The 117079-nt window shown below is 35.3% G+C and overlaps 3 protein-coding genes across 11 annotated transcripts; 1 reads left to right on the top strand and 2 right to left on the bottom strand.

Moving 5' to 3' along the window:
- Positions 1-4176: 4176 nt before the first annotated feature.
- LOC306872726 (myomesin-1-like) lies at positions 4177-50904 on the top strand. Of its 9 annotated transcripts, none has more exons than XM_079421484.1 (40): positions 4177-4443; positions 5384-5594; positions 9709-9843; positions 11057-11231; positions 12945-13102; positions 15252-15344; positions 15417-15505; positions 15810-15854; positions 15968-15991; positions 17281-17439; positions 18172-18333; positions 19089-19230; positions 23366-23562; positions 23632-23685; positions 24870-24994; positions 25109-25292; positions 26067-26241; positions 27488-27609; positions 31925-32136; positions 32224-32350; positions 34418-34602; positions 35532-35646; positions 36249-36405; positions 38006-38112; positions 38201-38245; positions 39744-39880; positions 39990-40134; positions 40211-40270; positions 41742-41809; positions 41895-42008; positions 43342-43429; positions 43738-43776; positions 43906-44011; positions 44593-44756; positions 45800-45836; positions 45942-45964; positions 46070-46125; positions 46202-46417; positions 48644-49091; positions 49208-50904. In XM_079421484.1, the coding sequence occupies exons 2-40, from the start codon at positions 5452-5454 to the stop codon at positions 49345-49347; spliced, it is 4971 nt and encodes a 1656-aa protein (XP_079277610.1). In that variant the 5' UTR covers positions 4177-4443; positions 5384-5451; the 3' UTR covers positions 49348-50904. The 9 variants fall into 9 exon arrangements, with proteins under 9 accessions (XP_079277610.1, XP_079277607.1, XP_079277605.1 ...); XM_079421481.1 differs by having other exon boundaries at positions 31940-32136; positions 49178-50896; XM_079421479.1 differs by having other exon boundaries at positions 49178-50896.
- Positions 50905-52932: 2028 nt separating this feature from the next.
- On the bottom strand, positions 52933-63372 carry LOC306870441 (EMILIN-2-like; the record flags this gene model as incomplete). The annotated part of the gene is made up of 7 exons (XM_079417719.1): positions 52933-53249; positions 53959-54090; positions 55781-55933; positions 57021-58460; positions 59446-59636; positions 61242-61367; positions 63233-63372. The coding sequence occupies 7 exons, from the start codon at positions 63370-63372 to the stop codon at positions 52933-52935; spliced, it is 2499 nt and encodes an 832-aa protein (XP_079273845.1).
- A 492-nt stretch (positions 63373-63864) lies between these two features.
- LOC306874864 (structural maintenance of chromosomes flexible hinge domain-containing protein 1-like) lies at positions 63865-110103 on the bottom strand. Its single transcript, XM_079425148.1, has 49 exons — positions 109799-110103; positions 109140-109215; positions 108136-108294; positions 107965-108047; positions 106586-106716; positions 105941-106055; positions 103721-103840; positions 102901-103067; positions 102419-102509; positions 102122-102332; positions 101878-101995; positions 98878-99061; positions 98706-98777; positions 97665-97790; positions 97202-97315; positions 95981-96087; positions 95268-95350; positions 94030-94137; positions 93761-93838; positions 92624-92743; positions 91466-91610; positions 90023-90116; positions 89594-89666; positions 89371-89510; positions 88065-88199; positions 86451-86684; positions 84699-84844; positions 84529-84614; positions 84197-84315; positions 80189-80350; positions 79995-80123; positions 78866-78942; positions 78043-78200; positions 77832-77947; positions 76097-76158; positions 75671-75758; positions 75454-75585; positions 75120-75263; positions 74141-74267; positions 73849-73968; positions 73690-73775; positions 73443-73565; positions 71932-72113; positions 69367-69476; positions 68242-68312; positions 67981-68155; positions 66847-67005; positions 65840-65950; positions 63865-65733 (listed from the first exon to the last, which is right to left on the bottom strand). The coding sequence occupies exons 1-49, from the start codon at positions 109973-109975 to the stop codon at positions 65726-65728; spliced, it is 5952 nt and encodes a 1983-aa protein (XP_079281274.1). The 5' UTR covers positions 109976-110103; the 3' UTR covers positions 63865-65725.
- Between the last annotated feature and the right edge of the window lie 6976 nt (positions 110104-117079).

The following is a 117079-nucleotide window of genomic DNA, read 5'->3' as shown; positions in this document are numbered from 1 at the left end:
GCCTTCATTGAGTTTAAACTTGACTTTCTTAATCATTTCAGATCACATATGTGAACTTAGGCTGTGTTTGTTTGTCGATTGGTTGACTGATTGCAACTACACTGACAAAACTTTATTTTAAGAAAAAAATAAAATAATATTTTTTATGTCCCACAGGAAAAAGTTGAGTTTGGAGAAGTGTTCAGACTGAGAGAATTTAGACCTGCATGCAGCGCCACCAATACCATGCAACTTCAATGATATAGATACCTGTTTTGGAAGCTGCATCCAAAATTCAATCTCAAAGATCTGAATGGGCACCAGGGCCTAATACTACCATTCATAATCAGGATATCTATGCAGCATTGCATTATACCGTTTGGTCACAAGAGAGTGTACTTGTGCTTGAAATATTACAGCTTTCAGCATTACGGTTAACACTTCAGCATATTTGAATGGTTCTGAAGGATCGTTTTAAAATATATTCAAATTGAGTTCATTGAGTTTAATTTGTATTAAATATTACAGTTTTTACTGTTGTTTTGATCAAATTTATACATGCTGCCTTGGTGAGCATTAAATACTTATTTTAAATGTCTTAATTATTCCAAACATCTGAGTGGCAGGCATGTTGTGATGTCTCACGCAAGTCTGACAGATATGCATAAATGGTGCCAGACTGCCTACAGAAAAGAAAAAAAAAAAACATACAAATAAGACACACACACATCATTGCTGGCATGTGTTGTTTGTCATGGGGGATAACAATAGCATGACTATTGTTAGTGCAGACCACAGCTGAGATGAAGGCCTTTGAAAGGAAGAGAGCTATAAGGTCAGAGGCTTATGAATTTCATCTAACCATTTCTCCATGGACAAACCGGAAAAATCTAGTTTGTTGTTTAATATAAATACAACGGGCCCAACCTTTGCCTGCTGGTCTCTGACATCAAATGAACCCAAACTCAACCGTACTTTCTTGAGATGCAAGAACAATCCTCATTGCTTCTCACATGTCAAGTAAGTACATGTTGAGCTTCAGTTTACCATATTACCAAGTTCTCTATTTATGTGCGTTAATCAATGTTTATATGCAAATAAAAGCCTAAATTAGATCATCATATAAAGTGATTGTGTCTCTTCAGAAGACTTGGATTAAACCACTTGATTCATATGGATTACTTCTACAATGTCTTTATGGACTTTTTGCAGAATCAGAGTTTTAATTTGTGTTTTGAAGATGAACAAAAGTCTTATCGGTTTGGAAACGTATGAGGGTGAGTGAGTAAATGATAACACTCTGGTAACACTCTTCTGTCTCTCATGTGTTACAGGCTTTGGCATTTTCGTCTGAATCACATTCCTGTTTGGGATCTGTCAGTGGTGTTAGAGGTGCTCTCAAGCCCTTATTATCTGTATCTGATAGGTTTTATTGCTTGAAGTGGCCCTGCTTTTGGCTTTGTTCAATACATTTGGTGTCATTACATTTACATTTACATTTAGTCATTTGGCAGACACTTTTATCCAAAGCGACTTACAATTGGGGAATACAAAAAGCGATTCATCTTGAAGAGGCAGTCAGACAGAGAAAGTGCTCGTAACACCAAGTCTCAGTCATTGTTCAAATAAGCACAAGCTAGTAGGTGGAGAGAAAGATAGAGGGAAAGTTTTTTTTTTTTTTTTTTTTTTTTTTTTTGAGTTTAGGATGAAGTCAAGTACTGCCGAAAGAGATGAGTTTTCAGTTGTTGCTTGAAGGTTGCCAGAGATCCGGCGTTCCGGATAGGGGTGGGAAGATTATTCCACCAGCCAGGAATGGTGAACGAGAATGTTCTGGAGAGTGATTTTGAGCCTCTCTGTGATGGTACCACAAGGCGTCGCTCACTAGCAGATCTCAAACTTCTGGAGGGGATGTAGGTTCGTAATAGTGAGTGGAAGTAGGAGGGTGCCGAGCTTGTGGTAGATCTGTACGCAAGCATCAGTGACTTGAACTGTCATGCAGGCCTTCCAGTTTGAAAGTCATTAACATCATTGCAAATTTGACTCATTGGTGGTGCTAAAAGGTTGAGACGGGCTGCAAAATTGGTCAGACTGAAGCTCCAAGCCTCCTCTATCTCTGTGCCAATTTTCAAAACATTTAACCAAATGGTTTGAAAGATATTAGTGTAAACATCACTGCATATTCTGCCCACTGGTGGCGATAGAGAGTTTGAAAGACAGACCACAAAACTGGTCAGATTGAAGCTCCAAACCTCTACCTCTGTGCCAGTTTTCACAACTTCTTACCAAATGGTTTGAAAGACATTAGTATAAACATCACTGCAACTTTGACCCACTGTTGACGCTAAACGTTTTGAAAGTCCAACCACAAATTTGGCTAGATTGAATCTCCAAACCTCCTCTATCTCTGTGCCAGTTTTCACAACTATTCACCAAGCTGTTTGAAAGTTATTAGTGTAAACATAAGTTAATGTTTGACCCATTGGTGGTGCTAGACGGTTTGAAAGAAAACTCCCAAAATTGGTCAGATTGAAGTTCCAAACCTCCACTATATTTGTTCCAATTTTAACAACTTTTTACAAAACAGGTCAAAAGTTATTAGCATAAACATCAGTGAGACTTTGACCCACTGGTGGTACTAGAAGGTTTGAAAAGTCTGAACCCAAAATCGGCCAGATTGAAGTTTCAACCCTTTTCTTTTTATCTCTGTGCCAATTTTCACAACTATTTACCAAGCAGTTGTAAAGCTATATAGCGTAAACATATTTGACCCATTGGTGGCGCTAGAGGGGTTAAAAGACCAAACTCAAAACTGGTCAGATTGAAGCTCCAACCCTCCTTTATTCATTTACCAAATATTTAGAAAAACGGTTCTATGAGCTGCTAGTGACTTTTATTCAAGTAGAAGAAGAAGATATTGGTGATAAAATGTAGAATAAAACACAAAGAAAAGACTATTTCATGTGAGTGCGGATCATGGTTTTGTATAAAAAGTAATTTAATGGATCAACGTGCTTAAACGAAAAATCAAGCGACGAAAGTGTGCGGTGCAAACAACTTTTGTGGGTCAATTTATGCTCCCACTGAGTGCTGTTGATTAAAAAAAAAATATTCACGAACTATTGTCATTACACAGAAACTATAGGAATTCCCTAAATACCATGATTTGCATTACAATGGATAAACTTATCTGATCTAATCACGGCCACACTTTCTATGAACTCAGTAGGCCTATCCATAATATTATATACACATTATATTCACATTTGTCAAGGGTTATAAAGCAAACAGAATTCCTCATGATTGACTTAAACCTATATAATATTATAGATTTGGCATATCTGTTTCTGTAGGGTGAACATGTCCATATTTCCCAGACACGTACTGGCCAGGACATGCCTGGGAAGAATGGCATGTATGGTCACCCTAATTTCCGCATAATCATGTCTGATAAAGTGTTATGATGTTATTGAACAAGTCCTTACAACTTGAAGTGTCATGATGCATTATAAAACTTCATTTAACTTTATAATAATGTAATATAGTCATTAGCTTTATAATGTATGTTATTATAGTGTGTGTGTGTGTGTTTAAATTACTGTCAACTGTGTTACTTTGTCAACTGTGTTGTGTGAGGTTTTTATGTTATAAACCTTTTAAATGTGAACTAAACCGTCAGACAAAAAGATGGAGATATCTCTGGATGGATGTCTTTGGTAAGGATGGCGAACGATGGCTAAATTCAGCATACTGTGGATTTATGTTGAAGAAAGTTCCATCCTTCATGATATCATCTCACAGAACGCCCATTATGATGCCCCAAATTCATATTTTCAAATCAGTTAGAGAAATAACACTGGTGAATAGACTCAAAACTCTTGTGAATAGACTCAAAAACCTTCAAATAAATGTGTTATCAAACATGTGGTTTCATTTATGTTTCATTTGACACAGCATTTGTCCGTAACATAGTTGACAAAATATTGAATCATTGAATCAAAACATATTGAATCAAAACTTTTCATTAACATATTTAAAAAGTCATTAGAGCTTAAGCTTGCCAAATAATTAATTTAGCACATTTAGGGGATATATTATTCAACCACCTAGTTTATTTATCAAAAAAGAATACTAATTTTCTGACTTTTTGGCTGACCCGAAATGTACCCCTAAATATAGAATGACTCGCAAACTAACACCAGTGTATTTAACGCGTAAAGAGTTACGTTTAGTACAGACCGTGCAGCGTAAAATGCGCACTCCTGTGCACTACGGCTATATTTAACGGCTCCTGTCGCCATAAAAGGTCGTGAGAGTCGCTTGGACATTCCTGCCATTGCCAATATTATTTTTGTTGTGTGGACAGCAGCTCCCGTTCACAGCGCCGCGCCAGGTTGCGTCTTTGCTTGGATTTGGATCTTGGTTGGGCTCCTGACGCGCTGCTCTCCGGTCCTGCTCTTTGGCAAGGTGAGATGATCCGCTGCATGAAGTTTGTCAGCTGAAACAGAGGATATTTCATGAATCTTAATTGATACTAAATCCGTAGGGAAGACTGAGATTGGTTGCCAAAAAAAAAAAAAAAAAAAGATTTAAAATGGATTAATTTAACACGCTGACATTTTGTGGGTATGTTGTCACATTGCATGACCTGGCAATGGAAACATGATGCTATTTGACAGCGATATTGGAAATATTAAATTATATCTGAAGTTTAAAAAAAGTTTAAAAAAAGTCATATGCATTTAGAATGAGGTAGTCTATATTTAGCCAGGATATTTAAACAATAAAACAATTATGAAACAGCAAAACTGTAAATGACAAAATGCAAACATCAACCATAGTTTTGGCCAATGGAAATTCATATAATTAATGAATTGTGTCAAACTGCAACATATAAATTCCTGATATTAAAAATACCATGAGAACAGCTTAACTTTGCAGTCAACCAAGAGAATAAATAAATGTAATTTTTTTAGTCATAATGCATGAAAAAAAAACGTTTATAGTGCAGAATATATTTAATATATTCTGCACTATAATAAAAATAAAAAATATATAATAAAAAACGTTTATAGTGCAGAAAAAATATTTATAGTGCAGAAATGATTTAAGTCTAAACTTTGTATATATTTTAAAATTTACTGTCAAAGATATCTGTCAGATCTTAATGCTGTCAAAAAAAAAAAAACATCCTAGAAGGTTTTTTTTTTTTTTTTTAAGTGAACAAGGTTAATGGCATTTCAAAAGAAATTCAAAGCAACAGTGCAAATTGCTAATAAACAGGAAATGCAATATTTTCAGACTAATTTGAAAATTGACTGTGAAGTTAAAGCACTGATCAGTCTTGCCTGTGAGATTATTACTTACAAATCACTGGGTGTAATACTCATATGTAATGTGTTGATAGAAAGTTTTGAATCTTCTGACTAAAAGAGCTTGAGAACTGAAGACAGTATCTGAGCTAAAGAAGACGCAATGTCTGGATCGATACCGTTCTACCAGAAACACCACCGTCACTATGATCGCGGCTACCGTAGCCGAGAGACGGAGTCTGCTATCAGCCAATACAAGCAGAGCTCTAGCGCTTACTCTTCACATAGCAGCAAAAGCACCAAGGGGTAAGAGAGCATGGCGAGATTCATCACATCAGCAGTAAATCCTTCCCAGTCCCAGTCCCATAACCTGAACCCATTCCAGCAGCCAGCTCTTCCTTATAATACACTTACTGTATCCTTCACCCAAACACAAAAATGACCCACTACTGTCGCCCCTCTTGCTTTGTCTAATCCGTATCTCCCACTCAACCTAAAACATCCTTAAAACATGCAGTTTATAGCTCTTTTCTGCATGCAGTGTGCTTGTTGCTCACACTTTGGTTGACAGGTCACGTTCACTTTAAGATATGTGGGAATGGTATATTGGCTTTACCTTTGGTATGTTGGTGTTTTTTTACAGAATAGTGTCATTGGAGTTGGTTCTGCTATCTAGAGGACTTTTAGTTGAGTTTAAACGACAGGCAGATACACATTTACAGTATCTAAGACTTAAGTTTGGGTCCTAGAGTGCTTCTAGATTCGAAACTGGCTGTGAATCTTTTTAGGCCTTTGTGTGGTTTGGATTTGTGCCTGTATTTTGTTTAATTTACTTCTTCTGGTCATGTGAATGTTGGCTCGTTTTTGTCTAGGCTGTTGCGTACTGGGTCACTCTGAATGTCAGAGCGTAAGGTTATCTTGTGTGTCTCATAATGAGACTAATGTAACTGTAGCTTCAAGAATCATACAACAGCTTGCACAAACTGAAATCTTTCAATGCTCAGTCATGATTTTAGTGGTTTCTTCATCACTTGATTTCATTTCGTAATATAAATAGCATTCATAACATAACTTGCAACTTCATTTGGTGTTCTTGAGGTCATGGTGTATTTATAGTGGCTACAGAAGTAGTAGACATGCATTATGCATTTATATGTTTGAGTCACTGTATGTATGTGTGTGGGATTTAGATTGAAAGAGTATAAAAATATGTAAATGTAAGATCACTTGTGTTATTGATCACTTGTTTTCCAAATCCATCAGACATTCCTCCATCTCAATGGCCGTTTATTCAGGGGACCATATGTCCTAATTTTTATTTATTTTTTGTCTAAGATGTCCAAGTTTTGTCTTTGTTTTCCTATTGATCCTCTCTACAGTCCTCGTACATTATATGCATGCTTGTTTGCATTGCTTTGACCGTTCTCTGTAGATCCTGACTTCTCGCATGCCACGATTGGTCAGTTATGTACAGGTGCATCTCAATAAATTAGAATGTCATGGGAAAGTTAATTTATTTCAGTAATTCAACTCAAATTGTGAAACTCGTGTATTAAATAAATTCAGTGCACACAGACTGAAGTAGTTTAATTCTTTGGTTCTTTTTATTGTTATGAATTAGTCTCACATTTAACAAAAACCCACCAATTCACTCTCAACAAATTAAAATACTTCATAAGACCAATAAAAAAAACATTTTTAGTGAATTGTTGGCCTTCTGGACAGTATGTTCATTTACTGTATATGTACTCAATACTTGGTTGGGGCTCCTTTTGCTTTAATTACTGCCTCAATGCGGTGTGGCATGGAGTTGATCAGTTTGTGGCCCTGCTGAGGTGGTGTGGAAGACCAGGTTGCTTTGATAACGGACTTCAGGTCATTTGAATTGTTGGGTCTGGTGTCTCTCATCTTCCTCTTGACAATACCCCATAGATTCTCTATGGGGTTCAGATCAGGCAAGTTTGCTGGCCAATCAGGCACAGTAACACCATGGTCACTGAACCCGCTTTTGGTACCTTTGGCAGTGTGGGCAGGTGCCGAGTCCTGCTGGAAAATGAAATCAGCATCTCCATAAAGCTTGTCAGCAGAAGGAAGCATGAAGTGCTCTAAAATCTCCTGGTAGATGGCTGCGTTGACTGTGGACTTCAGAAAACACAGTGGACCAACACCAGCAGATGACATGGCAGCCCAAATCATCTCTGACTGTGGAAACTTCACACTGGACTTCAAGCAACATGGATTCTGTGCCTCTCCACTCTTCCTCCAGACTCTGGGACCTTGATTTCTAAATGAAATGCAAAATCTACTTTCATCTGAAATTAGGACTTTGGACCACTGAGCAACAGTCCAGTTCTTTTTTTCCACAGCCCAGGTAAGACGCTTCTGACGTTGTCTCTGGTTCAGAAGTGGCTTGGTAGCCCTTTTCCTGAAGACGTCTGAGCGTGGTGACTCTTGATGCACTGACTCCAGCTTCAGTCCACTCCTTGTGAAGCTCTCCCAAGTGTTTGAATCAGCTTTGCTAGACAGTATTCTCAAGCTTGCAGTCATCCCTGTTGCTTGTGCACCTTTTCCTACCCAAATTCTTCCTTCCAGTCAACTTTGCATTTAATATGCTTTGATACAGCACTCTGTAAACAGCCACAGCTTTCAGTAATGACCCTCTGTGACTTACCCACTTTGTGGAGGGCGTCAATGTTCGTCTTCTGGATCATTGCCAATTCAGCAGTCTTCTCCATTATTGTGGTTTCAAAGAACAAGAGATATCCAGAATTTATACTGCAGGGATGGTCATTAATTGAAACTCAAATGTAAATATTTTAATATTTTGAGATACTGATTTTTGACTTTCATGAGCTGTAAGCTCTAATCATCAAAATTAAAACAAAACAAAAACTTTTGAGATGTTTTACTTTACATGCAATGAATCTAAAATATATGAAAGTTTCACTTTTTGAAATAACTTACAAGAAAAAAATAACTTTTTCATGACATTCTAATTTATTGAGATGCACCTGTAGGATGCCTGCGTGCTATTGGTCAAACTACACACAGACCTTGTTGAAACATTTGTTTTTAGCCTGAACAGATCCCTCTTTTATGAGCTACTGTGCTGTACAGGATTTAAGCAGGATATGGAGTATCACAGGATGGCAGGTTGTCTCGTAGGTTTCTGTTTCGGCCCCATTAATCACTTCATCCAATGAAATATGTGCTCCCAAATGTCTTTGCTAAATGTGGCAAACTGAAAGCTTTTCCGGGGAATACAGTTTTTGTCCAATCCTGGTCTTTGGTCTGGTTTTGGAGCACTTTATCTGTCCTAAGCGCCCCCACCATCTCTCTCCTGAACCTTTGAGTGTCTATTTATACACACACTCATGAGAGGCATGAAGAAGATAGTGATATGTGAAAGGTATATGAAGGGTATAAGTCGTCTGAAGGCATGAGTGTAATGACAGATTAGAAGCAAAGGAATTGGGATGTAAACACAATATGTCATTATATTTAACTTCATAATTCCATTGTCTTTGAAATATGGTTAAAGTGCCGCTGAATGTGACAAGTATTTATGGTAAACTAAAATGTAATGTCATTTCTATTGAGACTTGTATGTTATTTATTTAAATCTGTTTGCAATTACACATTTGAAATAATGAAGTTGCAATTTAGTACATTTAAAATTTATTAATTTTAAAGTATTATCAAATAACATGCTAAAATTATAATCAAGTACTTTGCATGTTAGTCAACATATAAGTGTACTTCTTTAAAGCACAACAAAAGATTATCAAAACACAATAAAGTAAAACTTTTAATTTGGCATTATTACAAAGTGCCCTTTTAAGTATGTTAATGAACAAACTCGTGAAAGTGTCTCTTTTTAAGTCACTTAAGTGGTCTTTTTTCATTAATTTTACATTATCTGCAAGTACACTACAAGAGCACTTCCAATATAATTAAGTGCACTTCTTTTTCACAAAGGTTGTATATCCTGTAACAGTATCTTGAAATATTTGACATTATTGAAGTGGGTCGCAAATGCTGTTTCGTGTAGAATTGTTCAGTATGGAGTAGAAAAGTGGAAGAATTCTTCAGAACATCAAGCATCCCACAATTGAAAGACAGTCCATGTGAAAGTTCATAGACTTATAAAACAACTAAGTGTAGATTGGAGGGTATAGATTCCACTACTTTATACTTCTGACCATTGATGAAGCTTTTATTGGTGGTTTATTGTAATTCAGGATCACTGAGGTGATTAACCTCCATCCCACTCACTCCCTTAACCTTCTTCAATCTTCGATTTTCAACCTTACATCCTTTCTTCACAATGCCACATCCCTTCCAAAACTTATAATAGCGTGTGAAAGAAGTGCTGGATACTCACACACGTGTGTATGTTGCAATTTCTGCACCATTGCAGCATCAGAGCTGCCACATACACAGCTCTAGATGAGGCCAGGCTGAGCCCTATGCCAAAAAGAGCCAAACCAACCTATCTGGCCATGGACAAGGAGAACCAGATCATCGGTTATGTGGTGCCCATCTTCAGGGGCAGGTAAAGAAACAATCTGGGTTTTGTTTGTGTTGGAACAAACACATGCAGCTGTTCCATACGTCATGATTTCTATTGTTAGCATGTGTTTGGTATTATCAAGCACTTCAATAATATGCTATTTATAGCCCTACATGCACATAGTTTTAAAAAAGGCTGCGCATACTGTTGGACTTTATGGTCATGTCCCATTGAAGAAATGATTTAGCATTGTTCTTTAACCCTTGTGAAAAAGATGTACACTTAAGTATACTTTTAAAAAGCACTGAAATAATATTCTTTAAAAGAATATACTTAAGTGTGAACTGAGTGTAATGTTTTTGGACACTTAATTGCAATTAAATTAAAATGCATTATATGTTACATTTATATTCAATGCAATTAGCTGAACTTTAGAGTGTTTTTTGACCCACTTAAATAGGGCCTAAGTACATCTTTATATGTAATAATTAATTAGAATGTCTTTGAAATATGGTTAATGTGTATTTATGCTGACTTAAAATATATGGTAACACTTTCTATGTATTTATAATACATTATAAAGGTATTCTTAAGGCATTATAATGAATGCATAATGTGATTAAGGAACTTAAGTGACCTTTTATTTCATTAATATGATACTATCTGCAAGTACTTCTCTTTTTAAAAACATACTTATAAAATTTGAAGTACACTACAAGTGCACATTTATTACAATTAAGCACACTTCTTTTTCACAAGGGAAAGTCTTTGATGCAAACAATAATTTAACATTGAGAACCCTTTCAGCTCACTTAGGAGTACTTTACAGCTAGAATGGCTCTCGGTAAGAAAATTTGCTGTAATAAAGCAATAGGTCACACAAAAATTCATCATCATTTACTCGCCTTCAAGTTGTTCTAAACATGTATGAGTTTCTTTCTTCTACTGAACACAAAAGAAGATATTTTGAAGAATGTTGCTGATCAAATATTTGATGATAGCCATTGACTTCCATAGTGTTTTTTCCATACTAGAAAAATACAACTGTTTGGTTACCAAATTTTTAAATATCTCCTTTTGTGTTTGAGGGTGCACAGTAAATGATGATAGAGCTTTCTTTTTGGGTGAACTATGCCTTTAAGGGTGGATGTTTATATACTGTATTGTATGTGATGAAATATATGTTGTATTGTGCTGCATTGCTGTGTTTAATTCGAGAGGCTGCGAATGTGATGCTACATAATTCCCCCCTCAGTCATGAGTTTGAAAGCGGCCTATCAGACACAGAGGAAGCGCGTGCTAAAGAGAGCGCCGGCTATCTGGCTCGCCGTGACCTCTTCGCTAGCGGCGTGGAGTCAGAACGCATCGAACACAAGTCCCGCAGAACCGTCATGAGGGAGTCTGCAGAGCGCATCTCACTTAGCAAGAGGGTCAGTAGAGATCCCAGTCCTGTTCCTAAACACATAACTCACTACTCCTGTTTCGGTTAGAGATTAAATATGTGGTTACACTTTATTTTCAAGTGTCCTTGATACAGTGTAATAATACATTTGGTGTATGCACACCATGGTGTAGCATCTCTTCTTCTTTTAAAAACAGTTTTAAGACGTCTGGGCGTCGAGGTTATGAGTTTCTGGAGTTTTGGTGTTGGAATTTGGTCCCATTTTTGCCTGATATAGGTTTCCAGCTGCTGAAGAGTTTGTGGTCGTCTTTGACGTATTTTTCATTTAATGATGTGCCAAATGTTCTCTATTGGTGAAAGATCTGGACTGCAGGCACCCAGACTCTTGTACTATAAAGCCATGCTGTTTTAATAGCTGCAGTATGTGGTTTTGCATTGTCCTGCTGAAATAGGCGTCATCTGGAGGGGAGCATATGTTGCTCTAAATACTTTATATACCTTTCAGCATTCATAGTGCCTTTCAAAACATGCAAGTTGATATGCAAGAGCTGATAAAATGTAAAAACTGTAACTTTAATTCAAATGTAAGTCACTTTGGATAAAAGCGTCTGCTAAATGCATAAATGTAAATGTAAATGTAAGTTGCCCATACCGTATGCACTAATGCACCCCCATACCATCAGAGATGCTGGCTTTTGAACTGAACGCTGATAACATGCTGGAAGGTCTCCCTCCTCTTTAGCTCTGAGGACATGGCGTCTGTGATTTCCAACAAGATTGTCAAATTTGGAATTGTCTGACCATAGAACACTTTTCCACTTTGAAACAGTCCATTTTAAATTAGCCTTGGCCCATAGGACACGATGGTGCTTCTGAACCATGTTCACATATATCCTTTTTGGATATATGTGATATAAACTAAAACTGTATGTCTGATGGATGACAAAATGTAAAAAAACATCCTATATAAACATAAATACACACTCATTCTATTAAAAAATGAAAATTATTTTTAATAAACACAAGGGTAAAATTACACACACAGTAAACATGTGGGAATTTTATTGTTTGAACTAATTTATTGTTTGAAGATGGGAATTTTATTGTTTGAACTAATTGTGCAACAGGAGATGCATTTACGTTTGCTTAGATTGTATGCTTTGAGGAACACCATTAAACTAATGCATACTGTATGTTCCCTATTTTTAGATAGAAAAAGAGCAAGAAAGTATCACGACACAAACTTTATTTAGTTCTGATCATGGTGCCAACAAACCATGCCACCGTGGTGCCAGATTTCAAGGGCTGTAATGTTTTATGTGGTTGTGTGGTCTGTGTTAATCTGTGGTGTGTGTTAAAGTGACTATGAAACTACTGTTGTCGACAAGTGATGTGCTGATCATCACAGAGGGAACCCTCAAGGAGATTATATTTACACTGACATGACTGGACAAATAAAACCATTGACTTGTAAGGAAGCACTTGATCCTAATGAGCGTTCTGTTGAACAACCTGAGTCTCCATGAACACATTATAAATGTTCAACACATTTTGTGCAAATATTGTGTGAATCTGTTATAAATAGAAGATGCAAATGGAAGAAGTCACATTCATATTTACCATGCATTACTGTAATAGCTCTGGATGGATTTTCTTTTTGTAAACAATCATCTTTTGGTAAGTTTTATGACCAAAAGCTTTGCCATTTTCTAAACATATATGAATGGCTGCATGTCCTCAGATCCATGAGAACGAAGAGTACCATAAGCGTCTGAACGAGGACAGCCTGATGCACACGCCCGAGTTTGTGATCAAGCCACGATCCCACACTGTTTGGGAGAAACAGTGTGTGCGGTTGCACTGCACCATCTCAGGATGGCCTGAACCACGCGTCGTGTGGTGAGCTTACACGCACAAACACACATTCATATACTTACTCAAACATACTTGCACATACTTACACAAACACACGTGCACATACTTATACAAACACACGTGCACATACTTACACAAACACACGTGCACATACTTACACAAACACACATGCACATACATACCCAAACACACATGCACATACATACACAAACACACATGCACATACACAAACAGACATCCACATACTTACGCAAACACATGCACATTACACAAACACACATGCACATACTTATACAAACACACGTGCACATACTTATACAAACACACGTGCACATACTTACACAAACACACGTGCACATACTTACACAAACACACGTGCACATACTTACACAAACACACGTGCACATACATACCCAAACACACATGCACATACATACACAAACACACATGCACATACACAAACAGACATCCACATACTTACGCAAACACATGCACATTACACAAACACACGTGCACATGTACATACACAAACACACGCGCACATACTTACACAAACACACATGCACATACATACACAAACACACGTGCACATGTACATACACAAACACACATGCACATTACACAAACACACGTGCACATGTACATACACAAACACACATGCACATTACACAAACACACGTGCACATGTACAAACACAAACACACGTTTACAGATGTATGATGGTTGCATTACGTCAACATTATAATGTGATAAGCAGTGTTATTGTATTATAGTTATTATTGATATTTAGAATTTTTCTGTTTTAATTAAAGTTATGGTAAATTTGATGTGTTTTTGTACACATACACAAACACACATGCACATACATACACAAACACACATGCACATTACACAAACACACGCGCACATACTTACACAAACACACATGCACATACACAAACACACATGCACATACATACACAAACACACATGCACATTACACAAACACACGCGCACATACTTACACAAACACACATGCACATACACAAACACACATGCACATACATACACAAACACACATGCACATACACAAACACACGTGCACATGTACATACACAAACACACATGCACATTACACAAACACACATGCACATACATACACAAACACACATGCACATTACACAAACACACGCGCACATACTTACACAAACACACATGCACATACACAAACACACATGCACAAACATACACAAACACACATGCACATACACAAACACACGTGCACATGTACATACACAAACACACGTTTACAGATGTATGATGGTTGCATTACGTCAACATTATAATGTGATAAGCAGTGTTATTGTATTATAGTTATTATTGATATTTAGAATTTTTCTGTTTTAATTAAAGTTATGGTAAATTTGATCTGTTTTTGTAATTTTTTTGTGTTTGCTATTATGCCTATATATATATATTTTTTTTTTTATTTCAGTTTAAGTTATTTTAGTACATTAAAATGAGATGAGATAAAATAAAGTTGTTGTTTTTTTATTTCAGTTAAACTTTATTTTATTTCAAGTAATGAGATGGTTTTATTTTTAGTTAACTTTAATAACCATTGTGGCAAGTGACAAATATATATAATGGACTTCTCCATTATACTTCATTTACTGGCCCTTTTTGACCTTTAAGTCAACATGGAATCAAAATTGACTCAATTTGGGGATGTTCACCCCCATGTACACAACACCATTTTCAACTGAAAACTTTTTATGCGTCTTGGCCGTTCGTTTACATGACAAAGGCGTTTTAGGGGCCTGGAAACTTTTGAAAACAGGTTTCAAAGTACAAGTTTTTGAAAATGATACCGTTATCATCTCCATGCAAACTACACAAACCTAAATTCGTAAAATAGTGATGTCATAGATGCATACTATGTGTTCTTTACAAACTAACATGCATAATGCAGCATTTTTAGTTGTTTGTACTTGCCATTTCTTTGTAATTTTTGTGAAATGCACTGGCAATTACTGAGTGAAAATGTTTTCAGCAGCAATTTGTTTTCAGTGCCTTTGGATTTAGATTGAGATAGTCCGGAAGGTGAACTTGGCCTTCAGCCTCTACTTTTCGGTCAAAAAGCTCTGATGCATTACATTATCCCACAGTATTTCAATCCGTTCTTCTCTCTTAGGTACAAGAACAATGTTAGCATTGATCCGATGGCCAAGCCAGGGAAGTACAAAGTGGAGAGCAGCTACAGCGTCCACTCCCTGGAGATTAACAAGTGAGCGCATGTGGAAGCAGTTAAAGTCATCCGCAGTGGTCGTGTGTGTAACATGTCTCTCTGTATTTCCAGGTGTGACTTCGATGACACTGCACAGTATCGTGTGTCGGCCATGAACAGCAAGGGCGAGGCCTGTGCTTTTGCTTCTGTTGTCGTCAAAAGTAGGTGTGAAATAAATCATCCTAAAATCTATGTTCATGTGTTTTTGTATTCATTGCCATTACTTATGCCTCACTGATGGTCCTAAATATGGCAGATCAGTGGAAAAAGTCACGTTATTGAAATGAATAGTGAGTAATTCAAATTCTGTTTCATCAGAAGGAATATTTACAGAAAATGGGTTGTTATGGTGTTTCTGTTGGGGAAGGTCACTGGCAAAATGTTCCATATGGGGAAGGAAAACATTGTCCAATTATTTGATAAAACAGAAAAACAACTTGTCGTTTTGTGTGATGTTACATTTAGGATTCAAAGGAGAAGTTGATGAGTCTCTGCCATCTCCCAGACTCCGTAAGCATTTCTGTATATGTGCTTTGCTGAAGTGTGTGAAGCTGTGAGCATGAAGCTAAAGTTTTTCATGCAAGCTGGCTAATGGCTATTTTGTTTCCGATTCGCTGGTGCAGAAAGCAGAAAGTTCGGCTTCGAAGGTAACCTTGGTGAAGGTTTTCTATAATGTTCTTTAAATGTTTCATTCCCGTCTGGTTTCCCTGATCATCTTATATGCATGATCGTGTCTTCTCATTGTTTTACTTCTCTATCTTGAGGAATTTGTCTAATATAGATAACATTCAGGATTGCTTTGATAAGTTACATGCAATGTCCTGGATTAGCATTCAGTTTTAAATATGGAATTGCTATTATCCAAATATTGCATGTTTGTTTCCATCCTTGAAATATGAATCATTCAGTCGTTCAACATTTAAGCTTTACAATAAGGCCAGTATTACATTATTTGACAGAGTCAGTTTGGACAACAAAAAAGAACTATCGAAAAAATACTTTAATGAGCATCACAGAAAATTATTCCGTCACGTTTCATAACAAAATACAAGCAAAAGCATGTCTACTGTAATGAACTTGCAGTTTTAATCTAGAGGCAATTTACCCTCAAACGTCCATTGTAAAGTGCATTACTGTAAACGTGTTTTTTTTGCTAAGTGTAACTTGAAATATTGCTTCAAAAATGTAAAAAACATTTCAAGGCAGACTAGTCAAGACTTATTATGGAAGCCCGTTTCCACCATGAGATTAAACTTTTTTTTTTTTTTTATTATCTCACAATTAAGTTTTTTTTTCTTGCTATCCAGACTTTTTCTCAGGATTCTGATTTAAATTTTTTTTTATTCCGATTTTACATTTTTGAATTCTGATTTTATTATCTGAATTCTGGGTTTACATCTCAAATTTCAGACTTTTTTCTTGCAATTCTGAGAAAAAAAAAGATATAAACTCACAATTCTGACTTTTTCCCTCGCAATTGCAAGTTTATATCTCACAATTCCGGATATAAGATTTCTTACATAAATATCTTGTGTTTGTTGTTTCCATTTCCAGTTTGTGTGTGTGTATTTGTATTCATCTTCATGAAAGTGTCTCTGTTTTCTGTTCTCTGTTTGTCTCAGCATTGTTAATGCAAATATCTTTCTATACTCACTAACATTCACCGCTCTTTCGCTGTCTTATTGTGTTTTTTATGAATTGTTTGTCCACCTAAATGATGCCTGCTGTCAGTCTCCTTTCAGTTCTTGACAATGTTCATGTGAAAAGTTCCCAGATTCATTGTACACTTTGTCCAATATGAACTTTATGTGTTTCATTATAAATCCGTGCATATATGTGTGCATCATTTTCCACAAGGTGAATCCTGGAGTCTTACCCATCGATGCTGTACTTTCATAAAATAAAGCTGGATTTAATGTGTATGTGTGCACTGCAGCACCTTGTCTGGAGTATGGAGTGACATTCGAGACACACATCGTGGATAAGTTTGGTGTGTCTTTTGGACGTGAGGGTGAGACGCTGAGTTTTGGCTGCTCTGTTATCATCTACCCGTCACTGCAGCGCTTCCAGCCTGAGATAGAGTGGTACAGAGATGGTAAGACTGTGAGCCAGTTATAACAATAATACTAATCTCTCATAGCATCTCTGGCTAAATTTATATCATCAGATTATACTGCTAATATTGGCCAATCCTGATATAATCTATCATACATATGTAATCTTTACTTCTTGCAAAGTGTATAAACAACCAGTCAAATATTTGGAATAATTAAGATTTATTTTTTTACATGTTTTTGAAAGAGGTCTCTTCGGCTCACCAAAGCTATATTTATTTGATAAAGAATGCAGTAAAAACAGTAATATTGTGAAATATTATTGCAATTTAAAATAATTGTTTTCTACTTGAATATGTTTTGAAATGTAATTTATTTCTGTGATCAAAAGCTGGATTTTCAGCATCATTACTCCAGTCTTCAGTGTCAGACGATCCTTCAGAAATCACTCTAAGATGCTGATTTGCTGCTCAAGAATCATTCCTGATTGTTATCAATGTTGAAAACAGTTGTGCTGCCCAATATTTTTGTGGAAACCATGATGCGCTATCATTCAAGTAAAATAAAAACAATTAAGCAAATGAACCCTATTACTTATTAGTTTTTACTGTATTTTTGTTCACACAAATGCAGACTTGGTAAGCAGAAGAGACGTCTTTAAGAAACATTAAAAGGCTTTTGACTGTATATTTTGCTACTAAAATGTATTTTCTGCCAATAACTATTGCTGCCTGGTGACACATAATGCATGGATGTGCTTGTGTGTGCTTTAGATAAACTGCTGGTGCCATCGAAATGGGTTCAGATGCACTGGAGCGGCGACAGAGCGACACTCACTCTCTCACACCTCAACAAGGAGGATGAAGGACTCTACACACTTCGTGTCATCACCAAATCTGGCTTTGAGACACACTCAGCGTATGTCTTTGTCAGAGGTAAGGACCGATACAGTCAAATATTTCTAATTGAGCTTGCTGCATTATTACAGGCCAAAATGTTCATGCTGGTATTAGGACACACTCTTTTGGCTTGTACTGTGTGTGAGATTTTCATGTCTCTGTAAGCCTCCCTTCCCAGCTCATGTTTCTTTCTAAATTTATCCCTGTCATGCTGTGTCTGTGCCGTCATGACATTCAGATGAAGTAGCTGTGAAACTGAAACAGTTTTCAACACTCCCCTAGTTAAAATACTGCAATACACTTTTATTGTTGATTTTAATGAACAATACTGTACTATACTTTGTGAAAAAGAAGTACACTTTAGCATACTTTTAAAAAGAGTTATTATGGCGATTATATGTATAAAAAAGAATATATAGTTGCTATATAAACACTGAAAAAATTGGTGTAGAAACAAGGACAAAGAAATGGAATTAACACACTGACTTAAATGTAAAAATGTTCAAGTAGCAAAACTGATATAGCATTTACATATAAAACACACTCCAATAATGTTTGTTTACAATTTTGAAAAAAAAATTTAGTTTATGTGATAAACTAAAAAGTAATGATGTGTTTTATATATATATATATATATATATATATATATTCAAAGTGCTTAATTGCACTAAGTAGCCTACACTACAAGTGCAATTGTTTTTAGAAGTGATAGCATACAGTTACTTCAAGTAAACTAATTGTAGTTGTGTAAAAGATTCTTTCAGACTTTATTTCATTCGTGTGTTTGTTAGACTCTGATGCGGAGGTTGCAGGAGCCCCTGGTGCTCCTTTAGATGTTCACAGTCTGGACGCTAATAAGGATTACGTGATCGTTAGCTGGAAGCAGCCTGCTGTGGACGGAGGAAGCCCCATTCTGGGATACTTTGTTGACAGGTCACTACATATGTATACAAACATCACACAAAATCAAATAAAAACCTCTATATTACATAGAATGAAGATGTTATCCATATAGATTTCTAATGTATTTATTTTATTTTTATTTTATTTAACCTTTATTTAACCAGAAGAGACTCTCTGAGATTAAAAATCTCTTTCGCAGGAGTGTCCTGACCAAAATGGGCAGCAATACATCAGTTTCATCACAAATATTACAACACAAACAGACTAAAGACACTTAAAAACAGTTACATATCATTGAGTCAATTTCCATTTGCTGAATAACTGTTTTAAAATTATCTAAAGACAGCAAATTTTGTAATTTCAGTTTCGTTTGAAGGAGATTCCAGTCAGTCGGAGCTGCGTACATAAAAGCCTTTTTACCTAATTCAGATCGAACAAAATGAACAGAGAGAGTATAATAATTTTGTGAGCGAAGGAAGTATTTCTCAACAATTTTCTGTTTTATAAGACAGCAGAGATATGAGGCAACATCCCCAACATGGCTTTATAAATAATTAAATACCAGTGCATTTTTCTTCTGATAAGCAAAGAAGACCAACCTACTCTGTTATACAATATACAGTGACGAGTTGAGGGTTTACAATCTGATATAAATCTTAAAGCACCATGATAAACAGCATCTAAGGAGGAAAGAAGATATGATGGTGCGAACTGATAAACTACATCACCATAGTCAAGCACGGGTAGAAAAGTAGCAGCAACTAATTTCTTTCTTACATTGAATGAAAAACAAAACTTTATTCAAAAAATTTATTCAGTTGAGTAATGTGAGAGCTAAAAGATAGGACACCGTCAACAATAATGCCAAGATATTTGTACTCTTTTACTAATTCAATCACGGTACCTTGTAGGGTCTGAAGAGAGGTTAAATTACTTTCAAATTTTTTTGAACCTGAGAATAACATACACTTGGTTTTATCAACATTCAGAACAAGTTTAGATTGTAAATCCGTGATTGGATGACATCAAAGACTGACTGGAGCTTATAAAGGGCTTGTTGTCCAGAAGAAGCACTACAATACATGACAGAGTCATCTGCATAGAAATGAAAGTTGGCATCCTGAATGTCGTAATCAAGACTATTTATATAAATGGAAAATAAAAGGGGACCCAGCACAGATCCTTGGGGAACACCTTTGGCAATCACCAATGAATCAGATCATTTACCCTCAGCTTGTACACACTGAGTTCTTCCACTTAAATAGTTTTTAAACCAGGGAATAACATGACTTGATAAACCAACACTTTTCAATCTATGCAGCAATATTTCACGATCCACTGTGTCAAAAGCCTTTGATAAGTCAATAAAAAGAGAAGCACAGAAATCACCATTATCAATCGAGCCCACAATATCATTTTTCAATGCAGCTATTGTAGTACTGTGTTTTTTACGAAACCCAGATTGATTAATAGACAACACTTTGTTTGCGTTCAAATAAAATGTCAACTGTCTACTGGCAAGGCTTTCTAAGATCTTTGATAAAACACAGAGCTTAGAAATTGGTCTGTAATTATCTAATATAGTAGAATCTCCCCCCTTTTAATAGAGGAACAACAATAGCTGATTTCCAGATTTCCGGAATGACACCGGTATTTAATTAAAGATTAAAAATATAAATCAGAGGAGATGTAATAAAGTCTGCTGCTAATTTCAAATATACAGATTCAACACAATCAGGGCCTGGTGATTTGTTTGTGTCAAGCAATTTGAGTGCTTTATAAACATCAGAACTCTCAATTTGTTTAAATCTAAATTCATCCTTTTTTAAACGACTTTCTGCATTAATAAAATCAGAATCAGAACATGCAACATTTTGTGATTCAAATAAAAACCCGGAGGCAACAAAATGCTTATTAAAATAATTAAGCATTTGTTCTTTATCTGATATGCTAGTGGAATCCATATTTATACATGAAGGAAAGCTAGAGGTGTTTTTACTACCTGTTATCAACTTTATATTTTGCCAAAACTGCTTGGGATTATTTGCATTAAGAGTAGAATTTGCAATGAAATAATCAGCCTTAGCCTATCTGATAGCGACTGTACATTTATTCCGAAACTGCCTAAAATAAATCCAGTCAGAGCTTAAGTCAGATTGTCTAGCTTTTGCCCAAGCAACATCACGCTCAGGAATAAGAGCAGATAAGGCTTCAGAAAACCAGGGATTATCCCTACCTTTAACACAGAATTTTTTTAAAAGGTGCATGCCTATTTATGATCGATATAAAACCATCATAGAAATATATCCAGGCAGACTCAACATTGGGGATAAGAAAGATCCTATCCCAATTGTAATGTGCTACGTCAAGAAGAAAAGCTTGTTCATTAAAATGTCTCAAACATTGTCTAGTGATAATATGTGGTTTATGCTTAGGTAATTTGGTATCTCTGACTATGGCAACGACACAGTGATCACTAACATCGTTAGCATATACAGAAACTAAAGAGTACTTATGGGGAGCATTACTAAAAATGAGATAAATTAATGTGGACTTTTTACAATCCTTCAAGTTAGGTCTAGTAGGTGTCCCAACTAACTGAAAGAGATTAAGAGTATCATAGATTGCTTTAAAACCATCAGATGCCGACTGCAGCCAATTCATATTAAAATCACCCAGAAGGACCAGCTCTTTGTAATTCAAGGAAGTCACCGAGTGCATCAGAGAGGAAATGGCATAATTACTAGATGATGGAGGTCTGTAGCAGCCAACTACTGTAAGATGTAAGGTCTTGGAAACAATAACGTTTAAAGCTAATAATTCATATTTTTTAACTACTGACTCAGAAAGTAACACAGTAACTTCAAATCTATCCTTAACATAAACTGCAATCCCCCCTCCCCTCCCCTTTTTGGTCTGTCAGCCCTGTAAACAGTATAACCATCAATACCTATGGCTTTATCTGGAACCGTTTTATTAAGCCATGTTTCAGATATTACTATAATGTCAGCACTGGTATTTTTTGCCCAGATACGCACTAAGTCCAACTTGGGAAGCAGGCTTCTCACATTCATATGAATAAAACCCAGACCTGATGTTGATGTAAGATCGGCAGGAACTTTAAAAGTCGAAGCAGTATCATTATAAGGACCAGGATTTGGTAAAACATTTCCTGATAACAATAACATAAGAATTATAAAACTCCGTCGCCTTACTGTTTCATTCTAGCAGATGAATTAAGTAAAATGGTTAACAATGCTGGGTTCTTTTTTTGTTTGAGCAGACATTATAGAGTCCTCATACACAAAATTTGAAAGCAGTAACTTCTATCGGCAGTCCCAGAGAACATGAAAGTTTGTGTATACACCACTTGTCCAATTTGTCGATTTTAAAGTTGCAGGAATATCTTGATGTGACGGGGAGAATGAATCATACCAATGTATAATGTAAATAAACATATAGGCCAGAAACAAACACTAAATCTCATATCGCTGGAAAATCCATCTGAAACCAGCATAACGCAGTTTATATAACATCAGCTGGTTTTCTTTTAAAATCTAGTTGTAGATGAATATTGAAAATAGCTTAGCTAGGATATGGAAATCATTTTTACAATACCTTTTGATCAAACTGCAAAAAGTGTCTTCCATTGCAAATGTCAAAAGATTCTTAAATCAAGATACAAAAGCAAAATGCCTTAAGAAGTCTTATTTTCTGAGAAACTGATTAAAATGAAGTGAATTTATGTTTACAAAAGAACAAATATTACCTGCCAGTGAGCTCAGAAAGATCTACTTAATTCCAAGTTTTCATATCCCATTGACAAATATTTGTTCTTGTTTTACGCATTTACTCAATTCATTTTGTTCAATTTCTCATAAAACAAGACTTAATTTTGCATCTAAAGTAAATGTGCCTTCATTTAAGGATGTTCAGATATTTGTATGGGAAAACAAGCCAAACTACTGAGGAAGATACTATTTTTTTTGCTATGCATGCAACATTTAATGCCATGACTATGAAGACATTCTGCTTTGATTTAATTCCTTCTTAAGGCCTTCATTTGTGGAAATAAGACATTTTAAAACCCACAGAAACCCTGTAGAATGTCAGATTGCATTTCTTGGTGCATTAAATTGTATTTCCCTCCCTTTCCTCCCTGCAGGTGTGAAGTTGGCTTGACACACTGGGCGCAGTGCAATGACACTCCGGTGAAGTTTGCACGCTTCCCTGTAACTGGTCTCGTGGAAGGACGAAGCTATGTGTTTCGAGTGCGTGCGGTGAATAAAGCAGGCATGAGCCATCCATCCCGTGTGTCTGAACCAGTAGCTGCTATGGACCCTGCAGACCGCACAAGAAAGGGTACAACCTGATCAACAGAGCAAATACACAAAAACAATGCAAGCAGTAAAATATACTTTCTTTCTGTAGGTCCCTCTGCTCCTTGGACTGGTCAGATCATTGTGACCGAGGAGGAGCCTGTGGGTGAGAAATCTCAAATCAAAATGATCTGTTTTTAAGGGTTCCCACTGTTACTGAAAACCTTTAAATATAGGGAATCTTATAGAAGCCACCACAGCTCATAATAGAGAGAAACTTAATCATTCTGACTTATTATTCTCATTTTATTGAGAATTTTTCTCATTTTGATTCCTGACCATAATAATAAGAAACTTTCCCATGATTACAGCTTAGTATCTCATAATAATGAGAAATGTTTTCATTATAAGGAATTAGTATCTCATTATAGAGAAACTCTCTCATAATAATGACTTTCTATATCATAATAATGAGAAACTTTACTGTAATAAACCTTCTTGTATTTATGAGTTAGTTATAATATTTAGTGTTTATCTCTTTATTATGACTTAACATCTCATTATAATGAGAGCTATGAATTTGTGTTATGATATTCAGAAAATATATCTCATTATAATTTAACATTGTATTATAGTGAGAAACTTTCTCACAATAATAAGAAATGTTTTCATAATGTCGTAGGATCTCATTTTAGAAAAGTTCTCAAAATAACGAGAAACTTTCCTGTAATTATGACTCAGTATCTCATAATAATGATACTTTCTTGTAACGAGTTAGTTCATTTTTAAATATATATATATATATGACTTGACATCTCATTATAAGTTACTTTCTCATAATGATGACTTCGAAATAGAAAATAAATCTCATTATGATGACTTAACACTGTATTATGATAACTTTCTCATAATGACGGAAGCGAAACTAATTCATTATTATGAGAAGTTTCTCATTGTTATGAGATATTTAGTCATTATAACAAGAAACTTCCTGATCCAGATTCTCATAACCTTAAATTTACACATTTTTATGAGAAACCAATGCATTATTAAGAGAACATTTCTCATTATTATGAGATGTTAACTTAACATTATGAGACGTTTCTCATTGTTATGTCTTACAGAATTTTACTCAACTTCCAGGGAATCTCTATAAAATTATTTTAAAATTCCTTATACAGCCATCACAAACATATGGAAAAGTGCATTGGTCAAATACTGTACCTGTATTTTTGACATTTCCATGTCCATTGTATTCTCTTTCAAAATCCCATAGTTTGTTACCTAAAACTGATCAATTTACCCACAGTACTAATATCATGTAATGCATTTTATCTTGAACTGATGCAGAGGGAGTGGTTCCCGGCAGACCTCGTGAACTCTCAGTCATTGAGGCCACTAAAAACTATGTGGTGTTGAGCTGGAATCCTCCAGGGGACAAGGGCCATGAAGGGGTTATGTACTACGTGGAGAAGGTCAGAGAGCAAAACTGAATTTAACTTAACCACTGCCAGTGGCTTTTATATATTTAATAAAGTTTTAGTGTATGTTGAAATCTGTTGTTTGTGTGTGTGTGTATGTGTGTGCAGTGTGTGTCTGGCACAGACAGTTGGCAGCGAGTCAACACTGAAATCCCCGTCAAATCTCCACGTTTTGCTCTTTTTGATCTGGCCGAGGGCAAGTCTTACCGCTTCCGCGTTCGCTGCTGTAACTCAGCCGGTGTTGGTGAACCATCAGAACCGACTGAAGCCACCACGGTTGGGGACAAGCTGGGTATGATATATTCAATAACAGCCCCTTAAACAAGCAAAAAAATAAAAATAAAGGAATGTTTGATGTTTTTATGAGTATGGCCTCTTAATATATTATACTGTTATGTTAACATAAATTAATACATGGCTCTCTGGAATACTTACAGTAATTCTGACCGAATCCAGCACTACTTTCATGTCCTTCTTTTCTTGTTTTATACAAACGCAGCTAGTGCCATCTTGCATTTTAATTATTGATAGCTATCAAAATAAAATCATAGGGCTTCAGTATTAAATCTGCTGTAGCATACTGAAAACTAAACAATACATGCTGAAACGTTCAAATAGTAAATAATATAAGTCAGAAATATTAACATCACCTATTAATTTATACCAACAACACAAATGTTTATGGATGAAGGTAGAGCTCTTTAAGGTAAAAGTTGCTGGTTACTACTTTTTTTGTAAATGTAATTATTATTATTGTGGAAATATTTAGGAAAATATATTTGCAATTTTAAAACAATTTCAACTCAAATGTATATTTCATGTACATGTAATAATTTATTTGGTGAGCAGTCATGTAAAAAGCAGGATGGCTGTACATCTTCACCGTGTTTGAATTTGTTCATTCGTCTCAGCTAAAATCTGTTTGCTAGGATCTGCAGAAGCTTTGATTATATTATATTGCCATAATAATTACAGCATACAGATAACTGTTGGTTTATCTTAAATATAATAAACTCTATAATAGCATAATGTGTAATAGTTTCATTTTTTCTTTACCTGCCTGCAGATATCCCATCAGCCCCTGGCCGTGTGGTTCCTACCCGCAATACAGACACATCTGTGGTGGTTTCATGGGAAGCGTCACGTGACGCTAAAGAGCTGGTGGGCTACTACATTGAGAGCAGCATTGCAGGGAGCAACACTTGGGAGCCTTGCAACAACAAACCAGTTAAAGGAACAAGGTATTACAGTTACAATACCTTACAGTTTTTTTAGAATCATTTTTGCACTAATAACAGAAACTTCATGCCATTTTTCAAAACTCTAGACACATAATTCACAGCCGATGATCAAAATTCACATTTTTCGAAACGCTTAGAAATCGAATTAGTGAGATTGCGTGAACTTAAATTGTCATTTATGGAACCGCTTTTGCCACGATTGATTTGTTAGGCTATGTCAAGTCAGGTTTTGGACTTCAATCCCCGCTTTTCTTAGCATTCCCCAGTCTGGAAATATTTCAGCTGGGATAAACATTTTAATGCTTGATTCTGATTGGTTGACAAACGCACAGCTGAAGTAGCTCCAGGCAGGTCTTGACTGCATGACCAAATCGCCAAACGATTGCAGTTATTTCAAATGGCCTTACAGCCTGCTACAACAGCAAAAGAACCAAAACCCACAATGTAGTAACCAAGCTAATAAATATAGTAAACAGTAAGAGAAAATGACTAAGTATTTCCCACAAAATTACAGGAAACTGACGGAAAGCACACTTTCTTTCTTCTGCACGTTCTCCCGTATTAACGCAATAATGCAAGTGTGCATTTTTTTTTTTTTTTTTTTTATAATTAAATGGCCCTACGGCAATTTCCATATTAAATGAATGTTATGCATATATATCTAATATCCCTTTTCCCCTCGCATTGTTAATAAAAGTGGCCAGCCAATAAAAGTGCCGCTTTTGGTCACATGTTAACAACCTTTATATAAAGCTTGATGGTGCTCAGAATACAGTGAGTAGCAGAGAAAGAATATAGAACCGACTCTTTTGTCTTTTTTTTACTTGTGTATTTGGTGTTTTTGATAAACACCATAGCGAATACAAAAATTCTGAACAGCAGTTTGAAAGCATGTAAATATTGTTAGCCCTCTTTTCTTTCCCTCGTTTTCTGTGAGAAACGGAAAGTTAACCGGGATTATTTTTGTTATTCTATAAACGCCACCATCTGGCCGAAAGTGAAACTGCACTTTCATTTAGGCCTTCTGCCGTTTTTTACGTATCGCTCTGAACAGACAAATCGTAAAATCTTTGTGACATACATTTAACATGTCTTTAGGGATTTAAAGGTTTATTAAATTAACAATAATCTAAGCAACAGTACAGTGTTTTTGTTTTAGCAAGCTTCACTAATAAATGCTAGAACTGTTTGTTTTAGGCTTTAATTTTAGGTTGTAACATTAATCTGTTCATATGTGTTTGTGCAGGTTTATCTGTCATGGCTTGACCACTGACGAGAGTTATGTTTTCCGAGTAAGAGCCATCAATGCTGCGGGAATGAGTGAATTCTCACAAGAATCAGAAGCCATTAAAGTTAAAGCTGCTATTGGTAATTAATACATTTATACACTCCTGTTTGTATCATTAAGATCTTTAGAATGATGATTTCACGTTTCCAGCTTTCACTTTTTAATTCTGACCACTGTACTCGACTGTACATGTCCTATATGACATGTTAGTGTCAAGGCCACAACCACCAAACTCCAGCTCTGCTCCCTGCATTTCTCCCAGGAGTCAGGACTTGTAGACCTCCTCTAGTTTGGGTCACAACTGATCCAACATAGTGGTGACTACAAAACCCGCTCACCCGCTCCCCCACATACACCCCTTCCCACTCCCTCAATCTTTTCAAACCCGTCCCTTCTGCATGTCTTTCACGCTTTCTATGTCATGCCCTTTAACAGCCCTGAGACTTTCTGTTGAGTGTCATGCTCACTCATACTTTATGAAACACGCGTTTATTGAGCACACTTTTTTCTAATCAAAGCAGTATTTTCTGGCACAAAAACTCAATGAGAACAAATCAATTTACAATAATTACAACAGTAAAACAGCATACATTATAAAAAAAAAAAAAAAAATCCACAGGGAATTGGACTTCATAACACTATGCAAAGAGATTCATTTAGGAAAGTGTTTTTTATTGTTGTCTCTGTTTCCTTTTTTGCTTGGCTGCAAAGCTTGCAAGATCTAAGAAAAAAAAAAATTGATTTGCAAAATTAGTTTCTTATTGTAAAAGTTACACTATTTTTAAAGCAGCTGAAGACGTGAGTAAAAATCAATGCTGGTTAATATATAAAACTAGCCATAAACCATAAATACATAAATTTTACTGATGTTCTTATATATATATATATATATATGTAATATATAATATATATATATAATTTTATTTTACACTACAGTAGTATTATTGCAATAGTAATATATTTTGTTATTGTTTTAGTTTTTATAATTTTTAATTTCAATAAAAAAATTATAATATTATTATTGTTATTGTTTGTAGTCACATTGACATATATTACATGTATATAGTATAAATGTATGTCTATTTTTCGTGCTATTTTGTTATTTTACATGACAATCAATACATAGGCCTTTTGATACAATAAGTTAATTTGTCTTGCTTTTTTTTTTAATTAGATCAAATAAAACATAATTATTTTAAGCTGTCATATGGTCATTAATTAAAAATTAATATAAAAAATAAATGCTACAAATAAAAATATAGATGATAGACACTTACTAGCTGTTGTTATTTCGGTTGCTGGTCGACTAACATGTTGGTTGCATTGTCTGGCTTTCATTGAGTTTTATGTGCCTTGATGTAACGCTATAGTGTGATGTTATGTCCTGTTTCATAAAGGTTTAACAAGCTTAAACCTTTGTGACTTTAAAATGCACAAACTAAACTAAATAACTCTATCATCTGCCAAATTATCTTTTTAACCTTTCCTTTCATTTCCCTTTCTCCTGAAAATAACTTGCGGTTTCATTGCTTGTTTTTATTGTCTCTTTTCATAATTTGAATAGAATATTGCAAAAACACATGTGATTATCTCTTGCATGCATACAGACTTCTGCTTAAGTTTTCTACGGGGATGAACTTAGATAGTTAGACTAAAGGAATTAAATGTGAAGCATTCTGAATGTGATTGTGTTTCAATTGAATTCATGTCTGATCTCTCTTGCTGTTTTCTCTGCTAACTCCTGTAGGGGGCGGTATTCTTCATGGTGTGTGTCTGGAGTCAGGGGGTAACGGGGTCAGACTAATCCAGCACAGCTCTAGCGGAGTGGGCAGGCATGTGGCGCCTCACTCCCCTGCTGACACGCATCTAACATGCATAGCTAATGCTAGCGAGAGGGTTGAGGGAGGGGGTCAAAACACTGGCCACAAAGGCCATCCAGCTGCATCAATTGAAGGCAAACAGGGCAAAAGGGCCAGTCAGCGAGAACCAGAACCTGCTTGTGGGCAGGAAACTCCTAAACAGGTTGCAAACTGTAGCACTGAATTGTTAAAGTCCATCCAAAAGGAGTCGATATCAGAATTGCCAGACAGTCGTAAGTCCTCAGTAAACTCTTCCCTGGAACAAGAGAAAGCAGGAGAGCGAGCGAGAGGACGAAGTGGCTCAGGTGAGAAGAGAGAGAGAAAAGCAACTCTCTGGAATGTCACCCACCGGCATCCCTCCTCAGAGTCGGCCTGCCTCCATTTTCTCCTTTCCTGTTGTTTTTTCCATTCATTTTTCATTCATTTCTTTTGCATTTTTGCATCTTGAATTTTTCACTCTCCATCTTATTTAAACACTTATTTAGTGTATTGCAGTTTATCCAGTTTATCCACTTATCCACTCATTAATCATTTATTTGGTCATTATTGTCAGATTGACCCTTGAGGAAAAGAAGTACATTTTATCATATTTAAAAAAAAATATATATATACTTAAATGCAAACTGAATGTAATGTTTTCAGACACTTAATTGTGAGTTAACTGCAATGTAATAAAAAACATCATATTTATATTAAATGCAAATATAAACTATAGTACATTTAATGCACTTAAGTGGGTCAAAAAAGCACTCAAGTTCATCCTATGCAATTAAATGAACTTTAGAGTGCTTTTTTGACCCACTTAAGTAGGACTTAAGTACATCTTTTTAGTTATTTTTATAATTTTTTAAATATGCCAAATGTTTGATAAGCCGAATATGCAGACAGTCATTTAAGGTAAATTAAAATATACTTTAATGTCATTTCCATTGAAATTTGTATGTCATGTATTTAAATATATTTGTAATTACACATTTGTACGGATTAAGTTGCAATGTAGTACATTTAAAATATATTAGGCTTAAATGTAATGTTGAATAACATACTAGAGTTAAAAATATAATAAAGTACATTGGTATGCTAGTCAACACACCAAAATAAGTGTGCTTATTTTTTAAAACAAAAGATTAGTAAACATTAATTTAAATAATTTACAATGGTGTAAAATGTACTATAAAGTACAAGTTTTCCATTATTACAAAGTGCACTCAAGTGTGTTAAGAAACTGACATAAAAGTGTCTCTCTTTGAGTCACTTAAGTGGCCTTTTATAAATTTATAATTTATATTATATTATCTGCAAGAAATGTTTTAAAAAATATACTTTTAAGATTTGAAACACATTCGGTACAATAAAGTGAACCTCTTTTTTACAAGGGTCGACATAAGACCTCTCATGAATTTAGCATATTGCAGTTGTTTTATTGAGCTTTTAGTCATGCTGTGGTTATAAAGTATATCAACATGCAGGTAAGACTGCTAAAATCAATTGGTCAGTCAACCACAACCACATTGAAAAATCCAGATAAAACCAGTTTCTAATGGTTTCTTGCTGAACCAAGCTGGTGTACAGTAGTTCTAAAAACAAGCTTAACCATCTTAAACTGGTCTGGTCTGACCTGGTTTTTCCAGTTAAAGTTTTAAAGTGCCCCTATTATGGGTAATGAAAGGTTCATATTTTGGTTTTGGGAGTCCCCAACAGCAGGTTGACAGACATGCAAGGTCAAAAAAAACACTTTCATTGTCTTATAATAAGCATTTATTTGCCTTATTTGCTCAACGACTCCCAAACGATTCATTTACCAATTCATTTTTCCAAACCCCTCCTTTGTGTGATGCTAATCTGCGGTGATTGGTCCGATTGGTCTCATTTTCATCTCATCATGCCTGTAATGCCTGATAAAGCAGTGTTTGTGAGCGCAGTGCTGCTTTGTGTACAGCATTACTGGCAAAACAGCTATTTTTACTGCTCCAAAAGCGGCACCTAGTGGCAAAGAATGAATTAGCATTTTCATTCAGACCAACGCGGAAAAGACCAACAAGTGGGCGGGCAATATGCTAATGTTTCATATTGACATCAACATGAAATGGCTTGGGATTCGTTTTTAAAATGACTCGTTTCAAAGATTCAGAGTCGACTCTTTCTCTTGAGAGACCATAACTTTATACACGGTGCACTTTTAGATTTAAAACTTTTCAGGATGTTTTCATTCTCTTAGAGTTGTGTTCATTTTCAAAAATCCTTAATAGGGGCACTTTAATATATGGTAAGTCTTCTCAGCTGCAGACTTCGAAACCCTCAAATAACATCACTATCCACACAAATGCATCAAGGGATCCTCTTCGGCTTATTTTATGCCACCAGCCACAACTGGCAATATGCTGGACACCTCCCAACTATACGATACCCTCCTTGCAATGTCATAGTCTGTATTTTTACAGTTCTGTGTTTGGTTTGAATTTTTTACTCCACTTATGCTGGTACACGCTCAGTGTAACACAAGTTTACTGTATACTGCAAATGTGCTTCACTGTAGTGTTTTTTATGCCAGCTTCACCCACTCCACCCTACGGCATCACTGTGCTGGAGTGTGTGCGGGACTCGATGGTACTAGCCTGGAAACAACCCACTTTCATCGGCGGCGCTGACATCACTGGTTACTTCGTTGATTACCGTGAGGTCATTGGTGGAGTCCTGGGAAAATGGCACGAGGCAAATATTAAGTCTGTCAGTGAGAGAGCTTATAGAGTAAGTAGGACATTTGTGTAATAACAAGTAAAATATAAGACCATGCTGTGACCGATTTGTGACCTCCAACCTTGTCTTTCTGTCTAGGTTTCAGAGCTGAAAGAAAACATGCTGTACCAGTTCCAGGTACGTGCAGCCAACATGGCTGGTGTGGGCATCCCGTCTCTTCCCAGTGAGACATTCAAGTGTGAGGAGTGGTCTATTGCTGTACCAGGTAGGCACAAATGAATTAGAAAATTTAGTATATCATTTTACTTTCCAGAGCTGTAAAGCTTACTCAAAATAAGTGACCCTTGTGACACTTAAGTAATCTTTTAAAAAGCATACATTTAAAAGAGTACTTAAGTGTGAATATACTTAAGTGTGAACTGAATGTAATGTTTTTGGACATGTAATTCCATGTTATTTGGAATTAAATGAAAATTAATTATAATTAAAAAGTGCAATTAGCTAAACCTTAGAGTGTTGTTTTGACCCACTTAAGTAGGCTAAGTGCTAATCTAATCTAATTCATAATTTTGTCTATTTTTGTCAAACTATTGTCTTTGAAATATGGTTAAAGTACTGCTAAATGTGCTGAAAAGCATTTATGGTGAACTGAAATATACTTTAATGTCACTACAAAGTGCACTTAAGCAGAGGTGGGTAGAGTACCCAAAAACTGTAGTAAAAGTACTTAAAGAAATATTTACTCAAGTAAAAGTAATAGTCTGAATAGTTACTTGAGTGTGAGTAAAATGTATCGGATAAAAAAACTACTCAAGTAGTTAGTTACTAGTTACTTTGGATCATATACTGTATATCTATAGTCTATTTATATATATATATATATATATATTTATGTAATGTATATATATATATATATATATATATATATATATAGGCTATATATATAAAAACAATTGACACATTGACGGATCTTCTTCCGTCTGTTCTGCAAAATGTAAACAAATGTATATTTCTGCAAGCGTAAATATTGTGAAAATATGAATATTAATAGTATCTAGGAAAAGGCATTCCTCCTGGAACAGCGCAGAGCTAACGCAGGTTTGGCGGGTGTTCATTTCATACTCTGACAGCTTATTTAATGTGTAATTTATACATTGTATTTAATGTAAGGTACATGTACAACAAACTGGTAATGTCATAGTGATATCGAATGTAGCCTATCTATACCTGTGGAACTGTAGACAGCACACACAGTGTTCATCTAATAAAGATCTTCATAGCTAGCAAACAAATCTTTGCAGATTTGCTTTCAATTGACTGTAGATCCAAAGCCACGTCTTCAACGCTGTTGATGTTCTTAAACTTTCTTTTACAACTCTGAGTGAGAACCGCTTCAGACGACTCTGAACGGATCATTCAAACTGACTCACGAACCGATTCACTGGTTTGCCAACTGCTTTGATCAAGCCTTTGAACAGAATTGACTCAAAAGAATGAATCATTCGCGAATGGGCCTCGCTCATTGTCCAGAGAAAAGTAGACGGCGTGTTTGAAATAAATTGAAGCATTTTTAACTTGTATTGCAATAAGATAAAGTAACGAGAGGAGCGTCGCCCACAGTAACGCAGTAAAAGTACAGTTTTTTTCTCTAAAAATGTACTTGAGTAAGAGTACCCATCTTTAAATATACTCTAAAAGTATTAGTTACCCAAATAATTTATTCAAGTAAATGTAATGAAGTAAATGTAACTCGTTACTATACCTACCTCTGCACTTAAGTGTACTTAAGTGTGTTAAGAAACAGTCATGAAAATGTCTCTTAAGTACATTTAAGTGCCCTTTTATTTAATTGATATTATATTATCTGCAAGTACAGTTTTTTTCTAATATATAGCCTATATATATATATATATATATATATATATATATATATATATATATATATATATATATATATATATATATATATATATATATATATATACTATTAAGGTTTTAAAACTACAAGTGCACATTAAATACAATTAAGCATACTTATTTTTCACAAGGGGATACTGAACACACTGATAATCTGTAGTCCTTAGTCCTTAGACCCTTAGGACATCAATTTCCCATGACTGTTATAATTCCAATAGAATAAAATACACTGTAGATTTAAAGCACATCATTCAGAAATCTGGAAGTAGGGTTAATTTGATATTTAACTTGAATCAAATAACTAACTAAAATTTGAAGACTCATTTAGTATTGCTTAATGTACTTAAAGTACATTTCCACTTGTTCATCACATCGGCTCTGTCTGAAATTCTCTATACTTAAAACCTGTTTTTAGGACCACCCCATGACCTCCAAGTACAAGAGGTGCGTAAGGACTCTCTGGTCTTGCTCTGGAAACCGCCTGTCTACCAGGGTCGTGATCCTGTCAATGGATTCTACATTGATATCAAAGAGGCTGAGGCAGACTTTGAGATGTGGAGAGGAGTCAATGAGAAAGCTACTGACAAGACATTCAAGAAGGTTTGTATGCATATAGTTGCATGCATATGTTGTGACATTGGCATACACTTGAGAAAAAAAAAGTACTCTTTAGAAAACTAAAAAAAAAAAAAAAAAAAACATTTTCCGTAAATAATATACTGAATGTAATGTTTTAGGACACTTAGTTGCATTGTAATTACATGAAAATGTATTACAGTTTAAATTAATATTACATGCATTTAGCTCAAATTTAGAGTGTTTTCTGATCCACTTAAGTAGGAGTACATCTTTATATGTAATTTCATAATTACTTTGATTGTCTTGGTTAAAGTACTGCTGAATGTATTGACAAGCATTTATGGTAAGCTAAAATACACTTTAATGTCATTTCTGTTGAAAATTGTGTCACGTATTTAAATATATTTGTAATTACACATTTGTAATGATAGATGCAATTTAGTACATTTATAATATATAAACCTTAACCTTTACATGAGCTTTATACGGAGCCGAGCACATGACATGCAAGAAAAAAATACTAAATCACTTGCTATTACTATTTGGTTCCCTCGACTTGCAAAATAGGGAACAAAAAATAAATCGTGAACACGATTTAGCCTACTAAAAAATTTTCCTGCATGTCATGTGCGGGGCTTCGTAGCTTTAGGATGTCAAAATAAGCACAACAAAAGATAATTAAAACAATGACTCAAAACTTTTAATTTGACATTATTACAAAGTGCACTTTTTAAAAGTGTACTTAAGTGTGTTAAGAGACAGACATGAAAGTGTCTCTCTTTAAGGCCTTGATTTCATTAATATTATATTATCTGCAAGTACTACAGTTTTTGTTTTACTTTTAAGATTTGAATTACACTATAAGTTCACAGTTAATATAATTAAGTTCACTTCTTTATTCACAACGGTAGGTTTACGGTAGTAAAGGTTGTTTGTTTCTGTTGATCTAGATCAAGGATCTGAAGGAGGGGGAATCGTATGTTTTCCGTGTGCGCGCTCAGAACAAGGCTGGTGTAGGAAAAGCATCAGATCCTACAGAACCGGTTGAGGCTGTGACTAAACCAGGTACTAAACTGAACTAAACCAGAATTTCTCAAACAACATTTTATTGTACTGCAAATAGCTATGGCAGATACGTTTAAAACCAATGTGAAAAGAAACTTGTTCCTTGTCTTCATGTGTACAATTCATACTTTTGTTTTCATGATCTTTTTCCAAATAACTTGATATAACTCTGAAATCTTTTTTTTTTGGGTGATGCCACTACTCCTTATTTTTTAACCCCTAATCTCCAAACACAGGTAGTATAGAGAATACTTTTCATCAACCAATCAATTCCTGATGGATAAAATCAGCCATTTTTCCATTAAATATCCCATTCTGAGGAATCGGTCATTACAGTAGTGAAAAGGATTGTAAATACTGCTGACTTTAAGTTGAAGCAGACCATGCTGAACCTGATTCAGAATATATGTTGAAGAAAACCATATGTGGGTACATCAGAGTGAACTGGAAAGGACAAAACAACACAAACACGTAATCTTAACAGTGGGTGCTTTAGAAAGTGATGAGTTCTACTTAAATCCAGGTTAATCCTAAAACAAACCGAAAAACAACAAGACTTAACTATTCTCTACAAAAGCCAACAAGCCATTTCTTTCTCACAGGTACTACAGAGATAGTTGTGAATGTTGACGATGATGGCGTCATTTCACTGAATTTTGAGTGCTCTAACCTCACCGCCGACTCCAAATTCGTTTGGTCCAAGAACTACGTGGAAATGGCAGAACCTGAACGCATGACCTTAGAGACCAAGGGTAACAAGTAAGTGCGGATGTGCTAATAATGAGTTTTGTTAAATTATTAATTATTGAATTTAAAATAATATCTTTAAGGGTTAGTTCAAACAAAACTCATTATTTAACCACCCTCATGTCGTACCTCAAACCCATAAGACCTTTATTCATCAGAAAATAGGCCTATCTTGCACTTAACACTAAATGCAGATAGCCCACTTTGTTGGCAGAGGCTATTTACACTAACTTCACCCACTAGCATGTGGTAGGGTTAGACAACATTTCAAAAGACGCCAGCTAAACAGCAGCTTCAGTAGTGTAGCTAAATCGCGTAGCAATTACTTTTTGATGTGATCGACCCGAGTTAGAATCCGCCTTTTGCCGAACTCGTTCGTCTCCCTTTTCGCATCACATATCACATCAGAAAGGCATTTGAGTTCATCAAAAATTAAGGAAATAATTGAATTTGAAATAACATGCCTCACGGGTGTTTATTGGTTAGGGTTAGGGTAGGTGTAGGGGGGGCTGTATCCCAAAGCTGCATCCATTTAATCGTTTTAATAAACATTTGCACTATTTGCACTTAGTATAAATAGCATATTGCTAACAAATAATGCTATTTTCACTTAGTTTAAATAGAATCCATTGTTATTTGTACTTAGTGTAAATAGCATCTAGCCACTGCCTTTTTAGAAAAAGCTCACCCAAAAATAAAAACTTGACTGAAATTTACTCACGTTCGGGCCATTCAAGATTTACATTAGTCGGTTTCTTCAGAACAGATTTGGAGAAATGTAGCATTGCATCAGTGTCTCATCAATGGATGCTCTGCAGTGAATGGGTGCCGTCAGAAAGAGAGTCCAAACAGCTGATAAAAACATCACAATAATCCACACCACTCCAATTTATCAGTTAAAGTCTTGAGAAACGAAAAGCTGCATGTTTGTAAGAAACAAATCTAGCATTAAGATGATTTTTAACAGCAAATTTCATTTTTGGGTGAACTATTACTTTAATCTTCATTTTTATTCATCCATTGAAAGTCTAGGTAGTCAACAGTTTCAAGCTTCAAAAAGTACATAAAGACAGTAAAAAGTTATCCATTTGAATCAAGCAGTTTAATCCAAGTCTTCTGAAGAGACACGGTTGTTTTATATGGTGAACAGGCTTTTATTCACATATAATTATTGACAAATTAACATACATAGAGCACGTCAAATATGGTAAATTGAGCAATATGGCTCAAATATGCTTGCTTGACATGTGAGAACAAACTTCATTGGTTCTGCATGCATGTTTGAGCTTCTGTTTGTTAATAGACTTTGATGGACTAAACCATGAGAGAATATTAAAAATATCTTAATTTTTATTTCAAAGATGAGTGTTTGGAAAGACATGAGGTTCAGTAAATGATGACAGACTTTGTATTTTTAGTTGAACTATCCCTTCAAACCAACTTGTATACCTTCTGATCAATCATATTTAAAAATCTCTTTGGCTGAATATTGGCAAAAATATATTATTTATTAACGGTAGCAAATAATTTCATCACATTATGGAGCTATAACTACAAAAAAAAAAAAAAGATTAGCATAGGTTCATCTCAATTCTTTGATATTGGTCTGTAGGTCCAAAGCCATCTTTAAAACACCTTCAGAAGACGACCTGGGTATCTACTCTTGTTTTGTGACACACACTGATGGAGCCTCTGCCAGCTACACACTCTCTGAGGAAAGTGAGTTCATTGACCTTTTTCATTTTTATATTTACCAAGTTAACACTGGTTATTGATTCTGATCTTTTCTCTGTCCTGTTCCTCACAGCGCTAAAAGAACTCCTGAAGGTCAGCCACGACCACAAATTCCCCAGTGAGTAAACATCACATGCACTCCTGAAACAATTCATTAACTTTTTATTTTGATTGTGTGAGCACTTGCTCAATCCTGTACCTTTTAACATACTTTTAAGAGTACTTTTTGTGGAAATAATGCTTTATAATACTTTTAAATTAATACACTTAAAGGGATAGTTCACCCAAAAATGAAAATTATGTCATTAATTACTCACCCTCATGTCGTTCCAAACCCGTAAGACCTTCGTTCATCTTCAGAACACAAATTAAGATGTTTTTTATTAAATCTGACAGCTCTCTGACCCTCCATAGACAGCAAGGATCCTAACACGATCAAGGCTCAGAAACGAAGCAAGGAGATCATTAAAACAATCCATGTGACATCGGTGGTTCAACCGTAATTTTACGAAGCTATGAGAATACCTTTTGTGCATAAAGAAACAAAAATATCAACTTTATTCAACAATTCGCCTCCTTCGCCCTATAGCGCCATTTTGGAGAGTATCACATACGTAAACAATGTATGCTGTTCTATAAAAGAAATTCTTTTAACCCAAAAAGCAAATTATTCTTCGTTTAAACTGGTTCTCTTTAAAATACAAATATTGTGTAATCCCAGGCTATCTGTAATCAGATGCACATTTAAAACGGGAATATAATTTAACTTCAGTCGCATGCGTTTCATAAACACATAATTCTTTCTGGATTACAATCCACCTTTAAAATTATAAATTTAATTATTCCAGCTGCTGTGAGAATGCACCATCTGCACCATCTGCAGGATCCTCACATGCGATATAGTAGCCGGGACAACTTCATTATGTTTACTGTCATGCTACGGTGTAGCAAACGCGCCCGAAGAAGAAGATTAAGTCAAACAGTCTTTAATTATCCACAGAAGGTATAATCCACAAAGGAAGGCATAGGCACTTACAATACCGGCCGAGGGAGCACAGGACTGACTAGAACTTAAATACTAAAGCAAATGAGGATAATTAATAGAACACAGGTGAACAGAATGACACAATCAGACACGAGGGAAAACTAGGTCATGGGCACATGAGGGAAGAAAACACAACAAAAAGTCCAGAGGTGTGACATTTACAGATGTGATGTAATGACATGCTCGAACTTCCCGCGAAAACCTACCAGTACAACTCAAAGTCTGAAAACATTACTATAAGCTAACCGTTTTGAATTGGGCTAAAGTAAGGCAATAGTTTTGAACACCGGCTGGTTATGTACTTGCTCAAATATTGATTTTGGATAATTTTTAACCAAAAAAAGTTACAGACTACAGCTTTAAGACAAAAGCTTGTTTAGCACGAAAAATGTGTTGCTTGCCAGTTTATCGATTGCATCATGCCTGGTTACGACATTGCGTTTCAATACAAAAACAGAGCATATGTATCAAGGTTCTGTACAACTCCCATCCAGCCATAGGTCTCCAAAACAATGGATATTATTCAGGATAGAATTAATGTTTTCAAAACGTTTTCATCCCTCCTCTCTAGTCATCCCTCTGAAGACAGAGCTGGCCGTGGAGCTGCTGGAGAAGGGCAAAGTTCGCTTCTGGTTGCAGGCTGAGAAAATCTCTGCCAATGGAAAAGTTGAATATGTATTCAATGACAATGTGATCCACCAGGGAGAGGTTAGAGGAACACAGAAACAAACACGCAGCAGATGAAGCATTACACATGCTATTGACTGGAAATAGTCCTTTGACTTGCTTCTGCATTAACAGATTCTCTGTGTTGTAGAAATACAAGATGAACTTTGATAAAAATACTGGCATCATTGAGATGTTCATGGAGTCTCTGGGCAAAGAGGACGAGGGAACGTTCACTTTCCAGCTTCAAGATGGCAAAGCCACTAACCAGTCCAGTCTAGTGCTGATCGGAGATGGTACATCTAAATCACATATACAGTATGCATCTCATGTATAGAGTGTGTACCAATAACGGCATCTCATTTCCTTCAGTGTTCAAGCAGTTACAGAAGGAATCAGAGTTCCAGAAAAAAGAATGGATTAGAAAGCAAGGTATGATTATATGCGCAGTAATTGCGCTGCAGTATTATTTAAAAATGCTTGTGAACAAGTATTCAATAATGTTTCAAACAGTAATATAATACATCTTTATCATATGACTTCACTAATTTACACGTTTAATGCAGTAACTGGTGTCCATTGATCATTTTACAATGATGTAATTCAGTAAATCTGTCAATTTATCAGTAAATCTGCCTTCATTCATTGAAATATTTAGTTTACACTAAGTGCAATGGTGCAACAGTTTAGCATGAATTGGCTTAGGCTTAGTTTTAATTCATACAGCTGGTGCAACTGGCCCTTGATGTGAAGTGACCATTAGGTTAATTAATTTGCAGTAAATAAGTTGCGCCTGACAGTACATCACACTGGTTCAAAATAGCACAGTTGAATCTTATTAGTTTCTAATGTGTTTTTAATTGCATTATATATAAGTCGTTTTGGAATATACATCACAGCACATTTCAGATTATAAAAATAATAAATAATTTATATTCTGGAAAACACAGAAGTCTGTTTTAATGTGCTGTCACAGCTGTGCATTTATGGACATTTTGCAACATCCTCAAACACGGCTCATCTAATCAGAAGCGAGGTTATTATCGTTAACTAAAGCTAAAACCATAAAACCATAAAAATCAGTGGTTGAATTAAAATAAATATTAACTGAAATAAAACTATTTCATTTACTTTGTTATTAAATTAAATTTATTTTATTAAATTTATTATTAATTTAATTCAATTTATTTATTTACTTATTTATTTCAGCTAGTTCCCGTACAATATTTCCAATTTCCATTACGTTACTTGATTAGTTAGTACACAACTTAGTAAACTTGATATACTAAAAGTAAATAAACTAAAATTTATAAAAAACTATATGGACATATTCTTAAAAAACAAAAAAAAGCATGAACAAAATTACTAAAATAAAAATGATATAAAAATCAAATTAATTCAAAAACAAAACAAAAATAAAATGTCAATTTTACTAAAATAACACTGATCAGAAGTTAGAGTCTGAACTAGTTATTTAATAATGCACATTTTGGCAAATATTCTACACATCTATCCACCTTGCTTTTCACGTAAGAGTGGATACGGTCATTTGTAACTTGAATGTTTGAGGATTCCGGTGTCAATCACTTACAGTTATCATAGCTGTACAAAAAAACTTGTTATGCTGCTTGCAATTGCAAAACGTTAGTTCTTATCATAATATGTCAATGTATTGCCATAATTATAAACAAAGTGGTTTGTATCACAAATACTTCTATCGTTTACTGTTCTTTGTTATTCTTCTATTTATTTATTTACTTATAGCAGCGAATGAATCAGAAGTCTTGCACATTCAAGATAAAAAAATCTTACATCTGCATTTAAAAATAGGCAGATAGTAGTATTGTAGTATTTCATTTCAGATACTGTTTGCACATTAATCATGCTGTTTATGCTCTGTAAGGTCCACACTTCGTGGAGTATCTGGGTTATGAAGTCACACCTGAGTGCTGTGTGAGACTGAAGTGTAAGGTGAGCCGTCTCTCTGATTAAACACTACAATTCAACTGTAATGCTGCCGGTTTCTTTATTACTGACATACTAACATGTGATGCAGGTAGCTAATATGAAGAAAGACTCTGTGGCGCTGTGGTATAAGGATGGACGAGAGATTAAGGTCAATGAGAAACTGGATTTCTCTGAAGGAGTGTTGACTTTGGAGATCGCTCAGGTGAGCAGCATTTCTCACACTCATGGTCAACAACTTACCAGGTGACAAATACGGCCTCCACAAGCATTTAAATATTAAGGAGAGATGTTTAGTTAACGATTAACTAAAAGAAAAATTGGTATTGCTATTATATCTGACTTTCCTCCTCTAAAATTCCTTAATTCACATCAAATTGCACAGGCAATATAAACACTGAAAATTCTGCAATAATTAACAAGAATAAATGTCTCCAGACCTTAGCAAACCTTAAAAATATCAAAAGAACAAAGCCCTGCACATGACATGAAAAAAAGACATTCCCACTAGTTTCAAGCACATTTTATTCCTTGGTTTTAGTTAAATCTTGCTTTTTTTTACTTAAATCATGGGAATTAATTAATAAATCATGCTCAATGATTTATAAATTTATGGCCACAGTTTATTTTTTACAGGAATAAATGTGTTAAAGGACAGGTAACGAAAGTATGCAGCCTGTTGAAATACATAGCGTGCATTATTATTACATGTTAAAGTGTTAATATTTGTGAAAAAATTAAATAGCGTGGTCACTATTCTATTCTAGTCTTATTTTTATAGCAAGATATATAACATACAATACAATGACATAAACACCTGTTTAATGTTTTACAACATAATATGTGACCCTGGACCACAAAATCAGTCATAAAGGTAAAAAAATTTATAAATTGAGATTTATACATCACCTGAAAGCTGAATAAATAATCTTTCCATTTATGTTATGATAGGACACTGTTTGGCTGAGATACAACTATTTAAATATCTGGAATCTGAGGGTGCAAAAAAATTAAAATATTGAGGAAATTGCCTTTAAAGTTGTCCAAATGAAGTTCTTAGCAATGCATATTACTAATCAAATATTAAGCTTTGATATATTTATGGTAGGACATTTACAAAATATCTTCATGGAACATGATATTTACTTAATATTCTAATGATTTTTGGCATAAAAGAAAAATTTATAATTTTGACCCATACAATGTATTGTTGGCTATTGCTACAAACATACATATAAATCACAAACATGTCATTATGTCTTTTGGACTTTAATTAATTACTTTATCTTCATCAGTTTCTGTCATACTTGTTGTTTTGTGCCTCTGTCTTCCTATTCTTTCAAGTTTTCATCTTTCTTTCTACATTATTTTCTTCCTGCTTTTGTCCCTGTTGTGAAATTGTTACGCTAAAGACGTGCAACTCAGAGAAGTCTGGCTTTTTTTAACACTTTTAGTGTTAGATTGGACATCACACACACTTAAACTGGTAGGCTTATGTTAGTTTTAATGCATTTTGTGTTTGTTTGTGTCAATGGCAGATCTCCAAAAAAGATGCTGGTATATATGAAGTAGTTCTGAAGGACGACAGAGGCAAAGACACCTCCACCCTCAACCTCACAGACCAAGGTAACATAGTAGAAAAGGGATTCAAAAGTACTTTTACTATTATAAAACTCACTCCTTACACTAATTTGTGCTGTAATTTTAATGCAATGTTATATATTTTACACATAAATTGTCCCATAACACTTGTACTCTCAGCTCCAGTAAAACATTTGATCATATTTAAATCCATTCCACAGATTTCCTACAACAATCGCTACAAAAAAAATGTGAAAATTTTCCATTTGGTCCTACTTATTTCTTGTTTATTCCTGATATTATCAGTGTGTTTTTTGCTCATCATAAATGATCTTTTAATTGATATTTTTCAGGATTCAAAGACCTGATGAACCAGGTTTTCAGTGTTATTGGTAAGATTTACAACGTCATTTTCAAGCCTAAATTAGTTGTAAATGATTCTTCACACTCATTATACATCTTTACATTTAAATGTTTAGTTTTAGCAGCATGTGAGCGATGTTGGCTTTCTTTCTGTCCAGCGAACTCCTCCACTCCACTGAAGATCCAGAGCACAGAGGAGGGAATCCGGCTTTACTCCTTCGTCAGCTACTACAACGACGAGCTACACGTCACCTGGCATCACAAGTAAGAACATGTGACTTTGTTTAAAGGGATAGTTCACTAAAATTCAAATGTACTCACCCTCAAGTTGTCCCAAACCTGAATGAGTTTCCTTCTTCTGTTGAGCACAAACCGAACAGTTGGCAGTAGCCATTGTTTCTAGCATTAAGGAAAATTTCAGAGAGCAAATTCGACAAGCATATTTGAAGTTTAATACACAGCTAAACATGTGATTGTTTAGTTAGAAATTTGAGCCTCAAAAGAAGACTTTATGCAAATCTTGAAATTGCCTAAATTACAGAGCCTCACACATGACATGCAGAAAAATATACTGTATCATTCTCACGAGTCACATGCATGTTTTATTCTGTCGTTCCTTCATTTTAGTTCAATCGTGGCCATATTTTACGTACTATATTGTCAGGAATTTTTTTAATGAACTGAAATATGCAGCTTACATAAATATGTATATAAGCAACATATAGTATAAATGCATGTTTAGCAAATGAGCTTTCGCAAACCAACATCATTATTACTTTCTCAGTACTAAGACTTGAAAAGCTACAACTTGTGTTCACTGTAGTGTGTGTGTGTGTTTATTAAAGGGATGCTGCGATCGCATTCACCGAGCGCATTAAGAGTGGTGTGGTGGGAGAGCAGCTGTGGCTGCAGATCTCTGAACCCACAGAGAAAGATAAAGGCAAATACGCCATTGAGTTCTTCGATGGGAAAGGAGGTTTGCGCAGAACTGTGGAACTGGCTGGACAAGGTGAGGAAACACATGCCTTTATTATATTACGACTGTGACTAAGTGTCGATCTGCAACAGTCAGATCTATTCTCCTCTGAAAAATGAAAGTACTTGGACCAAAATTTAAAAACCCTGTCCATGGCCAGAGCGGGCAAAAATCTCATTATGGTTTACTTTACTTTGTGATGGGATCTCCCCTTGTGAAAAATAAGTGCACTTATCTGTACTGAATGTGCACTTGTAGTGTACTTCAAATCTTAAAAGAATATTTAAAAAAAAAAAAACGATATTTTATAGAATATTTATAGAATTATTAGAATATTTTAGTTTATCATAAAAGCTTGTCTGTACATTCGGCAGTACTTTCAAAGACAATACAAGTAATTATAAAGTACTTAAGTCCTACTTAAGTAGGTCAAAATCACTCTGAAGTTCAGATAATTGCATTTAATAAAAATTTTAACTAATACATTTTCATTTAACTGTCATTAACATGCAGTTAAGTTTCTGAAAATGTTACATTCAGCTCAAACATAAGTACATTCTTTTAAATTATTATTATTTCCAAAATAAGCTCTCTTTTTAAAATTATGATAAAGTGCACTTCTTTTATGATAAAGGATATTTTTCAGTAAAATTTTTCACAATAAGTGCAGCAAACAGCAGATTGAAGTCCAACCGTACTGCCATGATGCTCTCTGTACTGTAGAAATGTACCACTTGCTGTCAGTCAGGATTAATTTATGAAATGTCTGATAATAGGATATTACTGAGATGAAGCCAGTATATTGGTCTGATTATGTGACCTTAAAACTGTGGTTCCAATGAGCAGCGCAGCTCCATGTAAATAAAAACAGATTTTAGGCTATACTCATAGGAATGTACATGATTTTTAGTACTATTCATTTTTATGCATAAAAAATATGTATTTAAAATATAATTTTTTTATGAGGAAAAATGAATACAAATGCTTAAACTGCTGTTTAATTAGGTAGCTCAGGAGGCTTTGAAACACAATGTTTATGATAATCATGCATTTAAATTGAACTTTTATATTTTCAGCGTTTGATGAAGCATATGCTGAATTTCAAAGACTCAAGTAAGTACCAAAAATGATTTGTGGTTTGTGACAGATACTATTCAGCTTGAGTGGTTGAATAATTAATGATATGATTTTTTCCCCATCTTCAATTTTTGTCCTCAGGGCTGCAGCTATTGCAGAGAGAAGTGAGTAGATGAAGTCAGAAATACATGCTTAGGCCTTCACTGCATTTGTATCTTCTGCAGATGTTATGAGTGTACTGGAAATCATCTAATTGTTGTTTTTTACAGATCGTGCGCGTGTGGCAGGTGGTCTGCCTGATGTTGTGACCATCCAAGAGGGCAAGGTAGCGTACATGTTTCTATGTATGGCTCGAAAAGACACAAAAATAACAAAGCTGTCTCTTCCCTCCTCTCTCATAGTGTCTGAACCTGACCTGCAATATCTGGGGCGACCCCGTACCCGAGGTCACCTGGCTAAAGAACGAGCGCGAGATGGTTTCCAATGATCACTTCATACTCAAGTTTGAGTCCGGCAAGTTTGCCAGTTTCACCATCACCAGCGTCAATACGTCTGACTCCGGCAAGTACAGCATCCTGGTAAAGAACAAGTACGGCACGGAGAGCGGCGACTTCACCGTAAGTGTCTTCATCCCAGACGAGGAACCCGCCAAGAAAAAATAAAACAAGCCAAACAGAAAAAATAAACAGGATGATTATGCAAAACTAAGTGACAAAAAAAAAAACCTAATCTAAGATCCAGAAAGATTCTGCCAGATTTAGATGACACGTTGACAGTAATGCCCTATTTACATTGACAATCTGAAGCTACATTACTGGTCAAAACTTTTATGTTTTTGAAAAAAAGAATCTTCTGCTCATCAAGGCTGCATTTATTTGATCAAAAATACAGTAAAAAAAGCTAAATATTTATACTATTTAAAATAACACTTTTCTATTTAAATACATTTTAAAATGTAATTTATTCCTGTGATGCAACGCTGAATTTTCTGCAGCATTACTCCAGTCTTCAGTGCCACACGATCCTTTAGAAATCATTCTAATAAAATAATGTTACTGTATTTTGATTTTTTTTATGCAGACTTGATGAGCATGAGAGAGTTTTGAAAAAAAATAAAAAAAATAAAATCATAATTATTCCAAACGTTTGCCCGGTAGTGCATCTCCTCAGTGGAGAGTAAGACCATGGTGCTAATATCTTGGTTGCAGATTGAAAAGAGTTGGTCCAAGTTTTAATCCATAGCTACCCAAAATGTCAAAGTAGTGCTATAATTGGAAACAAATCTTTTTCTGTATAGATCTAGATTCAGAGCTTGCATTACTTACTTGAGCATTTTCTCCATCATGGTGTTAGTGAAATACTTTAAAGCCCAGATTAGAAAATGAATGCAGTTTGACTCCAGGTTGTGTTGTGAGTGGTTTTCCTTGTGTAGTTTTACTGAGAAGAAACAGGTGCACTGAAGTGCATGAAAGATTGACACTTTTGAGTTGAGGGACAAATGGATGCTCCATTTCTGTATAGTTTATCATTACTCTGTCCTGAAAAGCAGTTTAGATTCACAAATTAACATCAAATAGTCCATATTACAATCAATGCTGTAAAGAAATCTTTAAATGGTGTTTAAATGAATCCATGCCCCTGCTGTGAGCTTTCAGTGGATCCTCTATAATGTTTCACATTTCTAATGAATCACTGCATGTACGATCCTATTGTAACAGCAGTTATGACTTCACCTCCTGTTTGACCTCACAGATAATGATGACTTCCTGTTGTTTACAATAAATGGAGCACATATTCTCTCGACTCCCTCTCTGTGTTTCATCTCTACACTTTCCTCATCATGCACATCCCTCCTTCCTGAGTTCTGCATCTGAGACCGCTGATGTCCCATCATCTGGACCAACCTGTCACTAACTTTACCCTCAACTTCAGATTTAGCATGCACACTCTCACAAAACAGTTCATAAATAGTTTTTCATAACCCAAATGTCCAGAATAAAAATGGTAAATATGTACCATTTTAATGCAGTATTGGTACAATACTACATGCTTTATTTTAAGATGTTCTTATTGCAGTGTAGTTATATATTTAAGTACTGAGTAATATTAATTAACAACATGTGCTTACTATATGGTTAGGGTTTGGTTTGGGCTTAGTTGCATTTAATTATGCATAATTTACTGTTATTAATAGAGTAAGTGCATGCAACATGGACACTGAAAAATAAAGTGTTACCTTATTTTCATTAACAACCTGTGCAAACAGAGATTGCTGGATGCACACTGACTTAATGTGGAAACTTAATTTCCTGTAGAGCTGCTTTGCAACGATTTGTATCGTAAAAAGCACTATACAAATAAACTTGAACTTAAATCCAGACTGGAGAAGGTCTAGCAAAAATATATTTTATTTATATATTATTTATATAACCTACACAGTGCAAAACGTGCACAGTGCAAGGTAATTAAAAACTAAATCAATTAATTTGCACAATGTATGAAAAACGATTGGTTAGCGTACGTTTACTAGTGTAAAAATGCAAAACATTAGCAACTAACACTATTATATTCACACAACTGTCAAAACAAAACTTACTGCACAGAAATAGGTGTAGATTTGCATTATGCAATCCATTTTATCAACTTTCTGTATGCATGTACTTTTGGTCAGAGACACAAGAATACAAGATAATCTCACTCCACCTCACTACCTTGCCAAATTTCACACTCTCAGGGTATAATGAATTATGTATAGTGTCTAAATACAGATGAAGAAGATATTAAGATTAATATGAGAACTGCGTTTGTACGTCCACGTAACTTGTGCCTCTTGCTCTTGCCAGTTGAATGTGATCGAAAACATGGGTGATTTTGGTGTGGTGTCATATCTGGCCGACGCAGATGGAAACGTGATTGTTGGACCTACAACTCCTGTGCCCACGTGTCGTTCAACAACGCCTTCAACCAGATCAGTTCCCACAACACCCAGCCCAGTTATCCCAACCCTAACATCAACCCTGGCTTATACAAACCCCCAAAATAAAACTAGAGCTACCCCGACCTCGGAAAATCAAACCCCAAGTACAGAACGTCCCTCAACCCCACCTGCTCAGATCCCCAAAAATCAATCCCCAGGTTCCCCGACCCCACAAACCCTAACCTCAGATGCACCGATCCTCTCAAACCTAGACACACCAACCTCAAACACATCCACTCCACAACCCTCCACAACGGGCGAGAAATCAGCCAATACATCAGTGGATGATGAGAAGATAACAGCGATGCTGAAAGGTGAGAAAGGGTGCAGGAATATAATACATATAAACCTGCAAAATACAGATCTGAATGTGATTTACAGGTTTTGCTGTTTAATACAGATTCTGTAAATCTGGGATTATCCGCTTTAGAGACGGAGCTGGTTGATGCCGTACATCTCACAGAACATGATGCTGGACCAGAGGCCACCACTTCATCAGATCCAGACGAATCTACATCAGCTCTTGAAACCGAAAACCATGAAAATGTGTGTGAAAAGAAAGACGATTAAAAATGCTTGAAGACACAGTTTAATTGTATTTATATGTTTTAGAACTAGGTATAGGACGTGAACCATGTTAGTTATGGTTTTAGAGATTTATTTGATGAGTGTGTTATTTCAAAAGCTTGTTCACAAGTGGTTTAGAAAAGTTAGATGGGAGGCAAAATTATATTTCAAGGCCTTTGTGTTGAAAGAGGCAGATTAGGGCCAAGCAATAAAAAAAATCTCTAGATTAAAGTCATTGTAATGATTAAACTTGAGGGGGAAAAAATAAATAAACAAGAAAAACAAGTTGAAATAAAATGATGAAAATAAACATAACATTTCGAGAATAAAGTCATTGTGTTTTGAGAAAAAATAAAACGTTAAATTTAGAGTAAAAAAGTTTAAATAAAATGTTGAGAATAAACTGTAAATGTACAACAATACTGAGGTTCAAATAGTATCTGTCACTATTCATAAGTATAAATAGCATCTAATAACTATTTACACTTATTGCAAAGATCTGCTGCTTTTATATAGCGTTTTCACTTAGTGTAACACATCACTAAAAAATGCTGCTCTTGTCACTTAGTGTAAGTAGAATATATCAATATTTTCAATAGCTGCTGACCTTAACTAAAACCTTACGGCATTTCCATTAATGGTTTTGTTCTGTGGAAGGAGGCATACACAACCATCAACGATCCTAAAGTAATAACCAGTTTTTCTGGAAACATGACTTTTCTCGAAATCCAATGAGTTTCTTGAAATTTAATTGAAATTTAATCTCGCATTATAATGACTTTAATCTCGAGATGTTTTTTTTTTTTGTATTCCTTGGACCGAAACGCAAAGTTTCTCGAGGAGCTCAAAAGTTTCTATGGAGCCCATAAAAGAGCACGGTGGTGGAAAAAATATTTTTCAAAGCTTTGCCGTTCTCTTGCGAAATTTTTGCGTTTTCTCCACCATAGAAAACTCTTAACATGACTGGATGAAGACAGTGATATAAAAAGCCCAAATTTGGTATACAGTTTATTATAAATATAAGCTATGCACAGGCAAGCAGATAAACCCAGAATATGAATGAAACACGCAGAACTGTTATGTAGAAAAATCCATTTTTTCCTCCCATCTCATTTTTAAATAGCACCATTTCTTTCTTTTAATACATGTTTCTGGTTTAATTGTGTACCATTGCATGTTACTCCAAAGAAAAGCTTTTTTAATGTAATTGAATACACCCACTTTTCACCATCCACCCATCTACAGCCCTTTTGCTGGAAATCTCGCAGTATAGTTTTACTGACACTCATTCACTTAGCAGATGTTCTATCTAACGTAGCTTGCAAAAAAAAAAAACAATACAAGCACAATCTATTAATCTCAAATATATTCATATGTTAAATCTATTAATCTAATACAAGTAGTGCTAACATTTCACTGAGTACTAGATTACACATTTAATACAGGAAAATGTTTTGTATATGTATGCATGTTTATATGTTTGATTAAATAAAATGTAGAACCAAACAACTGAGCAATAAGTATATTATTAAATGATAATCATCAATACAGCAACACTTCAGTTATTGTTACTCCATGTTTTTCACCTTATAATGCTCTCAGATTTTCTTTCCTAAAAACAGTGCTGGTAGCAGTATGCATTATGCTCTTGGTCATGAAAACAACTCGTTCAGAATGCTTCAGCTGAACAATCTCATTTGCAACCCTGGTTACTATAAGAGATACAGAAAGTCAAACCACTGAAAAACTCGAGTCACTGACTGATCTAATGGTCACAAACACAAAAACAAGACTATGCAATACAATTATTTATAACAGGACATTTATTTGCAGATGAGATTCATCATTAGTTCTGACATTCTAATACATTCTGATAACTTCTTTCTATAAATTGTTAGATAAAATATACAAAGATTCAGGCAGTTAGAGTTGATCTAAATAAAATTAACATCTAGGAGTAGTGAGTGTTAATATGATATGAAGTTTCAGTCAAATGATTGTTCTATAGACAAAATATCCAATATGTTCTTCACACAAAATAAAACCAATCTTCATTAGTATTTATGTATTTAAAAAATATATATATGTAGATAAAATATCCTCTTGGAAATAAATTATTTATCTGTCAAAAACTGGGTGGAAATGGTCTGAGTTTGGGCAAAGGCCAACTACACTGAGTCATGAAGTAGGTTTCATTCAGTCATTGGGTGAGATGATTTCTATTTTAAGCCTGGTGAGGTTATTGAAAAGTGTTGAAGGTTTTAGTGATGTGTGGAAAATTCAAAACAGCGAATTGACCTAGATCTGTTATAGGGTCAAGGTTGCTACACTTTCCTGAAATCTTTGTGCATCTCTGTGCAGTTTTCCGAAAATGTGAAAAAAAAATAGAGTTTTAGGCCAATAAATGGACTGCGGCCCACATTTGGATCCAAGATCGGTTCCACCCAGACTGTGAATCATTTAGTAAAACTCATAGCTTCATCATTATATTAACCACATATAAATGAGGCTGTTCTGACTGCTCTGTGCAGAATTAACTTCTGAGAAATGACTCACGGTCCAAGTGGAAGCAATCTTTTTCACTAAATGGTGACCTTTGCGATAAAAAAAAGATCAGTAGATTTACTAGCACCCTACCAGATGAACTTGCTAAATCATGTTTGTTCTTCCAATTAACAATTCATACAAAGTTTCTAAATGCTGTAGTCATTTTCTGTTTTTAAACGGATTCTCATTCTGTTTCTCTGCTTTTATTTATGTCAGACAATTGCCAGCGCTTTACTTGAAGCCTGTATATATAATGCATTATATATAAAGTATTCTTAATGCATTATCACTTTATAATGCATTACATGATCTCATGGGTAATTGCAACCAAAGTTATAGTTAATACTTCATTTTTACACCATTAGAAAATTTAATGCATTAAAGCATGACGATCAACCAATTTCATTTATAAGGAATCTGCAAATATTAGGCATTTTTGTGCATAATATTTACGCAAAATACAATGCATTTTAATTTTGTATGCAATTATGAAAACATATAATGCTTTATAATGCATTATACATAAAGCCTTCAAGCATCTCATTATCAGAATTTAAGTAAATCCTACATTCTCATAAAAAAAGAAACTTTTTTTAAACTTTTAAAAAATATGTACCAATTAGGTACTAATATGTGCTCTTTAGGTACTAATATGCACCTTTAAAGTAAAGTAAATAAGGTACAAAATTGAAGGTACGATTCCAGTGAAAGCTTTTTTCAGAGTGTAACCTTAAATGGATAGTTCACCAAAAATGAAAGTTCTGTCATTATTTACTCGCACTCAGTTTGTTCCAAACCTGTATGAGTTTCAACAAAACAAGATATTTTGAAGAATGTTGGAAACCAAACAGATAGCCATTGACTTTTAGCCATTTACGATAGCCATTGACTTCCATAGTATTTTTTTTCCATACTATTGAAGTCAATGGCTTTGTTTATGTTCACTTATACAGGTTTGGAACAACTAGAGGCTGAGTAAATGATGACAGAATTGTCATTTTTGGGTGAACTGTCACCTTAGTGTTTGCCATTGGCTGTGGGCTATCGCTTGCCTACTGTTGGGTAAAGCAGAACTCCGCTGAATGAGGACAGGATTTCACTGGATGTTGAGATGGCCAGTCTCCCTGACGTGAGCACCAGTCCCGTCCTCTGGCCCTGCTTCAGATGAAGAGCGAGACTTACAGAGACGGTGCCTCCACAGACGCAGTCCTGAGTGTCTCGGCCACCCGTTGCAGCAGTTGAAAGTTTCTGGATGTTGCGATTGGCTACTGAGAGAAAGGCCTCGACTCGTTCTCCCGCTTGAGCGGTTAATACAGCACTCAGCAGATACCGTCCGTCCAGGGGAACAGTGAACACACCTAGAAAAGAAAGATTCTGATTAAACTATTATAGTTTCAATTTATATTAAATGCAGCTAGTTGAATTTTTGGGAGCCGCTTAAGGACTTAAGTACATCTTTATTTGTAATTTCATAATTCTATTGGCTATGAAATATGGTTAAAATACTGCTGAATGTTCTGTCAAGCATTTATGGTCAAATAAAATGCACTTTAAAGTAATTTCGATTTAAGCCATTTGTAATGATGAAGTTGTAATCAGTACATTCAAAATATGTTACTAAATAACACATTACAGTTAAAATCCTATTTAAGTACTTTACATGTGCTTAAGTATGTTGGTCAACACATCAAAAATAAATTTACTTCTGTAAAGCATGAACAATTATCAAAACGTAATGATTTAATATGTACTGTCAAGTAAATCTTTTGATTTGACATGAAAGAATGCACTTTTTAAAAGTGTACTTTAAATAGATCTACTTTACAGTTCTACTTTAACATAACATAGTTATGAAAGTGTCTCTCTTTAAAGTGATCTTATTTCAATAATATGATATAATTTGTTATAATTTATTATAAAAAGTTTTTTTATATATTCTTTTAAGATTTGACGTTCACTACAAGTGCACATTACAATTAAGTGCATTTCTTTTTCACAAAGGTAGTTTTTGTTAACACTATAAATAAATGATCATTTATGGTATTTCCTTGTCATAAATGAATGTACCTGTTTGTGGATCGTAGTGTCTTCCATCATTTAATAGAACATTGTTGAATCGGATGATGCCGATTTCTTCGGGGAATGGCACAAGTGTCAGACCAGCCGAAAATGACACATAGGTCAGCATTCGCCCTTCTCCTGCATAAATACACACACTCACTTTACTGTCACTTATTGACAACACAGCTCTATAAAATATACGGGAGGTTTAGTTGTACCTGTGGCCATTTGTACTGTCCTCAGTGGAATCTGTGCTGTAGATGCAGGAAAGAGACAGTTGTGAATACATTGTATAGAAATGTAATATTCAATACATATTTGTTATGTTCTGCCAGTGTTGGGGAAGCAACTTTAAAATATGCATAACTTGTAGTTTGGCAGGCTACAGTTTTAAAGTACTTAATCTACAGCTGTTCAAACTACTGAAAAGCTATTGAAAAGCAATGAGCTTCACTACTAGTGAGCTACACTGCAAGTTAACAAAAAAGTAGCAAGAAAAAGCTTTCTTTGTTCATTTCTGAACACTACTGTTTTCAGTATGTATATACCAACATAACTCAACACTTTGAGTGATAAGAGGGCTGTCACTTATATCTTACTGCTGATACAGCTTTGACTTTCATGGAGCCCGTATCATTCCTCCCTTCTCTTACATCTCCCTCCTTAGACACTCTAGCCGAGTGCTTTAATCTCTCCTGTCCAGGGCTTTTAACTCTAGTTTATGGTCTCTGTGAGGTCTCTGGGACCCCTAAAAACCCAGAAATAGTGTTGACATTGTATAATTAAAAAGAACCTGAGTGAAATGCTATTTAAAATTTTTGGGGTCATCTGTCTACCCTACTTCTTTTAGATCTCAGTGCTGCTTTTTTAAATATTTGATCATGATATCTACTTGACTGACTACAGAACTGGGTCAGTCTATCAGGTCCAGTCTTGGACCGGTTTAGACCCTACTTAAGCAACAGGGAATACTACGTTGTGCAGGATCCTCACACCTTCAGACATCATGTGATACCTTGTGGTGTCCCTCAAGGCTCAATCCTGGGTCCTCTATTCTTTAACTTATACTTTCTTCCTTTATCAAATGTAATTAATGAATATAATATTTAATTTCAGATGAAACACAATCGCTATAGTACAGCAATTATCCTGTCTACACATGAAGCATCTAATGCATCACAATGCACAACAATGAAGTATGTCCTGATCTGCAAAGTTACTCCAGCTTTGAGCAGAGAGCAGACTGGTCCAGTGAAGGCAGTGTGAAAATGAACTGCCTGTGTCTACCCGTGTTCTTCAGAATTGATGTCAAGACACTCTTATTATTAGATTGTAAATGTCTTCTAAAAATAAATTTACTAAATTTATTCCAGCAAGATCAGGTAGATCATCCATCTTTTATTGCTGATTGCAGACCACACCTAAACACAGACAAAAAGTGGTGGTGCATTATGATAAACTAATTTACTTTTTGTATCCATTTCTGTAAGGAAATCATTTTGCATTTGCTTTTAAAAACCTACTATCAAACTCCTAGGTTGTATGTCTGATTTGAACAAAATTTAGTTTGTATCCTGTATCAGCTACATCAAGAAGCTTGAACCCTGATAATTGTGGCTATTTAGTTTATTTAGTAATTCCCCAACACTGTTCAGCTACAATGAACTGTTGAATACCAGAAACGGAGACAGGACTGAGAGCGGCAGCTGGAATCCCTGGATAACCTGTCAAGAACAATTCAACAAATTCTTTGAGGTAACGTCAATTTTCTTTTTCTTGTTTTTATTAGAAAATACACAGAGACACACACGTATCTGAATATACTTACCTGGTGCTCCTGCATAGCCTGTAATGGACGGCATGCTCCCATTGATGCCCTGAGGGGTGCGAGACGAGACTTTGGTTACTCGAGGCGCTGCTTCCCCAGATGTCAGTGATGGGAGTGGTTGAACTTTTACAGCCGCTCTACCTTCAGGAACACCTGGAGAGAGGCAGAAGAGTGATGGCTGAGACAGAGAGAAGACGGCGACATAAAGACTGCCTGACAGTTAACAGGTGTGACTTTGTTATATACAAAAGGTTCAATCCATCCAGTCCAAAAGAAATCTCAGCATTAGGTAGAGCTGGAGAAACTTTAGAATTCTTATTCAATTCTATTTTTATTCAGAGTCATGATCCAATTCCAAATTGTCTTGTCTTGAGTCTTGATGCATCTCAATTTTTCACAACAGTGTAGGGGAACAAATGAACATAAAATGGCTCGTTGCGAAATTCCGTGTAAAGATTTTGCATATAAGTCATTTTTTGTTATTTCATAATGAATCAAAGCAGGTTATGGCTGCAGCATGCCAAGAGAAAATATGCAAAGCACTGCATTAAAGCTTTGAAAGACTAAAATAATATTTATAATCAAGCTGCAGTTAAAATGTTATCATAAAAATCATTTTTAAAAGCTATTATTTGCTGTAACTTACCACTTCCATAAATGAATCACCAAAGAAAACCAGCTTCATACACTGACACATTTTCATGTCAGCATTAAAAAAGGTGAGTACTAACAAAATGAATTAGGAACATGGTGTAGAAAATGCAACATAAAAATAGTCCTCTCCTTATTTGCAATTTGTCAAAATGATTGGTTAGTTTTTTATCTTTATAAAAATTCACGTCAATTTCTGATAATTCTATAACTTAGATGGTTTCTGGACTTTTCTTAGTCAGGGCTCTAACAATGTGCAATAATGTGATTTTTGTGGCTGTTTATAAGACCTTTCTTAACCTTTTTTCACCTGAAGCCTTTTTTCAATCAATTTTATTGAAATCTAGTTGTTCCCTTCGGCCCTGTGGGTTTAGGGACAAGTTGCATATGAAGGAAAAGGACAATCTTAAGTCTCTACTGAAGTCTTTGTGTCATTTTAAATGAACACCCCATCATTTTTTCCAAGAAACTGGTTTCTGAAAATCCAGGCCCATCTAATAGGACTGCCCTTACAAATACCGTTATATATATTTGGATAAACTAGTCTGCAAAACACCATTTTTGTTGTCCACAGAGGTGTATCGCTTACCTGTAGGTGCATCAGTGATCCCATCCTGTCTATCTTTTGAGAGGTGTGGATTTGCTTTAAACGTGTTAATGTCTCTTGTATGAGCAAGCACTGTACTGTTCAGCTGACGAACACAAGTCCACAATCCACTGACGTGTTTGTTCAGTCCATCTTTAATCCGTTTCAGACTGTCGGACATTGGCTCAAACCGACCACAAACACCTTCAATGCTAGCCATGCGTCCATCAAGCCCATCAAGAAAGCCATTCATTGTCCTCGCTTGCTCTTGGCTTCGCCCAGAATCCACCTCTAGATGTTCCACCCGTTGCAGGAGGGTTTCAAAACTCATGGTCTGACTGAGATCTCCCTTAAGAGAGCCATCTTCGTCCTGCAGGAGCTGTGTATGTTTCTCTAAGACTTCCAGGCGCTGATCAAGACCTACGAGGAGCTGAGAAGTGCTGTTGTCACATTGAACACCACTGATCTTCTCTTCGAAAGCTATTCTTTGGTCTTCCTCTTCCTTAAGTCTTTCCCTTCTCAGTTTCTCCTCAAGATAGAGGCAATGTACCTCTGAACTCTTTTCCGCAAGACTAACCCTTGCCTCCAGAACATGCCCTTGAGCATTTATCTGTGCAATGGTGGCATTGTGCTCCCTAATGGCATCTTGGAGTATCTCTTGGGTGTCCTTGAGCTTCTGGACCTCAGCATTGTCCAACTCTTGGGTTTTTCCAATGGGAAGCTGGACACGCAAGTCTTGGATCTCTTTGCGGAGTTCAGTCTCTTTGGAGTCAAGGAGCTCGGCTAAGCTCAAGTAAGATGTTTCTTGTTCCTCACACTGTTCTTGCACAGACAGCACTTTGTAGTCGCATGAATTCTTCATGTCTGCTATTTTGATGTCCATTCCTTCAAGAAGCTCCTCACGAAGGGCTGAAAGCTTTTCATCGATGTATGCCTGACATGGACACTCATTGGTTGCAGCTGTTGAGGAAGGCTGAAGCGGTCCAGTGTTGCTTGCTTCTGTTAGTCGATGCATCTGTCCATCAATGTTTTGGATCCTCATCTGCAGATCTTGGATGCTATTAGTGTTGGTACTGATGTTGTTGGAGAGTTGGGTAATGTGGTTCTGGAGTTCATCAGTGACTGGTGGTGAACGGAGGTCATATGGGAGCATAATGCTCTCGATTCCACCCGCTTTGACATCCTGTGGCTGTTGCAAATTCCCCAACATGTTCAGAACGAATTTGGTAACATCTTCCTGTAAATCTAGCCGTAGGTTTGCATTGGCAGAAGTCATGGCTTGCAGGTGGAGTACTGTTTGAGAAAGACGTTCCACTTCTTCTTCTAATGCCTGAACTCGTTGACTCTCGTGTTGACGATCTCCGTAATCTCCCAGTTGACGGCTATGATGTCCTTTCTGCCCAGGTTGAGACCATGGATGTGTCTCGGAGAACACGTCTGGTCCTAGAACAACCAAAATCACGTGTACTTTTTTAACAAAAATTTTTTAAAATAACAGCCTGCATCAATTTTCTTTAAAGTGCCCCTATTATGGATTTTTGAAAATGACCTTTCATGCAGTGTGTAACACAGCTCTAAGTGAATGAAAACATCCTGCAAAGTTTTAAATCTGAAAGTGCACCGTGTATAAAGTTATTGTCTCTCAAAAGAAAGAGTCGACTCTGAATCATTGAAACGAGTCGTTTTTAAGAGAATCCCAAGCCGTTTCATGCTGAAGTCAACGTGAATCATTAGCATATTGCGCGCCCACTTGTTGGTCTTTTCTTGTTGGTCTGAATGAAAATGCAAATTCATTCTTTGCCACTAGGTGCCGCTTTTGGAGCGATAAAAATAATGGTTTTCCTGGTAACGCTGTACACAAAGCAGCACTGCGCTCACAAACACTGCTTTATCAGGCATTACAGACATGATGAAATAAAAATGAGAACAATTGGACCAATCACCGCAGATTAGCGTCACGCAAAGGAGGGTTTTGGAAAAATGAATCGCTAAATGAATAGTTTGGGAGTCATTGAGCAAATAAGGTAAAAATAAATGCATATTAGAAGACAATGAAAGTGTGTTTTGACCTTGCATGCATGTTGACCTGTTGTTGGGGACTCACAAAACCAAAATATGAACCTTTCATTACCCATAATAGGGGCACTTTAATTTTATGACATCTTCTAATGAAACGACGTTCAACCATTGAACTACATCGAGTTAAAAAAACAACTTGTAGCATAAACAAATTTTTAAGCTGAAAAAAAATGTATTCTAACTAATTTCAATATAACTGAGTTGTGGCCCTGTTTCAGCTATAACATATAGCATAGCACATGTTAGTTTGTCATTTAGTTATTTAGAATTTCATTTCAGAGTTTACTAATCTAGATCAAATATTTCTTATTTCACTTTTCCAAATATAAAGAAATTTAAAAACATCTACCCAAGATGCTCTGTTGTTGGCTGTTGGCTGAAGGAACATCTCGACCTGGTTCCTCAACAACACTGGGTTTCTGAGGGGTATTTTTCAGTTCGGTACAATCATGGCCTTGATATCCTGGACAGCACCTCCATTCCAGTTCAGTCACTTGTTTGTAGCCTATTTTGTACATGGGCTTCATTTGAGTATGATACCTAGAAAGATAGTTATGGATTAGGATGTTAAAAGCAGATTTCTGACCATAGTTTTAGATGGGACACGATTCAATTTGAACTACAAACTTAAAGTTTGCATTTGACAGCTGAAACAATACACTGTTTTGGCCTCAGATTCCTAGCCACTGCAATATAACTAACATAAAAAATTAACTGCGCACAAATTTGTCCCACTGCAATGGTTGTGGGGAATATGAGCCAAAAAAAGCATACACAGATGCACTGTATTTAGTGAGACACTAGTTGTCCTAAACTCATGCCACTGATTGACATATTGACATATAAAGACTTCATATCACGAGTCTTTAACTACTATACATACAAACATTTTAGTAAATACTTTGATATAATGCTGTGCACAAACATGTTTTGACGTTCTATTTTTGCAATGCAACATGAAAATAGTAAGTAACGATTCATTTTCTGGTACATAAAGACACCTAATAAAGTGGGACCAAAAAATCTTTAAAATCTAATGCGGCATGTTCTAAGAAATGTACTTTTAGTAGTCCCCTCATGAAAAATAAGTGCACTTAATTATATTGAATGTGCATTTATTGTGTACTTCAAATCTTAAAAGCCTTTTTTTTTTTTAAATGTACTTGCAAATAATATATTACTGAAATAAAAGGCCACTTACGTAAAGAGAGACACTTTTATGACTTATGTTTCTCAACACACACTTTTAAAAAGTGCACTATGTAATAATGTCAAATTACATAGCACCCTAAATACTTATTGCATTTAATATAAATGTAATCTTAACACATTTTAATTAAATTGAAATTAGCTGTCTGAAAAAAATCAGATTTAGTATGCGCTTAAGCATATTTTAAACTATATTATTTCTATAATAAGTACTGTTTTTTAAAGTATGCCTAAGTGTACTTCTTTTTCACAGTGGTCATGCTGGTTTCATATTCAAACCTTTATACCATTTTCAAAAATAAAACCTCTTTACTCTCTATAGTCTATGCACATTACAAGGGTAAAGTAATTAACCAATAAAATACACACTTAAGCTATAGCGAAAGACCACTAAACAGCACATATCCTGGATGTTTGCTGCATGTGTGACAACATTAGTCCTGCGAAATTTCAAAAATGTCACTAATCTTCTTTGCCTAACCACTCTGTCCACAAAAGGAAGCATTCCTGTTTTCATGAGCCATGCAAACATAAACAACAAAGTGCAGAATTACGCACATAATTTATTAGGATTTACTCCAGCAGTGACACACATCTGGAGTACAGCTTTAAAAGCAGGCGATGTGCACGAACATGTGTGACTTACTAATTGCAGCATTTCTGAAAAGTTCTCACAGATTCTGGACAATTTACACAGGCTAAAACAGACTGTTCAGTGTGGCCCCTGGCCCCTCGGAGGTCGTAAATAATTTGGAGACTGATAAAGCAATGACCTGCCAGTCAATGGGTCCAATTTAACTGCGCTGCTTATCCTTCTAGGAGCAATTCCACTTCAATCCAGTTCTGATCTCATCTAATCTGATCTCTGGTCACTTCCACCAATAAAAATGTCCATGCAACCCCCGCCCACTGCATGCGCTCTCCAGAGACACTTACATCAGCCGCTGTGTGCAGTCGGGCTGCTGCGGCGGACAGGGCAGGAGCTGCGGCTCCATGACGTTTTCGTTCGCTGCCAGCACAGCACACGTCACATTCTTATGCACCACAAAAGCACACCAGTTTCTGCAAAAGAGTGAAGAACAGCGGAAACAATTTTATACTCTACACTCAAGAAAATCCTTCTCAAAAAAAAAAAGTTTGGTAACATTTTAATATAGGGACCAATTCTCACTATTAACTAGTTGCTTATTATCATGCTTATTATTAACATACTGTTTATTAGAACTTATAAATCACATATTCTGTGTTACCATGTTCTACATCCCTAATCCTAAACTTAACAACTACCTTACTAACTATTAATAAGCAGCAAATTAAGAGGTTTTTTGAGGCAAAAGTTGTAGTTAATAGTTTGTTAATAGCGAGAATTGGACCTTAAAATAAAGCGAGACCAAAAGTTCTATTTGGCTAATGTTCTCTCAAAGTTATGAACAAATGTTTATAGAATGTTTGCATAAAGTTATCTGGTCTTTCATAATGTTCTCAGTGTTAGCACAAAAACATATTTTTTTTTGTAACATTTTAGCTGGACATTCATCTAATTTTTAAATGTCTTTACGTTTTTATATGTAACTACTTGTTACAGAATGTTCAGAGAACTTTTAAAAGTAGCATAACATTCCCAAAATTATTTACTGATTAATTACTATTAATTAAATTAAAATTGAATTATTATTGTATTATTTCTTGTTTTATTTTTCTCTCTTTTTGAATATTGGTATGTTTTGTACAACGAGGAAAGCTCTAGCCACTCCCATCGATCAACCAGCCAGTTGTCTTTCATTGCTTACTAATAGTTTAAGAACACTTGTTTGAACACTTGATGTGCATCCTGAAGAAGGCTGTGAAGCTGAAATGCATAGATCTGCACTTAACTGATTTAATGATTTAGCCTACTTAAAGGCTTTTTATTTTTATTACACGAGTTTTTCCATCTCAGTTTAACATTCCCAAAATGTTTTTAAAATTTTAACAAATAACATTTTCTTAACTTAAATGGAACATTAGCTCAGTGTTCTTTGAACATATTACCCAATCGATCATAAAGAATTACTAATTACTTGGAAAAGCATAGCTCAAGACAGAAATCATTGTACGTTTTTGAGGTTTTGGATGGTAATTCCTTCTGACAGATTTAGTAGCACTAATTTATAGTGGGCTAATATAAACCTCGCCTTTGAGAAAAATCTGTAAAAGCAGAGTTTTCCGTATCGATTTTTCACTGGTGGTTTATGCTATTTTGAATTATGCATTGCATTGTTGTTTTGTGATTAATTGTCTGTACATTTTTATGGATAATGTCCTGGCAGAAAAAAATAGTGCCTTTTCTGTTTCTTACAGTGTAGAGTACTGTTCCAAATGGCTAGTAATTCCTTTAGAATTACTAACACTTATTTTTGAATACATAAAACATTGTGTATAGGAAATTTGTTAATGGGTTAAAATAGTTATGTGTCCTGCATTAGATTTGTTGTGCATTAATTATTAAAGTCCATGTGTTCTGGCTATAGTGCAATTATACCTTTAAGTACTGAGTATTATTTAACAAGCACTTATAGGCTATAGGGTTTAGGGTCATGCATGTATATATGTATAATGCACTGTTATTACTGCATGTAACAAGAACACTGTAAAGCTTATATCTTAGTAGCTCTCAGAAATGCATGCATTCAACTACTAATTCGTTAATCAGTTTCTAGTTAGTTAACAGAATTTGGCTACTAGAATGATAGATCCCTTAATCTATCCCATTCCTAAACTTACAATTACCTTAGTATTTATAAGAAGTAATTAGGAGTCTATTGAGGCAAAAGTCACAGTTAATAGTTTGTTAATAGTGAGAGAGGGTCCCCAAACTTAAGTGTGATGTATATTACATATAGGCTATTTTTCCCCAATGCCAACTCCATAATAGGAAGGATACTTACTTGTTTCGTTGTCTCGAAGCAGAGCTGGAGTAAGGACTGCCCTGGAACAGACTAAACCTGGACGGAGTGCCATCAGTCAAAGGCACAGTAATAATTATAATGAATATAAGCTCTGCGTAACCTGCGAGGACGCGCTTCATCTCAGATCAGCCTGCAGCTTACCCGAGCATTTATAACTAGCTCAAACTGAGTGTTTCTCTTGACAAGGTGAGGATGGCAGTGAGATGGGACAGTGGCAAGAGTCTGCAAGAGCTCCCGCCCCAATGAGAGATTCCTACTGGACGCTGCATGCGCGCGGGATCAGGTTCCCAGGTTCTGCTTATAATAATCAAATACAATCCTAAGAGCCCCTAAAGTGACCAAGTGACCAAGTGAAGTGGAATCATTTCAAATCATGAAAGTTCAAAATCTGTACCATTTTTTTATTTTATATAAAATAAATATTTTACTAAATAGTTTAAATACAAAATTGCTATAAAATTAAAGCCTTATGTCTAAATAAGTGATGTTCCAAATTTGAAGTTGATATAAAAAAAAATGTGAGGTTATGATGAATTGTTTTAGAGCGTTATACCACAAACAGGTGCCATCCAAACACCACTCATTTTTATTGTATTTATTTTTTTTTTTTTGCAATTTTCTGTCACAAATGTCTAAATTTCTCTGTCAATATTACTTCTATCAGAAAATAACCACCGAATATGAGACTCAGACATTTCTCACAATATGTATTTTGTCAAGATTATAAAAAGTTTTGATTCTAAAAGAGCTTAATACACACTTGACTAAGGAAGAGGAGACCACCCAAAGATTTTAAAGCACCATTTCCATGGTAACACAATGTCTGATTTCAAAAGGATAAGTTTTGGTGTTCTAAGCATTTAAATGATATATAATTTATGATTATTATTGTTTACTCAAATATGTGATAGAGAAAAAAGTGTAGAGCTAAGTGGCCCACAGGTGAGCCGGTGACACTTAAAGGGGCTAAAGAACCAATCCTTGTAACGCTTTAGTTTAGGGACTCATTCTCATGATTAGTTGCTCATTACCATGCTAATTAGTAGCATACTGGCCAATAATTATTATTTATAAAGCACATATTAATGCCTTATTCTGTATGAACATATTCTAGATCCCTTAATCCTAACCCATTGCTAAACTCAACAACTACTTTAGTACTAATAAAGCAGTAATTAGGAGTCTATTGAGGCAAAAGTCATAGTTAATAGTTTGTTAATAGAGGAGATGGTCCCCAAACTTAAGTGTGACCCCAATCCTAAATGGTCCAAATGGAAATTTTCTTGAAGCACTTCGATTACAAAATAAAATCTTGACATTACAACAAAAAGCAAAGAGAAAAGACATCAGTTTGTTATGATAATGAATAGCTGTCATGCTGAAAAATAAGTTAAATTATTTCCCATATTAGATCACTATAATAATCCACTTAAAGGAGCGAATGAAAACGATTAGTGAATTTAGACACTGAGTGGACAAAAACAGTCCAGTGTGACTTTATAATAAACAATGGGATGATGTATTTTTGTAAGCCAAAACCCAGAACCGAGTTAGCATTTTGAAGTGAGTGTTTTTTCAAATGGGTTTTTGGTTAAATGCCTGAAATATGGTCAGCGGTGAACACAAGCTCAAGATCTTCTCACGTTTTATTTTTACAACATAAAATACACCCCTAATACCACCTTGTGATTTTAAAAGCTTTTACTTGTGTTGAAAAAGGCCTTCGCTGACATCAGTCATTGCATCAAACTGATAAACTCATCTGCTTGCGAGTTGCTTACAGAGTCTCATTGGGTTTATAATCTCGTCTGCAAACTAATCTAACTTAAACTTTCAGGAAAAATGCTTTTAAATAAAAACTGAAAACGTTTAGCATTTTACTTCTGGTTATTATATTGACGCTTCAGAATTCATAAAAGTTGTGTTCATTTGTGAAGATTATCATGATGAACAAAACTTTTGTTGGTCACAGAGCACACAGTGAACAAATATCTTACTGAGTTATTGTCGAGGGAACCTATGTGGTAAAAACTTACAGTTTGGCTACAAAAATACAAAATCATGTCACAGCAGTGTTTTAAAGGCATATGGTTTAATGGAGTATCTGTTGAAATGCTATCGTAAGCTGTATGCATCCGCTACAATGCATCGTGCAAAAACTGAACTTTATAGAAACATGATGAGAAAACAATCCCACTTGAACAGAGCTCCGGTGAGAGCGAGACTGCTGGAAGATTTGTTGAATTAAAAAAAGACCTGATGTAAGTGTAAAAACCTTTTTTCCTTCAAGAAATATACAAAATATATTATGGACACAGTCCAATTATTTAACTTCTTTTTGCTTTCTGCTTAAATCAGACAACGAGTTATAATCTTTAAAGAGTGGAAAAAAAAGAGATTTGCAATGAACACAGTATGAAGCAATCTTTAACACTGAATACAGCACTGCATCAGCGTTCAGCTCGTGCAACTTCATGAATCTGCAGAAACACAACAACAACAAACTATTAACTTCAGTGAAAAAGCAACAAGCAAGTCAGGAAAAAACTACTGAATAGCAAACACTTCAGAGGACTGTTGATGTACCCGGTTTGCATGTTTTGCGCCGGGATCTTTTAGAAGGCACTGGGGGCTCGGGCGTTTCTGGCTCAAGGATCCTTTTCGTTCCTACAGCGTACAGTCGAGTAGGAGTGTCGGCTGCAAACACACACACACACACACACACACACACACACACACACACACACACACACACATTTCGATCCTTGTCAGTATTCACCAATCACAGAAAGGATCAAGTAAACAAACAGTTAAGAAACTTTACTATCCAGGGTTCATACAGAAGTCCTGTTTCATATCAGAAAGTCATATTTTGATTTGAAACATTTTCCTGAGATGTTGATTTATGACAAACGATTTGAAAATCAGATTTAAATGAAAATTAGAAAATATTATCATATTTCCATAAGGATGTACAATTTTATCACTAAATTAACGTCAGCCATCTTTAAAGACCAAGGAGAGGGAGTGATCATGGTGACATTTGGTATCTCTGAAAAGCCCTGAATGTGTTCTGTACAAGACATCCAGACTTAAAACTGTGACATGAGAGGTCTCAGAGAAATTCACTGACATATAATGTCCACTACAGAGGCAAAAACTCTATAGCTGGGTCTCAGAGGATGTGTGTGTCTAATGTATCGTATCGCTGGCTATGCATCGGCCTCAGTTATGGAGATGCATATTCTTTCAGATGGGTGTAGGAATTAGGGATATGTATTGTAGCACAGCTGACAGAGTTAACTTGCAATGTCAAAACCTTGTATGTTGCTCAGAACTAGTTAAACATAAGTTTAACATTAAAAAGATTATTTTCAAACCGTTGCTTCACCATGCCAGTAGTTCAGCTAAAACAGACCTTTAAAGATCTAAATCTTTAAGAATGTGCAATGTTTGAAAAAGTCTTAAGTTTTCAAATATTTCCTAAGAGCATCTTGTTTATACCCCATAATGACTAAGCAAACAGATCTGTGATAACTTTATGTCGAAATTCTGGTTTTGCATTCAGCATCTGCAATGCCAAAAACACATACCAAGGGTTTCATCAAGTTCCATTAACTCTTGCTCTTGCTGCTGGAGGTCTTGTTGTTTCTGTTTCATCTCAGGACTCTGCAGGTACTGCAAATGACCGCTTAACTCAGACTGGACCTCAGAGGCCTTCTGCATTGCAACACAACACTGCTGCAGTAACTCTGTACACAATCACACAATCAAACATAAGACAGAGATTACATACACTTTCCATTCATGAGACACATCGTGCTCCTAGTAAACTCACACAAGTGTTTTTTAAGGCAACACCCAACAAGTGAATAGGGTATAAATCAACAAATCGATATTTCCTCAGTTGATCAATCACGGTACAATAAGCACTAGTTATCTAATTAAACTAGTAACATGCACTAGTTATCCAATTAAACATTTTGCACAATTTTCCAAAACAACTGGATAAAGACAGGTTTTTGAGGCATTTTGTTTACATACAGTATTAAAGGTTTTTATAGATAGGATTTGGGAGCTCTCTTTTTAGCAATCCACAAATCTAAAAAAAAATAAAATAAATAAAAACACCAAATTTTAGGCACAAAATGTTAAATATATAATCAAACTAATGACACAAAACAAACCCCTCTGCAAAAACCTTTCAGAATATACACTGCCGCTCAAAAGTTTGGGATCAGTAAGATTTTTAATGTTTTTAAGGGAGTATCTTCTGCTCATCAAGGCTGTATTTATTCGATACAGGAATAAAACTACTTAAATATTGCTGAAGTGGAGAAAAAAAAACTCATTTTGAGAAAACAGCCTTTAAAGATATGTATTATAATTGAAATATAGAGATGGAAATACATAAAGTTTAATAAACTAAACACTTAAATGTGTATTTTGGATGCTTTCCTTCCACTAGTCTGAAATAAGACATGTTAAGGAAGCAAAATATCCCGAAAACTGAGCAGTTCGTGAAAAAACAATGTTTTTTTTCCTGTAGTGTCCTACCTTAAGTACCATAAGAGTACTCCAACATAAGCCGAAGCATTAAAATAACTTAACTTAACTAATTAGCTGAACTGTAACCTTTACAAGGAGAGAGATCAAACACAAAGTATCTCAGATCACTGATCGAGAACAGATCTTCAGTGCACCAAGAGAGGGAGTATGTTTGTTACCTATCTGATGGCGTGTGTTATTGTACTCTTTGGGTAATGGTGCTCCAAACACTTGTCCTCGAAGCTTCTCAATGGACGGAGCCTTGTTCTGCAGTCCTCCGAATTTCCCGTTGCTGCGTAACCGCTCTCCCTGACGCGTTAAGAGCGTGGGACACTGCATCTTATTCTGAACCACCTACCAAATATATACAGGTTTATATGCACGTTTGATGTAAATACTTGAAAATTCTTCATCACAAAAACATACACTCAGTGTCTTACCCCCCGACGATAATGATTAGCAGAATCCAAATCATCAATTAGTATGGCGTCCCCAAGAAGAGTTGCAAAAACTGAAAAAAAGAGTCAGAACACGTCAGTCTCCCTTGTAGCTTGAAGGTCTGCCCTGATCATACTGCTGAGCATCTGCAGGCTGCAAAATGTTTCATGCAAAGATGATTGTTACATCCAGTACACACACACACACACACACACACCATTAGCTCATTTGAGTACTGCCAAAGTAGCCTCTGCCAGGATACTTAGCCGTGATGAAAGCTTGCAAATAATAATAAAATTCCATTACATCATTGTATTACACAATCTTTTGTTGCATTGAATAGTTCACCCATACTAACTGAGAAAGCGTTATTATGGATTATGGACTGCAATGGTTTGAAGATTAAAATATCTTCATGATAAATTTGTTTATTAAAAACACACAGCTTTTCGCTTCTCAAGACGTTAACTGATGGACCGGAGTGGTGTGGATTATTGTGATGTTTTTATCAGCCGTTTGGACTCTCATTCTGACGGCACCCATTCACTGCAGAGCATCCATAGTTGAGACACTGATGCAATGCTACATTTCTCCAAATCTGATGAAGAAGCAAACTCATCTACATCTTGGATGGCCTGAAGGTGAATAAGGTTTTGCATGTGAAGCTACTGAATGGGAATAAATCCATTAATAATAATTTGTCAATCATGGGTTATTTTCTGGAAAATTAGTTTTGCATCTATTAATGTAATGAGAATTCATTATGCTATTTTTCAGCAGTATAAGAAGGATCCGAGACACTAAATGAGATCTGTTTATTAAATAATGAACTGGTTTGGAGGTGCAGCAGGATATGACAGCTGTGAACACCAAATACTTTATTATAAATGACAGAATTGAGTTTTAAATTGTTACATTTGTTGTAAATGTAATTATTTGAATTATTAACAAAAAGAAAAGAATAATATAGCAAGTTAAACCGGCTACAACAACTAATAATAACTCATGAGAACTCATTCTGGCTGTCATCTGGAGCACACAAATTCCTTTCTGGGACATTTTTTACATTTTATTAATCTTATTTTGTCAAAATGGTGTTCATGTGTGCTTTTGTGCTCTTGAATTACCTTTATCGCAGCTTTCTGCATGCTCAGGAAAAATGAGCATGTCTTTTACAAACACAGGTTTGCCAATGGGACGGAAGAGATCTAAGCCATTCCTGATGTGAGGCAGAGGCCTAAGACACATGAAAAAAAAGAAGCATACAGCCGAGACAAAATAAATGCAATAAACTACTATAAAAAAAGAGGTAATTCTTTCAGTGTAATCCCTTTTAGGAAATGTGGTGATATTTTTGAAGAACATTGGCAACCAGACAGTTGCTGGTAGCCACTGACTTCCATTGTATTTTTTCCCTATTATGGAAGTCAATGGCTACCAGCAACTGTCTGGTTGCCAACGTTCTTCAAAATAACTTCTGTGTTCAACAGAAGAAAGAAACTCAGGTTTGGAACAACTTGAGGGTGAGTAGATGACATAATTAAACTTTTTGGGTGAATTATCACTTTAAGGTTACACTCTTTAAAAAAAATAACTGTAAAAAGTTTCAGTACATATGAAACTGAACAAACATGCAAAACAGTTCATTCTGACAGCGGAGGTCAGCTATTTCCTGTGGTTGTGTGAAGAATGACAGAAGACTAAACCAAGTGCTGTAAACTGTACAACTACTTACCATCTATAATACTTCATAGGAATTCAGCAAACATGCAGTTACATCATTTTGAAATATGTACATGAATATATCACATTTTCTGGATGTTATTGATCGTACTGTGAGCAAATTTATCCACGCATCATTTTTTAAAACAAAACATCATAACTCGAATTTCCAGTGAAAAGAAAGACCTCCCTGGTGACCGGACACTTGGGTATTTTCTCTTATAATTTCCACCTTTATATTTACTTCTTCCTTTATATTTAGAGATTTAACAAAACAACCTGATACAAAAGCATGGCCTCTCGGCTGTTTTACAAAATGATAAACCGCTTTACAGCTCGTACCTCAGATATTCAGCTAAAAAAAAAACTCCATCTGTTTGGTTTTGAGTATAATGTCTATCGTGCTGAAATATTAGTTTAAACTTCTGATGCACGGTTTTCTAAGAGCACACGCACAGAAAGCATTCTGTCACACAGCGTGAGAGTATAAGTTTGCGCTTAAACTCTCAAATACACACAAGTTTGTTAAAAACACAAGGTACAAAAACAGTCGGTTATGCTGTGAAGGTAAACAGCCGGGAAAGAAATCACGTTTTTATTAGATCTGTATGGCAGGAGCGTAATATACAGTAAATAAATCAATACATCCACTGCTCTCTCGTCTCCTCTGAGGCTGGGAAAAAAATTCTGGGTTGTTCTTTTTTACGTTTTCTGGGTTGGTAGATGTACAATGGGGAAAAAAATGATTTGATCCCCTGCTTGGCGATGGTCTTGTAGCCCATTCCAGCCTTGTGTAGGTCTACAGTCTTGTCCCTGACATCCTTGGACAGCTCTTTGGTCTCGGCCATGGTGGAGAGTTTGGAATCTGATTGATGGATTGCTTCTGTGGACAGGTGTCTTTTATACAGGTAACAAACTGAGACTCCCTTTAAGAGAGTGCTCCTAATCTCAACCTGTATAAAAGACACCTGGGAGCCAGAAATCTTGCTGATTGATAGGGGAGCAAATACTTATGACTCATTAAACTGCAAATCAATTTATAACTTTTTGAAATGCATATTCTGTCTCTCACTGTTCAAATAAACCTACCATTAAAATTATAGACTGATCATTTCTTTGTCGGTGGGCAAACGTACAAAATCAGCAGGGGATCAAATAAGTTTTACCTGTACCAGGGACATGATTACAGCACATTAAAGGGGTCATATGATGTTGCTATTTTGTGTATTTGGTGTAATGCAATGTGTTTATTCGGTTCGAGGTTCAAAAAACACATTATTTTCCACGTATTGTTGCTCCTCCTTTCTGAAATGCTCCGATTTTTACAAAGCTCATCGTTCTGAGAAGCGAGGCGTGCTCTGATTGGCCAGTTATCCAATGCGTTGTGATTGGCCGAATACCATCACAGCCATTCATAGTCCCAGGTTCAGGAAACAGTCCTCCGTAAAATGCGCTGCACACGCTCTAATATTTGGGTTCAACTGTTCTGGAACAGTGTTGTAAATACAGCTTAACCACTGATTTCTAGTTGTGTCCTCATTTGGAAACCCAAACAAAGTACTTTCACTTTCACAACTAAACACAGCGTCTTCAGTGCATGGCGCCGGCGGCAGCAACAATACTACACGAGAATAATAGCTCCGCCTTCTTTCATTGTGTGTACGTTTGGGCGGTGTTTTGCAAACCTCCCCACACTGTGACGTAGACATGTTTTAATGAGCCATTTTAGGGGGGCATGGTCGAGTCTTAACTTTGATAAAGAATATCTCTTTGGTTTTGAGACTTTAGTCTTTGCAACAGCTTGTTACACTCCAAAGAGAAAGGAAAACTTGAAATCGCATCATATGACCCCTTTAAAACTTTCATGATATGTCACCTTTAACTTGATTTAGTAAAATAACATCATAGACATTTAAAAAGAAAAAAAATATGCTTAAAAAACACAAAAACAAAACGGCATGTATGAGTACCTGTCATTTGGTCTCCAGAAGACCGTCTCGAGGGGAATAACCTGTTGTCGTCCTTGTGTATCATCATAGATTTTCTTGGCAGCAGATGTTGTTTCATTAACCACACAGTCCATGTCACCCAGAATATGCCAAGAGATCACCTTCGCTGCATCATCATCCTCCACCTGTGCCAGATGACCGACCTACAAATCATCACACGCAAACATCACCACATGAAATAATACGTCCTTTTAAAAAGTCCTCTGATGCTCACAGTGCTTCTCATCATGTTTGGCTGAACGTCCCCTTCATCCCCAGACCCCAGTTTGCCTAAAAGCCTAGAACGCAAAACTCCAAATTTGTGTTGTTTGTTTGCTCCATGCAACTTTGGGAGCATTTAAAAATATTCACATATGTTTACATTTCATAATTTTGCAGGATTATGCATCATGAATGTGAGACCAAACCTCCTTATTTTTTAATTCAACAAGATAGATGCAGATCATTTTTTTTATTATTTTAAATGGGTAACAAATGTTACACGCATTTAAGACCACTATTAAAATAGTTTTGATGTTTTATTCCTTGTTCAGTGCTTTTAAATGAAGAGCTTGGAGCAATTGTATAGAGTACATGATTTGGTAAATCAATGTCATAAATCAAAATTATGGATGAAAAGCAAATAAATTATGAAATATGAAGTCATAATTATGAGACAAAAAGTTTTAGTTATAAGATTTAAAAACGGTCAAAACTGACAAAAGGTCAAATTGATTTTTTTATGCTAGATTTTATTTTTTGTTTTGCTGTTTCAGTTTCAAAAATTTCAAATTTTATTTATTTTTGTCGTAATGACTTTTGTGTCATAGTTTTGAACTCGTCACAATAATTGAATGTTATAATTAAGACTTAACATGTCACAATTTTGACTCAATGACGTCATGTAAATTGTGACTTATGTAACAATATATAATTTCAACTTGTCATAATTGACTCGGTATGGCATGACGTCATATGATGACTTTCATAATTTTGACTAACTTATGTCATATGTCAGTTTAGATTTTTTGGTCAATTTTGACTGCATGTCACATTTTATGTAAATTATGACAATTTTTCGCAAGTCATTATTTCAACTTTTTATCATAATCATGACATTTTATGTTAGTTTCAGTGTACATCATGACAATTTTGACACTCTGTATGTCATTATTTCTAATTTTCCAAAGCATGATATTTGCACTTATGTGGCAGAAATGGCTTTCCATAGACAACAGCCAGTTTAATCTCTGAATAAAGAGAGATCCCCATCTCAAACATCTAACCTCCTCTATAGGTCACACTGGTATAGCACGCCACCATATGAATAACACGTTAACAGGCCAGCGTTGGGGTTTTAATAAGCATGAGACTTTTCTTCAAGCACTGATCGGAGGACAGTGCATTTCCAAGACTCCTGTCACCCTGCTGACTCCACTTGTGAAGGGATCAACTAATACAAACACGAATACACACAACAACCGAATGCACACCTTTCCCAGAACCTGCGGGCTGCCTTTGAAAGGGTCAGGAATGCCGCATTTCCGCAGAGGCTGATTCTCTATCTTGGTCAAAATTGCTTTCTTGTCTTTTATAACTCTCTCTATTGTGGACACCTGGACAGATACACAAACAAAGAGACGAACAAACATCAGTGATGACTGGAATTAAATACATGCTTATACAATAAACGCAAAGCAATAAAACAGTTTGCATGTTAGTGTGCATGTACAGACTCACAGTGGTTTGTTCTGAGATGTCTAAACCACATTTCATGAGCTCTGGTTTGAGCTCTTTTAATTTGCGTGTTGCATCTCGCACCTGACCTGTACAGACATATATATGAGTTACACATGATCTGAGCAAAATATTAACTAAACCAAAATATGCAGTGCTTACATTCAAGTTCAGATGTTAGTTGATTATTGGTTTCAAAAAATTCCTGGTACATCAAAACGGTTTGGGAAAGGTGATCTTTCTTCTTACTGAGACTCACAATGACTTTCTGATGTTCTGCATCTGAAAGAAATCAAAATATGAAAAATGGATTGCTGCATTACACTCCCTAAATAATAATATTATTAGAATATGGACTGAATTTGATTGGTAACAGCAATAATCAATAATAATGCTTATCTGTGACACTCATTAGTAATGTAAGTAATACTGGGCTGTGTGTCTGCTGACTGACCGTTGCAGAATCTGAAAGGCAGGATATATGGAGCGATGGGAACACTATTCTGCCGAATCTCAGGCCTGAACTGGAGGATGTACTCGGCTCCATCCACACCAGGACTGCTCTCCAAAAGTGCCAAATCCTACCGGACACAAACAATAACACCCATTTAACATTTTAAGTTTAGAGAACATGTATGCAGTTCAGGTGAATCCATACAGAGGCCATGCATGAAAACCAGGGGTTTTACATATTTATATTTATGCATTTATCTCCATGCATTTTTTTTATCTTTTTGTATGCATTTTTAACTCATTGACTGATTGGCTGCCCACTGCTCCGGGTGTATGTTCACTACTGAGTGTGTGTACACTTAGATGGGTTAAATGCAGTATGAGTATGGGTCACCATACTTGTCCACACACCACTTCCCTTTCCCTTGCACAAATCTCTCAAACTGGAACTGGGCATCTCTGCAATTGTGTGTTTTATCTGAAATTTGTGTGTATGTGCAGCTGCTGTTTTGTTGTTTTGAAAACTCACCAAAAAAACATCACAATAATGAATGTGATATTATGAAATGTTTTTAACAAATTCCCATATTTTATTTATATTTCCTTAAGTTTCGATTAAAAATAGTTTTCGTAAATTGAAATACAGATAAAATAAAACAAATTATAAAACTTGTTTGGAGAAAAATACTAAAACTAAATAAAAGTGAAAAGATATTTCTGTTCAGCTTTAATTTCTTTTTATTTTAGTTTTACAAAATTTGTCATTTCTGAGCGTTTTCTTTTTTAAACATATCTACTGTTTTTTATTAATTAGCTTTATTTTTAAGAAAACTAATAAAATGAACAAAAACACATATCAAAATTACTAAAATTGTGTGAAATTAAGTGAATAATTAGCATAAAAATAAAAGTAAATTCTAAACATGAATAAATAGTATATGAATAATCCTAAAATAACACTGATACAAACAAACACTCACAGTAATGAGAGTCTCCCCGTTACTGAGGCTGTATGACACACTTGTATCTCCATTCTCAAACAAAGGAAGTGCGTCTCCTGTGCCTTTAACTGTAACAATTACTTCTCCATCTAAACCTTCACCAGCAGCGTTACTGTATTGGTCCTGCAAAGTAAGAAACAAACACTAACTCAAGCTTTCTGCATTTATTTGATCTAAATGTTATGATTTGAGAGTACAGAAATGACAAGAAAATGCATGCATGAATGCTCAAAATAAATCAGCAAATAGAATAAAAATCATTTGAAAAGATAAATAACATGATCACTTATCTCTAGCAGAGGCCGAAACTCACCATGATCTTCAGATTCAAGCCGTCCAGCAGTGTTCGATTGGCCCGAATGCTACCATTGGACACGACAGGAGTTGAAGGTGGAGCCTCAGGGGCTAATTTCACCGCTTTATTGGCAACGACATTTAGTGGAGTCTAAAACAGACGTATCCTAAAGTAAGCAATAGGATATAAAGCTGCACATACAATAAATTGGACAAAATAAAGCGTGTGTTCTCACCTGCTTGCTCCACAGATGTTGGGTTTTGTCCAAAGCCAACACAAACTGGACAACATACTGTCCTGCAAGCTCTGGAATCTGCTTATCCCTGAAAAAGACATGCAAACAAAAACAAAAATGAATGTACATGTAATATTTGATACATATATAGCTGCTATTGTTTTAAAACAAACACACAAATGTGTTTAAATGTGTTTTTCTATGGCTTTGAAGGTTTCAGTCATTTCCAGTAATGTAAAATCATTTAGAAACTCTCTACAGTCAGGTTTATCATGAAAGATACTGGATGCAGGACATTTCTGAGAGAATCGGCACCAGTGGCAAACAAAAGCTTTTCAAATACTAGCAATGCTTAAAAACTTATGAAGTAAAAGATATAAAATACTTTCTAATTTCAGACTTATTGTGCTCTATTGTATTTATTACCTGAAGCAGAAGCAGTCGTCCTTTTCTGTGTCTTTGCGTTTACTACACTTCAGAGTCGAGGCCTAAGTTCAAACACACAACATTAACTCAATTTTTCTAAATATTGTTTAATACTATGTATTCACCAATATACACACAATATTACAACCGGCTCTGTTTGTCATATAATTACCCTGTGTTCAAAATTCAATTCTTGACAAAATTATATTTTGTAATGCCTGAGCAAAAATGAGTCAGTCACAAAGAGTACTTAAATGTTTTTTGGGTTACTTCCATCAACTAATGTAGCATCTTTTAGATGTGATGCATAAATGTGGAAAAAATAACATTTTATCGATTGTAATGGCTCTAAATATTTCATTTTCTTGAATAATTCATTAGCTTTGAATAATTCAGCCATCTATTGGCCATTATTGTCATAACATGATTTTGTCATTTTTCTTTCATATGGCAGCAATTTAGCCCAAATGCATCGTATTCTACTACCATTTATACAAATATATATTAGTGCTGTCAATCGATTAAAGCGAATTTTTTCTAAAATTAATCGTGATTAATCACAATTAATCCCACCTGAAATTAAAGTTTTTAGACTTTTATATACTGCAATAATTTCACATTAAATCTCCAAATGAATGTAGAAACACCATGCATTTGTTTAATGGCATCTTTATTAATGACTGAAGGCGAGTATCACTGATGTCTCTAGGAACTTGTTCTTTTTTCCTAATATTTAACCACCGACTATAGCCATTCAGCATTACAGTATAATTGAGAGCTATCAATTTGAACATTTATTTGACAGCCTAACAACTTCTAATTTAAGTGAACTTAAAGCAATCTTCACATAAAACATTATAAATGTCATATTCACCTGTGCCCTTCAGCAAGTAAGAAATACACAAAAACTGAATAAAGTTATCAAACACTACATTAAATATAGATGAATCCTTAAAGCTAAAAAAAGTTTTTATTTCCTCTTTTTTTCTTGTGCAGCTGGGTTATTAGGTTATTCGGCTGCTATTACTTTAAGAGCTGCCGTTAAATATTTTTAACGTTGTTAGACTGGAAAAATTAATTGCCTGCGTTAACGCGCTAATTTTGACAGCACTAATACATAATATATAAGATCTAAATAAAAGATTATTTATATATTTCTCAGCTTACTGTACTAAGGGTAAACAAGGTGTAAAGTTCATAATTTTATTACTACTTCAGTGCAATTACTATTAAAATATTTTATTAAACAAAAACGTTAACACTTTTGTGGTTCCTGGTACAGGGTTAAAGGGATAGTTCAACCAAAAATAAAAGTTCTGTAATTATTTACTCACCCTCATGTCGTTCCAAACCTGTATAAGTCTCTTTCTTATGTTAAACACAAGAGAAGATATTTTAAAGTGTTTTGAAGAAGCAAACAGTTGTTGGTCCCCATTGACTTTCATTGCAGGGAACGAAATACTATGGAAGTCAATGGGGACCATCAACTGTTTGATTACCAGCATTCTTCAAAATATCTTCTTTTATGCTCAACAGAAGAAAGAAACTCATACAGGTTTGGAACGACATGAGGGTGAGGAAATGATGACAAAACTTACATTTTGGGGTGAACTATCCCTTTAAGCAAAACATGGATTGAATTGTGACTCAGATATGAATCTTGACACATTCTGAGAGACTCACTATTGTGGTTTCCAGCAATGTGTCAAAATAAAGACCTAATCGAGTGACTCACGGTAGAGGGTGGATAGGAGCCTGATACCGTGCCCTTCCACAGCAGCATCGAGAGGTTTGCCGGGCAGATGTTTCTCACCGGCGTGCCTTCCTCAGAAATCACGATCACTGTAAACACTAAAGACACCAGAAAATATGATCTGCACATAAATCTGTACTGAAATTACAATATAGTGTAGGCTTTGCCTATGACTACATGCATCCACACACACCTGGGAAAATGTCCCCTGCGTGTAAGGCAGCAGCACAGTCATATTTAAGAGAGAGTTCGACGGGTTTGTTGGGGTCAGGAATCAAGTTTAGTTTTACTACAGGTCCAGGAATCCCATTCCTGCCAAAAGACCCCCGAAACTCCAACAGATGCACCCCTCTATAGAAGAAAGAGAAAGCGAGATCGTGTGTTTTTGTTGAGCATCATTTTTTAATGGCACATATACTGATATAGTGAGAATATGGCAAAAAACACCTTAGTTTTATTCAGAAAACTCATTAAAACGGAGCAAAAATATGCAGTTTGGTGCAGATGCTGATATTCATATGGCTAAAAATTAAGATGAAATTCTGAAAGCTTGTGATGTAAATTGAGATTTTTATAACAGTGTAACAGACTACTATTTGCTTAGTTTTATGATCAAAGCTCTGTAGCTTCAAAACATAATGCGATGCAATACAATGATTGAGAGATGAACTAGTAAACGTTCCTCAGAACCCTGATGATCATATTTAATACTCTCTTTTCAATATGACTTTTCTAAAAAATGATATCAGGATCAAAGTAACCTAAGCTGATTCAGTCCAGTAGGTGTTAAATATTACTAACAATATCAAAATTATACTTACGTTTGCTATATAAAAATCAGTAAAGATTTCACAGCAACAAGACACGTGAAGAACTTTTGTACAATTACGGTAAAAGACCTTTTCCTTGATAAAAGTTTATCAGCAAAGTTTGATCATGTTGATCATCTAGAGGCCTTGGAAATTCACGTGTCAAATATAATACAGTAGGCTTTATGGGGTTCAGTATGTACTTACTTTGGACCACTTATAGTTTCTAATACAAAGCAAGCTTTTCCTTCTGAATCCATAGGCTGAGATATTAAATACTTTATCTAAAAGAGAAAAACAAAACAATAAAACTATTACAAATTTCATTACTTCTGTTGAATAGTAGGGCATTAGCTCTTAAGTAAATGTAAAATATTAAAAGTTGAATTTCCAATGCAATTTTTGTTCCAAAGTGAAGCCATAATGCAGAAATGCAGATAAACACAGTCTATGGGTCTAAAACTGAGAAGGCGATGGATTTCACAATTTTATGTTTCATGTTCATGCATTCATTTTTTTTTTTGATCGTTCATAATACAGTAGTCAACATTTGAAGTGGATCAAAAAAAGTTAAGACAAGCCACTTCAAATGTTGACTCGTGTAGATAAACCCTCTACTTGTCAACTTAATTCGATTATCAAGAAGTGATACAATTTTTAATCTTTTAGTGACATTGCACTGGGTTGATCTCACTAATGTTGTACAGTGTATGTTTAAAAAAGTACTTTTCAAGTACAGTCAAGTCTTTTTTTGTGTGATTATAAAGCAAAAAAGGCCACTAACACTAGCCTGCTATATTCTTTTTCTATTCTATCTGTTTTCTTTTTATTATATGTGACCCTGGACCACAAAACCAGTCTTAAGTGTCCAGCTGAATAAATAATCTTTCCATTGATGTATGGTTTGTTAGGATAAGACAATATTTGGTGGAGATGTAACAAAAAAAATGAAAATATTATTATAAAAATTGTCCAAATGAAGTTCTTAGCAATGCATATTACTAATCAAAAATTAAGTTTTAATATATTTACAGTAAAAAATTACTAAATATCTTTGTGGAACATGATCTTTACTTAATATCCTAATGATTTTTGGCTTTAAAGAAAAATTTGTCATTTTGACTGCTTTTGTGCTCCAGAGTCACATATAATAACAAAAAACCTTGCTACGTGTACGGTGTTAAACTGACAGGGACTTGTTATAGCACTTGCATATTATATATGCTCTTTTGCTGATTTTGATTGCTTCTATTGTCCTCATTTGTAAGTCGCTTTGGATAAAAGCATCTGCTAAATGACTAAATATATCCACAGACCTCTCTTCCCCCAAATGTACCTTCAACTGTGGCATCAGAGCCTTTATCACAATCTCAATCTGCTGGTCTGGTGAAGGATTTCCCCATTCGTCACACAGCTGCACGACCAGCGGAGCATCCAAGCCCTGGCCGTTCACGACCTGCAGAGGCTAAAGAGACGAGCTTTACTCAAACTGTTCTCCCCCATGAAATTCAATGTGAAAATGTGACATACCATCTCCGGCTTCTCCAGCAGCTTTATCTGTACCGGAGGTCCCGCGGTGACTTCGATTCGCACAAATTCCTTCATGTCCTGACATTTAAAGCACAACTCCCTCGACCCAGGAGATCCTCCCACGAACCGGACCCCGCATACAGACAACAGTCCACTGCTGGCCTGCAAAACGGCATGCAAATAAATGCACATGCTTAAACGAAAATAAAGACACATTTTTACAAGTACTACATGGTATGACAGTATACACACCATGAAATTTATACTGTTTTGTTTTTTTAACACAACAGGCAGGGCCCTATTAAATCAGTTACATTTTTTCCTAAATTCCTTGTTTTCAGGATTCCCTTCTGATGGTTAAATTACATTTTATTAATCAAAAAACATGTCTAATTAATTGATAGCACAGTGCTGTCAAACGATTAATCACATCCAAAATAAATGTTTTTGTTTACATAATATATGCATGTGTGCAGTGTATATTTATTATGTATATATAAATAAAAACACATGCATATAAATATTTTCAAATTATTTAAATGTATATTAATATTCATATAATTACATAAAAATATATTTAATATAAAAACAACATTTTTCTTAGATATATACATGCATGTGCATGTATTTATATTTACATAATAAATATACACAGCATACATGCATATATTATGTAAACAAAAACATTTATTTTGGATGAAATTAATCATTTGACAGCACAACTTACACAATAAACAATTTGTAAATATTTTACAATTTGCATTTTTTTAAGGAATTTAATTTTTTTCCCCAGATTTCTTTTATTTTCCCCAAATTCTGTTGTTTTTTTCTTCAAAATTCCCTGTCTTTGATTTAATTTGTCTGAATTTTGATTTAATTATTTAACTTAAATTTAATTTAAATTAGTTTAAACCCATGTCTAATCAATTGAATTCATAAACCTTAAAACAATTGGGAACACTTTACAATAAACCTAATTCTCGGGTCAGGTAAAGTAAGTCAAGTCTGGCCTAAATTACAAGCATTTCAAATTACTTACAACTTAGAAGACTCCTTTGTGGCAGGTTCTTATTCAAAGTCTTAAACCACTATAAATCAAGCCCTGGTGGCAGTTTTTGTAATCAATTAAATTGCTTCCAAATTGTTACATTTCTTTATAAAATAAACAAAAATGCATGCAAGGAAAAATCCGCAGCTAAAATACTTTATTCCACAATCCTTTATCTCATTTATAACATGATCAGTTGCCAGCACGGACTTAAAGCTGTAAATGATGTTTGCAGCGCAATATTTGACCGCAAGGGTAAAAATGATGGTTATTTCTGTCAGTTACAGCCTCGTTAGATCTAGCATTCTGCCCACTTTAAATCAGACACACAGAGATGAAATAGTGCAGTAAGACCACGTCTATTTGAATGAATTATAACATTTATTTGAATTAATTATCGAGAGAGAGAGATGAAAGATGCGTGTGTGAATTACCTGCATCTGTGCGTCTCTCCCAGAAAACAATGCAGCGGTAAGTTCAGCTACTTCAAAAACAGCGATTTTACTTCTTCGTTCCTGAGAAATATAATGTAGCAATCCAGTATCGAAGCTTTTTTTATTAATATTGCTACATTATATTCCTCAGCAATGATTTTGAAGTAAATAAACACAGCTTCATTGTCTGTAGAGAGATGCACAGACGCAGGTAATGCACACACAACGGTCATCTTTTTCTCTCTCTCTCGATCGATAATTGATTTAAATAAATGCTGTAATTCAAAATGGTAAAAAGGCAAATAATTCTCAACCACTTGAGTATAAAAGTATAAAATACAATAATCACGGTTCCAAACGATGATGTTGTCAGTTGTGGGCTTCTTTTCTTCAGCTTTGTGTTTCTTGTCCTCGGTTCTGGGTTTCCAGGCGTCAGGCAAATGATGGGATCAGTGTCTGAAGCAACAATTCAGTCGGCAGTTTTTAATACTCATGTTGTTTATCACAAAGGTAAGGTCATCTTCTAGGCAAGTTGCAATTTCCCCAACATTTCCAGAATATTCCCAGGTGCAAGCGTTGCCTCGATGTCCTTGAACGGCAGTAAACTTGACCGAGATTGCAGAAGTCCTTTTAAGGCTCTTGTAGCAAAACCACAGTTATACACACACACAGAGAAAAGCACACACTTCTGTGCACTGATACAGTCCAATGGTCCTTCTCATGGGTAGCACACACATACATAACTAAGAGTTATTGTACACCTCTGCCCATACATTAGAAGGCATTTTTTAGCAACACAGGAGTGGCTTAGGGACAGCTCTGTGAATGTCCTAGATTTGTCCAATCAGAGCCCTGACTTGAACCCTAATGAAAATATCTGGAGAGACCTGAAAATGGCTGTCCACTGATGGTCCCCATCCAACCTGACCAAGCTTGAGAGGATTTGCAAAGAAGAAATGGCAGAAAATCCTCCAATCCAGGTGTGCAAAGCTTGCTGCGTCATACCCAGAAAGACTCGAGGCTGTAATTGCTGCTGTAAAACCATGTACTGAGTATATTTCAAATGCGATATTTCAGTTTACTACTTCTTAATAAATTAAGTTTTCACTTTGTCATTATGAGGTACGAAGTGTAGATTAATGAGAGAAATTTAAACAATTTAAACAACTGTAGTATCAGGCTGCAACATAACAGAATTGAAAAAAAGTGAAGAGGGACTGAATTCACTGCAGAAAACAGCAATAAACCCCAGCAATATAAAGTCATTTTCAGTAAAACCTGTTTCACACATACTCCATTCGCAGTGCGTATTTTTCCGCGGTCATGTTAACGGATCAGAGCGTTCCCACTGTGGTGCGTCTACTGCAGAGCAGAGATCATTTCCACACCAAGTTTGCTGTGCTGCACGCGCTCAAGTGACAGCGCATTGTTTGCGGTAAAAACGAACATGGATTAACATGAAAATATAGTAATTTCACGATAAATAGATATAAAGTCAACTGTGTTTCACAGTCAACATGTGGCTTTTTGACTAGGTTTAAAACAAGGAAAAGTGCACTTTCAGATAAACAAGGCAACATAACAGATGAACTTGTGGAGGTAGAAAAACAAAGGTGCCACAGAATGCATTGATGCAATCTGCTCTGATTGGCTGTTTCACAGTGCGGCTCATTTCAGTAGCTCTCAGCAAGAAGGAAACAAGGAAAATATATATATATAATAATATAAATTTATTTTATTAGAAAGCGTTACTGCTTTCCGTGCCTTTCTGAATACAGACACCAACCCATCCCTGCACTTCACGTCTTTCTGACAACAGAAAGATAGAGATGGCGGATAAAAAAAAAACAAGAGGAAAACGTCTGCGGAACAAAAGGCGGCTTACACCGTGTCTACACCAGACGCGACAGTTGTCCTGATGCGGTATGTCTACGCTGAACGCGTCAAAGCGACCATTGAAAATCATTTGAAATGTGTGTCAATACGTCATAAATAGAACGCGGCAGCAGTTCACTGTCGGGGATTTGTCGTGTCACGGCACGGCATCAAGTGCAGACAGCATCACTGATTATAATGAGCTCTATAGTATTTTGTCACGCCGCACCGCTCGTGTCCGGTGTAGACATGGTGTTTCGATAAGTAGGACTCGTGTAAATATCGGATCAGCTTTCCAGCGCTGGAGAGAACTGAAGGAGCAGGAAGGCCTGCGATCGGACGCTGAGGTTGCTTTGTTTCTTCTCGATAAGTGAGTAACATTGGTTTTGCTTTGTTCCACAGAACTAATCGTTGCCGTACGTATGTGTGGGGCGGAGCTATCAAAATAGGGGCGAGACCCTTTTGGGGTAGGGGCGTGTTTGTTTTGGTGATTTCAAATTTCAACATTGGCTTCCAGAAATCACTTACCCCACCTTTAATAGAAGCTACAAATGCATTGAATAATACGGTTTAAATTTATTTATTGAGTTTGATAGGCATCCCTATCAAAAACTGCTCATTTGTGTGTGTCTGTGGTTGTGTATACAGTACCTGCCATTCAACGGCCAGAGCAGACTTATCCAGATCATTAGCAGACACACTCAAAGTCTTCACTATATCAGCGTTCAGACAGTCCGTTTTATTCCCGTACTGATCAACAACTTCTACATCTGAGAGAGAAACAAGTTTTAAAATGAATGTTTTTAACAAACACAAAACTGGTGAGCGATCTACAAATGGAGCGTCTGTGAAGCGACACAACTAGTTTCAACAGAAATGACAATGAAATTACATATAAAGAAACCTGGGAATTTTGTAATCGCATCACGACTCGCTGATCTGAAGTCAAACCCAATTATGATGTACCTAAAGATAGTACTTACAAATGTTTCCAGACAGAATTTCTCCCATTTTCACCGTCGACTCGCTGAGGTTGACCCGCAAACGCTCAGGCTCATCTGGACGAGGCCTTCAGAGACACACATGCAGAGATAAGCTTTTCTTTAGGTATATAATGAAAGACAGACGGACATGTGATCTGTGTGTAACTTACACAATGATGAAGGAAAAGTTGACCGTGTGCTGGTCGTGGAAAGACACGTGGTAGAAATGGTCTCTCTGTGCTCTAGACGGGACACATAAAGGAGGCAGTTTTCCCTGAGAAAGCTCTTCTGTGTTTATATCTGCTGTCCAATTCACCTACAAGTAACACACAAATACATGTACATCTACGAACATGGCCTAAAATAAACTTTTTGCCACACCTGCAAATGGCCAGTGACGTGATCAAATTTAACATTTAAAAAAAATGTTTTTACCGCCCATGAAACTCATTTTGTAAAAACAGGTAGTTATTACTACCACAATGACTAAACGGATTTACAATGCTTTTAATTTGTCCTTTACTTTACTTACAAGAAAAAACAACAGATTTATTGATTTATGTCCCTAAAAAGCGTTGAGATTCTTGTCCTTTGCATGTTTTCGGCCAACAGAGCAGGCCATCGTGTTACGCCTGATTCACACATACTCAGTTTGCATGCACATTTTTTTCCGCACCCATGTTAACGGATTAGAGCAGGGCCATTTAATTAGCTTCATTTGAGGTCCGGATTATCAAACTGAAAATTTGAAGGGGGCCATCCCGATCTCTTTCTTGGGGGACCTATAAAATTTGAAATTAAACTGAAATCTAAAATCTATAAAAGGTTAACATTAGTGCTGTCTGTTTAAAAAAAAAAAAAATAAAAAATAACAAATTTTTCTGTAATTGATCATTAATCACATATTTAGAAACAACAAAGATAATATATTTTAAATATGTTTTTAATGGCACCTTTTTACTAAGTAGCCTATTATTAATGAAGTATTGATACCAATACTGCTACTGGTGTCTCTATTAAATGCATTTTCCCTCAGTTCTACCTATTAATTATAGTCATTCAACAACACAGTATAATAATTGAAAGCCATTATTTTTAACATTTAATAGGCTCTGAAATATTAAGGGATTTTAAAACAATTTTTACATAAACTATAAATTGTATATCCATAAACTATACAGATTAATCTTTATTCAGCTACAAAAGGTAATCAGCGACTAGAGCAGTCGAGTGATTTGTCTTTTTCGCTTGTTTTTTGATTTACATCAATGACAGACTTATTGTCAATGACAGGTTATTTAAGACTTTATAACTCGTTTAAGACTACGTTTATGAGCCAACTCGCCAAAACCGCGTATTTTGACATTGTGTGTGTGTTCGATTATTTGATTCGCTCTTGTCGCTTTATTATTATCATCATAACTATTATTATGTATAACAAATATAACCAACATTAACTTATAGAAAATGAATGAAAAAGGTTATCAAATTATGTTGTTGTTCACAACAATTAATTATTTATAGCATTTATATTTGATTGTGCTAAAGTGGAACTATTGCATTTAAAGGGCGATATTATTCAAAGATCATACAATCCTCATCAAAAGTGACATTAAAACACATTTTAGGCTTATTAATAAGAAATATGCATTGTGCACAAGTAATCCTCCAAATAAAGTTTCATTAAAATGTCTATATCACTAGGTCTCGAGTCATCTGTCAGTAAATATTTGACTAGATTTGAACTATACTTAGTATGAAATAAATGTATTTTAAATATATACTTTTTTTACATAGTTAAATCCCTCATTTTGTTGTGAACCCTTTTTTGGGGCTGAGTATGACAGTATGTCAGTGCAAACAGATTTAGGCACTAAAAGTAAACCTGAGCGACACACTATGGTGAAGAAAACAAACCACACCTTAATCTTGCTGGCGAGTTCTGGCTGAAGGGAGACCAGTCTATTGCCCTCATCATACAGTTTGAAGCGCAAGTTTCCTAGCATGTCTCCTGCCGCCCAATCAATGCGCTCGGCGTTCTGCAGCACCATGACATCCTCAGAGCCCTCTTCCTGCCTGTAGACCTCCAAACGGGATATTCGTGAGCTGGGCAAGACGAGGAGCTTGCGTTCCACGCACGCCATGGCCCTGTGGTTCTACATAAACACAAAAAAACTCACACAATCACGAGAATGTAAGGTCATTATAATGTTATTTATGAGGTCAAAAATTTTACAAATGAAACATATGCACAGATGAATCATTCATTTGTAAAATAGACAGGCTGAATTTTACAGTGGTTTCATACAAACAGCCCCTGATGCCGATTATCTAGATTTAATACACATACTTTGATAGCAAAGCAGACAAAAAACAATTAAAGAGCATTAATTGAACCCTTATTCTAAACACCACGCACTATTCTTAAAAAATATGAAAAATTAAATAATTTATCACTACAAATCAAACTCTGAAATTTTAATTTAAAGTCGAAAAGACAGATCATTTATCAATACTTTTGACAGTTGGCACATAAAATGTATTTTTATTGAAATAAATGTCTAGTATTATTTGCTTCTAATATCTGCCAAATTGAACAATATTGATAAAACACTGATGGCAAACGCTTAAAGTCACAAATATAATGTGCATGCCTATTAAATATGCATTTTTTTAATCTGGATTAAATGCACACAAAAGCAACATGCTTCTGAATATTAAAAGCAAAATATATATTTGCATAATAATTAGGGATGCACGATATTATCAGAATGATTTCGGACGATAATGGCTTAAAATGTAAACATCGGCATCGGTCCAATATGTATAATTATGCCGATATGTCTTGCCGATAAGACGAATAACTCACATGTGCTCAGGGTGTGATAGTGATGAGATCAAGTCAGAATTTTTGCCTGAATGGTGATAAGATTCACTGTTTTTGATCGCTGCATTTAAACTGAGAATGCACGTACAGAATGACATCCGGTACGCAATAGATTCAACAGTCACTAGCGCATGCCCATCAGGTAAGGAGTTTTAATTCCCTAGGGGGCACTGTTGGCCTACTTGTAATAAAATGAAAGTTATGTTGTTGTTTTTTTCCAAACAGATTCAGAGCTCTGAAATGAACTTTAAGAATGTTTACAACTCTTTTTCTTTAGACCATCTACAAATGTTACATTTTTAAATAAAATTTTAAGGTTACCACTGCATCTGTCTGAAAAGAAATAATTGATTTATAGTCTATTTATAATTATTTTCAAAGCTTATAAAATAACTTCATTATTGCTTATATTGCTTATTTAATTCTAGCAAGTTAGTTTTTGTTAAAAACTAAGTAAAATTAAAAATAATTTGTTTAGAATCTCTGCACAGGAGAGACTTGTTGTTTCCAAACAAAAGGAAATATACCGTTATCGGCAAAAATTAGTTGAAAAGTATCGGCATATCAGATATCGGCAAAACTCCAATATCGTGCATACCTAATAATAATATATTGGTTATAAATAAGCAGAGCAAATGATGCATCTTACAGGAATGTTGAACTTAGCAGTAAGGATCTGCTCAGCGTTTACAGTCTTCAGCAGAAGTGGTTTGGTCAGCAGGAGTCCAGAGCCGGTGTTACTGCAGTCCACAACATCCACGGGCAGTTCAGGGGCTCCCAGCAACTACAAACACACATTTACCAATCAGAAGATCAACTGTAGTTCTGCGCCATTCAATGGAAGGTCTTTCATAAAATTAAGTTAAATGAAACATGCAATAGGTGAAACATTAACCACACTGACCTAGTTTAACCATGGTATTTGTCCAACTGTGGTTATACAAATGGTAATCAATACACTGTTACTACTTTTACTATAATAAAACCATGGTTAATTTTCGTAAGCATTGTTGGGGTTCCCTTTGTGGTCTGTGCTACTTGTAGAGCGTTTTTGTTTAGGTTCTTGTGTTGTGAGTATTTGCAGTGCATTTCTGGTTGTGTTGTATTTGCAGCATGTTTCTATTGTTGCAGCGCGTTTGTATTTGTTTGTGTTGTGAGTATTTGCAGCGCGTTTCTGGTTTTGGTTGTGTCGCGAGTGTGCTGCACATGTGCTGTCAAACTGATGAAGATGTTTTCTTGATTTGCTGGTGCTTTTTCTATTTGCATGTTTTTTCTTAAGTTGCAGCGCGCTGAGCTCTTTCGGCCGCCGTAATATAGCGATCTCAGTTTTATTTCAAACAAATGTGCAGCCACATCTATTTATTTTAGTGCTATCAAACGATTAATCGCATCCAAAATAAAAGTTTTTGTTTACATAATACATGTATGTGTACTGTGTATATTTATAATGTATATATAAATACAAACACAAACAGTATATATTTTGAATATATTTACCAATGTTTACATGTATATATTTATATTCACAATTTATACTATATATAAATATATTTAATAGATAATCATAGCATACTTTTCTGAAATATATACTTGCATATGTGTGTATTTATATATACATAAATATACACAGTATACACATATATTATGTAAAACTTTTATTTTGGATGTGATTAATCGCGATTAATCGTTCGACAGCACTAATTTATTTAGATTTTACATTCAGTTCAATTATTAGCTTTTCAACCAGTAGCGATCCCGCATTTGAGAAACCCTGAGTTAATCTTTAAATGTTTTAATTATCTGTATATAAAAACAATAGAAGTCTAAAACATGTCCCCAACTAGACAGGCTAATATGCATGCTAAGTAAATGTGTGTGCATTCATCAAATAAATAAAACTGCAACGCCAATAAAAGTCAGTAAATATGTGGTGTGTGTTTGTCGAGGAGTGCTACCTGGCAGCGGACGCTGAGTTTAGGCTGAGTGGTGATATTCTGATGCTCATCGTGAACCTCAACTCTGAAGTTTGCTGGAGTTCGATTCTCAACAGAGAGCATATCATCTTCTGGAAACACCACAAGAGCGTGCGGAGGGCCTGGAAGATAAATGTCCCCTGGTTTTTAACATACTGCTTTATATTTCCTCTCTCTGTTGCAGTTTCTGTGTTGTTTGTCATACCAGGTTGCAGAACAATTTGAAGAGACTGGCTGTCCTGCTTCAGTCCCGGGATGTGCACCTTCACTGTGTACATCTGTTAAAAATATCACACACATCCGAGTTCTGTGCTAATAGCATCATTGCAAATATATAAAAAAAAAAAAATCTTCATGCAATCTTTTTAGCAAGTATGTTATCATAATACAGTATATGTTGGTTACACAATCACATACACCATATCAGGCAAATACATTCTTGAGCACAGATTTCAGAAATAAATCGATTAACCCTTTCTCTCTTGATTAGCATGCATAGATACCTTCTTATTGATTATTTGTGATTAGTTTATGCTCTGATTGATTAAAACGCATCAGTTATTACTGTTTATCTCAACATTTGAGAATCATAACCAACTGTGATTATTGTGAAACTATGCAACACACTGCCAACCTTGTTTTGATGGCTGATCTTTCCCATGGCCCTCACATTTTTGATGACACAAGTGGTCCCAAATGCGATTCCCTCATAACTTAGCTGTATTGAACTAATGAGAGAGATTTTACCATCAGAAAAACACGCGAAAATGATACTTCCGAGATACATTCATTTGCATATGAAGTGAGTACATTATTCAATATGATTTAAATGTGACATTATTTTCTGCAAGTAAAATGGTTACAAACAAACCACAACAGAATTAATCGTTGCACATCTCCAAAAAGATGCAGTAGCAGCATTTCTGTTTATTAAAGAATTGGTTGAGTGAATAATTCAATGACTCGCACATAAGTCACTTATCTTCAACTTTTAAGGTAACCTATATAAGGGGTCACTGAAAAAGCTCTTCATAAGCTCTTAAATCAATTCAGTTACATTGTTAAGGGTTTCTGCAGGAAATAAATTAAATGGAACGATACAACTTGATCTCTAAATGTAAATGTATTTCATTACTTTCTGATCCCACTGCAAACAAAAGTGATGTTTCTCTGCAGTATTTTGGTCTTGTTTTCTAGTGCAAATGTCTAAAGATTTTTCCATCACAATGCATTTACCTAAGAAGGGAAATGACAAGACGTCTTGTGTTCTGAGAAACTGGTCAAAATGAAATTGAGTTTATGATTAAAACAAGAAAAATATCTGCCAATGGGCTCAGAAAATTTTAATTAAAGGGACAAATGTTTTCATACCCCATTGAGAGATGTTTGTTATTGTTAAGAAACCCGCTGATTTTTGTTGGATCTTGATATAAGGATGTTTAGATATTTGTATAGGAAAACAAAAAAAATACTAAGGAAGATATTTATTTTTACACATTGCATGCATAATTTAATGACTATATGAATTTAAAACTGCTTTAAGATCTTTTTAGAATTTGTGGAAGGGCAAATGAAAACTCTTTAGTAAAACTCTTTACTCTTTTTAAGAGCTGCAGAAACCCTGCATGAAATTTTCTTTTAAAAATTGTGTTTTGCAAAGTATTTATTTTATTTTAAGATTTGCCATTGTGTTCATAGTTTTTTTTCAACTTATTTTGTTTTCAGAATTGTCATTTGTTTTGCACAAAGTGTCCCAATTCTGAAGCAAATCTGACCCATCATGCATTGCTTCAGTCAGTTTGAACGTGGCTTTCAGACAACATATTCTCATGTTATTTGATAGATTATAAAACAGAAGCATCACAGACAAGCATTATGTCAAGTGTCTGAGAATGAAACAGATTTGCATGCATGTGCATACAAACACTATTAGCATTGGTTAATAGCAGTATAAAGCAATGAACAGCAACAGGAAAGGGTGGAAAGGGTTAAATCAATGGTCAGACAAAGTTAGGACATTTCTACAGTGTGTACTCAGATCTCTTCAGAGCTTGTGTGTGTCTATACTTTGACCTACCTGCATTTCAGCTGGGGTTTAATGTCACAGGGTGGCTGGGTGGGATAATCAAACTCATCCTTAAAATCTAGAGGAATACTGAAGGGAACTCCAACATGGACCGGAGAGGAAATGATGCCTAGAACAAAAGATACTGCTTCACCTTCTGTTGGAGAAACAAAGACAACAAAGAGAATTGAACACGGCATCTAACAGGAGATGAGTCACTCCAGTCAATCGTTATTTTAATATCACTGAGACACTACTGTAGTTATTATTCATATTTTCCATTTTTATTTTAACTGTAGTTAAAGGTTTAGTCATTTTCTGGGTTTTTTTTATTAGTTTTTTTTTATATATAAATGTCTATATAAAGTTTTAATTCATTTTTATTTCAGTAAGACTAAATGGCTAATGAGAAACGTTGCCTTTGCAACTAGTTGAAATAAAATAACTCATTTTATTTCAGTTAGATTTCATTACTAAAAACAAAAATTTCAAGATGGACAGTTTACTATAATAACCCTGCTTCCCTCTTAAAACAGCATTTTTTATTTTTTTAGCTACAGTATTAAATGAATAGCTCATCCAAAAATAAAAATTCTGTCATTATTTATTCATGTTATTCAGAACTTGTGTGTTTTCATTGAATACTCAAGAACAATTTTAGCAGCTTTTCCCATAAAATGATGGTTCATAGTGACCCAAACTGTAAAATCCTCCCCAAAAATGTCAAAATGATCATTTCTTTTGCTATTTTTATTTACCAACAAACATTTATCAAATTCAGGCTCTTATATACATGTTGCAGTGACTAAAAGCTGAAAATCAATGGGTTTCTGCTTGCAATTTCAAGTATACCTGCGAGAAGGACACACCATTTCTATAAATATAAGAGCCTGAATTTCTATACTTTAAACTTGTTGTGCTTTATAAGCACGCAGTAACGATGATGTCAACTCAACTCGAATGCACTCACAGGTGGTCACAAAAAACACAGCAGACACACTATACTTCCAGCTATAAACAGCTCACCTAGTCACCTGTGAAGGATCTTAAAACAAGTTCTGAGTTCGCAACTACATACTTGCATACTACTCTTAGTATTTTTACAGTAAGAGTAGTATGCGGTTCTGAATTCAGCACAGGTGTGAACAGTGTGTTGGTGGATGTTGGTACCTTTAATGGAGAACTTGAGGGTGTGGTTGGGGAGACTTTTTCCAGCCCATTCGCTGGCCGAGTTGTCACTCAGCATGGTCTGCAGATGCAGCGTGTACTTCCCAAGCTTACTGAGATTCTCTGGAAGTAAAAACACTCACTTGGTATTCTATGAGAAGTACAGCAAACCCAAACACTGTGCTAGTAAGTCCTCATTTCAAAAACAAACATAAAATGAGTCAAAATTCACTGATAGAGAGTCATTATTTTACAATAAAGCCACAGGAAAAATTATTTATCAATAGATTACAGAAGAAAACTGACCAGAGACAGACTCTTTCAAAGTATATAATACAATCTGACTATGAACTGAAAACAGATATTTTGAAATTCAATTGCATTAATTTTATTTTAATTAAAAAATACAAATTTTTCCATAAAATAACTGTTTAGTATATGAAACATTAATATTCCAAAAAAATTAAATAAATAAAAAAAAGACGCATATTTGAATTATGTGCAAAATATTTAAACTCTTAAGAACAATGGTAAAATTCTACAAGATACATTGGTAACACTTTACAGTAATGTCCCATTAGATAATATTATTTAATACATTACTAACAATGAGCAATACATTTGTTATAGTATTAATTAATCTTTGTTAATATTATTTTGTTTTTAGTTAATGTTAGCTCAGGTACACTAAATAATATCAGACACAACTTTTTATTTTGAATGTATTAGTAAATGTTGGAACTGACATTAAGATTAATAAAAGCTTTAGAAGTATTTTTTATTGTTAGTTCATGTTAATTAATTACTTTTTCCCAATCACCTGGCATATTTATGACCATCAGTGGTGCAAAGTAATGGCAGTAGTGTATTTCTAGATCCACATTTATATATTTAATCCACATCTGCCTCTCTCTGCATGCAATGCTATAATTGGAGAGGGATTGGGGATTAAATGCATGTAAATGTCCACGAATGGACCTGGTGTGGATCACATCCAAGATTCGTCTGTTTTTCTTGATATCTCTGTTCATGTGCTTTTGTATTCACCAGTATCACTTTGCCCTGCTGATGGTGAATGGTGAATTATGGCGACTAAATGGAATCGAATATGAACATGTGTGATGATTCGCAGATGTTTACCCATGGGCTTGAACCAGTATTCCCACTTGGATGAATGAACACCAATGTGGGAGTTCGTCTGGACGTCTCCTTTAGGAGCTGAAGGAAGAAACGGATAAAAATACTGTGTGTCACAAGCATATCATGCATAAACATTACAAAAATATATATGAACAATACTTGTGTCATTGCATATATAAATACACATGCTTACAAAACATGCACATGGCATACAAAAAACATATTATCATGCACTGACTACAAACAATAATGTAGTAAATGCCACTCACAGTGCCAGATGACTTTCAGCTCAATCAACAGTTTCTTAGTAGTGCCAGCCACAGGCAGCCGAGACATCGAGTCTCCTTTTTTGTTCAAAATCTCCACTTTAATTGGACCTGAACAAGAACAAATGTATCCTAAAACATCAATTTCTCTACAGGTCTTTAGTGCTGTTGGTACAAGATTAGATGAAGGAGCTGTTTTTGATGAGAGTATATATATATATATATATATATTTTTTTTTTTTTTTTTTTTTTTTTTTTTTTTAACCCTTGTGCAACCTTATGGACGTTTTTGTCTTTTCTGTGCATCATTTTGCCTGTGTTAATGCCAACTGCATAAATAAATGTTGGCACAGGTGTGTATTTTTATTGGAATTATAATATTTCACCCTCATTTCCTTTAATAAACCTATTTTACACTAGGTACAAAAAATAGTTCCTCTCAGGACCTTAAGTTTATGAAAATGATTTATGAGCCATTTTTTATATAAAATATATATTTTATAAAACATGTTGAACACAAAAATTGCTAGAAAATCAAAGCCATAAATCTAAACAAGTTGTGTTCCAAATTTGAGGCTGATATCTCAAAAAATGAGCTTTTAGTAAGATTTTGTTTGTTTGTTTGGTTGCAGTACCAAACTTTTCCCATTAGATTCCAGCAAAGCTCCGCTGGTGCACACAGCGGTGGGATTTGGGATTTGCAGTACAGTGTAATTTCTCTCTCTCAAACATTACAGGTGCACACACACAGACACACAGTTTTTCTTTCTTTTTTAGAGGACACACATACAAACCAAACTCTGACATCCATATCAACACACCCACACAATTATAGCTGCATATTTTGTCCAACTGGCCCTTTTTTTTTTTCTTTTTTTTTTTTTAAGTTTGAAGCCTTGCCAACAAAATGAAAACCTATTAACAAAAACTGCATCATGGGTTTCAATGAGACATTTTTGTCCTTAAACCACTTTTTTGGTTTAAATTTTTTACAACTTTTTTTTAACTTCAACAATAATCTGCCAAGGGTCTTCTTTAAAATAAGACCAAACTTAAGTCTGTACTCCCAACAGTTTTTGTACATGGACATTTTTGTCCTCTATGAACCTATCTGTAACTTTTTTTAATTGATGCACAAGGGTTAAAATAACGTAATAAAGTTGTGAGTTAATGTCTTCAGCCAATACATACACAGCAAGTTTTGCACTGCCAGGTGTTTGTATGCGAGCGAATTTGTTTACCCATGGGTGTGCCGGCCGGACAAGCTTCATTCTCAGCCCAGGCGTTTCCCTCAGGCCACGTGACCCTCAGCCGATCTGGAAGTCTGATGGCAAAACAAATTGTATTTAAATCTCACACTGTGCTTAGTTACGTAGGCCTATAATTCATTCACTAAAAGAGGAGGGTACCTGGATAAGACTTTTTATATCGAGTATCATTGAAAATAACAGAATAAAGGCAGGGCTACACGATTTGAAAAAAAAAAAAAAAAAATTGAATTGCGATTTTTCTCATAAAAACTGAATTTTTTTTTTAAAAAATCCAGGTTTGCTGTGTTTGCTTTTATGACTGTACAGTTTGACCAAAATTGTGCTCATATACCAATATGGCTACGAAATAATAATAATTACATTTGATTAGTATTATAGTTTTATTTAATTGTAGTTCAGTATATATAGTAGCAGTTTTATTTAACTATAAATTAAACTATAAAGCTATGAAATTATAGCTTAATTAAATAATTGTTTTATTGAGTGATGTATATACTTGTGTGTTATTAATGTGTGTTACCGTTATTTATAAATGACATTACTGTTATTAAAAACAAAAAAGCATAAAATAATCATTTCGTTATGTATGGGAAGATGGATGGTGTTCCCAAATGCACAATGAAGCGACCCAAAACTTCTCTTTACGGTTAAGGTGAAGTACAGATTACAGCGACAGGTCTTACTTTGCAAGCTCATCCTCGATTTTCTTCTTAATGGTTGCGGCTGCAGCCAGCCTGTCGATCTTAGAGATGGGAATGATCCTCAGCTCATCATACAACTCCTTTGGTTCCTATGAAAACACATCACAGAGACGTACACCAAAGTAAGTTTATACACTTTCGACTAGAGATACACAATATATCGTCCGATATATGTTCAGTTTTGATTTTATCATATCGACCCGATCAGAAAATTTGGCCGATGTATATTAAAGCCTATTACTAATGGATTATTTCCCTCAGCTAAGACACTGTAGAAGCGAACTATTCGCCACGATGGTTTTGAATTACTTGAAATATGTTTGGAATCACTTCAAAAAGGAAAATACAGTTAAGTGCAACATATGCAGGGTATGTCATATAGGCTATATAAAATTACAATGAGAACACTGCTGTAGGGTTGCTACGATTGACGGTGTTAACGGAGTGAAGGCGTAACACTGGTTATGCCACTTGCTCACCGCGGCACCGCCCCCCCAAAGTCGTTTTGATTTTTAATAGTAATAAAAATCATTTAGTTCAGTTAGAGAACAGGCGCCAAGGGGGGGCACTCGCGGGCACATAAGACACGGTTGAGACATCGTGACTGCGTGATTTGTGCCCCCCCTAGAAATTTAAATGCCCCCCCCGACGGAGGTGACCTGGCGCCGGCTCTGGATGTGTTTATTAAGTTTGAAATATGGATATTTTTCTTACAAAAACACATGGATTCGCTACAGGAGGCCTTTATTCACGCCCCGGAGCCGTGTGAGGCATGTTTTATTATCAATGCGCTCGCTTTATTTGACGTCTTGTGGACTGTTGAACAGAAACACCCGCCAACTACAATGATAGAGCTTAGAAGGGCCAGGACAATTTTTAATATAACTCTGATTGGATTCGTCTGAAAGAAGAAAGTCATATACACCTAGGATGCCTCGAGGGTGAGTAAAACACAGGCTAATTTTCGTTTTTGGGTGAATTAACCCTTTAAAGATTATATAAAAATTTAGATTTAGATGTCTTGGTCAACATATCGGTTATCAGTTTTCAAATATATTTATAAAAATATCGGTTATCGTTATCGGCCAAAATGTACATATGGGTGCATCCCTACTTTCGACCACACTCAGAGGCAGAGGAAAAACACATAACCGCACTGCATTCATTCAGTGTAAATGGATGAGTGAGCTGAATTATCCTCACCAGTGCAATCTGGACATATCCTCCGGTGGCATACACGTCTCCTTCATACTCTCCGTAGAGCAAGAACTTAACTATAGAGCCAACAAAGACAGGGTTTGTTTTCACTGACTTCACCTAAAGATGTGAAAGACAAAATCTGAGATGACTAGAATTACAACCTATGATTCATAATTTAATAAATGGCCTAAATCATATACACATTTTCATGTTATAGACTTTCTTGACACAACTAAAGATCCTAATTACACATGTATACAGTCTTTTATGACGCTTCTCAACACCTGGGAAATACTGTGGAATCACCACACTTACAGAATGTTTAGCTTTATTTTGTTTACAATAATTGTCTTTCAATAATTCACATTCAGTTACTATGCAAAAGTAATCAGTTATTTTCTACAACTCCTGTAAACTGGTGTTGTCTGTGACTACACGTGAAAATATGAAAACTACTCGATCTTACACATTGTCCTTTCTTGTAAGTCTTGCCGTCCCACTTAATGGTGCTGAATTGAGCCCAGGGTGACTGAAGCCGTTTGGTGGCGACATCTGTACGTGTCATCGAGCCCAGAAATCCCTGAAACATCACCTGCAAATATGACAACATCAAAAAAAATCAGTTGTTTCCATCTTTATGTTTAACCAGAATAGCGTGATATAATAATAACGTGAGTGAATAAAATTCGATTTTATTATAACTATGGAAGCTTCAAAATTTTGGTGCTTGTATTTATTGGCAACACAGTAACAAAATAGTTTGCTGTGGACTGTAGGCCAGTGATAGGCTTGTGTTTAGTATGATAATAATAACCATTTAAAAAAAAAAACTTCTATTAAGCCATTTTATTTTAATTGTTTAGTATTTAACGCTTTCATCTGTCAAAAAATAAATGCAATGCCTTTGATTTGGGGGATTTTCCTCACCAAATATTTAGCGCCTGATTTACTATCAGCTTGCGCCAGCGCAAACCCTCATTTGGCGTAAAAAAAACTACTGTCAGGATTTACTAAAGACACACAGTGGGATATTAGTGCTGAAAAGGCGTGGACAGTTATTTTTGCGACTAAGCTTATTGAATATGCATTTGTAGGAGCTTCCCTTTTAATCTGTAAATTTATGGGAGGAAAGTATTTAAATGAATCGTGCAACGATTTACTAAGATTTGTGCTCGTCAATTCACTGGTATTTGCACCATTATTCAACGCCCAAAAAAGGCATGTCTTAAAGCAGGCAGTAATTTGCACTGCTCTAGATTGTGCTGGTCATTATGGAAATGATCTGGTTGCGTCTGTGTTCTTTGATGTGCGCATTGTCAGTAAATTACATGCAGAATGTTCCCCTCCCATCGGCGTTTTTATGGAATTGTGCTTTAACGCTAATTTGCCCTGTTTAGTAAATCTGGCCCTTAATATTTATGCATGCAAAAGCACGCATTAAGCACTTACAATGCACTGATACTGCAGTAACGCCTGTGTTTGCATACCACACATGCATTGCACATACCTGCTTATCGAAGCGCTCGTGACATTCTTTTAACCAGTTTGTAAACTCCCTCTCAATCTTCACTCGCAGCTCCTGGATAAAACAGCACAGACTGTGTGAACTGGGCCTTCAATCACGTGCATGTAAGCAGTGTTAAACGTGTCTTTCAGAGTTCAGGTGTGTGTTTCTGTACCTGGCCATTGTGCACTCTGGTAAAAATGGTGTTGTTGTCACGGAGTCGAAGCTCCAGGTCCATGAAGGTAAGTTTGTTGGTACTGACTTGGAATTGGTCGTTGGCAAAGAGAACACCTGAAATCCGGTTATAACACTCCAACGGCACTGCACCTGCTTTCTTAGGCCTTGCACACCACTCGAACCTAACACACACATACACACATTACCATCCAGTTTATGCAAAAGTGAAAACAAAAATATTCAAATGATTGTGTTATGTCATACAAAAATTTTATTACAGTGAGGCACTTACAATAGAAGTTTCAGTAGAAAGAGCAAAAATATTGGAACAGATAGAATTAACATAAAGTGAAAAAGACTTAATATTTAGTTGGAAATCCTTTGCTTTCAATAACTGCAAGTCTGTGACCCATTGACATCACCAAACTTTTGCATTCTTCTTTTGTGATGCTTTTCCAGGCTTTCAGCCTCTTTCAGTTGTTCTTTGTTTTGGGGGGTAACCCCCTTCAGTCTCCTCTTTAGCAGGTAAAAGGCATGCTCTATAGGGTTTAAGTCTGGAGATTGACTTGGCCCGTCTAAAACCTTCTACTTCTTGCCCCTGATGAACTCCTTTGTTGTTTTGGCACTATGTTTTGGATCATTATCTTGCTGCATGATGAAGGATCTCCCAATCAGTTTGTTTGCATCTTTCTTTAAATTGGCAGACAAAATGTTTCTGTAGACTTCTGAGTTCATTTTGCTGCTGCCATCATGTGTTACATCATCAATGAAGATTAATGAGCCAGTCCCAGAAGAAGCCATGCAAGCCCAAGCCATGACATTACCTCCACTGTGTTTCACAGAAGAGCTTGTATGTTTGGGATCATGAGCAGATCCTTTCTTTCTCCAAACTTTAGCAAAGGTTAATCTTGGTCTCATCAGTCCATAAAACTTTGTCCCAGAATGTTTTAGGCTCATCTCTGTACTTTATGGCAAATTCCAGCCTGGCCTTCCTATTCTTCTTGCTAATGAGTGGTTTGCATCTTCTGGTGTAGCCTCTGTACTTTTGTTCATGAAGTCTTCTGCAAACAGTAGATTGTGATACCTTCACTCCTGCCCTCTGGAGGTTGTTGCTGATGTCACTTACAGTGGTTTTAGGGTCTTTCCTGACAGCTCTCACAATGTTTCTGTCATCAACTGCAGTTGTTTTCCTTGGTCTATCTGTTCGATGTCTGTTACTTAGTACACCAGTGGCTTCTTTCTTCTTCAGGACATTCCAAATGGTTGAAATGGCTATGGCCAATGTGTGTGCAATGGCTCTGATTGATTTTCCTTCTCTCAGCTTCACAATTGCTTGTTTTTCACCCATAGACAGCTCTCTGGTTTTCATGTTGGTTACACCTCTTAACTATAAATGAAATTTGAACAGGCAAAACCCAAATCTGACACTGAGCGTAGACATTCAGTGCTAATTATCGTTTGAATAATCAATTAATAGGACACACCTGGGCAACAAAATACACCTGTCAGTCACATGTTCCAATACTTTTGCTCCCATGAAAAATGGGTGGGTTCAAACAAAAGGTGACATCATCTAATTTGTCTGTCAGATCCAGATGTAAATACCTGTAAATAAAAGCCGGCATGTAAATCTCTTGTCTGATATTCATCTTTTGATGTCAAACCCAAATGTTTTGACTTGGCCACTCCAAAACCTTCATTTTGTTTTTCTTGAGCCATTCAGAGATGGACTTGCTGGTGTGTTTGGGATCAATGTCCTGCTGCATAACCCAAGTGTGCTTGAGCTTGAGGTCACAAACTGATGGCCAGACATTCTCCTTCAGGATTTTTTGATAGAGTGCAGAATTCATAGTTCCATCAGTTATAGCAAGTCGTCCAGGTCCTGAAGCTGCAAAGCAGCCCCAGACCATCACACTACCACCACCATGTTTGACTGTTGGTATGATCTTTTTATGAAATGCTGTGTTAGTTTTACGCCAGATGTAACGGGACACACACCTTCCAAAAATATCAACTTTTGTCTCATCAGTCCACAGAATATTTGCCCAAAAGTCTTGGGGATAATCAAGATATTTTTTGGCAAATGTGAGACGAGCCTTTGTTTTTTTTTGGTCAGCAGTGGCTTTTGCCTTTGAACTCTCCCATGGATGCCGTTTTTGCCCCATCTCTTTCTTATTGTAGAATCATGAACACTGACCTTAACTGAGGCAGGTGAGGCCTGCAGTTCTTTAGATGTTGTTCTGGGTTCTTTTATGACCTCCTGGATGAGTCGTCGTTGCGCTCTTGGAGTAATTTTGGTAGGCCGGCCACTCCTGGGAAGGTTCACCACTGTTCCAAGTTTTCTCCATTTGTGGATAATGGCTCTGACCGTGGTTTGCTGGAGTCCCAAAGCCTTAGAAATGGTTTTATAACCCTTTCCAGACTGATACATGTCAGATCTTTTGTTTCTCATCTGTTCTTGAATTTCTTTAGATCGCGGCATGGTGTGTTGCTCTTTAAGCATGGTTCACTTTGTCAGACAGGTTCTATTTAAGTGATTTCTTGATTCAACAGGTCTGGCAGTAATCAGGCCTGGGGGTGACTAGTGAAATTTAAATCAGCTTTCTAAAATAATGCGTTTAATCACAGTTCTTTCACGATTTAACAGGAGGGGGCAGTTAATTTTTCACGTAGGGCCAGGTAGGTTTGGACAGCTTTTTTCCCTTAAATTAAATCATCATTTATAAACTGCATTTTGTGCTTACTTTCATTATCTTTGTGTAATATTAAAATTTATATATATACTGTACAAATCACCTCTTGTTTTTCACTGGCATTTCTCTTAGTTGCTGAGTCAAAAATTATGAAACACCCATAAGGATTAAAGGTATTGAAGGAAATTTAAAAATCTAAATGTAACCATCAGATAATGAAAAGCTCATTGAAATGCTCAAAAAAAAAAGAAGAAAGATGCATATTAACCACAAAGGACTTTGAGAATTAAGAATGGGAAAGTTACTCTGAGACAGTGGTGTAGGGAATGAGCCGCCCATTCCAGAAGCACTCAAAGATCGGCCGCTTGCCCCGAGCTTCAGAGTTCAAAATTACACAATCTTCATCCTCATCCTCTGAAGGACCTAAAACACAAACACACAGGCCTATAAAGAAAAAATATCTGTAGATGCACACTATTTCAGCAGTCAAACTGGAGTCAGATATCATTAGAGCATCTTTCTCGTGACTGCCATCAGTGTGGAATATACCTAATGCAAAGGGATCCACTGGGTATGTTTCTCGATCGTAGAGGAACGGGTGATAACGGATCAATCCCTCCACTAAGGAATCTTCAGTGCCGGTGGCTTTGAACTCAAAAGTAGAAAAACTAGAGTTGATATACAGAGTCTGCATGTCATTATCCAACTCCCTCAGATTCATCACACGGGGGATTCGAGGAGAGCGCTGGATCAAACTGATCTGAGAAAGAGTTTCAGAGAAAACAAGGATACTTAAAAACTGAATGATCAATGCATTTAGTGGCACAAATACATATGCGTCTGTACCTGAATGTCAATGTTGGAGACATGGTCATTTGTTCTCATATTTTTCTGGTCGTTTCCATCCACTCCATGTATATAGTAATGGTAAGTATGCCTGAAATTATACAAACAGCATTAAATGGCACATAGCTGGCCTTAAAGGACTAGTTCACCTCAAAATGAAAATGAACTCGCCCTCAAGATATAAGGTACAAGATGAGTTTGTTTCTTCATTAATTAATCTATTCACAGATCCTGCCAAAATATTAATGAAAACAAAACTAAGGTTGGCAAGCCTTTAAATATCATTGTGAACAATGGGAGACAAAAAGGTTAACCACCATTTCCTAACAAATTCAATTCTACTCCTACTAATAGAACTCTTAACATTTTCAGCAAGAACTCTCATGCAAAAACTAGAATAAAAATAAATAAATAAAACATTAAAAAAAAAAAAATTGGCCTGATCTAAGGGAGGAGTTCATGCATGTTTATTTGAGACGTACGCCAACTCTCTGGTCCACAGATTGAAACTTTTTTTTAGGAAGGTGACGTGCTCCTGTTGGACTCGAGTGATGACAACGGCAGTAAAACTCTCCTTTCCTTCTTCTTCAACCACAATGGCCCGCAGAAACTGCTCCTCGCTTTCATTCACGTGCGAGTAATCGCCAGGCTGCAAAAGAAAACACACACATAGACATTTAAAAACAATATACATGGGCCAACAATAGCTGCGTTTACATGGACCCTAATAATACGATCGTAATAGGACTAGAAGCACAATCGGAATAAAAAAAAGTCACATGTAACCATGTCAATCAGATTGAATTGGGCAGATCGGATTCAAATTTCGATCGGATTGAAAACCGAAACTGGAAAATACTGTATAAAAATAGCTTAATTACACATGACACACAGAACGAGCTGCTCTATGGTGAATAAAGTGTCATAAATGAGTGTCCAGTCATTCTAAAATTCTGCTTTCACTCAGCGTCTGTGAAGTGGAGCAGGACAATGTCCCACTAGTCCTTGTTTAAGAGGCAGAAAATCACTTTCACAGACTTTTACATTAACTGTTCCCTCCTGGTGGAATGACCTGCACAACTCAATCCAAGCAGCTGAGTCCTTAACAATCTTCAAGAATCGGCTAAAAACACATCTCTTCCATCTTTATTTGACCATCTAACTCTAGCACTCTCTATTCTAATTCTATTCTTAAAAAAAATCAGTATGAATTCTTCCATCAGAATGAATTAATTCTGATGGAAGCAAAAAGTGTCCATGTAAACGTAGCTAGTGACATGAGATGAACTGAATTCCCCTCACCTTCCTGTTTCTAATGAAGCCAGAGTAAATTTCTTCCTTGTTCATCTCCTTGCGCTCAAAGTCATCTTTAGACATGATAAATTCATGAACATCTGGAGAGCCTGCAGGTTTACTGATCATCTGAAACACACATTGAATTAAAAGAATAGTTCAATCACAACAGGGTTTCAGCAGGTTTTATGAAGGTCAATTTAAGAGTTTTTAAAGACCTTTTTAAGACCAAGTAAAAGAAAATGTAAGAACCAAATTAACTGGAACATAATCCGTCAATAAATGTAAAATTAGTTCTATTAGCAACTTACAACAGATCTCCATTACTTATTAAATTAATTTTACATATAACTTTTACTGCCCCTTTAGACCACGCTGCAGAAATGCTGTGAAAATGAAATGAGTTTATGATTAAAACCAGAACAAATATCTGCCAAAGGGCTTTGAAAAGACCTCATTGACAAATGTTTTCTCTTGTTTTAAGCATAAACTCACTTAACTTTGTTCACTTCTTATGAAAACAAGACTTTATCTTCATCTTGTATTTCAAGTACTTGTATCTGAATTTAAGACTATTTCGATATTTGTATTGGAAACCAACATAGAAATATTTTGAAAGATATTCAGTTTTTGCAGAAATTTTATGCCAGAACCTTATGTATTTAAGACTTTCTGTTCTGTTTGTGAATGAGAAATGACTGTCCATGCAACCATTTACATGTTAAAATATATAAACTATCAATATTCAGATGACAGAGGGCATGTAGTAGATTGTGTACAAAAGGTTTTTCAGCAAAGTTTTGATCATGTTGATCATTTGGACAATTTGTGTATCAAATACAATACAGTAGGATTTCTAAGGTTAATTTTCACACAATTTCTATGTTGTTTTCCAATATAACTATCTACAGAGTCTTAAATCCAGATACATTTAGGCCTCCTTGAAACCCATAAGGCTCTTCAAGAACACAAAGATATTTTTAAAATTCTCTCATCATTTTTATGCATCGAAAGTCTGTGCAATCAAAATTATCAAGCACCAAAAATGCAAAAAGACATTGTAAAAGTAAATCCATATGCATGCAGTTAATCAATGCTCTGAAAAGTAAGCGTTTACAGTTTTTACTCACTAGTCGTCTCTGCATATTAATCTGGGTTAGAAGAAAGCACTTCTGCTTTAATTAAAACAGTTTTGTTTACTGTGTGGAGACGTGCTGATATGGCGTTTGGTCTCGTTCTGTCTCGAGTATCTTGTCAGTGTCTGTGCATGCTTGGCCATTTGTAGTGAAAAAAAAAGGAAAGTGTGTCCAGCTAAGTTCAATTAGTATTTTGTTAGATGGGTATAAAAAAAGCGTAGTTTACCGCGGCAGCGGTCGTGTGAAGTCCTCCTCGTGTGATGACCGAAGAGTGTAAAGACCATCGACTCTACCGTACGACTCCACCGGCCTGGGACACCAGCAAAGGATATAAGTATCGCTTTTATTTCTCCTCTTTCCTACTTGTTTCACTTCTGTTTCAGTTTTTATAACCATTTCTTACTATGTGTAAGTAAGCTGTTGTTTTTAGCATGTGTGTTTGGCTCAGTGTTATTTCTTAGGATTACTGATAAACTATACTGTCGTGATTTGTATTTGTTATCCATTTAAATTTTCGTTAAATAATGTATGAATTTATTATGTCTGTATAGGTATTTTATTAAGTTTTAGTTTTATTTGAGTTATTTTAATACTTCAACAAACTAAATGGAAATGAAATGATATCTACATATATGCATATTGAATTTATAAATGTGTATATATGTGTGTGTGTGGTTGTACATATATATATATATATATAGTTGTTTTTTTTGGTGTTTGGCTTAGTGTTATGTTAGAATCATTATTATACTCATATCTTTTGTTCTTTAATATTTTTGTTTTTAGCTTTATTTTTTGTTTTTCATTTAAATGTTAAGTTTTGAAATTTTGTTGTATGCATTTGTCATTATTTAATTTCTTTATTTTTAAAATGTGTATAGATAGTATTTATAAAGTTTTAGCTTTTAGTTTTGGATCTGTTTTTAGTTGTTTTAATACTACAATTGATTGCTTCTGTTGTCCTCATTTGTAAGTCGCTTTGGATAAAAGCTTCTGCTAAATAATAATAATAATAAATAATTAAAAGTAACACAAATGAATGCAATAGATGCGTTACAAATGTATAAAATGAACAAACTGCGTGCAAACATACTCTGACAGACTGGCCGATGTAAAACACAGCCTGTTTGCCTCCGACTCCAAAATACGAGATGTCACTGTTCAGACTGCGTGGAACTGGATCCGGCCGCACATAACCGGTTTCTTCACTGCGTCAACAACAAAGAAGAGGAAAACAGCTGACGGTTTTATCAAGGCAAGCTCCATAAGACCATTTATATAGGCATCAGACAATCAGTACAGTTCAGCTAGATATCATTCCACAATTTGGACTAGTGCTGTCAAACGATTAATCGCATTCAAAATAAAAGTTTTTGTTTGCATAATATATGTTTGTGTTCTGTGTATATTTATTATGCATATGTAAATACACACACATTCAGTATATACTTGGAAAATATTTACATTATAAATAAATTTAATATACAAGCATAACATTTTTCTGAAATCTATACATGCATGTATGTGTACTTATATTTACATGATAAATATATAAAGCACACATGCATATATTACGTAAAAAACAAAACAACACTTATATTGGATGCGATTAATCGTTTGACAGCACTATTTTTGACTCTTGATCTTCATTGCATGACCAGAATTATGCATTTAAGTGGCTAATTTCATAATCAAATAACCCAGGGAAGAAAAAGCACATGTTTTCTGAAGAGCACACCTCTTCATGCCGTTTTCTCGTATGAACTTGGATAGACGGTAAACGGCCCAGTTGTTCAGCTGTTTAGATGTCATTCCACATCCGTTATCCATCACCACAACAGCAGGTCCTCCCTGAGACTCATCAAACAGCTGAAAAACACGGAGAGAGAACAAAACCGCCGGTTCAGGGACACTAATATTCGGTCACTGTGCAATAAGTGTCAAAAAAAACTACTGCTTGCCCATAACAATGCACTGAATTAATTTATTTTCGTTATGTTTCTCAGATGACTATAAAATGTGTGATATTTTCAGACAATATTGCAAAAGGAAAATGCATGCAATAGCATCAAACCATGAGCTAACTAGACAAATAACATTTTAGACATCATAAACACACTCCTGCTCTTAAATCACGATCATTGATTTGGCCAAAATCTAAACACGGCAAGTATCCCTTGCAAAAAAAGAGAACGCATTGCTTCTTAATGCATGAGCTCAATGAAAACATGTCAAAGGGAAATTATCATTTTGTATATAACTAGCTCATAAAACTACAAAAATAGTTCAATCTAATTAAATATGACCTAATTCACCCCAATATTTATATGCTATAGACATATAAATAATATATGGACATATAATAGCCTAATAATATATGCTTGTTGTAGGGCTGCCTATCAAAAAAAAATAAAATAAAAGATTGATTAATATTTTTTGGTCAAATTGTCATTTGGCTAACATGATATAAACTTAAAAATTATGCTTTTTAACTTAAGAGTGCAATAAACAAGGCATAGAGCATCTAACATTTAAATGCCTCATACCTTCCGTCTGTAATGTTTCGTTTGTATTAATGAATTAATTAACAGCCCTAATATGCTATGTACACTAACTACCACGCAAACGTTTGGGATCAGTACTTTTCTTTTTTATAGAAATTATTACTTAAACTCAACAATGACGCATAAAATTGATCAATAGTTACAGTAAAGACATTTATAATCTTGCAAAAGTTTTCTATTTCAAATAAACGCTATTCTTGTTATTCAGAAAACAAAATCCAGAAAAGATGTATCCTGGTTTCCACAAAAAATATTATGCAGCAAAAACTGTTGTTTTTTTTGTTTGTTTGGTATATTTTTTTAAAGAAATGTTTCTTAAATCAGCATATTAGAATGATTTCTGAAGGATCATGTGACACTGAAGACTGAAAATTCAGCTTTGATCACATTTTACAATAGAAACGTATTTTAAATTGTAATATTTCACAGTACGGTATTTTTGATTACACGGTACTGGACATCTGCAGTCACACTGTCAATGTAAGACAATGTAAAACAATGACACTGAGACAGTTAACAAGGGTTTGTAATAAAGACCAGGTTAAATTCTCACCAATCTGATTTCAATTCTCCTGATTCCTGTGTTTTTTGCTGTGGCTGACAGCGCGTTATCAATGAGCTCAGCGAAGGCATAGGCTGCAACACAACAGAAAGAGAAAGAGTTCATCAAACTGGCAGCGTGTTCAAGTACGGCAGACTGGCAGAGGGGAGCGTGCAAACTTACGCAGCGCCTTCTGTCCTTCGCTGGCGTAGTATTCGTACATGCCACACTGCACCAGGGTATGATAGTGCGGCAGAAACTCAATCCGCTCTTCAGTCGCCACATTCAGCTTCTGATCCGCAGACTCCAACAGGTGCAAGGTTTTCCCATCAACCAGCTCCTCTGTAGCATCAAAACACACAAATCCACATCAGTGCATCAATTACATCCTTCTGAAGAGTGACGAGACTGAAAACTACCTTTACTCCTCATACTACCAGGCAAAACTGTCAATAATGATTTCAAGTTACTATTTACAGTATAAAACCTCAAATACAATTTAATTTTCAGTTTTAAAATCATTTAATATATTTAAAAACTGTAAACAAAAAAACTGACATATGTAAATAAATGATAAATATTTTATTTACTTTGAAATATAAAATTTCTAAAATATAAATATATTAAATATTTAAAAATAGATTGAAAAACTGTAAACAAAATTAAGTAAATTTAATATTTAATTTTTTTAAAATAATTCATGTGCAACTTTTAGAGCTTTTATAGTATATTATTCACATTTACTATTTTTTTACATTTTCATATGCATAACTGACAACAACAAAATGCGTCAATATTTTTTAACTTTTTCAATAAAATTTAACAGTTTTGCTTTTTAAATAAAACTGATTCATATTTTATTTATATTTAAAAATAACAAAATTAACATACATGTACTTTTTTTAAATATATATTATTTTTTGTTTTGAAATAAAAAATATCAAAACAAAAACAAAATGAAAATGAGTAAATAAATATAATACTAAATTTAAAAAAAAAATTCAGAGCTCCTACTGTAAAAAAAAAAGGAGCACTACTATACATTTTTCAAATTAAATGAAATACAGAACATAGATACATTAATCAGTTCAAATATTTTACAGTTTTAAATCACAATAAAAATTACTAAAAATTGATGAAAACAGACTAGTAAATAAATGCCATATTTAATATTTTTGAGCGCTTACTGTAAAGTTCTGCGTCGATCTCTCCTCGGTCCGTCGTGCTGATCACAAAAGTCTCGTTTGTCGACAGTGAAAACTCCTAAAATTAAGATAAACCCATGACACAGCTGGACTGAACTGTTCTCCAGGTTGAACATAGAGATGTTATTGTACCCCGGTAAACAGGGGCGGTGTTACCTGCAGAGACTCACACAGGTAAGGGATCGGAGGCCCTTGCTGTTAAACATATTTGTTTTGCATGCTCATTTATAGTTACTTTAAGGCATTTTTTTAATATTTTTATTACTTTTAGTTTTTTTTATTCTTATATGTCCAAAACTGTAATTTGTCACCAAAAAAAAAAAAAAAAAAAAACATTGTTGCAACATTTTACTAAAATCAAGATTGCATATATTTGGTCAAAATCAGATGAAGTGCTATATAGGACTATATTGGCTGATGCTGACCTAAAATACTAAATATTCCATTCCCTCATCTCAAACCTCAAATATTACCCTTTTTAGACAGTTTTTGAAGTAAAGAGTAAACACTATTAAAAAAAAAACTTCCCCTCCCTCCCTCATAAAAACACTTTCTCATAGGTGAGCTATTTAGCTGTGACTGAAGGCTGAGGCCGCAGCCAGGTTTAGCGCGGAGATGTTATTATTTCACCCCGGTGTTACCTGTCTCAGAGCCCGCAGGAAGCCGCTGTAGTCCGCCTCTGAGATGTCGATGGTCCGCGGCGGCGCGGCGCTGCTCTCCGGTCTGCGGTCATACACACACACCGACCTCCGCGGCTTTCTGCCCCGGCTCGTCTCCGCTCCGGTCCCGGTCTCGCTCATCTTCGCTTCGTCGCACATCACCTCTGACACATGATAACATAAAACAACTCAGCGCTGCGTCTCTGACATGTTTCTGTTCAGGCTCAGGTGTGTTGGACTATCAGCATCCTTAGTTCTTCTGCGATGTTTGATGGCGGCGGGCACTCACTCTCACAGAACCCCCTGCTGGGATGGAGTGCGTAGCGTTAAAATGTTATTAAATAAAAAATACAGTAATGCATTACAATATTGCGTTACTCTGTTAAAAAGTAACTAATTACGTTGGCTACTTTTTATGGAAAGTAATGTGTTACGTTACTTTTGCGTTACTTTTTAAATATGAGCAGGGCTTTATTTTTTTTTAATAAAAGAAGGTCTAATTATAGCAAATATAAAAGCCCTTTCACACCAAAAAGTGTAATGAATAAACCTCAGGCTGAAGGAAGAGTAGTAAAGTAGAACGCAGCAGAAGAAGGTTCAACACTCTTCAGCAATTAAAAAAACAATGAAGCACAATTGTTAGTTTATCTAAAGTCATTTTTGCTTATTAGTTTGGTTGAACTGGATCAGCAAAGGTTGACATTGGTTAATAAAATTAGATACATTTATTGCTGAATCTGTCTGCTGATTTTGATACGGTCAACCATCAGATCCTCCTGTCAACTCTATTGAGAAAAGGCATCTCAGGAACCGCACTCCAGTGGTTTGAGTCTTACCTCTCTGATAGGTCCTTCAAAGTATCTTGGAGAGATACATTGACAGTGAAATGTATATGAAAAGACCCTTGCAGCTGTATTTGTAATTATTTGCGCTGTCATTTCTTTAATATTGTGTCTGCAATTTAGTATTAGTGTGTTATTTTTCGTTTTTATTCATATGAGTCTCATTACACCAGTTTTAGTTAAGTTATGCATGCTGTATGTTTTTTTATAAGACGGATTGACAGAAAGGATGCCTTAACTTCAGTTATTAATTCATACTATTAAAAAAGATCTTGTTTTATTTTACTACACTTTTCCTTTTTTTACGATAAAGAACTTCTGAATAAATGTCATAGCTAATAAATAAATGTTTCTTGCTACAAATACAATGTAGAAAAAGAAATGCTCGTTACAATACAAAATTGGTGTCACACAATAAGAGTATCTTTGTTCGTTTGAGTTTCTGGTAAATGTTTGTGTTTCTGTGGGGCTTGATATTCTGTCAGTTGATGTTGAGACAGACAGACGCATGGAATTGTAAATTTTATAGAAAAAAATTAAAACAATAAAAATGCTGTCAGCATGATCGACGGGAGAGGAAAAGAAAATCTGTGATGCATGACTGAGATCCACGGCGTGACATTTCCACCTGAAATAACCCTTATTAATGAGAACAAGCTCCTTGTGTATTCTGCTGCCCTCTTTCATGAAACCAATCAGATATTTGTCTATTTTAGTGTCAGTTGTAATTTCACAGACATTATGAAACTTGTAAGGTAGCTCAATGAGAATAAATAAGTCTTGGGAAACTATATCAACAAGCTAAAAAAGATGCGTAAAGTGATTCAGTTTAGTAAAACATATTACTCTAATAAGCACAACGTAAGCTGTTTTTGAACTGTCGAGACGAAATGTGATTAACTTTATTAAATTATGCATATACAGTACTGTGCAAAAATCATATGCCACAAGTACCAACAAAAATGGTTTTAAGTCAGTAATTTCTATCTTTTGCTGAAGTGTGTCAGTAGGAAATATCAGTTTATATTTCCAAACATTCATTTTTGCATTAATTGTAATAATCCAGTGAGATTTGTGTTTGCTCCACACAGAGATCTGATCTGATCATCATCCTGTCTGGAGTCACATGAAGAAACTGAACAAACTGAGACTAAATCCAGAAGAACTGTGGCAGCGTCTCCAAGACGCTTCAAGAAATGGGTGGAGTGTCACAGATAGGATTTGTGCATAAACATGTACTTCTTTGTCTATATGTGTGCTGTTTTGGGGGGAATGAAGATGACAAGGAGACCTTTATTGGTGTTGTGACTGAGATGTGTGTATCTGCCCACAGCGGCGACAGGGGTTCTTTCTCTCTCTGCAGAAGGGCAAATGTCCCAGAATGCCTCTCAGCGAGACATGCTTGTCACTCCTGTTGACCTCCAACCCCGTGGAGCTCTTTCTGCTGACAGGATCCTCTCGGGTCCAAACGCTGCCTGACGGGCCCCTGTGGAGGTCAGGAATACATTTCCTCTCAGACAGCCTCAGTCACTGTGAAGCAAGTTTCAATAAGCACTTGAAGAGAATACATATAGAAGCTTATTTCCACCACAGCATGAAATCTCACAATTCTGACATTTTACTTGCAGTTCTGAATTTATGTCTCACAATTCAGACTTCTGTCTCATAATTATATGAGATTCTCACAATTTGGACTTTTTTCTTCTCAGAATTGCAAGATATAAACTCATAATCTCTAGATACTGAATAAACTGAGAAACAAAGTCTGAATTGTGAAATAGAAAAATGGAATTTGTTTATATTTTATTTAATTACAGTATATTTTTATTTGTATCTTGAAATAATAATTTAAAAAATTTAAATGTTTCTTTTCAGCTCACAATTTGGACTTTTTTCTTCTCAGAATTGCAAGATACATTATGAACTAAGAATTGTTCGAAAAAAATCTGAATTGTGAGAACTGTGACAAGTTTGTTTCCAGCAAAGAATGAAAACATTTTAAATCGTAATTGCAACTTTTTATCTAAATTTTTTTTTTTTCTCGCAATTTCAAGTTTATGTCTCAAAATTTAGATTTTTCATCTCAGAATTGTGGGATACAAAGTCATTATTTCTAGATACTTTATAAACTTGTAATTCTGAGAAAAAAAGTCTTGCAATAAAATAAAAATGTAAAAAAGGTATTTTAGTCTTTATTTTTAGTCTCACAATTCTAACTTATTTCCTCACAAGTCTGAGTTTATATCTCAGTTCAAACTTTTTTCTCAAAATTCTGACTTTTCTTTTCAGAATTACACTGAAAAAAAATCGGAGTAGGATTTACTTGAAAAAATCTTGGAAACAAGTTTCACTCAGAAAAGGCTAGTTAATTTACAAAAAAATGCCAAGTAAAAGCCTAAACATAATTATTAGTAGCTTTAAATAGAAGTTTTTAAGTTACGTTTACTTGGGAATTCCCAGTAAATTTTATTGACTCTTTGTTTGTAAAGTTTACTTAAGTAATGCTTACATTGTAAAAAAAAAGTGCTGTTAAAAAAACAGTAATTTACTGCACTGAAAAAAAAAACAATAAGTAATATTTCTAATTTTTCTTTTGCAAGTTTTTGCACACATATATTTTAAGTAAAATTTAAGTATTGAATTAAGTTAAATCTACTTAGCAAAGGAAGTACATTTAACATGGCCAGAGTAATTTCTACTTAATTTTTTTTTAAGTTTAATCTGCAAATCCCATTGGTATTTCTCACTCAATCATGGTGTGTACAATTACTCAAACAATGTAGCACTGGAAAAAGCATGCTAATAAAGCATGTGGTTTATTCTCAAACATGTAAGTAAGCAAGCAGACAGTTTGCTTTCCTTTTAAGATAATATCTCCACTCAATATAATTATTACCCAAATGAACACAGATACCTCAATACTTGGTACACCACACACAATGACGGTAACAACCAGTGTTGGGTCATTTTGAGTAGAAAATTAACTCCAGATCACAAAACAGTAAGCTACTAAACCTAACAAAAAAAAAGCAACCATAAAACAGTGTAAATAACATTTTTAATTATTCATGAAAAACGGGATCATAACTTACTTAAAGAATCCTTGTAAACATAAACAATTCCAAGTAAAAATACACTTATAAGTTCAAACTTTAATTTCTACAAGCTTGAATTGAGTACTAATATAGAATTTGCTTTATTTGTTTAATTCTTGCCTGAACTAAATTATTTCATGTAGAAATTACATTTGTTTTTATGTAGTATTTACTTCACCACAAAATCATTTTTTATCAGTGTACAAAACACACTAAAGAAAAAACTAAAGAAAAAAAAGTCTGAATTGTAGGTGTTCCTCTAAAAAAGTGTGAGGGAAAAAAAGTCAGAACTGTGAACTGCATCAAGATTGTTTCTACAACAACATTTTATCTCACAATTCAGACTATTCCTTTCAAAATTGTGAGTTTATATATAAGTACACAACTATAAAGAACAATAATATTAAGAATCAGAACATTTTCAACCGTTTTCATCTTTTCTGGACCGCCATGTTTTAATGTGAAAAGTCTGAAAGTGTTGGCAGCTTGTTAATACCATTCAAAAACCATATAAACCTAATACAAATACTCTCAAAAATGAACTTCAAATAAAATGTCAGGCATGCACAGAAGAGAAATCTGCTTTGATGTTACATTCAATAATTCAGTAAGAAAACAGTAAACTGTTGTGGTTATATGTGTTTACCGGGAAGTGTTGTTCCTGCTGGAGTGCCTCAGAGTGAGGAAAGCGGTAAATATTTCATCTGCGTCTGTATCTGTACACGCAGAAATATATGTCAGGATGTGTTCTTATCACTCAGTTTTAATGTTTAATGCTTCTTGTATTAATTCACATATTGTGGTGAAAGGAAAGAGGAAGAGCATGCTTAAGTACAGCACACAAACATACACACAGCACTCTTCAGTCATACTGTTATAATGTACTGCATGTTAAAAGGATAAAACTGGTATTGTGTACCGAGATCTGTTCACCATACATGGACATGGACATGGATTAAATCGCTTGATTCATACGGATTGCTTTTACAATGTCCTTTGCACTTTTTGAAGCATGAAAATTGGAGTTGCATTGACCTTTTTAATGGATGCTTTTAAAAAAGGTATTTATTACTGGAATAATATTGCTTTTAAAGAATATACAAACGTGTAAATTGAATATAATGCTTAATACATCATTGCACGCAATTAAGTTAATTGAAGATATATTTTAGTTTAAAACTATATGAAGTGCAATTAGCTGAAGGACATCTTTATGTCTTGCATTCAAGTGCTGCTCAGTGCATGAATAAAAAGGACAGGGATCTTTAAAGTTGAACTACGTCACACTTCTATGTGTATTGTTCTTCCTCATACAGCACCTCCACACAGACCATCGCCACAGTAACACCTCCAGGATCCTGTAAAAGCGGAAGTGTCTTCGTTTTAGTGCCAAACCATGAGTAAATTATGAATATGTTTCAGTTCTTCCTACAAGACTAGCAGGAAAGACATCTGCACACTAGATGACTGGATGACACTAATGTTGAGAATGAGAGATTTTACAGTATTAGGATTTTCCCATTGGCTTTTGGATTATTGCTGAAAATAAGGTCTGTGACCAAAAGTTTATGATTCTTAAACATATTCATCATGATAGTCTTCACAAATGAACACAATTTTGAAGCATAAATACAATCGGCTGAAGTTAAAAGCTAAACGTAGTCTAAACGAACTACACCGCGGTCGCGTAACTTCAACGTCACCACCATTAAGCTTATTCAGTTTTTATTTAAAAACATTTTCCCTGAATGTTAAAACAGTTTGCAGAAGCACGATTATAAACACAACGAGGCTATTACAGTGACTAGTGAGTAGATGAGTTTATCTGTTCGATGCAATGACGTTTAATGTCCCAGACAACATCTGTAGTTCCATTTAGACACTTGTGGATATATTGTATGTTGTAGAATAAAACGTAAAAATATACTGAGCTTGTGTTAAACACAGACCTTATTCCAGGCATTGTAGCTGATGTAGTGTCTAAATTTCCATGCTTACTCACACTCATACAATAGAACATGCATTTTAACGATTGCAGCGTAAATCCAAATTAAAGTGAGTGAGTGAGTGCTTAAATTGGTTAATGACAAGTAGATTATTTTTTTATATTACCTACTTGATATCAGGGCAACAACAGGGATGAAAACACACATTATTCCGCGCTAAATACTGAAGCTTCTATGCAGCTGAACTTTCCACAGATCTGTTAGATCTTGCCTGAATTTCCTTTCCCTGAAATACTAAGCAGAGCTATGTATTTTTTTCATAATGTGCTGCTTTTACCTCAGACATTTTTGCACCACCAACTTAAAGTTGTCCCTTCAAACACGACCCATGTAGGACTCAAACCCAAAACCCTAGCGTCTGATGCCTTATACATTAGGCCTCTTGAATGGTTGCATTTGCTATTAATTGAGTTTGGCTTTTTGTAGAAACACAAAGCATATTTTAAGGTTTTCATAAACAACTTACCATAGAATTTCACACATGACCCAGGTAGGACTTGAACCCACAATCCTGCTGATATCTTATCCACTAGGCCACTGGGCTACTTGCATGTGTTATATTTGCTATTGGCTTTTTGTAGCAACACAGCACACATTGTAAGGGTTTTTTGTTGTTGTTGTTGTTGTTTTGTAAACAAACTAGAATTTTTGCAGACACAGCCCAAGTGGGACTCAAACCCACAATCCCCAGCTCTACAGGCCGATGCCCTATCCATTAGGCCACTGGACCTTGTGCATGCTTTATATTTGCTATTATTTTAGATGGTAACACAGGCGTAAGGTTTTTGTTTGTTTGTGTAAACAAACTGTATAATTTTTGCAGTACTGCAAACACAACCCAGGTGGGATTCAAACCCACAATCCCCAGCTCTGGAGGCTGATGCCTAATCCCAGGGATGTTCAAAACTGGTCCTGGAGCGCCACTGTCCTGCAGTCTTACAAGGCATACTGGACATGTCCAGGCAGGTGTGTTGAGGCAAGTTGGAGCCAAACTTTGCAGGACAGTGGCATAGGACTGAGTTTGGACACCCCTGTCTTATCCATTATTCGGCCACTGGGTCTCTTGAAGGCTTGGTATTCACTATAAATTGATTTTGAATTACCATTGAATTTGTGTACTATGAGTAGTGCTTCCAACACAACCCAGATGGGACTCAAACCCAAATCCCTGACACCTCGTGGTACCATCACAGAGTCACAAAATCACTTTCCAGAATATCTTCTTTCACCGTTCATGGCCGGTGCAATGATCTTCCCAGCCCCACGAGGAATGCTCAATCCCTGACCATTTTCAAGCAACAGCTGAAAACTCGTCTCTTA

The sequence above is a fragment of the Barbus barbus genome (assembly GCF_936440315.1).
Source record: "Barbus barbus genome assembly, chromosome: 1".
NCBI lineage: Eukaryota > Metazoa > Chordata > Actinopteri > Cypriniformes > Cyprinidae > Barbus > Barbus barbus.
This window is presented reverse-complemented; position numbering and strand designations above follow the sequence as displayed.

Excerpts from the sequence above, each read along its gene's own strand:
- LOC306872726 (XM_079421479.1), top strand. The coding sequence starts at position 5,452 with ATGTCTGGATCGATACCGTTCTACCAGAAACACCACCGTCACTATGAT. Across the intron at positions 34,603-35,531 it reads CTGACAAGACATTCAAGAAG|ATCAAGGATCTGAAGGAGGG; the intron begins GTTTGTATGCAT and ends CTGTTGATCTAG. Across the intron at positions 42,009-43,341 it reads TGACTTTGGAGATCGCTCAG|ATCTCCAAAAAAGATGCTGG; the intron begins GTGAGCAGCATT and ends TGTCAATGGCAG.
- LOC306874864 (XM_079425148.1), bottom strand. The coding sequence starts at position 109,975 with ATGTGCGACGAAGCGAAGATGAGCGAGACCGGGACCGGAGCGGAGACG. Across the intron at positions 90,117-91,465 it reads AAACCCCAGCTGAAATGCAG|TTCAATACAGCTAAGTTATG; the intron begins GTAGGTCAAAGT and ends CTCTCTCATTAG. Across the intron at positions 89,511-89,593 it reads TCAAATTGTTCTGCAACCTG|GCCCTCCGCACGCTCTTGTG; the intron begins GTATGACAAACA and ends TTTATCTTCCAG.